General features: G+C 39.5%; 2 protein-coding genes and 1 non-coding gene across 4 annotated transcripts; all 3 read right to left on the reverse strand.

The window, feature by feature from the left end:
* Nucleotides 1-7339: 7339 nt before the first annotated feature.
* HIBADH (3-hydroxyisobutyrate dehydrogenase) lies at nt 7340-116981 on the reverse strand. 2 transcript variants are annotated; one of them, XM_015535284.2, is made up of 8 exons: nt 116773-116981; nt 104579-104739; nt 95258-95367; nt 92430-92551; nt 22869-23002; nt 20496-20572; nt 12973-13129; nt 7340-8294 (listed from the first exon to the last, which is right to left on the reverse strand). In XM_015535284.2, the coding sequence occupies exons 1-8, from the start codon at nt 116861-116863 to the stop codon at nt 8136-8138; spliced, it is 1011 nt and encodes a 336-aa protein (XP_015390770.2). In that variant the 5' UTR covers nt 116864-116981; the 3' UTR covers nt 7340-8135. The 2 variants fall into 2 exon arrangements, with proteins under 2 accessions (XP_015390770.2, XP_042824722.1); XM_042968788.1 differs by lacking the exon at nt 116773-116981 and adding an exon at nt 115509-115598.
* Nucleotides 100865-100937, reverse strand: TRNAK-CUU. Its single transcript has one exon. It is a non-coding gene; the product is annotated as a tRNA-Lys (tRNA).
* A 15242-nt stretch (nt 116982-132223) lies between the features above and the next one.
* LOC122236344 (cytochrome c oxidase assembly protein COX14-like) lies at nt 132224-135796 on the reverse strand. Its single transcript, XM_042977215.1, has 2 exons — nt 135712-135796; nt 132224-132405 (listed from the first exon to the last, which is right to left on the reverse strand). Exons 1-2 carry the CDS (start codon nt 135794-135796, stop codon nt 132224-132226), a joined length of 267 nt encoding a protein of 88 aa, XP_042833149.1.
* Between the last annotated feature and the right edge of the window lie 8383 nt (nt 135797-144179).

Here is a 144179-nt window from a genome sequence, read left to right on the forward strand (position 1 = left end):
ATTTATCATTTTTAATGACTATGGCAAATGCCAAATTTTGTCCTTTGGAAGATAAAATGCTACACTCAAAAAGTCATGGGATTTGCATATACAGCCAGGGTTGGGAAATACACCCCAAACCTGCCCTTTGATTTTATGAGTCTGGCTGTGAGGAAGGTTTCCATCGTCTTTCCCTCTGCCAATGTCATTATTTCACAGAGAGGCCTGCCAAAATGCAGCTCGTAGCTAAGCTTGTGTGTCAGGTTTATTCAAGTGGCTCATTCTAGATGAGCTCTCTTGCTGTCTCTTTACCAGGCATGACGGACTATCATTAATAAAAATGTATTGATCTCTGAATCTATTCCGGCTATAAAAAAAAAAAAAAAACCCTAATAGATGAGATGGCTATATGACCCATAAATAATACCTAAACAGAGAGAATCCAAAAACTGTCAGAAGCACATGCCTCCCATTTTCTTAAACCCTTAACTAAGAGGCATCAGAATTTTAGACCTAAAACAAACTTTGGAGATCTGCGCGCTGCTCTCGTTTTCAAACAAAGGAAGCCACCCACAATATTGCGCAGGTTAGTGTTGACCTAGGGCGGGTCTCCTGTCTCCTAACCAGGACAGATCCGGTAACCAAGACACCCGGAAGCACTCCCTGCCGGCTGGTTGCAAAATGCGTCTGCTTTATCGTATTTTCCTTTTAATGTTCTCAAAGAGGCTGATTCCAGCCTGAACGAAGAAGCCTACATCCCTTTTAGGTGTTCCTGAATTATTACATGGTGACCACCATTAAATAGCAAAAGGTGACATCTTCCATCCCTTGGCCACCGACGAGAGACGATGCCACGCACGCGTTGGGTGCAATGGACACGCTGGTTTATGGGCCTGACACCTTGCAAGGAACATTACAAATCCCTACGATGTCCTTAAGCTTCCTCTTCAACTGAACTGAAGGACGGCTAAGAACCCCACTCGGGCAGACAACTCCCCACCGGCCGGCCGTTTAAGAATGCTCGAGGGTGCGGTTAACTGAGGCTGAGGCTGAGGCCCGCAGGAACGCGGGCTGTTTTCCCGAGCAGCAGCAGGCTTCTGACAGCAGCCTGGGTATAACTAATGTGCATGGATAACGCTGCCCCGTGCCCTGCTCAGGCGTGCCTCTCCCCCTCGCCGCCCGCTCCCCCTCCCCCAAGACGTGGACAGATCGCACGCATCCCTGACTGCCTGCAAGAAAAGTCAAGATCAAAATTCGTGCAATGAGAAAAGTGGCTGAGGAGCAGGCCCGGCCCACTTGGAGTTCACTTAAAGCTGGACTCAGCCGTGGCTGGGCATACGCTTCGTCGTCATGACATCGGGTCAACAGGATAGCAAAAGATTCTCCCAAACGTCTAACGGTTTGCGGAATCCCTTGAATAAGCCAAACCCGTGTGGTTATGAAATTCACTGCACGCCTCAGGGTCCAGGTAGCATGTTATCGAAGATGATGTTTGAAACTGCTGTGCTTCCTGAAGGGGAAGGTGTGCATGCTTTATGTGCAAGCAAGTCGGGGTTTAAAGCACATAGACAAAGATGGGCCCCTGGGTGGCTCAGTCTTGGTGAAGCATCTGACTTCAGCTCAGGTCACGATCTCACGGTTCCTGAGTTCAAGTCCTGCATCGGGTAAGCTCAAGCTCCGCTTCAGGTGAGCCCCACTTCTCTCTCTCTGCCCCTCATGGGATTCTCTCTCTCTTCACCTCCCCCGACCCTCACTTACCCTCTCTCAAAAAAAAAAAAAAAAAGTATATAAACCAAAAGACAAAATATTGCTACCAAAAGTGCGTATTTTTCCTCAGAAGTTTCTTCAAACGGTGTAAGCTAATCTTTTCTTTTCTTTTTAATATTTATTTGTTTTTGAGAGAAAGAGAGAGAGAGAGAGAGACAGAACATAAGCAGAGGAGGAACAGAGAGAGAGAGAGAGGGAGACACAGAATCCGAAGCAGGCTCCGGGCTCCGAGCTGTCAGTACAGAGCCCGACGCGGGACTCGAACTCACAAACCGTGAGATCATGACCTGAGCCGAAGTTGGACACTTAATTGACCGAGCCACCCCAAGTGTCCTAGTGTAAGCTAATCTTTGGACTAAGAAAACTTTTTCAAAGTTTCACATTCTGCAAAGACATCTTGGGCAACCATGTGTAACAAACTGCATCACTGATAACACAAAGTAAAACAAACCTGACATGCGGAGGAAGAATCTTATAAAAAAAAATTTTTTTTTAAGTTTATTTATTTAGAGAGGCGGAGGAGGCACAGAGAGAGAGAGAGGGAGAGAGAATCCCAAGCAGGCTCCATGCTGTCAGCGCAGAGCCTGATTCAGGGCTCCATCTCACAAACTATGAGATCTTGACCTGAGCTGAAATCAAGAATCAGATGCTGGGGCACCTGGGTGGCTCAGTCAGTTAAGGGTCCGACTTCAGCTCAGGTCACGATCTCGCGGTCCGTGAGTTTGAGCCCCGCGTCGGGCTCTGGGCTGATGGCTCAGAGCCTGGAGCCTGCTTCCGATTCTGTGTCTCCCTCTCTCTCTGCCCCTCCCCCGTTCATGCTCTGTCTCTCTCTGTCTCAAAAATAAATAAACATTAAAAAAAAAAAAAAAGAATCAGATGCTTAACCAACCAAGCCACCCAGGTGCTCCTGCTGAGGAAGAATCTTTAAGAAAAATGTCTACGCAGTTAGTTCACGAATGCAATGCCATAGCTTCCACGACTCAGTCATTCACACAGCCACACATTTACTCTGCTTTTACTCGATGCAAGGCGTTGAACTCAACACGGGGACTCAAAGCTGAATATGACACATTCTGGGCCCTCAAAGAGCCCATGGACTGGTATGGAAGACAGACAGGCAAACCGGCAAAGACAGTGTAACAGGGCAAGTCCTATGATACAAGCGATATCATCAAATAGCTATGCAAACAGAGGGGAAGTGACTCAGCCTGAAGTGGATGAGGAAGATATGGAAGATATCTTTCAGAAGATATGACACAATTAGGGGTGGAGAAGGGCATTTCTGGTGAAGGCAGTGGCATGTGCAAAGGTACTGGGGTGTGAGAAATGTGTCATGCTTGAAAAATGGCGAGTGGTTCACAACCTTTGACACCCGGGATGCCATAAAGAAAGCCAAGGGCAATAATGCTGGTGAAGTAAAATAGGAGCCCAGGAACAGCTGGAATCTATTGAGACAGAAAGATTAGTGGTTGCCTCTGGCTGGAGGGTGCAGGGTGAGAACAGTCAATGACAGTAAATGGGCACAAGAAGAGTGGGCGGGGCGGTGATAGAAATGTTCTACAACTGGATTGTGGCAATGACTGTCCAACTCTGTAAGCTTACTGAAAGTCATCGAACTGTACATTTAAAACGAGCAAGTTCCATTGTATATAAATTATACCTCAGGAAAGCTGTTAAACAAACAAAAAAAGGAACAATTCCAAAGATACTCAAGTATCCTAGACAAGAACCAATGAGGGCCCGACATAGGCGCCAGAGGTATAGATAGACCTCACCGTGGAGAGCGGGTGGAGGGGACAGGGGAGTCAGGGATGGTTTCTGGGAACCTGGATGGGACAGGGACCCGGAGGAGAAGCAGGTCTGCTGGGTGGGAGAATGGGGGAGCGTAGGTCCCAATACACCAAGTTTGAGGTGCCTGTGGAACACACACCTGAGCAGAGTTTCTCAAACCCTGCATTATGGACATTTGGGGCGTATGTTGTGGGGGCTGTCCCGTGCACTGTGGACTGTTTAGCAGTGTCCCCGACATACGCCCGCCCGCTCAATGCCAGGAGCACCCCGCAGCCCCCACATGACAACCACACATACGCCTAGACATTGCCATACGTCCCCTCAGAGCAACCTTGCCCCAGTCGAGAACCACTAGGGAAGAGAGGCTGTAACTCGTGACTTTTTCTCCTTAGTTTTTCTTTTGCCTAGAGATGCAATTCACACACCATAAACCTCACCATTTAGAAGCATACGATTCAGTGGTTTTTAACACATTCACAAAGTCATGCAACCATGGCTATCTAATTCCAGAACGTTTTCATCACCCTAAGAAAGCAACTCCACGCAGAACAGCAGTCACTCCCTATTTCCCCCTCCCCCGTTAGTCCCTGGAAACCACTCATCTACTTTGGGTCTGGGGATCTGCCTGGTCTGCCATTCCCCGCAGAATCACACGGCCTGTGGCCCCCGGGTCTTGCTTCTTTCACCTGCCACGATGCTTTCGAGGTTCACCCAAGTTGTGGCCTGGGTCAGTACTCCATGCCTTTTGATGGCCACTCTTCCACGGCATGGATGTGCCACTCTGTTCGCGCAGTCATCAGGGGACATTTGGACCGTTCCTACTTTTTGGCTCTTACGAATAATGCCGCTACGAATATTCGTGTACAAGTTTCCATGCGGGCGCATTAACTTCGTTCCTCTCGAGTGTGTATGTATCTATCCTCAAGGATCGAGTGGAACCGCTGGATCCTGCGGAAACTTTGTGTTTACTTTCTCAAGGAACTGCCACACTCTTTTCCACCACTGTATGGTCCCGGCAGTCGCGTATGAGGGTTTTAACGTCTCCACGTGCTCGTCAACACTTGGGATTGTCCCTGACTCAGATTTTTTGCTTTCAAGTTTCCGAGTAAGCATTTACTATTCAGCTACGTTGTTTATGCCAATGTGATTTATTTTTACATTTCTTTGCGAAAGAGAGAGGCAGGGAGAGAGAATGAGAATCCCAAACAAACTCTGCGCTGTCGGCATAGAGCCCAACCCGGGGCTCCAACTGATGAACCATGAGATCATGACCTGAGTCAAAATCAAGGGTCAGTTGCTTAACTCAGCCACCCAGGGGCCCCTGTTTATGACAACTTTATAGGTGAGAAAACTTATGGTCAGAGGAGGGGGACTACAACGTGCTGAGAGGTGGGTAAGATCCTTTCCAGCACTAATGTTATTTTATGCTGAAAACTACAAAGGGGCGCCTGGGTGCCTCAGTCGGTTGAGTGTCTGACTTCGGCTCAAGTCATGGTCTCGCGGTTGGTGAGTTCGAGCCCCGCGTCGGGCTCTGTGCTGACAGCCCGGAGCCTGGAGCCTGCTTCGGATTCTGCATCTTCCTCTCTCTCTGCCCCTCCCCCACTCACTCACTCTCTCTCTCAAAAATATACATACATAAACGATAGCCCTTGGCAAGCATCCTTTCTTCCATGCACCCCTCCTTCTCCTTTACTGGACCATTCCACTTCCATCAGCATGATCCCATCGTATCTCCAATCTTAACGACACATCAATAAAATTTCCCTTGACCCCACATCCCTGCCAGTATCTATCCCATGTTTTTTCCTCCTAACAGCAAAACGTCTTGAGAGCTGTCTCTAGTCAACGCTTCCCATTCCCTCGTGTCCAATATCATTTCCAACGTGCCCCAGAACACCCGTCAGAGGCACTTATTTTGCCAAGGCAAATCACTAATTCTCAGCTCTTACATTTGCTACTCAGCTTCTCAGTAGCTTTTGATACAAATAATCATTCTTCCTTCCGACACAATCTGCATTTGGCTCCCACTGTCTTCTCACCTTACTGTTACCCCTCATCTCATTTGCTGGCTCTTTTTCCCAGCCACTGAAAGTGAGAGTAACACAGGGTGTGGTCTTGGACCTTTGCCTTTCCTCCCCCTGGGTGGCTTCCAGGCCACCTAGGAGTTTTTTTCTCCTAAACTTCCCACATCTCCCCCAGAGTAAATGGTAACGCCTGCCCTCCACTTTCCCCACCAACCTTGGATTCTTCCCTGACTCCTCCCTTTCTCTTTCACCCAATCCATTAGTTAGTGCATCTGTCTTTATGTTCAAATCTGACCATTTCTTTCCCGAGGAGACAGAAATTCTTCATTAACATCCTGGTCCCAGCCCTCACTGCTTCTCATCTGGATTATTACCATCCCCTCCTAACTGGTCTCCTTGCTTCCAGCCTCGCCCTACATTCTATTCTCCACACAGCAGCCACAGTGATCCCTTTTAAGGCTAGGTCAGACCACGTCGACCCTCTTAACAAAATCCCTAATGGGCTGTCCGTGACAGGATATTTGCAAAATGGCCACCGTAATGCCTTGGTGTCCACCCTCTTATGTCATCCCCTCCTACACGGACTCTGTGCTGGGCTATGTGACTTGCTTCGGCCAAGTGGGCAGTACAGCCACGAAGCAAGCAGAACCCAGCCAAGTGTCTGCTCATTGGTCTTGTCCTGCGTTGCCGCTGAGAGGCCTTCCACCGCCACGTGAAGAAGCTCAGATTAGCCTCCTGGACCCTGTGGAGAGAAGCCCCAACCGTGCCAGCTGTCCCAGCTGAGTGAGGCCAAACTAGACCCTCCAGCTCCAGAGGAGCCGGCCCAGGGGAGAAGAATAATATAACTGACCTGGAGAATCTTGGAAAATAATAAACATTTGTTATTTTGAGCCGCTGAATGTTGAGGTGGCAACGTATCATCAGTTAGCTTCCACTCTGGCTAAATGATACACAACCAATCCCACTTAGAATAAGAGCCAATGTCCTAACATGGCCCTACAAGATCTGGCCCCCCTCATCTTGGGACTTCACTTACAGCCTCCTTGTTTTTCCTCATATCTAGCATTTGTACTTTCTGCTCCCTGTTCCTGGAATGTTCTTTTCTCAGGTATCTGCGTGGCGTGTTCCCTCACTTCCTTCTCTCTGCTCAAATGCCAACCTGACCACCATAACAAAATACCCTGGGCACCTTCCATCCATCCCCCTTGTCCTGCTTTTTTTCCTTATTATTATCTGACATATGCAGTAAACATGTTATTTTTTTGTCTGTCACATCCCCTCACACACACACACACACACACACACACACACACACACACACACACAAGACACCAGAATCTATAGTCTACAAGGGCAAGACTTTGTCTATTCTGTTCGTCACCGTAGCCCCAGCACTTCTAATAGTGCCTGGGATGTTTTATCACCAGGAAACTGAGGGAAGTAGTTGTAGTTCTGCCAGATTTGGCACCTAGGTCTATCACCAAGAAGACTTCTAGGGGCTGTGGTGGGGAAAGTCTATACTGCGGCATATTCCATTTTGCTCAGGCTGGATTCCGATGGCACCCACAACCGAAAACTTTCGAATGAATGTCCGTTAAGGATTCAGATGAACAGCAGGAAGCTGGCTTGCCACTGGCCAATTCAGACTCGGTTCCTTTTGACCTCCCCTCCCTTCCTTTTCTTCCCACCCGTTCCCCCATCAGTCTGGAATACCAGTTTGTCAGATCATTTAATTGCTCGCCAAATGGCTGCGGAGACACGAAAACTCCAAGAAAGTATTATCAGCATAGAAATTTATTTGATTTCAAAATAATATGGTTATATTTAGAATAATGTAATAATTATCTAAAGCAAATATCATCATTGGCTCTGAAACAGTTCTAAAGATGTCATTCTTTTAAAGTCAAAAAATATGTAGTAAGAATGTAAAAGGAAGCAAAAATATAAAAAACAAGTTTGCTGAGTATTGGGAGTTGTAACAAGAAGGATACACAGTAAGATAATGTAACAGAGTCCAACTTACAAACATGCAGCAGGGAGTTCAGTTAGCTTTACCGACTCCCTGGAAAATAAATCAGTAACCTCAGCAACGCAAGAATACCACCACTTGGTTAACAGGACAAACTTCCCGAGGGACACAGGTAATAATTCACTATGCTTCCCCTTTTTCTAACTCCTTTCCCCACACCAATTTCTTTAAGATAGGTTTCATCCTGTTGACAATATTTGGTTTTATTTGTAAAGTGGGATAAATACTATCCTGATTGAAGTATGCAACGATTTAGTTGAAGATGCTCAGGAGTCAAACTTTTGAAAAAGGTCAATCAGCTAGTTAGCAGAGACCATCAGTGGCTTACAGGGAAAAAAAAAAAATGGAGAGAACACAGGTTTGCTAAATAGATAAAAAAAATAAGCAGTTAAAAATGGGTGAAAAATCCTAAGGTTTACTGGGACCTAGACAGTCAAAAGCAGACAGGTGACCTTTGATTAAGCCCATTTACTTGTGGAGTGAGCTATAAGGAGGCTCCAAGACGGAGGTCGGTTTCCAACAGTGTCCACGGCCAAAGGGCAAACTCAGAAGGTCTCCTCTTCTCGGAGAAACTGGAAGACGGACGAGAAGTCTTTCTTTGAGTAACCCTTTGCACACATCATCCTGTAGATCTGATGGGCTAGGCTGCCCAGAAGGATCGGGCTCTTTGTGTTGGTGGCGGAGTCTTGTGCCAGCCCCAGATCCTAAATCAAACAGGGGCAGGAAGGAACACATTGAGACTGGTAGCGAGGGCTCACTTTGCAAATGTGGCTCCTAATGCTTTGCTTTCAAAGCAGGAGGAACGAAGTCTGAAAAAAATAAGATACTTACAAACACTGTGGCGGGTTATACATATTTTTGTAAGTACTTTCACATAGGGCAAAACTGCTCTGGACAGAAACCTTAATTTCTGAGTTTCCTCCCCACTCCTCCACCCAGACCTGTTTAGACTGCGGACAAGGGTTACTAGATAAATGAGATCACACAGGGAAATGCTTTCTCAAATCTGCAGAAGCCTGTAAGCCTAAGGCAAGCCCCCCATCATGGAATCACCGAATATCCATGCAATCTCTTTATTCAACAAGTATTTAGCACGTCCCAAGCGCTAGTGACACAGGCATGATGAAACCAAGGCACTGTTCTTGTGACGCTCGGGGAAGACAGACAACAAATACTACAATTTCAGACAGGGACAAGGGCGATGAAGAAAAATAAAGCAGGGGAAGGGGCTGGGAAGTGGTGGACAGCAAGGGTGGAGTGGAAGGAAGAGAGTTCTGATAGAGGAAATGTTTAGGGAAGGCTTCTCTGAGGTGAAGACACTTGACCTATGATCTGAATGTCAGGGAGCAGTGGGTTCTTTGGAGAGCTGGGGGAACAGAGACGCAGGCAGACGGAACAGCAAGGTGCTGGGACACGGCTTGAATATTCGAGAAACAGCAAGCAGGCCAGTGAGGTTGAATGAGAGTAAGCAAGGGGGCTAGGGAGAGAAATGAGCCGGGCATGGGCACACGTAAAACACAGAAGCTTTAGTATGTTTAGGAAGGAGTTTGGGTTTTATTGTAAGTGCAATGGGACATCCACCCTCGTGACAACCCTTTAACATCTTGGCGAGCTAATGCTTCATCCTGAGAGCTTCAGAAAACTTTTAAATCTCCAGCCTCTTAAATATGTATGATGGTATAACTGCAAACATTATTTTGTGCTTATTTGTATAATTTTCACATGTAGACAATAGATCTGAAAAATCTGCTTAACCTTAAATTCTTCTATAGTTTCCTAAAAATAAAAAGCAAGCTGAATTGTGTCCTGCACAGTTAACAAACATACAGCTACACTATTGTTTATACCCAGACAAACCTCTCTGGTTGACATCATTTTGCAGCAAATCTGCAAGATACATTTATTTTCAAATGACAGAGAGAAAATCTACATAGACTGCATTTAACTTTTAACCTAGTTAACTGGAACACAAACTAGAACAGAAGAACTCAGAGTTAACATAACATACTAAAGAGAACACAGTACTATCGAGAAGAAAGGTCTAGAGTTTTTCAAAGGGGCAAGTACACACCCAAATAAAATCTGTCCAAACCAAAAATCAGAAAGTGAAATTGCTTTGGTGGCCACTACCTTAAAGGATGGACATTCTAAAAAATGAACAGTGCTTAGTCTCTGAAAACCTGAGAGGCTTCTGTACCTTGAAATGTTAGAAAAAGAAGGCATCCCTTGAAGCTGATAATGTATAATTTAAAATAAATAGATTTTCCACATCATTCATCAAATAAAATATTTATGAATCCATGAGCTAAGTGGGTAATTCAGGAAAAAATAACACAACAATGGCAATAAGGTTCAACGAGTTAACGGAGGACCAAGCTGTTATGTTTTATGAGGAAATGGGTATACTGAGGGAGTACCAAGAATCTTCGTGATTTTCCATGTGCTGTTCTGTAGCGGCCATCACAAGTAGACATCTAGGTTGGAGAGTTCAGAAGAATGATCTAGTTTTCATATTGACTATGTTCTGATTATATACACACAACATATTAGAATTTTATGATGTTAAGACCTAGAAATAAATGCACAAGCCTCTACTTCAATGACATCCCCTAGCACGATAAAATTTAATGGCAATTGAACAAAACCTCTCTTAGCAGCTAAGCCTTGATCTGTCCAAGCAGAATCACAATGCTAAGACTGCTTTAATCAACGCAGCATCGATGGGGAGTTCTTTAATCTCCATCAGTTTCTCTACACAAACCTAATTAGCTATGGTGTGTTTTTGTTAACAGCAATCTGAGGTGATGAAAGATTTGTTTAAGTTCCTTTCTAAGTACTCTCATTCCAAGCAAAATTAAGAAGTCTTCCTCTTTGTAAGGGAGATCACAACTGCATTTCACTGAGGGAAGGACACCGGTAACACCCATATGTTTGACTCCTGCACTGTCTCACACTGTTAGTTGAAAACACTGTCATTCATGATCAAGAAAATCATCTGATCTATTTTTGAAGTTCACTTATTTAATTTTGAGAGAGAGTGAGAGAGAGAGAAAAAGCACGAGCGGGGGAAGGGCGGAGAGAGAGGTGAGAGAGAGAATCCCAATCCCACTGTCAGTGCAGAGCCTGACATGGGGCTTGAACTCACCAACCGTGAGATCATGTCCTGAGCTGAAGTTGGATGCTCAACCGACTGAGCCATCCAGGCGTCCCAAGAAAATCATGTCAAAGGAAGGACTCTGACAGTGGGCAGGGCCACTGCAGAAAATGGCTAAAGCACAGGTGTACCACAGAGTGAAGGACAGCTAGGGCGGAGTCCCCAGACAAAGCCAGCACTACAAAAAGACAAATTCATCTGATCCTTTTGATCAGAAGCCTCCTACTTCTTATTACACTCTACTTGTTAGCCACTTCCTCTGTTTGAGCCATTAGCCGTATTAGTGGAACCGAATAAGCTAACAGCTCACAACCCACTTCACACAGACACAGAATGGAAACTGAGCATAAATGCGATTCTTTCATGATTCCGTGTGCCCTAATAAATCACCTGCGGCTTCGATGAAAACAGTACACTTAAGGAGCTACTTCCTGTTTCTAGCAACAGCCACACAGCACAATTACAAAATCCTAAATTATATGCAAACCTAAATACAGGATACGGATTCGCATAAAAATAAATATTTTCTTAAACGAAACAGGAGGAGAAATCAAACTGCAAAATAAGAAATGTAGTTTCAAACACTGCTTTATCCAATAAATATTTAACGTGTGCTGGCAATACGCCAGGTACTGTGCCCGAAGCTGGGATGGAGGAGGGGCAAGGACAAACGATGCAGGCCAGAGGGAATAGCGTGCGTGGAGGTTTGCAAGTAAGAGACAACGAGGGGCGCCTGGGTGGCTCAGTCGGTTGAGCGTCTGACTTCAGCTCAGGTCATGATCTCACGCTCCGTGAGTTCGAGCCCCGCGTCGGGCTCTGTGCTGATAACTCAGAGCCTGGAGCCCTCTTCAGATTCTGTGTCTCTCCCTCTCTCTGCCCCTCCCCTGCTCATGCTCTGTCTCTCTCTGTCTCAAAAATAAATAAATAAAAATTAAAAAAAAAAAAAAGAGACAACAACGGGCAGAAATGAGTTCACTATGGTGGAAGCAAAAGATGAGCTGGGAAGGCTGAAACGAGCTGGTGGGACGAGCAAAGGCCAAATCATGGAGGGCTTCGTGAGACAACTTGCAGAGACAGGCTTTAAACTACAAGTAACAGGAAACGGTGAAAGAGACTTAGTAGGGGAAATGGCACACTCCGGTTTCTACGTGTCCAGAAGCCCGCTCCCTCCCCCGGGGGTAGAAAATGAACCGGAGAGGATTATGAAAGGATAGGACACCAGTTAAGGACTGATTTGGTATGATCCAAGGGAGGCTCAGCCAATGTACTGGTCGTGGCAGAGAAGGGAAATGCATGAATTCAAGGCACAGTCAAGAAGTAGAATGGACAGGGGCGCCTGGGTGGCTCAGTCGGTTAAGCGTCCGACTTCGGCTCAGGTCACGATCTCGCGGTCCGTGAGTTCGAGCCCCGCGTCGGGCTCTGGGCTGATGGCTCAGAGCCTGGAGCCTGTTTCCGATTCTGTGTCTCCCTCTCTCTCTGCCCCTCCCCCGTTCATGCTCTGTCTCTCTCTGTCTCAAAAATAAATAAACGTTAAAAAAAAAAAAATTAAAAAAAAAAAGAAGTAGAATGGACAGAACGCCATGGGGAATGAAGGAAAGTAAACTGAGTATGGTGTCCAGGTGTATGTTTTTATTACTTTTGTAATCAGGAAAAAAGTCAACTATGGGGGCAGAGTGGGATGGGAAATAGCTCAAAGTCTGTTCCTCTTCACAGTATTTTCTAAAGTTGAGATCACAAATAGGAGGAGGCCAACAATTTGCTTTTCAGATGACTTTGCGCGTAAGTACGTACATATTCTTAAAGTGGGAAGGCGTATTTAGAAATCTAGTATCGTGAGAAAGATATTCTCTTCTTCTGTGATAGGTGTACCCAATGTCAATGTATTATCCAGAAAATTCTTACTGCTTCCATTCTAAGGACTTGGTAAAATAACGAAAATTTCTATGAAGAACAAAATCTCGCCCATCTCACAGTACAAACAAACCCAAGCACAAAATAAAACTCCCAGCCTATTCTTCTCATCTGAAAGGGCAGGAATATAAACGAACAAAATAAGGATTTTTATCTAAGCTAAGTTTTAACTCACTTCCAATGAGTAAGTGAATCGCTATTTTAGTAACCTTGCCGTCTAGGGTAGACATATGCTTTGTTAAAGGGGAGTGGGGGATTAGGCCATTAAACATCTGTTCCCCTCTGTCTTGGGGAGGGAGTCTCTGCATTTACCATACCTTGGCCATGAGTGTTGCTCCAAATCCACCCTGATAGTTATTAGCCGACGGCACTCCATCCATCACCCCGGGTACAGGATTGTAAGTGTCACTTGACCAACACCGTCCTGAGCTCATGTTTAGGATTTTAGCCAATAGTTTTGGGTCAAGCCCTAACCTGTCAAAGGTCAAAGAAAAGCAGTGTTAAATGTCAAAATGTACAAGTCATGCGTGACTTATTTACGTATGAGGATGCTCTATCTTCCTTCTCCATTTATTGTATGTCTTCAAAAATCAAAGCAGATTGATGAGGGCAAAGAACCCAGTCTTAAATTATAGGGTATTAAAAGCTCGTGATGAAACACTTCTGAGCCAGGACATTCTGCACTGGGAGAAAATCCCCTGTGCTATATGCTACTTTTAAGAAATAACACGTAATTGTGTAGTTGTTGGTTTATCACACACATGGGTTTTCTAGTCTTTTGGATATCGTTGCATTTATGTGTCACATAAGAACCTTAAACCAATATGATAATCTAAATTCTACATTCTTTACTCACAAATGATATATTTCAGAAAGAAATATTGACAGATAAACCATGCATCATGGAAGTCCGTGTGGATGCATTTATATGTATGTTTATTCTTTTAGCTTTTATGAGAATGAATACAAGAGATGAGCCACGAGCAGTAAAAGGAGCTTAAGAGAAGTTATCATTATAAAAGAAGACATTTCTTGCTGCAAACTTTTCCTTATTTATTAAATCTTCATTAGACGATCTTGCTTATGAAGCAAGTCTGCACAGAGCTGTGACATATGCTATCTATTCAGAGACATGCATTATAGTTCTGGGTCAACTGCTGATAAGGTTACTGATCCTGATAAAACAAAGCTTGCCCAAGCGGAAACATCATTTGTTCTATCACTGAGCTGAGGGCATCAACGGCTGTGCAGTGTGGACCCAGAAAAAAAATAGAATCAAAATGCTATATTATTTTGATTCTGAGAATCTGAATGCAGTTTGGGAAGCACAGCTTGGCTAAGCTTCACTGAATCAAGTTTCAAATAAAACTTTCTACCCAGCAACTGACTGGTTTCTTTCATACAAAGAGACATTATAAAATAATCGCCATAAAAGCTTTCTGCTTTTCCTTAGAACCAATCTCTTCCAGAAAAGAAAAAAAAAAAAAAAAAACAACTGAAAAGAGACACGTATCAGTGTGAAACAAATTGTGCATTTTGCCTTGCTTAAGCTCTTGTTTCCTCTGTGTCTGTTTATTTCCCAATGTGAGTATCATGACCCAGTACACATTTTTCCAGTACTGGAGTAGGGGGCTAAGGCTGACAGCCAGTGTATGTCTGGACATCGCACATAATACAACTGTTACGTAATCAGGTTTTCAAGAAGTAGGTGTGGTGCGAGGAATATATATGGCATGCCACATGTGTGAAATCAAGTGGTGGACCATGTTACAATGGGGAGTTTTCTTAAGGATTATAACAGACAGAGAAGATTCACTCTAATCGGCTGTCATACATTCCGTTCAATGGTAGACTGCCCGAAAGAAATCCAACAGTTTCATTCATTCCTTTACAAAATTCCAAGCTTGTTACAGGTGTAGTTTGTTACTGATGCTTTCTTTCCACTTTTAAATAAAAAGAGGCTATCAGTATGCTGTTAGAGCAGATGACTTGGGAAAGAGAAAGCCAATGTGCATACGATGAAAAGTAAAAATCACACATTAACAATTAATCTGCTATAACTGCAAATATATTCCCTAAGCACAAAGGTTCAAGAACGTCTATGTCTAATGTGCTCCATGAGTAGGGAATATTTTTAGGACCCCAAAATAACGCTCTTCCCTTCCATTTGAAATATAATTCAAGGGCTTCTGAATTTAGATTTTTCTTTTACAATGGTTCATCGCATTTAAAGCAGCTGAGTTACTGTTCTCTTTATAACCTACCTGGTTATACTCAAGAGAACCTCACAACAGCCTTTACTGCTAAAGCGGTTCATGCTCTATGTACAGTACTCACCAAAATGGCGGGCAAAGCTTATTATCCTTTGTAAAACCCTACATTTCATTTTTCTTGAGTGTTCAAGGAAAAATACTGGCACTGATTTATGGAACCCTGTTTGGTGAACATATTACTATTTAGAAGCATCCTGAGGGGCACGCAAAAAAGCGAGGTGGCAGTTGTTACGTGCTCACTTTTCAAATCTGATGCTTCCCCGCTGTGCTGACTCCCCTTTAGGAGATGGCTACTCCCTCACCACTTTTCCTCTCCCGACTCCCCACCCTACGGCAAAGTGTATCATTAAAAAGAGCAAGTTAGAAGTGTTTTGCATTTCATCTTTCTGAGGATTCTTTCACTGGCACATATATAACTGACAGTTAAAATTAGACATAATATTAAAATCAGTTACTGAAGTCCTCTGTCTTCCACTGTGCCTAAGGCTTGTAATGGTCTGAAACCAGCTAGAATACACAGTAATTGTCATTCAGAGAGTCTATCCTAGAACGTCATGCTTCACTGGAGAAGACTGAGTTTCCATTTGAAATCAACAAATTAATCCAAGACAGGTATCTGAAAGGGCAAGTTTAATAGGAAGCAGCTACTGGGCTCTCAACCATGATAAAATGTTATTGCTGTTTCCCTGTAAATTGGCTGGGAACATATGATACTTTCTGCATAAGAGCCCCATTGCTGTTCAGGAGATATACAGCTCAAGCCATCAAAAGGATGACAGTCTGTCAGTCCCCATAATAACTTGCCACTGGATGTGGTTCGAGAGTGTGCGCGTGCATGCATGTGGCTTTACAATTGCTGGAATGTTCTCTGATATAAACAGAGAATGAATTCATTGCTCTGACCGCATATATAATGCAACTCAAATAAACGTCACTGTGTCAAATCTACTCACCTTTAAAACACAAGAATTTTAAATGAACTTTTGAGAGAAGTAAAAATGATGCATACACCGTGAAAAAAATTAAACAGAATCCAAATGTTTGCCTTCACTGTAACCAAGGCTGTTAAGGGCCAAAAAAGTTTTTTCACTTTATATTCTATAGAAGTATCTATACTGTCTTTTGTACGTAAGAACAAAGCAGATTATGTCACTAAACTGAGATGTTTGTATCACAGGATGTGAAAATGAAATACCTAAGACTACGTCACTTTTTTTTAAGTTTATTTATTTTTGAGAGAGTGCGCACACGAGCAGGGGAGGAGCAGAAAGAGGGAGAAAAAGAATCCCAAGCAGGCCCCACACTGCCAGCGCAGAGCCCAATGCGGGGCTTGAACTCATGAACCTGTTTGTGAGCCGGGATCAAGAGCTGGATGCTTAACTGACTGAGCCACCCAGGTGCCCTAAGACTATGTCAGTTTTAACAGACCGTCCACTTATTCATCAATGTTTAACAGATTTGCCACGCGCAGGTGCTGTGCCTGGAGCCAAGGAGACATAGTAAAAATCTAAGAAAAGGCTGTGCCTGCCATCCAGGAATGAGCCACTTAAGACAGACAGACAGACAGACACACACACACACGCACACACACACACACACACACACACACACACACGTTAACTTTTACCTGAGGCAGGAGAACTGCCTCCCTCCCCCTTCTTGCCCCTTTATCCATTTGACAAGTCTTCACTGAGTGCCTACTATGTGCTAGGTATGTTCTTAAGACACAGCAATGAGCAGACAAAGCCAATCCCCTTCAGGGAGCTTGCATTCTAGTTGGGGAGACAGGCAATAGACAAACACATACATACACACGCCGCTGATGAGAAGTGTTACAAAGAAACCACTTTTAACGTTACAATTCAATTCAAGTACTAACCACCGCCACCATCAATAACTACCACGCTGAGCCTGTACAATGTGCCGGGAACTGTTTTAAAAGATTTACACAGATTAACTCATTTCGTTTTCACAAAAAACTCTGTGGACAGATACTATTATTTTTGTCATGTTATAGACGAGAAAAACTTAAGTCTATGGCAGAGCTACGACACCAAACTCCCACCACGCTGAGTCTCACTGGATCACGTGGGTGGGCAACTTAACAGTCAATAAGCCAATATGACAGTGCTTTACCAATCTAGTAAGAAATTTGGTCAGGGCGCCTGGGTAAGCATCCGGCTCTCGATTTTGGCTCAGGTCACGATCTCGTGGTTTGTGGGTTCGAACCCTGCACTGGGCTCTGGACTGACAGCACGGAGCCTGCGTGGAATTCTCTCTTTCCTCTCTGTCCTTCTCCCTGACACACATGTGTGTGCTTTCTCTCGAAATAAATAAATAAACTTAAAAAAAAAAAAAAAAGAAATGTGGTCAAATTCTTATTATAAACCTTCTGCCACTTGTTATCTATCGCATATGTATTAGGGTTTACATCATCTATTCCATATGTATTAAGTTTACATCTATTGCATATGTATTAGGTTTACAGCTAAGGGGACTCAAGTCATCACCTAAATGAAAACGCACCACCGTCTAAGGGCAGTAGCCAAGGAACTAAAATGACACTTGTGGGAAAGTTCTCATCTTGAACAGCCTGCCAGAAAAGTTCAACTGTCCGGAGTTTCTTTTAAGGTGGAAGAAGACAAGATGGTCGTTGCTAGGGGCCTAGGTGCTGACTGGTGATGCAAATGACCTGTTACAACCACCAGTACTGAAGAAAAAGACAAGACAATTCCCAGTGGAGCAAAATTTTATGAAAACTAAACAACAAAGCTTCCACTATCAGCACCATTCCTTTGTGACACACGGGAGCAAAACATCTCTAATGGAAGCAGGACACCTTCGGTGCCAATAAAACTATGTTCTGAGTCCTAATTAGAACCCAATTAGAAGGTACAAAGGTCTAATAAAAAAAGAATTTCAAAAATATGTTGTATACCCATATTCTTTATGTTTTACTTTTTTTTTGTAGCATTTAAAATTTCCCTTATATCCATCTTTACTGTAAAAGAGCATAGGGTCAATAAGAGTTCTAAACTGTATGATTTTATTCTTCTATTTTTTAAAAAAACGGGAAACACTGTTCTAGAAAAAACACTGACTTATGAGAATGAAATTAATCAGAAATGATCACTTCATAGGAACAGGTGACTCTATTTGTAAATGTTGACATTAATGCTTTAAAAAAAATTCACTTCAGAGCGAACAGAATATAAATGTGGCTGAGCCACTTTGATGCTGTACTACTTTGTGGGAATTTACTACTTGGGAATTTATGCTTGCTGATGCCAATTTTCTCTTTCACCTTGCAAAGCTCAATAAATCGTGGTCGCTCTCTATACTCTATTAGAGAACAATCCTGTCACTTTAAACCATGTCTGTAAACCATGGAGAAAAGACAATAGCAGAGGCAATCATTTTTAGGACTTTCAAGCCACTGAGAATCTTTGTCGAGATAAAGTAATAAAATCCTAATGTTATGAAAATAAGCAATTCATTAGTATAATCTGAAGCGCCAGAAAGTTATAAATGATTACAAGTTAAGTAAAATTAGGGAGTTCCTACTCTGGGTTCATTTTTCATATATGATATATGCAAATATTATATATGTGATAGCAATATACGTATGTAGAGTTTCAGAAAAATTAAACATTTAAAGTTTCATCTTTCTAAACATTATTTTTATCATAGTGGATCAAGACCAATAATAAGGGAAGTTATTGCTTTTCCTCTTAACATTTCTATTTGGAATTCTATCACTTTTCATCTTCTGTTTGATCACAAACTCTCGGTAGTAGTCAATGTACGTATTTCATTGTATATATTTTATTCCATTCACTTGATTCAAGTGACTTTCATACTATTCTTTATTAGCTGGTGTTTGGAGTTAGACTTCTATCAGCACTAACCACACAAAAAGTTCATTTTAGAATAGCAAATGATCATCTGGTAGGAGGTTTGCTAGGAAAATTAGCTGAGGAAGGCCAGAGGATACATCGCTAGGCCTAAGGAATATCTCAAACCAGTGACGCTCAGAGTAAGAAGCAGGATATAAAACAAACTAGCAAAGATGAAGAGGGAAATTTCAGTAGAACATAGCCTAGATTATCTAGGCTTTTGCTTTTCTGTTTTTATTATTATTCATTTATATCCAGAAGAATGAAGATAAAATTCTAAAGATGCATATGCACACTAATGCTCCCATCCTATTGTCAACACCAATTAATTTTGTATGCCATTTTGGCTCCAGAAATTTACATCTTCCTCTTCCGTGAAATTCGTCCAGAGGATGGACATGAAAACGAGTCACTAGTAACAAGTTTTTCATTTATGATTAAGTGACCCATAGCCTAAAACTGGCTACAGTACAGACATACCACTCTGAACAGCTCCCTGTATACTACCAGTTTTATTAAGGCTTTGTACAGATATGCCTTAGCATCTTACAGACATTCAATTTTAAAATGTAAATGGTACAGGATATTGATAAACCAATTAGCACTGATGCAAAGCAAATTCCTCTTTTATCTCAATTACAACATGACAACTTAATAGGTCAAGATAGTTTAACATCTGAGACAAGGGCAATTCAATAAACAACAGCATCTTGATATGGTAATTAAGAGGAAATGTGAATCCATTACTGTGTTTTAAAACATATCTCAAGTACTTTGGCTCTTTTACTGCTTTTATCAAAAGCTGTGAGATGAAACACTACTCTGATTTGTGATATCCCTGGTAAGCAGTTTGGGGAAATGTGAAGAAAACACCTGAATAAAGCATCTTGCTAATTGAGCATTTTCTAAAGTAAGAAATGTATATTTATTATATTCATGAAATACCGAACATTCAAACAATTAATTAGGTGATTAATCATATGTAACATTCCTAACCCAAAAGATTAAAGGCTAAACTTAAGACATTAACCTTAAGCATTCTAAAAGATGATCCTTATCATAGGAGAAACAAAACTCCTGCATCACTTTCAGCAGAGTATGGATGCATTTTATTTTAATGGAAAGACATATCCTTAATGTAAAGTAACAAAACCACAAGCCAGTTAAAATGAAAGAGTTATGTACATGAGTTGCAGCTTTATGAATGCCATCCAGTTTATCCCAAGACTAAACAACCAAGAGCCCTTGTAGTGAACAGACACATAAAACCAGTCATGTGGTAGCAGAACACTTGAATTCGCCATACATTCAAACGGCGTTTTACAAAAATTTGTCCTACACTGCCGAAGTATGTTTAAATTTTACAGTAAAAGTGCTTCTTGCATTTCAATACAACAGAAGAAATGGAGCTCCCGTATAAAAAGGATAATGTAACTTCGAATATACAGCACAACACATTTTATGGCTATGGCAAAGAATATTCATGCTCTCCAGGGCCCAGTGGTCGTCAAATAAGCAAAGTCTATTAAAGTTCAATAATGAAGTACTTTCAAAATGTTCCCAGATCAACTCGTTCATCTCTCACGGACCCTTTTTTTTTTTCAACATCAGAAAATCAAATAGAAAAGCTCATAAAAATTGTTAGTACATGAAAATATATATTCGACAAACCTGATTCCAAGATTCATAGCTTCAGCAGTCCCAATCATACTAATGGCTAACAGCATGTTGTTGCAGATCTTTGCAGCCTGAAAATAAATGGAGTACATATTAAATATCTTTATTTTCAAGCTGTAACTCACGGGAAGTTGTTCTTCACCCACCCCACAGGCCTCTTTCTAGAAGAGTGTGTAACTACTGATTCTCTCAAATGGGGAAAGGAACATGGTGCTGCATGCCTCCTCCTGAGTCTGCCAGGCTATCTGGGAGCAGACTGGGGAGTCTCTTCCACTGGGTAAGAAACCTACAGTGGTGCCTGAGCTCCTCCTGTGGGCACAGTCTACAGGGAATACTGACCTGTGTGGCATGACTGCTTTTTCCCCCCAGTTTCACCGAGGTATATTTGACCTACAGCACTGTATAACTTTGGGCCGTACAGCACAATGATCTGACTTACCCATATCATGCAATAATTATTGTAAGTTTAGTTAAAATCCATCATTCCATATAGATACCAAAATATATACGTTTATTCCTTGTGATGAGAATTCTTAGGATTTGCTCTCTTAACAGCTTTCATATACATCATATGGCAGTGTTAGCTCCGGTCATCATGTTGTACATAACATCTCTAACATGCCTACTCTTCATAGAATGGTGCTTACATTCTAACTGGGGCAATGGAGTAACACACTGAAGATAAACGCAACAAATAAACAAAAACAATTAAGTGGAAAACTGTACGGCCCTAAGACAGAGACAGTGAGAATTCAGAGAAACAAGATCACTGAGGAGAGGAAGTAGAACCTGAAACCACCTCTTGGAAGGCCAGGCAGGAATTTAAATAGGCAAGAGGGAGAAAGGAGAGCATAGGAAAAGGTAAATACGTAAGAGGGATTAAATATATCAGAGCATGGGAGAACAGTAAGAAAACTGACTCATGCGCCTATGTTTTAAGGAATGGTAAGAAATGTGGTAGTTAAGACTGGGGTAGGAGCTATGAAAGCTAGGGTGGAGAGTTCAAATTTGACACGGCCGGAAACAGGCATCTCTTCCAAGTTTCAGAGTTGGGAAGTGTATGATGATGCAAATATCTTGATGGAGTTGGTTTTGGTTACAGTGTTGGCAGAGCGGCAAACCTGGCATCCAGGCTTTCTAGCAGCACGCAAGGTAGGAGACAACGGGAGAAGACTGGATCAGGTAACGTGAGGAATGGACAAGACTGCCAACAAGGAGAGACAGTGAAGCAAAAATCAGTAGAACTGGAGGCTGGATAAGAGAATGGAGACAATAGGTATATCTGAGACAATACTAAAGTCTCGAATAAGATAAAGAGGGTGCCAGCGACCAGGACCAAGCATTAAGAGGAGGGGAGATGGAGGGAGAGTGTGTGTGGTGGTGGTGGTAGGGGGATAACTAGTTTGATTTCTGAGTTCAGGGTTGCCATTCACCTCTATCTGATTAAAGAGTTGATATATTTCTAAATGAAAATATTTGCTTTTCTTTAAAAAAAAAAATTAACATTTATTCAGTTTTGAGAGACAGAGAGAGACAGAGCAGGAGCAGGGGAGGGGCAGAGAGAGAGGGAGACACAGAATTGGAAGCAGGCTCCAGGCTCTGAGCTGTCAGCACAGAGCCTGACACAGGGCTGGAACCCACAGACCGTGAGATCATAACCTGAGCCAAAGTCAGACACTTAACCAACTGAGCCACCCAGGTGCCCCGAAAATTATTCGCTTTTCAAGAAAAAGATAAAAGTGCACAGATTACTTCTTCCTGACTATATTACAAACAGAGCTGCAGTACATAATTAGATGGAGGAAAACAGCAACTGAGACACCATGAGCACTTCCTATAGAAGCACTTTTTTTTTTCTTTAATTTTTTTTTTTTTAACGTTTATTTATTTTTGAGACAGAGAGAGACAGAGCATGAACCGGGGAGGGTCAGAGAGAGGGAGACACAGAATCTGAAACAGGCTCCAGGCTCTGAGCTGTCAGCACAGAGCCCGACGCGGGGCTCGAACTCAGGGACGGCAAGATCATGACCCGAGCCGAAGTCGGCCGCTTAACCGACTGAGCCACCCAGGCGCCCCTGGAAGCACTTTTAAGGATGATTTGCGTGGTTAGTAGGATGATGAAATTTGAATGTGAATGATGAAATTTTCAGTATCTTTTTTAATAAGTTAATTGGCTGATGTCGGCTTAATTCCAGCAGGAATGATGGAAAACTAATTTATTCCAAATTAATTTAAGAAAATCTGAGCAAACAAAGAATCCACAGATTGAACAGAGTGGGGTTGGAATAATAGTATGGTCAGGAAAGACAAATGTACCTTAGCCAATTTTATATCATCAAGTCAGGGTCATTAATGTGAAAATGTTACCTGCCCGGTCCCAACAGCTCCACAATACACCACATTGGAGCCCATGCACCCCAGCAACTCCTGGGCAGCAGCAAATTCATCTTCGACTCCTCCCACCATAAATGTGAGGTTCCTAGACCGAGCAGCTCCCACACCTGAATAGTTTGGGGGTAAAGGGACAGAACAAAAGGAGACATTTCTTCAAGTGTTTAGGTAGATAGTAAAATTAGAGAAAAGCCCCAAAACAAATGAAAACACCTTGCCTCCAAACTGTATTTATGTCAGGCGTATATAAGATACCCTAAATCTCTCCTGGAATGTGTGTGTGCATGTGTGCATGTGTGTGTGTGTGTGTGTGTGTGTGTGTGTATGTATATATACCATATACATATACATATTTTTTTTTAAGTAAGCTCTACAGCGAATGTGGGGCTTTGACTCATGACCCTGAGGTCATGAGTTGCATGTTCTACTGGCCGAGCTAGCCCCTCTCCTGGAATATTTTAAAAATCAAGTATTGTGGAGTTTAATAATAACCCAAAAGAACACACAGATTCAAACTCTTATTCTCAATTCATCTCAAATATCTGGCATAATCATAGCACGAGACATATGGTAATTTGAAATGTGCATTTTATTATTCACATGCATCTTTTATTCTTTTTTTTACAAGAAAATTATTTTTCTTTTTCTTTTTTTTATTATGAAATTTATTGTCAAATTGGTTTCCATACAACACCCAGTGCTCATCCCAACAGGTGCCTTCCTCAATACCCATCACCCACCCCCCCCCCACCCTCCCAGCCCCCATAAACTCTCAGTTTGTTCTCAGTTTTTAGGAGTCTCTTATGTTTTGGCTCCCTCCCTCTCTAACCATTTTTTTTTTCTTCCCCTCACCCATGGTTTTCTGTTAAGTTTCTCAGGATCCACACAGGAGTGAAAACATATGGAATCTGTCCTTCTCATGCATCTTTTATTCTAAGAAACCTATTCAAGCAATAGAAAGTATATGAAAAAGGCCCTTGTGCCCTGACCAGCACGAGAAGAGCCAGAGGGATCTGCTATTCTGGGGATTTGGGTGTCTTTAGTCCATTTGCTTGCTCCCCACATGCTATCTACCGATGAGATCTACAAAGAGGAAGACCTGGCTCTTTCTCCCACAAACAAGTAGGCATTTCAGATGGTAAGAGTCTTTTTTTAAGTTAAAGAAAACAGTTGCTTATTTAGACCGGTAAATCTGATGTGCACTTCCCAGTATTATTTGATTTTTCTTTTCCCTCCTCCTATACACCGTTTGGGCAATTCATTCCTAGTGATATGAGCAGGGAGAAGAAACGAGCTGTGGCTGGGCTACTCCTTCCTAGCTCTTTAGAAAGGTCTGATGCATGGTCATTGATTGAAATGATTGGTTAGCACACAAAACATGCCCTAGACTTGTCCCTAAAAAAAGGAGGGGAAGCTTCATTCATCTAACGTTTTATCAGCTATAAAAGAAAACCAAGAGTATTATTGCTGCTTTTAGTATTAAAAAAATTTTAATTCATAATTTTCAAGTTGGGTTTTGTTGGTCAAAACCAGGAAAGTGTGTGGAAGAAAGCTAGTACAGTTTTTGCCTATACACTTGATTTTACAGTATGGCTAGGAATAAAGAAACTATCATTGTCTATTTATCAAATCTGGCCATTAGAATCGATAACTACAAATAACGGCCTCCTTTTTAGTTTAATTTAGTCAATGAAATACACCGTTTTTATATATAAAAACCCCAAGCGAAGAGACTCCTCTTTCATTGAAATTGTGAATATTTTGCTATTGCCAAATCAAGCAGCCTTTCTATTACAGTTTATGCTATTTTAACTAGTTATCAAAAGCAAAAGAGGTCAGCATTATGTTAGCCAAATAACTGTGGAAGAGGAAGTGCCCACATGTTAGGAAAGCCGAGGATACTCACACATAAGGTTAAATTACATTATTTCACAGTATTTTCAGACACACTTCGGAAATGATTATGTACCAAAACCCAATTATAACAAATGCTTTTAATTAGCCAGCCTGTGTCCTTTGAACATTCTGATAATGTTGAAGTTTAAGTGATTGTCACTTTGTTAGTTTCTAATTTACTTCACCAAGATGGTAGATCATTACTCTTTTACAATTATTTTGCTCAATTTCTATAGCCATTTTTATTCAAACCACATAACCATCTTGATTCCTAATCCTGTTGATCTGACCTAGGAAAATTAAGTAGACGATTTAAGTCAAAGCTTACAAACAAATCCAGCACTATCCATCATAGGTCAATAGCTTTGTATCTAGATTACGGATTGCTAAATAGCTTCAGAGAGTCATTTATTAAAGGAAAATTAATGCTGACAATGGTTCTCAGCTGGTTAATCTTTTGACAGGTGTACTTTCTCACTTGTTCAAACACATATTTCAAAAAGAAGAAATAAGTTACTTAAGCACGAGAAGATCACACACAAAAAAGAATAATTCATCTTCTAACTCAGATGTCTGTGGTATTTCTACTCTCATCTCATTGTGGTGGCATAATTACTAGGACTTTTGCATAACCTACATGCCAATGTAAGGGTCTAACCTGGGCAATTCTAAAGCTTTGGCATTCCTTGGGACCAAACCCTGTCTTTCCTTACATATTCCGTTAAGCGTGTGACACTATGAAGCCTAGTCCCATCGTGAAGGCAAAAAATTAAGACCTAAGTAATCCTAAAATAAACGTAACCATTTTAAGCTTAGGAAATAATATCTAGGAAGGTGGAACTCTAAAGGATGTAAGACATCCTACAGATTTCAGAAGACACTGTACAGCGTTTGAGGTCTATCAATAATAAACAATAAATTTATTACAGTGCCATGCCATTTTAATTCAAATCCACTTCCCCGAATAGGAAAACATAGAACTCAGGCAGTTTCTAGAATACCGGGAGAGGGATTTATTTTAACCCTACATTTTACTAATTATGTATACAAAATCAAAACATATCCTGTGCTTAATTCTATTATAGCATTTATAACACCTTATTACAATGTTTGATTTTCTTACCTGATGCCTCCATTACACTACAAGCTCCCACAAGATCAGCACTGAGGTCTTGTTTCTGTCAGCATTCCCATTATCTACCACAGTGCATGATACATTCAACAGATGGCTGTTTGATAAATAAATTCATAAGAAATTCATACAAATTCACAGAAAGAGTAATTCGTAAGTTCATAGAAAGAGTAAAAATCTGGAGATGGAATATGTGGTTTAGGGGATGTACCATTCACTGGCTGTGTGATTCTCAGCATATAACGTGGGAAAAGCATTAATAACTTCTTCACAGAGTGGCTGTGAATATATGAACACATATATGCTGTAAAATATGACATGCTACTTAGATGTCAGGCCTCACTACTTTATGCCGTGGGTTTGTGGAGTGGGAGTTTTATCTTTACCTACATGATACCTCAAGTCCTTTCCTATCTGGTCGTCTTAGTCGCTGTCTTCTCTAGGAGAATTTTAGCCTCTCTGGCTAAACACGAGTGGGTTTGGACGACACCTATGAACACTGGAAGGAGGCCGGCCCAGGTTAGGAAGTACTAAAGTGGTCCATGGACAGTGATGTTAAAATTACAGCGCAGACCTCTAGTAAAACCTTTCAGCGGCAGCAGGGTATATGGGAAGGTGACAAGAATGCTGCATTTGTTTCACTCGTTCAACAAAACTGAGAACCTATTAAGAATCAGGTCCTGGGGCGCCTGGGTGGCTCAGTCGGTTAAGTGTCCGACTTCAGCTCAGGTCATGACCTTGTGGTTCACGAGTTCGAGCCCCGCGTCGGGCTCTGTGCTGACAGCTCGGAGCCTGGAGCCTGCTTCCGATTCTGTGTCTCCCTCTCTCTCTGACCCTCCCCCCATTCACGTTCTGTCTCTGTCTCAAAAATAAATAAACGTTAAAAAAAAAAAATTAAAAAAAAAAAAAGAATCAGGTCCTGTGATAAGTCCTAGAATTACACACGAGTGTATGCATACACATGAGTGTATGTGACCTTGCTCCTAAGAATTTACACCCTTGTGATCCAGCCACTTGTCTCCTCACCCATCACTGCCACCCTAGACTGAACCATCATCATGTCTCACCTGGGTTACTGCAACAGCCTCCCACTTGCTCTCCCTTCGGCTCTTGCCTCCATAGTCTACCCTCCATAAAGCAGCCAGAGGGAACCATTTTTTTTTAATGTTTATTTATTTTGAGAGAGAGAAACAGTGCGTGCGCATGCAAGTGGAGAAGGGGCAGAGAGACAGAGAGGGAGAGAGAGAATCCCAAGCAGGCCCCGTGCTGTCAGCACACAGTCTGATGCAAGGATCGATCTCACGAACTGTGAGATCATGACCCGAGCCGAAATCCAGAGCTGGATGCTTAACCAACTGAGCCACCCAGGTGCCCCCAAGGGAACCTTTTAAAACATAAGTCTAGTTCACGTTTCTTTCCTACTCTCAAGCCTCCTAATGCTTCCCATCACTCTCGGTATAAAATTCAAAGTCCTACAAAGCCCTACAAGGCCCTCTATGATGCAGCCCTTGGCCACCTCTCCCATCTCATCTCATACCATTGTCTACATCGCTCAGTGCTTTCCCACCATCCTGAACTCCTACTGTTCCTGAAACAAGTCAAATACATTCCCATCTCAAAGACTTGCACTTTGCCTAAAATGCTCTTCCCCTAGATATTCGTCACTTGTTTCCTTCACCGCATCCAGATTTTTTTCTCAAAATTTTCCTCTTCAGAGAGGCCTTACCTGACCACTTAATCTGACAATCGAAAAAGGCACCCCACCATTCTCGATCCCCTTTTCTGCTTTAATTTCATTCACACTATTTATTACCACCTATTTATTTTAACTCTTCTATTTATCTGGTTTGGGTCCATATTCCCCACATGAACATTGGCTCCATGAGGGCAGTAACTCTACTGGCTTATTCACCCCATATGCACGGTGTCTGGTCCATCACCAAACACAGCATTTGTTCAAAAAGACAGACAGGAGGAGGCAATGACAGAGGGGAGAGCAAGGAAACAACTGAGCGCAGTACTGGGTGGTAACTGTTCTCCCAGAGACACAGAAGAGGCTAACGACTACAGACCAAGCAGCTGCCATTCTAGCAAGTCATTAAATGCTCCTAAGTTGTTCCATCTAGAAAGGGAGATGATGAGATAAATTATCACTGAATCGCTTTTAAGCTTTTGAAATTCCATCATTTGAACTTGCCAAGTTCACAAAATATCTACCCCCCCACCACATTTATCATGTTAATGCATAAAACCAAGGCACGTGTCATTTTATACGATATATGAATGGTTCCGAATTAGAAAATGAGTTTTCTCGTGTAACCACATTAATTAAATCTAATAAGCCTACATATTTGTGGTTGTCTTTAATGCTTTTATCTGATACTTTCCTGTGATGATGCCTCTTTCCTGTGATGATGCCCCTAGTGCTTTTTTCCCATGACTCCAGAATCAGAAAGACTGAACTCATCTGTACAGATGAAAAGGCAAAGACCCAAACCATTCAAAATAGGTGCCTGGACCACCCTGTTTTTAAAGGCACAGGCGTCTACCACTTCTCTTGGGAACTGCTTTAATTTCGATCAACCTTAGAGCGGAGAAACACTTTAAATCTAATCAAAGTCTCAAAGTCAGCCTCTCTTTTTCTCTCTCTCAAAGGCATCACAGGAAGTCTCCATTATCTAAACTATCTTCTTTCTTTCCTTCCACTCCTACTTATGGTTGACATAAAAAAAATCTGACCGCTGGAGATCCATTTGTCTGTGGGGAACAAGAGGAAACCCTGGGGAATAAGAGGAAAGAATCCTTGTCCTCAAGGAGTTTGAAACCTAGTGTTTGTGGTGGTGGAGGTGAGTGTGTACGTGTATATGGAGATGGGAGAAGAGAGAAGGCAAACAGACAATTATAAATAGTAAAAGACAGATGCATACTACAGGAGAGGTCTACACATAGGCACGTGGAGGTGCAAAGAAGAAAAGTATCATCAGCAATTAACTGTTCGGTGCCTTTAACAATTTCCTCCATCCCATGGGCTTAGGAGAATATTTGAAATACAACTATTCCAGAAAGTCCAGAATATAAGGTCACAGTAGGTATGAAACACCGTCTTTGCAACCTCAAGAGGTCTAAACCATAATTCGGGAAAAGAGACATATACTCAGAAATAAATGCCAAAAGGTAGCATCATATACCAAGTGTCATGGACGAGGACAATCGCCACCAAATCCTGATTCCCTCTTTTCTTCCATTTTTTGACCTCCGTCATTGAAAGAATAATGAGTTCTCAGAAAGAGAAAGGGTGGAAAAAGAAACAAATTGTTCTCAAAGAGTAACGGTCTTGCCATCAACTGTGGGTAGGCTTTGAAAGCTTTGATAAGAATACAGGTATCCTGAATCTGTTTGCAAATCAAACAGAGCAGTTTAAAACATGAGCTGAGCAAATAATTTTGTATGTTTTATACACGGACACTGAGTTCTGCCTACTATCTAATTAAATACACACACATAAAAGCCTATCTCTCTTCACAACCAATGTGAGTTTGCTTATTAGAAGAAAACAATCAGAAAACTGTGGATCAGAATTAAGAACAAATACAAAAATGAAACCATAAGATTTCACAATAAATTTCAAATATGGGTCTGAGTATCTTCGAGGTCTTGGCAAACACTATTTGGGAGAGGAATAAAGGAGCCTCATCGAGTTACGTGTTTTAAAAAATTCACATTGGGAACTTCAATCAGGAGACAGTAAGTGAAACAATAGACGACGTTCGTCACATTTTCACAACAAAAGCAGTAGTAATTTTTTCAAAGTAATTCAATTCTTGTTTTTTATCTCTTTCTAATCTTAGCCCACCTGCAACAGAGCTCATTAACAACAACCACCTCAGTCTAATATTTACGTTTATCTGTGTCCCAATGTCTGGCAGTTTTGTTATGAGAACCAAAACAGGCTTAAGTTTCAAATTATGCATCAACATGAACATAACCAGCAGCTGAAGACATTATTCACTATCACTCAGCATTTCAACATAGCGCCTCACTGTTGTTTTCTGCTAAGTAAAAGTTCTTCTTTCTGAAATATTCGCATGTTCGTGTTCACCAAAAAGAAGAACTACATAACTCACTGTATCTGTCCTAAGTCCTGGGAAGCAATGAACTTTCTCTTTTTTGTCCTTAAATGGTTTCTGATTTTTTGAAGTTTTACTTTTCTTGTCAATGGACTCTAACTGGACTCTTCTCTGGTTTCCTATCTACTCCCTGCAACAAAAACCACCATGCTATGCGTACTGAACTATTTACAGTAGCTGGAATGTGCAATGATTTTTTTTCCTTTTATGCATCCACATCTTTCCTAGGTGACTCCCTTGTATGAGATTCCCTTGCCTCCCTTTGCCTGGCTAACTCCTGTTTATCTTTCAAGACTCAACTCATGTGCACTCTAAGGAGCAATGCATGACCATAATCCCCTTTCTCTATTTTTTTATAACATTTCTAGTGATGTTTGTAATAAAGCATGTATACTACTCTCATCAGTGATTTTTCTGGTACGTCTTGTAAGGATTCTTATGGGCAAGCGCTGTTTGAATCTTAGCACCCAGCATATATCACATGTGTGATAAATGTTCATTGTCTGTTTAGGAGGTAGGCAGAGAAGAAATCAATGGCTACTAAAATAACCAAGAATACTAATTAAGACTAAGTAAGACAATGTTCTCTAGCTTATCAAAAAAGCTCAACTTTGGAGAACTGTTCTCTACATGTGGCAATGGTACGTTCACTTACTGCTGCACAAACGTGCAGAAGCATAATAAGTGCACATGTATACACACATTATTAGGAAGGCACAAAAAAACTGAAGAGCATGTATTCTGAGTTAAGAGACCTGGAGCGAGGTCACAATTGAAGGCTGCCCCACTTGGAGAAGTTAGAACACCTCTCAATCTTGGTTCCTCCATCTGAAATTGCTGATAAAACCACCTGCCATACTTACCTTGAAGCTCAAATGGAAGAATACTTTGGAAAGGTATTTTACACGGTTATCACACAAATGCTATAAAAATTTTAAATATAACAACAAGTAAATCTACTCAGCTTGAATACCGCGAGGTCTTTGGCCTAAACAGCAAAGAAGTGAAATTTGGAATTTAGCCTTACTGAGAAGCTGAACCAAGGATTATGATAGAAAGTCCATTACTCAAGTGCTGATAACTTAGAATAACCATTTACAAGTCACAAATAAGGAGATCATTTTCAATTCTAGAACTACCAGAAAGAGGCCGTCAAATCTAGAGAGGGAAGAAATCTAAAAAAGTACATTCAAATTATATTTGTTTATGATACTGCAAAAATCCTGCCACCAAGGCGCTCTCATTGATATATAGCAAAACGTAGTAAATCACTTAATTTACTCAAAAGAACTTAAATGTTTTAACCAGTCTGCCATCAAAAGAGATCAAGAAGAGGACCAATGGGACTTGGGCTGCAATGTGAGCCGTCTTTAAAATGCAATTGTTCTAATCATTTTCTACAGATGCAGCCTCACAAGGGGCTGCTGTCACAGGGACCATTTACGACTTGTTATGGTGTCTCTATTGTTTACCAGCGACATTCGCTGAAAAAGGCGACAGCTGGGACAGAAAGCTGCTACTCAACGAACAATATAATCCCGTGAAAGTAATCAACAAATTTAAGGGTGTTAATTAACTTTACACTTTATCATGTTCAATTAGTTGTCCTTTCTAGAAAAGATTGCCGTGCACAATCAGTTTAGAGCGTGCCATGTTTGATTTGTAAGTGATCACTGTTTCTGTTTCAGAGTCCATGTCAGATGTTCTCTTGGGTTTTGGTGACACAGATGAATGGCTCTGCACATGTTAGGGGGTGATCTGGTTTAACATAAGCCAGCATAACATAACCCCTTGTTAACACTATTTCTGGCATCATCCATGCTGGAAACAGAAAAGCAAAAACACTCTCAACACTATTCTAGAGTCAGATAAACAAAGTTTAGTTAGTTTTTCCTGAAATAAACACAGACACAAATACATGGGAGAAATAAGCAATTTTTCATCATTATTTTTCAAAGTAAGACTTGTCTTTCAGGGGCATGTTTGGGATCATTTCCTCCCAGCAAGATCTCGAAGCTCTGCTGCATTATGCACAAAGCGCCACCGTGTCCTCGTGCTTTACATAATGCAGATAGCCTTTTCCGTGGCAGGTGAACAAATGCTACAGATGTGTCATTAAGTACTGGCCTGGTGTCAAATTCTAGAATGTGACTTTGAAATCCAGAAGCTATATTTTACAAGTGTGGGAAATCTGCAGTAAAGTGTATTAATCTATGAATACAAGGTGCCTTTTCTCTTACTTTTAATGCACCTGTCCCTACTTGCTAACAGGACACGGGAAAGCTCATGATGGAGTGACGATACATTCAATATCGCATGGTAATGAAAGTCACTGAGGTTTCTCCGTATTGATGGAGCTTTGCACCAAAGTATTTCAAAAGTCACTGGTGAGGTGAACAAAACGCAAAACTGAGGTGTGGCAGCAGGTGTCTATCTTTAAGAAAATAAAGCAAGGGACGTGCATCTAGCTCCTAAAGACAAAAAACAAAAACAAAACATCTACACAGGATTTTGAAACATCTTCATAAAGCTATACCTTGTTCTTCTAAGACTAGCTGTTTCCTGCATAATATAAATGAAACACGTATAAATAAACCACAGCTGGTTAGCTAGTGACAGCATGCGTAAGGACAAAGCTGAACTTCTTCAAAATAGAAAAGTTGTTAACTCTGAAAGCTAATAATGTCCTAAGTTAAATATTAAAGAAGGAAATTATAGGCTATATCTGAAACAGCTGAAACCACAATACACAGCAGCAGAAAACATTAGTTTTCTGCAGAAGATCTGCAGGGAGAAGGGAAGCGGTCGATAGATCCTTAAATTGGAAGCAATAGCCGTTCTTCTATCCCAAGTTGGCAGCTGCTACATTTGCAGGCCTGGTTCATTATTTACCCATAATGACCATCAAGCTGCAGTCAAAGTCAGATCACAACAACTGTCAGCAGCTCTTTTAATTAGCCTTGTTTGAATTCAGATAAATATCACAATAGACCTGCTTATGCTGAAAGAGCAACAGAACGTTCCGCATGGAGTTGGGCTGGCTTGAGAAGGACCAGTGAGTGCAGTACGGAAGCCATCAGACAGAAACAGTGGGGTTTTTAAAGGGTGGGGTAAACAGAACAAAATGGTTTGCTTTCATTTTGAAAATCGCTGTAAAAACCAGCTCCCCGACATTCACCCCAGATGAAGACGGTGCACGGCGTTGGAGCGCAATGAAACTCTGGGCTTCCGAAAGCTTGATGCCTGGTGTCCAAGGAGAAAGTTAACTTAATGCCTTTGGAGAATGTGATTTAAAAAACTCCATTTTGTAGACAATGTATCTTTCAGCTTTCAAAATCATTTCTAAAAGCCAAGTAAAAAAGTCTGTTCGTTAGATAAGCTCGTAACTTTCACGTCCTTCTATTTTACCTTCTTTAGGAGTTGCGTAATTTGCAACATTTTTCTCTGACAGGAATCTGCTATTTTCTATCCACTCCTTGCATTCAGCATTAACAGTCACAAAGTAAAACAAGGCCAACAACCAAATTCTGCGTAGTTCAACCGCTGCCATATCCCACACCACTACTCTGGGGTTGTCTCCCTCCAGCCTGCTTGAGAGGAAAAACAAGCGCCAAGATCAGCTGCCCTCTATTTATAGAGGGCTGACTGTCCGCATAGACTCTATACTGTTGCAACTTTGGGGGTAGGTAAAAAGAAGTGATGGCCGATAGAGAAGGAGGGTAGAGAATAAGAAGGAGTAAGAAAAGGCAAGATGATAACCTCACGGCAAACTGGAGTAAACTGCAGATAGCAAGAAACTAAAGAGAAGCTAAAAAGCTCCACTCAACTAACAAGGAATTATTATCTCTGGGAACCACGCGGGAGTCCCTGTGAGAATCTGGACTCTTGAATTGTGGAGTGGGCATCGTTGAAGAAGTGGCACTTCTAAATGTAAGCTGGACTTAGTCCGCTCTCATTTTTTCTAAGCCCTCAGCTATTACATATCTTTGTGCAACCATTTCTGATGCTGCACAACATAACATTAAGGAAAAGTAACTAGATTTGCATAAGGATCAAGGACATGTTGCTGTTTACACAGGGTTTGGACCTATTTCCTTATTGAGTAGGAAAACACTCCTATAGGAAGTAATAAAGACTCATTATATTTGTGGTCGACTTCAAGTACTAAAACCTGCATAATAAAACTCTTACAAAGTGTTGTGAGACCAAATATGTGATAAAGGCAACTACTGAATGTTGACAGTATAAGCAGGGAGAACTCTTCATCTGGTTTCATGAGAACGAATCATAGCAAAAAGGAATATTTCTTGCCCCTTGTTTTTTAAATAAAAAATAAGCCATGTGCATCACCCTATCATAGATGACGGCCTTCCCTCCTTACCCTTTAATACATCCTATCTCCTGTCTACATGAACAGCCAATGGTTGTAACTTGTTCAGTGTGTCAAGTACAAAGACAACAGTCAACCTGCCGTTCCAAGTCTAGACTCAGGCTCAATATATATGAATCAGAATTTATTGTGTAAGAATACCAAAGAAAACTTCATACCCATTACGATGACTACTCTAAAGCAAAACCAATCATATTAACAAGTATTGGCGAGAATGTGAGAAATTAGAATGCTTGAGCACTGCTGCTGGGAATATAAAATGATGCAGCTTCTATGGAAAACAGTATGGTAGCTCCTCAAAAAAATAAAAATAGAATCATCATATGGTCTAGCAATTCCATTTCTGGATATATATATCCCAAAGAACTAAAAGCAGGGTCTTGAAGAGATATTTATATACCAATTTTCATAGCCACAATATTCACAACAGCCAAAAGGTAGACACAATCCAAATGTCCATCAAAGGATGAATGGGTAAACAAAGTGTGGTGTATACATAGAATGGGGTATTATTCAGCCTTAAAAAGGAAAGACATTCTCACACATGCTAAACGTGGATGAACCTTGAGGACATCATGCTAAGTGACACAAGCCAGTCAAAAAAGGACAAATACTGCACGATTCCATTTATATGAGGTACCCAGACGGTCAAATTCACATAAAGACAGAAAGTTGGGGCTCCTGGGTGGCTCAGTCAGTAGAGGATGTGACTCTTGATTTCACCTCAGATCATGATCCCAAGGTCATGAGATCAAGTCTTGCACTGGACTCCATGTGGAACATGAAGCCTGCTTAGCTTTCTCTCTCTCTCTCTCTCTCTCTCTCTCTCTCTCTCTCTCTCTCTCTCCCCCTCTTTCTCTAAGATGAACTAGAAAAAAAATTAAAAAATTAAAATTAGAAAGTAAAATAGTGATTGTCAGGGGCTGGGGGGAGAGAAAAATATGGAGTTGCTATCTAATGAGTACATAATTTCAGTTTTGCAAGATAAAAAGAGCTCCGGAGATAGATGGTCGTTAATTGTTGCACAAAAAAATGTGAATGTACTTAATACTACTGAACTGTATACTAACAATGGTTAAGATGGTAACTTTTTTTACTGTTTATTTATTTACTTTGAGAGAGAGAGAATGTGCACACATGTGTGCAAGTTGGGGCAGGGGCAGAGAGAAAAGGAGAGAATCCCAAATAAGCTCCGTGCTGTCAGCACAGAGCCCGACGTGGGGCTCGAACTCACAAACCATGAGATCATGACCTGAGCCTAAGGTGGACACTTAGCCAATTGAGCCACCCAGGCACCCCTAATTATAATGATTTTTATGAACCCTTAATGTAGTTATCTAGAGAAAACTGAGGAAAGCCATACTAGTCTTATAACCTCCATTTAAAAAATAATAGTTCATAGGGGCGCCTGGGTGGCGCAGTCGGTTAAGCGTCCGACTTCAGCCAGGTCACGATCTCGCGGTCCGTGAGTTCGAGCCCCGCGTCGGGCTCTGGGCTGATGGCTCGGAGCCTGGAGCCTGTTTCCGATTCTGTGTCTCCCTCTCTCTCTGCCCCTCCCCCGTTCATGCTCTGTCTCTCTCTGTCCCAAAAATAAATAAAAAACGTTGAAAAACAAATAAAAATTAAAAAAAAAAAAAAAGAAAAAAAAATAACAGTTCATAGACAATAAGCAAATATACCCAGTTTAGGCAAACAGGTAAAATTAAGATCCTCCAATTTCCAATAGTATGCTCACTGCACTAGGCCAGGTTGCTTCCCCAAAGACAGGAAGGATGCACAAATTCTGCTGACAGATCATCTAGGAGTTAAGTTGAAAAAAACCATGAGACTAAACAAAGCACAAGACCTACAATCAAGAATTGGTTAAACCAAAAGCTTAGGCTAACAAAAGAAGCAAATGATGATAAACCCATAACAAATGGTATTTAAACTTAAGCCACAAACATGGTAGTAGCAAAAAAACCCCAACATGTTATATGTGCCACGTACACACATGCCAACATTCATAAAAATGAGACACCGCCTAGGGTCCTGGCACCGGTTGGGGTGAAAGGTGGGAGTGTAAAATGAGAGGATGTAAATCGAAGTGAAATGGCTCAAAGATATAAGAGAAGGCAATAATCCCAAGATAATACTTGGGAACAAAGTGAGGGCTGCTGGTCTGCCTAATTACGAAGCCAAATTTAGGCCAAGAGGCTACGGTTATTTAATTTCCTCTTTCCCTTACAGGCATGAGAAATGGTGGTGCCTTTGTCTGAACTGTAGAATGTCACAATTCAAGGTAGACCAACCACAAAAAGGCAGCCCCTTGCATATACGCAAATCAGAAAAAGGCTCTACCCTAAGCAGGCAAGTAGCCTCGAGGAGGTAAGAAGACCAAGTCTGACATATGGAGGTCAAGCTGAATTTCACCCTCAATTCAGGTCTCTTCAGAGAGGCATGGCCTGCACAGGTGAACACAGTAGACCTCAGTTCAAGCTCCGGTTCTGACACGAACAGTATTATTTTGTGCAAATCAGTGGCTTGGAGCCTCAGTGCCGTCACCTAGAAAATAAATCTCATCTCCAATTCCACTCATTGGTAAATCAATACATTTATCTCAGCTAATTCATATATCCATTCCACCTTCCTGAACTCCTACTACAGCACACAGCACCAGGCCAGGCACTACAAGGCAGCACTGTAATAGTCTCTAGGCTCAAAAATCTCCCAAACCAAGACAAAACAAACAAAATACACCGATCTAATGAGCTCCACATGTTCCAACAACTTCTATCTTCCCATTCTCTCCTCACGCAGACCCCAAACTGGTTCTTCCTCCTGCATTTCCTATCTCAGTTAAGATAGTAATTACTATTATCCACAGACACTACAAATCCCGTGGCGGCATTTCTCAAGGTCAGTTCCCCAGAATATGACTGCCACAAGATGTCTGACTTCGGCTTAGGTCACGATCTCACGGTTCATGGGTTTGAGCCCCCCATTGGGTTCTGTGCAGACAGCTAAGAGCCTGGAGCCTGCTTCAGATTCTGTGTCTCCTTTTCTCTCTGTCCCTCCCCTGCTCTGTCTCTATCAAAAAATGAATAAACATTTAAAAATTTTCCTAAAAAGGTGAATTTGCTTACATTTATTATGATTAGACATATTTCTAGCACATTTTTGGTATTTACTTTCATTTTCCCTTGAATTTATTTTTCCTCCTCCCTTACCTTCTGCTGAACTGATAAAAGTTTTCTAAGTTCCTTTTCATTTTCCTGTGGGCTTTGGAATCTATCGATCACTTTTCTATTCTTCTAAATGATAATCCCTAAAAACTTTAAACATATATCACTAACTATAAATTCCTCCAGTAACATCTAAGGTTTTTCAGGATTCCATTCTCCTCTCAAACATGATGTGAACCTTAACATGCGTTAAGCCACAGGATACCATGCGACTCCCCCCTACGCTGTAAATCTTACTGTCCAGAGTTTTAGTTTTATCTTTTTTTTAAACACACAAAACAGGTTTTTTTAAATAGTCAGTACTTAAAGTTTTTAATTTTATTTTAAAAATCATTTTGTGCTCATGATTATTTCTGATATTCTTTGCCTTTCTCCTTAGATTGAATCTTTCTCCTCACTAAAGTATATCATTTAATAATTCCTCAGGTAGGGTTATTTTTTAACTATCTTTTATGTGTGTAGAATTTCAGGATGCAAGCTCATTGTAAATGGAGAAATTTTGTTTACTCCCTACCCCCTACCCTAGCCATCTGTGCTCACTTCTCCCTGTATATGATTTTACAGTTGTCTATTCTGGCTTCCCGGGCCCCAGTTTAGGATCGGTTCTTACAGTGGCTGGGGGTTCGGTGCCCACTCTTAAGGGATTTTAGGGAAGCCACAGATCCAGACATGGAGCCAACAGATGGCTTGGTTCAGGGCTTGGTCTTAACCACTGTAATGTCTTTCCATGTCCTAGGTTCAAAGCTTACTAAAAACCGTAGCCCTGGGCCATGGTCAGCTGGGGATTTGAGCTTCACAGTCTGCCAGCTGTGTGCCTGGGACCAGCCCCCATTACTCACATGGAGTACTTTTTACCCCGGAACAGAACTCCCAGCCACTACTGGACCCACAGCTTAGCTAGCTGATGGCTTTAGTATCACTCAATGTACTATATTTCCACTCTGGTTTTGGTCCATGGAGACAGGTGTCTTACCTTGGAGCACAACTGTGTCCTATTTATTTTCTTATGTATTCAATTGCTATATTCTATGATTTTCATGCACTTAGAACAGAAAAGGTGCATCAAAACATGAATTTACTATCTTAACAGAACATATTTTTCTCCAATTTTTCTTTTCTTTCCATATCCAGCTATTGGCTCTGGTTGTGGCTCTGCTCGTCCTTCACCTAAAAGATTGCAATACCTTGGTTGGTTCTCCTCTCTCTGCACACTCTCCCTTGAACCCAATTCTCACCAAGGCCATGAAAACCATTCATCTTATCTGTCTCCTTGAAATCTTTCAAGATCTCCATCTTACCCCAAGATTAGAAGTTTTTCAGCATGGTATGCAAGGTTCTTCCAAGCTTGATCTCAGCTCGCCTTTCTAGATTAATTTCTCAGCCCCTGACACCCAACACCTGGCACTCTAGCCAAACAAGATGACCCCTTCTTTTCCCCACATGCAAAAGATGAACTTCATCTTTCTTGCTTTCCTACACTCATGCTGTGTCTTTCTGGTATGCTTATCCACATTTACTCCCTACTCCAGCACCCATCTCAGGCTCTGCTTAGCTAGCAAAAATCCACTTATTCTTCAAAAATTCGGCTCAAATGTCATTTCCAACCTCCATCCCACATTCTGTGCATCCTCCATACACATTTTATCTGTATCCCTGTTACTGATCACATCACTATCATAGTTGTTTACCTGTTTGCTTCCCCTAGACCCTGAGTTCATTGCATAATAGCCATATAATAAATTGATAGTAAGAAATTTCCAGCAAAAAGAGAAGTAGAGGAAGTCTAATAGTGTAGAAAACGATGAATAGCATTTTGTTAAAAAAATTTTTTCCTGATTTGTTAATGAAAACAGAGGGTGCAGAAAATCAGAGAAATCTGTACAGTATGACTTACAAAATTCTATATAAAGAACTTCTACAACTCAACACCAAAAAACCAAATACCCCAATTTAAAAATTGGCAGAGGACCTGAAAAGACATTTTCCAAAGACAAAATACAGACAGCCAACAGACACATAAAAAGATGCTCAACATCACTAATCACCAGGCAAAAGCAAACCAGAACCACAATGAGTTATCACCTTACACTTGGTAGAACGGCTAAAATAAAAAAGATAAGAAATAAGTAGGAACCCTCATGCACTGTTGGTAGGAATGTAAATTGGTGTAGCCACTGTGGAAAACGTATGGAGATTCATCAAAAAGTTTAAAAAAAGAAATACCAATATGATCCAACAATTCCACTACTGTGTATTTAACCAAAGAAAATGAACACACACATCTGAAAAGGTATAGACACCTCTACGTTTACTGCAGCATTATTTACAATAGCCAAGACAGGGAAGCAGCTAAGTGTCCACTGATAGACAAATGGATAAAGGAGATGTGTGTGTGTGTGTGTGTGTGTGTGTGTGTGTGTGTGTGTGTGTATTTACATACAATATGGAATATTATGAAGCCATAAAAAAAGTCCAGATCTTACAACTTGGGACAACAGGGATGGACCAAAAAAGTATTATGCTAAGTGAAATACATCAGACACAGAAAGACTAATACCATATGATTTCATTCATATGTGGGAACTAAAAAACAAATGAATAAACAAAAAGCACAATGAGACCTATAAATACAGAGGACAGACTGACGATTGCCAAGGGAGTGGGTGGTGGTAGGGAGAAATCATACAATATTTTATCCTTTTATGTCTGGCTTATTTCACTTAGCATAACATCCTCAAGGTTCATCCATGTTATAGCATGTATCAGAATTTCACTCCATCTTAAGTCTGAATAACTTTTGATTGCATGTATACAGATTTTGTTTACCCATTCATCCATCAATGAACATTTGAGTTGTTTCTACTTTCTGGCTGCTATGAAACTTGTTGCTATTAACACTGGTATACAAATATCTTTTCAAATCCCTTCTTTCAATTATTTTGGGTATATACCCAGAAGTAAAACTGCTAGATCATATGGTACTTCTATGTTTTTTTGATGAACCACCACACCATTTTCCACATGGGTGCACCATTTTACTTCCCACGAGCAGTGCACAAGCATTCCAGTTTCTCCACATCCTCACCAATACTTGTTGTTTTCTGTTGTTTGTCTTTTCATAATAGCCTAGATTCTTTTTTTTTTTAATGTTTATTTCTTTCTGAAGGAGAGAGAAAGAGTGTGATCGGGGGAGGGGCAGAGAGAGAGGGAAACACAGAATTTGAAGCAGGCTCCAGGCTCTATCAGCCCAGAGCCCGACATGGGGCTCAAACCCAAGAGCCGTAAGATCATGACCTGAGCCTAAGTTGGACACTTAACTGACTGAGCCACCCAGGTGCCCCATAATAGCCTAGATTCTAATGAGAGCAAAGTGGTATCTCACTGTGGTTTTGATATGCATTTCTATATGATGAGTGATGTTGATCATCTTTTCATTGTTTTATTGGCTATTTGTATACTCCTTGGGAGAAGTGTCTACTCAAGTCCTTTGCCCATTATTTTATTTTTTTTTATTTTATTTTTTTAATTCACATCCAAGTTAGCATATAATGCAACAATGATTTCAGGAGTAGATTCCTTAATGTCCCTTACCCATTTAGCCCATCCCTCCTCCCACAACCCCTCCAGTAACCCTGTTTGTTCTCCATACTTAAGAGTCTCTTATGTCTTGTCCCCCTCCCTGTTTTTATATTATTTTTGCTCCCCTTCCCTTATGTTCATCTGTTTTGTATCTTAAAGTCCTCATATGAATGAAGCCATATGATATTTGTCTTTCTGACTAATTTCGCTTAGCATAATACCCTCTAGTTCCATCCATGTAGTTGCAAATGGCAAGACCTCATTCTTTTTTATTTCCTTTGCTTATTTAAAAAAATTTTTTTTAACGTTTATTTATTATTGAGAGACAGAGAGAGACAGAGCATGAGCACGGGAGGGAGCAGAGCGAGGAGACACAGAATACAAAGCAGGCTCCAGTCTCTGGGCTGTCAGCACAGAGCCTAATGCAGGGCTCAAACTCACAAACCTCAAGATCATGATCTGAGTTGAAGTCAGACGCTTAACCGACTGAGACACCCAGGCACCCCTTTGCCCATTTCTTAATTGGGTTATTTGAGTTGTGTTGCTGATATTGTTTGATATTATCCTTCAACATGTATTTTATTTTTATTTAGGAAATTTTAATTTTTAGAAGTTTTCTGTCATACTCCACTTGCTTCCTTGTAATATACTTTCAACTTCCATTCAAAACTTGGATTTACTTTTTCCTAAAAGTCCTGTGTGAGGTGTATCCCCATTTAATATATATCTTTTATTAAGTTCTAAGTATTTTTTCTTATTTAACTTCTTTGAGTAAACAACATGAATTCTTTAGAAATGTGATTTTTAATTTCAAATATATCGAAGGTTTTATTTATTTTTGCTATTGGTATCTAAATTGTATTGTGGTTAGAGAATGCAGTCTATAAAATATAGATTGGTATTGAAGACTTGCTTTGTGGTATACTGTATGGTTAATTTTTAATAATTTTTCCAAGACTTTTTTTTTTTTAGTAATTTCTACACCCAATATGCAGCTTGAACTCATAACCCCAAGATCAAGAGTCACATGCTCTTCTGAGCCAGCCAGGTGCCCCTAATTTTTCCAACTCTTGAGAAATATATTTCTTCTTCGATGGCTGGGTAAGAGGTTCTATATACGTCCTCCTGACCAACTTCTTCGTGTTATTCAAAGCTATCTCCTTATTTTGTTGTTGTTGTTTGATCATCAATTGCTCAAGAGAGATATACCGAACTGTCCCACCATGACAGTGTCCCACATTTGTCAATTTCTCCTTGTGGTTCTACACTTTTTTGCTTTATACGTTTTGAGGTTATTCTATTAGATGCAGTACCTAATGTTTTTAGAGCAGGTCTTCAGGAGATAAATTCTTGTAGTTTTCCTTTAGCTGAGAACATCCCTATTTTACCTTCAATCTTGAAGGATATTTCGCCATATATAGAATTTTGATTTCAACACTATAAAGTGTTGTTCCGCTGCCTTCTGGGCTTCATGGTTTCTCTGAAGTCATTCCAATCATCGTTCCCCTGTAATGCATCACTTTTCTCTGACTGCTTTCAAGAGTTTTTTTTTCTTTTTCTCTGGTTTTCAGCAGTTTGATTATGATATATCTGGGCACGGGTTTCTTTGAGTTTATCCTTTTTCAGGCTCACTGAGTTTGTTGGATTTCTAAGTTTGTCTTTTGTCAAATTTGGTGAGCTTTCAGTCATTTTTTTCTTCAAATATTTGTTCTGCACCACACTCTCATAACCTTTTAGAACTTCAATGGCACAAATATTAGACTTTTTGATATTATCCCATAGGATCCTGAAGCTCTGCTAATTTTTTTTTTAAGTTTTTCTCCTCTGTATTGTTCAGAATGGATAATTTCTATTCACGTCATTTCTGCCTCCAAATTCACTGACTCTTTCCTTTGTCATATTCACTCTGCTTTTAAACACAACCAGTGGTTTTTTTTTTTTTCAAATTTCTAGTTAACTGTATTTCTTCTCAGTTACAAAATTTCTATTTGGTTCTTTTTTATTGCTTCTATTTCTTTGCTTCTTAGAACACATTTATAATAGCTGTTTTAAAGTCACTGCCTGGTAATCTCAGGATTGGCATCTTGATTGTCTTTTCACTTGAGAATTTATCAGACTTTCCTTGTTCTTCCTATGTCAAGTAATTTTTCATCATAGACGTTTGGAATAGTATGTGTTATGAGACTCTGGGTCTTGTTCAAATTCTATGAAGAATATTGTGTTTGGGGTTTTGTCTGTTCGTTTCAGCAGGCAATTGACCAGATTAGGGTCAAACAAATTGCAACATGCCTTTTGTGGGCTGTGGTCCCAATGTCAGTTCAGTTTTCAAAGTCTTGGCAGTACTATTTGAATATGTTCTACATGTGCATCAGTCAGGGGCCGGTCTGATACTCAGAAGGCTGTCTAACCCGCAGTTAAGTTCTTACCTCCCTTGGTATGCTGTTTAGAATGAAATCCATGCTGCCCAGCCCTGGGAGATCCCAACAGTTGATACAACATATGGGATCCCTTTCTTGAGTTCCCTCCTATGAACTCCCCCCTACTAACACTCCAGTACATCCACTTCCAATCCTCCCTTTATGGCCCTCTGACTCTAAAGTCCTACAATTCCTGAAACCACGTATGTACCTGGGGCCAAGGAAAAGAAGAATAAAAAAAGTAAAAAGCAATTGGGATTCCTCCCCACTCTTTGAACCACAGTTCTTTTAGTCAGAGAGAAGGATTCCCCTGCTCAGAATATTAAGCGCATGCCTGCCACACTTGTAAAACCGCAGCTATGCAAGTAAGGCTTGTCAGTGTGGCAATGCTGGGAGTGAAAACAGTGAATTTCCATAGGGCCCCTCTTACTGCTTCTTACACTGGAAAGATCCTTTCTCTTAGAACTTTGTTTGCTTGTACCCATGCACGGTTCCAGAACTCACAACTGCCTTTGAATCCAGGCTGGGAGACACAAAGGTTAGGGGAAGGGTTTCAGGGAGTTTTCTAGCAGAGCTTTTGTACCTTCTCCAATCCACCTGCTACCACCTACTTTTCGGAGGTCTCAAATAGCTGCTTCATGCATTGTGTCCAAGGTTTTCACTTTCAGTAGGAGAGAAAGGGCAGTGTTTTTAATTTTGTTTGTTTGGTTTTTAACTCCATCTTAACCAGAACTGTAACCTACCCCACATTCTTGAAGAATAGTTTTGCTGGATGCAAATTCTAAGTTGACAAGTTATCTGTCAGTACTTTGACAATACTATTCCAGTCTTCTGGCTTCCCTTGTTGCTCTTAAGAAGTCTGCTATTTAGGGCCACCTGGGTGGCTCAGTCAGTTAAACGTCCAACTGTTGATTTTGGCTCAGGTCATCATCTTGCAGTTTGTGAGTTCAAGCCCCGTGTCAGGTACTGCAGAGCCTGCTTAGGATTCTGTCTCCCTCTCTCTCTGCTCCTCCCCTGCTCTCTTTCTCTTAAAAAAAATAAATAAATAAACATTAAAAAAAAAAAAAGGCTGCCATTCACACATAACCCTACATATTGTATGAATCCCTCTTACTTTATATTGTTACATATTCTGGAATAGACAAAAACTTAGTGAAAGAAAGGCTTTAAATGATTTCCTAAAGCTGGGAGGAGTGACTACATAGGGGCATGAGGGAGGGGGCACCAGACTGGCTCAATCAGTGGAATGAGGGAAGGGGCACCAGGTTGGCTCAGTCAGTGGAACAGGCAACTCTTAATCTTAGGGATGTAAGTTCAAGCCCCATACTGGGTGTAGAGGCATGAGGGAACTTTCTGGGATGATAGAAATATTCTATATTTCACTGTGATGATGATTGCATGACTATGTGTAATTGTCTAAGCTTATCAATCTCTAAAACTTAAAATAGGTGAATTTTATTATACACAAATTATACCTCAATAATGCTGGGAGAAAGTCTGGTATCAGACTCTTGTTCTTTTGTAGGTGACCTGTCTTTTCTTTCTAGCTGTTTTAAATCTTTTTGCCTTCATTATTGGTATTTTATACTTTTACAACGATGTAGTTAGTAAGATTTCTTTAAAAAAAAAAAAACACTCCTATTTGTTATATCTTGTGCTTCCTGTTTCTGTGGATTTATGTCAATTCTGGAAACTTCTCAGACATTACCACGTTGACCATTTCTCCCCATCATTCCATCTGGAAGTCTACTCAGATGCATGTTTGACTTTTTCTTTCTAGCCATGTATACCTGTTTCTTAACTTTCATTCATATTTTCCATCTCCAAATCTTTCTGTATTAAATTTGGGTTATTTCTTTAGAGCTTTCTTCCTATTCACTAATTTTCTCTTTAGTTCCCATGTACCATTAAACTTATCTATTGATATTTAATTTCAATGTTTTTGTTTTCCAAATTTGATTAGTCTTTTCTGATATTCTTTTCTTCTTTGTTCATTTATTTTTGATTCCATCTTTTATTTCTTCAAATGTTTTTTTGTATTGTTTGTAGAATTTCAGTATCTGTGGTTCTCAGGGATTAAATTTGTTCCTGTTGACACTTGTTCTAGTGACTTATCTTCTTCTGTGTCTTGGTTTTTTGTTTTTGTTTTTTTCATTTTTTTCCTTTCTCCCCGCCCCCCCCCTTCTTGGTGAGCTCATATTTACTGAGCTTAATATTTGTGAATTCTGAGAGTCCTGGATTGAGGATGATTTTCTCCAGAAAGGGTTTTTATTCTTTCTATGAGTGACAGGGCCTACCAACTCAAAAGCCTTTAAATTTATTGGTTGGGTGTTCTCCCAATTAGATGCACTGTTTAAATCTTAACTCTATACCCACGAGATCCAACCTACTGTTACAAAGATTCAGGGGAGACTGATGTATTTTATTTCCTATAACCTAAAACCAGCATAGACAGATTTACCAATTAGTCCCCTTTACCGGCAGGCAGATTATCTACAGGCCACCCTTTTCCCTGAGGGAACAGCCTCTGGGGATTTTGGCTTTGTGGAGGGAGAGAATAGGATGCAGGGATCAGCCTACTCACTTCGTCTGAGCACAAGGCCCAGTTTTCCATTAAACCCATGATTCTTCGCCCATGAACATTAATACCCAAGCCCCTGGTTCCTGGAATCGACACTGCCCCCAGAGCAGCCAGAGCTTCTGGGTTTATCACCCTGATTTCAGGTTACTATTCAATTATTTGGTCATTGAGGATTTCCCTTATTTTTTGAGGAATCCAAAATCCACTTAAGAGTATGCTTTTTATACTTTATCCAGCACCTGGGTGTTTTATGATAGGAAGGTATTTTAACATATCTAAACCACCATACTGCCAGAAGCAGTAGATGGTTACGTAAAGAAACAAAATGGGTCTTTAAATGTCAAAAGAAAGATTGATTTCCACCTTATTTTTATGCCAGGATATCTTTAACTCTTTCTGATAATAAAACAGGTTTCATCTTTACCATTAGTACCTGTATTACACTAAAAATTTACAACAGAATGTTGCTTTTATGGCATCTACTTTTACAAGTAAAATCAAGAAATTTCATCCCACTAGATATAGCAGTCAATCAAGTTTATGAATACTTTCTGTGAAAGTAATCTAAAAGGAACATTAGGGACTGGGAATCTCTAGATCACTTTAATTTTGTACTTTACTTATTCATTTTTGTTTTAAACATCTCATAAAAAATATCTACCATACACAAATCAACATATTTACTGAGTATCTTCTACATAGAAGGGACCCATTCTTGGTTCTTTGGGTGTACAAAAATAATTAAGACAGGATTCCCATTCAAATTAAGTTTTGTGATCCAAACAAGAGTTACGGCACTATAAAATTAACTTTAATACTAAGAAAATTAATTCCATAAAAAGTGTTCAAAACTCAAAGGAGGAAAACATCACAGTCATTTGTGGGTTGAAACTAGTAAAAATGAGTAGGCAAAACTTTACTGAAAAGACCAGATAAATATGGGCCATGAAAGATGATTAAGATCATGACAAGGTGACAAGGAGTGGCTTGGGGCAGAAAGAGAAATTCCAGGCAAAGTGAATCAAAAAGGCATAAAAGTATGAGACCTGTTTAGAAAATATTAAGCAACTTGGGGCACCTGGATGGCTTAGGTAGTTGAGTGTCCGACTTCAGCTCAGGTCATGATCTCACGGTTTGTGAGTCTGAGACCCTCATCAGGCTCACTGCTGTCAGCATAGAGCGCACTTCGGATCCTCTGTCCCTCTCTTTCTCTGCCCCTCCCCTGCTCATGCTCTCTCTCTCAAAAATAAGCAAACATTTGAAAGCAATTTTTTTAATTAAAAAAAAATAGTAAGAGCTGAATTCGGAACAATTAAAACTCCAGATATACTGACTCTAACTTGATCTTCTTCAAATACGCCATGTGCTTTTCTAATTCTAAGCCTTGAAAACTACCTCTTTTTCTTGGAACATCCTCACCCAACTCCACAATGCATGAGGTTCACCTCTCAGTCCTTGAGGTAAGCAACTGGCCTAGAAGTCAGATGCGATAAATGCAAATAACCCAAACTATAGCGTCAGTTTATTGTGGAACTCATCTATGCCTCTCCTATGGCAATTATCAATCTGCATTGTAATGCAGCATCTTTTTCCATGTCCACCTCACTTACCAGAGTATGAGCTCCTGAGATCAAGGACTATGACCTAGTATGTAAGAAATCTATAACACAGTATATAAAAAATCCTCACAACAGGAATAGAAGAAGCATAGAAGAAGGGAAGGATGACAAGCCTGTAAATTGGTAAATTTCCATGCCAGCACTGAAAGAACTCTGGCAGACAACGAAGACCCCACAACGCACCCCTGGCTGATAAGAAGTCTATGGAACAGACTCTAAGGCTATATAGTGTCCAGTACGGTAGCTACTAGCCACATGTGACTGTTGAGAACTTGAAATACAGTTAGTTCAAAATAAGATGTGCCTTAGATATACAATACACACCAGATTTCAAAGACTTATTATGGACAAAAAGGATCGAAAACATCTCAATAATTTTTATATTGATTACATAAGGAAATTATAATAAGTTAGATACATTGGGTTAAATGAAATATATTACTAAAGTGATGTTCAGGGTACCTGGCTGGCTCAGAGGGTAGAGCATGTGACTCTCGATCTCGAGGTTGTGAGTTCAGGCCCCACATGAGGTACAGAGACTACTTAAACATAAAATCTTTAAATAAATAAATAAATAAATAAATAAACAAACAAACAAATAAATAAATAAAATTATGTTCAGCTGTGTTTCTTACTACTTTTTAGTGTTGCTACTGGAAAATTTTAATTTACCCATGTGGCTTACATTACATTTCTCTTGAATAGTGCTGATTTCAGAGTTCAAACCAAAAAGATCAGAACATTTGAAACTGTAGTACGTTATAATAAGAGAATCAAAAAGGAAGAACTAGTTTTATAGAAAAGATGGGATTGGTTAGAGAATGAGTTTAACTTAAGGGGTCCAAGAGATAAAATGCAGGTCTAGGGGGCACCTGGGTGGCTCAGTCGGTTAAGCATCCAACTGTCTTGATTTCAAGCTCAGGTTGTGATCTCGCAGTTCGTGAGATCGAGCCCTGTGTCAGGCTGAGCGTGGACAGCATGGAGCCTGCTTTGGCTTCTCTCTCCCTCTCTCTCTGCCCCTCTCTGGCTCTCTCTCTCTCTCTCTCTTTCTCTCTCTCTCAAAATAAATAAACATTTTTTTTTAATTAAAAAAATGCAGGTCTAGAAAGTAGAACAGTCTATGATGGGACTATAGTATGAGGAAAACTATACAGGGATGAGACGGTTGAAATTTTCAAAGAGTAGGTGAGTCCCCACAGGAAATTTTACAGCATAGAAGGAGAAAAAAGAGGGTATGCAGGTTTTCTCAAAGGGTAGGAAGGGCTAGCAACCTAGCTGGCATCCCAAGTTGGAGCTCTGAAATGATTACCTGCAGCAACATAATGTTAATAGCATCATCATTTCGGGATATTCGGAGTTGAATATATTTGAGGTTGAAAACAGGGACCTAAATATATTAGAAAATGTTGCCAAGGAAAAGTACATTCTGAATTCAAACAGGTAACTCTCTCTGTGTTTGACTTATAAACAAACACAACCATTGCAAGTTAGTTTCTATTATAATAAAGTGCACACACAGGTTTAGGCACGGGCACTCTTTACTTATTACTCTGCCACGACAGATACTTCTCTAATAATATGGAATTTACATACCACATTATGGACAAATGGAAATTATAATATGTGGAAATAATAATTGAAAAACAGCTGGAAAAAATGGTTCAAGTTCAAAATCCATGTGTTCTCCACATTTTTTTGTTTTTATGGAAACACAAGAAATTTGTAGCATTTATAAGCAAAAGGTTACTGTTAATTAAACTCTCAATTTCTTCAAAACAGAATTATGCAATGTAAGGAGCATCATTTCAAAGTATAAAACATATTTTTCTCCCAGGAGATTTAATAAAGAACTATTGTAGTCCCAGTGATATTATAAAGTGGGTAATCAAGAAAGGCAAGTTGATTATTAGTTTACACGAGTTCAGAAAGAACTCACTTTAATGGACAAAGGCCTGTGTTTTGTGAAAAAAAATTTCCAGCGAAGGATATCTCACAACTTACAAACCTTATAAAAGCTAGACACCCTGACAAATGGGTTTTTTGGTTGGGAATTGTAGTATTTTTAATTTAGTTGCCAAGAATCCCTGGAGTTAATGGAATACAATGTAGCTGAAGAGAGAATACAGGTGCACATATTACCATCCGAGTGGGGTGGTAAGTGCCTACACGTAATGGTGATTCATAGGAAGGGTCACCTCTGCCTAAAGAGGAAATCACAGGAAGTGCCATCTGTTTGGGCTGAGTTTGGCAGATAAAAAATGAGGAAGAGATTAAAATCCTAATAGAAGAAAAGCATAAACAAGAACCCGAGACTTGAGTGAATGAGAGATGCATTTCAGAAATCGTGAATGGTCTAGTTTCGCTAGAAGTTAAGGCATGTGGAGAAAAGCGGTAAAAAATAACAACAGAAAACTAAGTCGGATCCAGACTGTGGAGGGCCTTGGCTGGCAGGCTGAAGAGACTGGGCAGGCCTGGGGAAACAATGCATCAGCTCTGTGTCTGATGCAGAGAGTGACATAAGCACACAGCACAGGCCTAGCAGCAGGCGTGGTAAAGGCAGCAAGAAGCAGAGGAAACCCGAGCAGCAATGTGCTGATGTGCCTGCTTTCTCACCAGAATGCATAATTGTGTCCGCAAGAAAAGGAAACACATGTGCACGTGTTCAGTTTCTCCCTAGGTTTCAGAGGCCTCCTCTTGGGCAACCAGCCTAACCTTTAAGGAAGAAAACAAATTTTTATCACATGAGTAGGGAAATCTGCCTTTTCCTGAATGAATTCCAGGCGGCACAGGCTGAGGAGAGCCATCTGCTTGCAGCGGCGGCGGCAGCAGCAGCAGCAGCAGCAGCAGCGAGAACGAGGGCAGCGCACTTGATTGCAAGCATCCAATCTTCCCTTGCTGGCTCGCTCGGCCCAAGCTGCCTGCCCTGGGATTCCTTTAAGGTGTGCAGTAAGAGTCACATTCTACTACTCACTGAATCAAGGCTGGGAAACTTGAAAAGAAACATTCAGTCTCTGAGAAAACAAGGCAGCTGATTCACATTAAAGTGGAAAAAGAACCCAAAGGAGGGAGGAAAGAAATCGGGTGAAACACAGCAAAGAGCAAGAGAAACCAAGAATCAATATGAAGACTTTAGATGAGGGAAAGAGGGAGGAATGGACCAGAACCGTTACACCTGTGATCGTGAAAACGTAAATTTCATTTATAGTGAGACTTTATTTTTAAAAGAACTTTTGGCCCATGAAAGGGGTGGAGGTGGTAACAAAGTTAATTACGTCTCATAATTAGTCATTAGGACTAGATAACAAAGCCTTAGGCAATGTACTACTCTAATGATGGAGGACCAGCCTCCGAGAAATGTAATAGTATATTAGCATAACCACATATGCAAAATACATAGAACCACTGCCACAGTTAACTTGTCATTGAATGATTAAATATGAATTCATAATTAGAAAAATCCACAGTGTAATTTATTGGCTTTCCCGACTGTTCTGGTTCATTAAAAGTTGATTACTAAACAGTGACCTCTAGTGGCCCATAATTTTCTAATGCTATATTGTTTCTCTTAAAGAATCAGTTCAGCATACATTCCAAGAACCTGTTTACCCTAAATAAGGCTGTTACTTTGAAGATGTTAATATCCCTTTCCTCTATAAAAGGAAATAATGCATTCACTCAATCTTCTCTCTTTAAAATAACATCCTGTGTCACAAAAATGAAGTGCTAAAAAAGCTCTCTTGCTTCAGGAAACACATTCGTTAACAAATCAGGACTGAGCCCCTATGTGTAGGACCCCAACCTGGATGTTCCGGGTATTTTATTAATCTTTGGACACTGACTTCATTCATTATATATTATCTAATTAGAAACTAAATCAAAATTACCAGGGCAGTCATGCTACTATCTACTTACTGCCTGTACTCACATGGGACATGCTGAAAACACGTTTTCATTTAAAATTCAAAGATACTGGTAATTCTAGATCACCACATACCATACTACTCAAGTTTATCTTGAAAGGAAATTGCCTAATAATTAAAAAAAAAAAACAACCTAGCTCATTTCTTAAATTTTTCTTAGAGTTTTCAAAAAAAATTTTTTTAATGTTCATTTATTTTTGAGACAGAGCACGAGTGGGGGAGGGGCAGAGAGAGAGGGAGACACAAAATCTGAAGCAGGCTCCAGGCTCTGAGCTGTCAGCACAGAGCCCAATGTGAGGCTCGAACCCATGAACTGTAAGATCACGACCTGAGCCAAAGGCAGACGCTTAACTGACTGAACCACCCAGGTGCCCCTAGAGTTTTTAAAATAATGACGTTTCTCAAGGAATCTACCTCTATAACACAAAGCAAACTTTCCAAGCATCATCTCTCTCTTAGAGTGATTATCTTTTTAAATTATTCAAATGCCTATACTAGCACTTTAAGTTAAACCCAACTTAGAATGCTGTAAACATATCTGATTTTATTACTTGCTACCCAGGTATACTCATTGTTAAGGTTTCAGAAAGGCTTACAATATGAAAAAGAAGACTTTGGGTATGTTATGAAAAGAATCGTATGTATACACCTTCATCCCCCTCAAATAAGTCATGGTAATGATCCTGGTTCTCTAAAGTAGTGGCAATGCCATAGCTTACTTAGATAATGTGATTAAGCCTCCAATAAGTTTAAGATGTAAACAAAAGAAATATATACTGCTTCATGAACTATTTGTACAGAACACATGGGTGAGGAGTGCCCGTTGTTTCCTGTGATGATTTAAGATAGTAGCTGGATAATGAGTTATACCTTCTGTAAGAACCGAATCACCATTTAATGCTATTATCAACAGTTCATGACCCACCAGTAAGAAATGTCAACCTGATTAATATAAACACTGCTGACCTCAAAAGAAAAAAAAAAAAAAAGAAAGAAAACTCACTCCTAAATGTTATTAACATCCACTGTTCTTTAGTATGAAAATATAAAAACCAAATCTTTAAGTAAAAACAATATTTTTAGAGATTTCAGTATGCAAAATTTGCTAAGAGAGGTGGTAAGGTTCTGAAAAGGTAGAACTGAAGACAATACATTTAAATACACACATTGGTCATAACTAAGGAAAACATGTTTTCTTTTGGAGATACATGATTTTATAAGTTCATTGCGCCATTTAAAATATTTACTTTATCTTTTTAAACAGACAGCATTCACTAAGGTTAGAGTAAGATATCATTTTGGTTACAAGCTCACTGGTGAACTTACTTCTTAAACACGAGTTTCAGAAAAAACCAGAGATAAGATCAGAAGGATCTAAAAACAAATTTTGGAATGTCCATACTTCCTTCCATGAGCACTAGTATAAGGATGTTAGTATGAAAGATTCCTTTTTCTCGGTGCAACTGTAGTGTATCACTCGTAATTCAGCCTGTTTCTGTTTTACACAATGAGCCATTTCTGACTGTATGTGACCCTGAAAACCTGGAATTTCAGAAGAGATTATTTAATGCTGTCATTCTAAGATTCCTGTAAGGCAAGAGAAGAGAAAAGCACACATTCTATTAATCAGGTTTCAGGAAAACTCATTAGATTGTACAATGGACAGCTGATTTTTACTAAGAACAGGACCAAATTTTCCTCATTACAATAGGCTAGGTTTTCAGCATCTACAAAAAGTAAATCAACTCTTGCTTCTTTGTACCTGGTTGAGAGGTTCGGACTATAAGAAAAGCATCTGACAACAGGCCGAAGAAGTCAAGATTCTCTACAACTGAATGTCAGCCTTTTAAAATTTTTATTTAAGTCAGGCTACGGTAACCAAAAGAGTTTAACCTGAGACCAATATTAAGGAAATTACTTGGCAAATCCAGAATAAGGAAGATTCCATAAGATAATTGATAATTGACTCCAAAAGTGTCAGCATCAAAGATTTTTTTAAAAGGGAGCATATGGGAATTGCTCTAGATTAAAGAACATTGAAGAAACATGACCACGAAATGTAATGCATGAACATTTACTAGACACTGGATCAAAGAAACGAAAAAAAGCTCACTTATTTGGAGGATAATTGAGAAAATATGAATATGGACTCTTTATTAGATGACACTGAATCACTGTCAAATTTCTTGGCTATGATAGTAGTCTGGGAGTTACATAAGGAGAATGTCCCTGTTCTCTGGAGACTTATTAACAGTATTTGGGTGTGGGTGAATGTTTCAGCCAAAAAGAAAAAGTTTGAGGAGTTGAGGGGAGAGCCTATAAATTGAAATTAGAAACAGAACAATTAATTAGACAGCAGAGCACTGATCCACATATAAATGGAATCTCTATATATCGGTTATTTAGAAATGTTCCATGAACTCTACTTTCACGGTCTTTTATAAAGGCAGGAGGTAAGGGAGGAAAAATTCTCACCCCAAGACCAATGTAGATAAATACATACAGCTTGACTTACAAAAGATACTTTCTTAAGAAATCTGAGTCAAAGTCCTCTACATTGAATAAGTCTTCGTTAACTTACATTATTGTATTGCTGAGCTATTCTGTATCTCCCTTTTTACAGTCAGGTTTATATATATGCTTTCTGTCCAATAGCTCTGAGTCTTCCCTGGCAAGAGCTGCCCAAGTAAATGAGTAACCACACTAATGGTATTTGTTCTTGGGTTATCTACCAGGGCATTATGTACGGAAATGACCTAGCTGAGTTCCATCTAATAAAAACTCAACCACCAAAAAAAGAAGCTAGGTATTTTTATCCTACTACTATCTGAGTCACATTAGTAAGAAAAACTGGAAGGCTGACAGACTGTTTCTATGACACACGGCAAGCTACTGAGTTACAGCTCATGTAAACCCATAATGCTCACTTCCATACTAAAACTACACTGCATGTGTACATTTTCAAAATACACAGAAGTCTGTTTGAATAGCCACATTTCTATAAATTAGGGTTTGGTGCCAAGTGATAGAAAACCAAATTAGAATACATGTGGTTGCTTTTCCTGTGACTTTTCCTCAGTAGGTTAAGCATTTGACTTCAGCTCAGGTGATGATCTCACAGTTCGTGAGTTCAAGCTATCAGTGCTTGGGATTCTCTCTCCCTTTCTCTCTGTCCCTCCCCCACTTGCACTCTGCTCTCTCTCTCTCAAAATAAATAAAAATAAAACTTTAATAATAAAAAAAAACTAAACTCTTCCCCTGATTTTATGAAATGCAATCGATTATACTAAGACCACAATAGACATAACTCGATATAAGAATCATCATCCCTTGCCTCCTTAATAGATGAGAAAAAGGGATAGAGCAGGCAGTTGCATCCATTCTGAGCAGCAGTGCTGGGTAAAAGGAACATTGGGATTTCTACAGATCCACTCATTTGTGAAACTGCCACCAATGAAATCCATCTGAAGAACTTGCATCTTCGTTCCCAGTAACCAGAAACTATGCGGATAACTAGAATTATGTGCCTTAAAAATTCTAGGAAAAACTCTCAGAGAGGCATATTTGTAGGAATTCAGTAGAAAACTCTTTAAACCAGATTTTTGGTGAAGAGATTTTAGCTTCCAATTTGGCAAAATACAGGAAAAGTGATTTATTAGGCATGTTTTGTGTTCTTCAGAGTTCATACTGTAATTTATATCTTTTCTTTTCAGAAAGATTCATTTATCCATTCACTCACCTAGCCATTCGACCCAAGTCTGCCTACTATCTTTTAGGTACTGATCTAGGCACCGGGAATACGGCAGCGAACAAAACAGAACCAATCTCTACTTTTGTAGAGCTTGTAGTCTAGTAGAGTGGTTAACTGATTCAAACTGCATTTGAGACACAACTTTTAGACATTCTGATCTAAGTGGGGAGAAGGCAAGTGGGGTAGAAAACAGAGTGAAAGAGGTTAGCTCTAGATAAACCCCAGATAAATCCTGGTTCGTGCAGGAACAGGAAGGAAGGCAGAGCGAGTACACGCAGGCTAGTATTGTGGTGATAGGATCATGTGGACGTTCTTTGAAGACTATTTTCTCGGTGAAAGTAAGAAGGAAGACCATCAACTGACAGTGGCGAAGGGTACCAGCGGTTTGAAGAGAGAAGAGAAGGCGTGAATGAACAAGGACATGAAGAACTGTCCAGAGCCTTCAGGGCCCACTTGAGATCAGTGATCATTAATTTACAAGGGAAACCAGGCCAACACGGTCACCCACTTACTCCACCAGGTTCAGTTACTCAAGGGCAGGTACAGGACAAATGAATGGCTGGATTCGGTCAGGGATGGGGTCAAATTCAACAAGGGGAAAGAGGAACACGAGAGCTAAGTATTTATAATCGCATCACGGGACATAAAATGGATAGGAAAGGAAATGGGGAAGACAGGGATAAAGAAGAGGTGTTTTCTTCTTCTCCCTCAGGCACTGATGTTAACTATATTGCTTATCCTTCTAACCTCCGAAATTCCCTCCTTTCAAAATCACTCCGTTCTTTTTCTTTTACAAAAGGTGGCGTGGCTGCTTTTGTTCAGGAATGACCGAGGACAGCCTGCAGTCCTATTTTGCCTTTCCTCGTTCAGGACAAGTTAGCATGCGTGGGGCTCTCAGCATGTAAAGACCAAGACACGCAGTATCATTTTTCCACTTTCGCCACAAAGGAAGAAAAGTCTATTCTTAGTAGAAATCTGGAGAAACAGGCCAAGTCAAACAAATTTGGTCTCGTCTGGTTTCTTTGATAAAGGTATAATCCTTTACAAGAAAAAAAAAGGTACCTGATTTTGTCCCCAGCTTTATTTAAAGTGAAGCATATTCATTTGAGAGAAGATGAAAGAACAGGTACTTGTCTCCTCCCTTTGGGTACAATTAGTAATTGAGATTAGGGGCCAGGAAGACTTACCGCTATGATTTAGGATTTAGAGTCTCTCTTGAACAGAACTATCACTTGACTCTCTGTTCCTCGACTGGCAGGTAATCCGTGCCTTACTTTCCTTGAAACGTCACCGTACGCCATATGAGTCCACAACCCTTTCCCTACAACTGTTATATAAAAACCTCCAGAAGCAAAAGCTTTTTCTATACTCACTTTACAGCAAAACCTCACCTGAACTTTTGTGAAGCTATTTTTTTTTTAATTTTTTTAATGTTTTATTTTTTACAGAGAGAGACAGAGCATGAACAGGGGAGGGGCAGAGAGAGAGGGAGACACAGAATCCGAAGCAGGCTCCAGGCCTCTGAGCTGTCAGCACAGAGCCCGACGCGGGGCTCGAACTCACGGACTGCGAGATCATGACCTGAGCCCAAGTCGGACGCTCAACCAACAGAGCCACCCAGGTGCCCCTGTTGTGAAGCTATTTACAGGCTCCACTTATTCTTAGTTAGAACATTCATTTATTTCACTGTAGAAATCATTAATATGTCTGATTACAGGGGGCTGTCCTGGACCCTACTGTTAGGGATGTTACATGATATATGGTAAATAGAAGGTTAGTATCTTTCCTAAGAAATCAAAAAATTCACGTGGCTCTAAGAGTTTTAAGTAAGGGATCATAGACTGATGGTGATTTTTTTTTTCCTTATTTTAGGAACAAGAACCCAAACTTCTGGCTTTGTCACAGAGTTAATAATAATTCACCTCCATTTACTGAGTGATTTTGATGTACCAGGCACTGTTTTATATAAGTTATTTTACTTTAATTGAACATGGAGGAACGAGTCTTTAAGTCCTAGAGATCTTAGAATTTATGAACCTTAATCCAGGCTTTTCCCCACCTCAGACTCCATCCAGCTGGTCTGCCAGAGTGAGGAGCTGGGCCAGCCATTCCTTGTGCCTGTGTGGTGGTTTTCATTTCTCTTTAATCATAGGTAGCGTATTATTACATGGGTAAAAAGCACAAACCTTACAGTCAGCCAAGCTTGGGTTTGAATTTGCTCCACCTCCACAAATGCCTAGGGCATGTTCCCCAACCTCTTTGCTTAGTCTTTACGTTAGCAAAATGGGGGGAAAAACAGTACTTACCTCACAGGATTGTGAGAATTAAATGACATGATGTCAGTAAAGCACCCAGCTATTTTATAAAAGTACCTGGCTGAGGACTTATCATGTAACTGCAGCTCATGAAATTAGTTTCCCTTAGCCTATCTTGACCAGAAGGCAGGTATAAGATGTTACTTACTTCCTGTCTTACAGCTGTTATTCCATAAACCTTTTTTTCACCAAGATAAAGTGATATTCACGTAATATATGCTTTTCTTGTTTCCAAAGGACCCTTATTATGACTTCAAGAGGAGCTTTACTGACCACTGAATGTCACAGACACACTGCTGGCGTACAGAATTTAGAGCTGAGACAGATGTTAGAGCCAAGTGTGTATACTGATCGACTTTTACATCCCAGACATAGTACACCTCAATTCTTTTAACAAGCCTGACAGGTAGCTATTGTTGTCTCAATTTTTAAAATAAGGGGAGGGGCGCTTGGGTGGCTCCGTTAGTTAACCATCTGATTCTTGCTTTCAACTCAGGTCATGATCCCAGGGTCGTGGGATCGAGCCCCATGTTGGGCTCTGTGCTGAGCACGGAGCCTGCTTAAGATTCTCTCTCTCTTTCTCCCTCTGCTTGTGCCTCTGCTTGTCCCTCCCCTGCTTGTGCATGCTCCCTTTCTCTCCAATAAACAAACAAACAAATAAATAAGGGGAGAATTTTCAGTTTAAGCAATTTGGACAATGTCACAAACCTAGTAAAGAACTAGATGTCTTCATCAAGAGCCAGGAGGAAAACAGTATCTTGTGATACAGCCTAAGCTTCCAACAACAGTCTTAAAACCTTTTTACCTTCTTCCCCAGAGAAAACTGCTTAATACCTTAGTGTTGTAGAATACATTCAAAATAAATACGGTATCTATAATAATTTTTTACAAAAATTGAATCATATTGCATATATTGTTTTATAACCCCCTCTTCCTAACAAAACACTGTAAAAGTTTTTCATGTCAAGTGTTTATCATTTTGGTTCTCATCATGTAATTGAATCCCTAATTATTAATTCCCTCCTCTTGGGCATCAGGTTCTTCCAAGTTGCCATAACTTTAAATCAGTGGTTCTTAAACTTTTGGGTCTTAAATATTATTGAGGACCCCAAAGGTTTTGCTTATGTGGATTATATCTGTCAGTATTTACTGTATTAGAAAACATAGAAAATTTTAAAATATTTCTTAATCAAAAATAATAAACCACTACATGTTAACATACTTTTATGAAAAAATAACAAGCATTTCCAAAGCAAAAGAACATTTACCGAGAAGAGTATCTTTGTCTTACAAGTTTGGAGATCTTTTTAATTCTGGCTTAACAGAAAACAGCTGGATTTTCATAGCAGCTTGAATGCAGCAGCAGATATATGTTGTTTTGGCTGAAGTATATAAAGTAAAAGCTGGCTTCATATGGAGATGAATGGAGAAGTATTTCCATAATGTTTTCAGATAATTTGGGATAGCTCTGACATTAAACCAAAGCTTGACATGTGGTGGTTTGTTTATTAAAGACAAGTGCAGTGGGCAATCTCAAATGGTTATCAATGAACTTTTTTTTAGTCTGTTACATCTAAATAGATCTATTTTGCACTTTGAGTGCATCTTTTATTCAAGCATAATTCTGTGACATAGTCCAATGGTCTTTTGGCAAATAGTGGTTCAGTGGGTTACACAGATCTTCCAGACTCCTAATTTGTAATATTAGGAATTCACATTCTTTAACAGCACAACAAATCTCATCATAAGTCTTTACCATTAGGAAGCCATCAGGCTTGAAGCATCAGATGCAAGTTGTCAAAAATTCTGATTTTTGCTTAAAACGTCCAATTTTATCATTGGCAACCAATACTCTCGGCTGCTTTCCTCGAAGTAAGAGGCTCACTTTGTTCTTTTTGTATAAAATGCCTTGTCAGTTATTCTTTTCAAATAAAAACGGAGTTCCACAAAAAAGCGATGCTTCCACTGGCAAGTCGATCACAAAGTACTTTCTCAAGACAACCACAGTACCTACTGCAGCAGAAGTGTTTGGTGCATACTTTACTTTCCATTTCTCATGAGACAAGTAAAAAAACACGTGTATGCCAAAGTCAAAGGCCCAGATTTAATAAAATTAGTACATTTTACGGCTTCATCAAGGACATTCTTAAGTGAAACTACATGTGTGTGACGGCGAAGAGTACGCTGACACTGTCTTGATTCGTGCTAAGGGCCTGTAGTTTTACCCAGCATCCCATTTGTCCTGTGCGTAATGTTAGTATGTTGACCTCACGGCCCCCCTGGAGGTCCACGAGAACACATGAGAACCAGAGAACACATGGAGAACCAGTGTTCTCAACAATGCTAAAAGGACATTCACAGAGCTACCTCTTGATACACATTCTTAACTTGGGGGATGAAGTCTTAGAAGCAGAATTATTAGAGGAGTTATTATTTTTTTTATATAGTATATATGTTTTTAAGTTTTGATGCACACAGCCGAACTGTTCTCTGAATTGGCTGAAGTAATTTATATCCCCAATAGCAGTCTATGCAGCTATATATTTCCCCTACCTTTGCTAAAAACAGACTTCTGCACCTTTGCCAATTTGAAAGTTAAAAACGGTAACTCTTCTGGACTGTTCTTGCTGCCACGAAGTCCAAGTTGCTCCAGTGTGCACTATTGTGTTTCACCAGAATCTGGTTGTACTAAAAGTGAGCTTGGAGCTTGTAACAGCAAGTTTCTCGCTTCATTGGAAAATGCTTCTAAGTAGTGTTTTCCTGCCCTTAAAAACAGGTGTCCAGTTACATGATTTTTTAGAGTAGGAATGTTATCAGACGGCAAAATTCTCATTTTAAGAATACAGATGTAAACTTTTTAATAGCAATCACAAAGCTGGCCTCCCTCCGTGTTTATTCCAATCTGGGAAGACGGGGTGGTTACAGAATTCCTCCACATAAATTCAGTCCACCTGGCCACAGGAGAGAGGGTAACCTGGACACATTGACTTCATACCAGTTCACTTATTTTCTTTGCAGTTTATTCTTTAAACAAGTCGGTTTTTTTCCTGTGAGCAATAAATCTGAGATAAGTTATTAAGTGATGACCCATGTTTCCCAAAAAACAAACATGCCCTTGTTGCAAATATGCAAGGACCCGGGGAAAACATGAAAAGCAATCTTCTGGGGCGCCTGGGTGGCTCAGTCGGTTGAGCGTCCGACTTCGGCTCAGGTCACGATCTCGCGGTCCGTGATTTCGAGCCCCGCGTCAGGCTCTGGGCTGATGGCTCGGAGCCTGGAGCCTGCTTCCGATTCTGTGTCTCCCTCTCTCTCTGCCCCTCCCCCGTTCACGCTCTGTCTCTCTCTGTCTCAAAAATAAATAAATGTTAAAAAAAAAAAATTAAAAAAAAAAAAAAAAAGAAAAGCAATCTTCTTTTCCATCTCAACTGACGGATAACATGGGCTCTCGGGAAGGTGGCCAACTTGGTTTCGAGGTTTAAGAATCCAACATGATCCAGAATGACTGCAGTCTAGAGCAAACATGTAAAAACAGGCCCACCGGCTCTCAAAAGGAGCGGGATCACTCTGGGAGGCGTTAGCTTTGTGGATGTCACGGTGGGTGACCACCCCTACTTCCCCGGGGCAGGTTTCTCCAGCTTAACAACCCTCGCTGGTGACTCGTGACATTCTCCTGCCGGTCCCCGCAGGTCCAGTACCCTGACAGGCCATTATGAAAAGGCTCTCTAACAGGGCCACTGGCTGTCAGAAGCCACCAGCTGGCCTGCCACAGCCCTGCAGTCGCCAGGGTCCAGCTGCCAGTCTGGGCGGTGCTGTCCATGCTGACGAACGTGCCACCCAGCTGCTGCGTGGTCACGTCCATCTGGAGCTCTCTAGCTAGACAAATCTCTATGCCTGTCAGATCGCTTCAGCAAGCCTTGTTATGCAAATTCAATTACTCAAGTGTGCCCTATTACCGCCGGCTAACTGCTCCTAGAACCAATCTCACACTGACAGTCAGTTCACATTTTTTGCTCACCAAAAAGTACCTCATTTATCCTTGCTTTGCTATTCCCTTGTATCATTAAGCTGAACAGCCAAAGTCCACAGCATTCTAACCTCTCTGCAGTGGGCTACTGTTCTCCACAAAGAGCGCAGAGGAAAATTAATTGCAAAGGAAAACCTTCTAATCAGACATGAGGTGGTGTTAAAGCTGCAGCCTCCCCACGCTTGACAGAGATGGTTTTACTAGCAGAAAGAGGAAATTTAAATCTTAATGACTGAAAGGAAAATCTGGTATTACAAGTTATACTGGACCAAAAAAAAAAAAAAAAGAATCATTAGGAGAAAAGTGCTGTAGTAGTACTTTTACTAATACCCACTTTTAAATAAAAAGGAAAGAAGTGACAAGAAATTTCAGGTAAAGTTCATGTTGGTGGCGCACTGCCTTGCCTACGTTCCCCACTCCCTTCCGCCCTCCCCAGCCATGCACTCCCCACATGCACTCCCTCCAGGCATTTTTCCGCCCTTTTTTCCAGGTACCCTCTTCACCTCCACCCTACAATTGGGTTTCTTTCTCTTTCAATAATTCATGTTAACCAACAAATAATTTGGAGATTGTTTGGATAGGAGTATTCAAAGGCATTTAACTATTTCTAAATGCAGCTTAGGAGGAAAAGAGTCTAAGTAAATGTTTGCTTATGAATCATGCAATGATACAAATACCAACACAAATTTAGCTAAAACAGGTATTACAGAGTGGCAGAATGATATTTGGACCCCAGTCCCCAAGGAATGTTTCTAGCACAGGAATGTTTAGAATCTTTACTGTGAAAATAACAATTTATTGTTGACTGCAAAAGTGAAAGAATGAAGACAGCTGGCCAGGCAAAAGCCAAATTTGAACATATTTCAGATTTAAAGTCTGTAAGACAAGGGAAGGAGGATTACTGGTTTTTTGGTTTCCTTCATTTTCTAACTAAACCTGGAAAGAAATAAGGAAAGGAGGTCCCAGATAAATACAAGGCAAAGAATTTTGTTAAGTCAATATATATACATGATATTTTTAATATCAGTGCATACAGTATCTTTGTATCTATATATAGTATTTTAGATACCTATGGTAAAATATATAGTATATTCAAACATATCACAAAATCATCTTGTTACCTGATAATTTACTAGTTCATATTTCTTTCATTTTGCTTCTAGAAATTACTAACATTTCCTCAATTACATCCAAGGGATCAACACTCTAAAAGCATAAGGTGTTATATTCTCTAGTTACTTTTACTTTTTTACCCTGATCTTGATCAAATAAGAAAAAGTGTAGTGCCTATATGCTTACCCTTATACCCCTAAAATCAAATTTTTTTAAAAACTGCTTCTCAAATGCTTCACTTGTAATGATTTTAAAAACCAAGTATCTTTTACTTTTGGGGAGATGAAGGTTTAACTATAATTTACACAAGTTAAAATTGAAATAGAAAGTAAATTATTCCACTCAAGTATGTAAAAGTATAAATATACTATGTATACAAATCAGGAACCATTCATATTTGTAAGAAAAAATAGCTATCTCACAATAAGACATTTTTTTAACGTGGGAATGACAATATTAGGAAATGAGGTAATATTGAAAACGTGTTTTTAGCTAATGAAATATTTTCATCAGCATGGCATATTTCTATATACTTCTACTTCTAAATTCAAATTAACAAAAAAAGGGTAAGTGAAGTATACTTCTGTTACATTTAGAAATCACTAAGATGCTTATATTTTAATTAGGAGAAACTGAAGATTTATTTTAATTGTTTAATTTTTATGGTGGTGATAGAGCTCAAAACACACTCTCCCAAAATATGGCACCTTGACATATGATGAAATCGGAGAACCCGCAGATGCAGGGAGAACTCTCTGGCCTTCCCCTTCTCCCCTGAGGTAGGTTATAAGACCCTCATGTGAGAGGTACCCTCCCTATACCTAGAGAAACGGAACATCCTTATCTCCAAAGACAGAGGGACTCTGAGAGGAATCCCAATGAACAGGCCTTGTGAAGTTTCCCCCAGTTTACTACCCTCACGTGATACCGTTTGTCCTATCATGTTTTTCCACTTCCCACTTTTTGCCAAACGTGGTCTAAAAACAGCTTTAACCATGCAAGGGGAGGGGGGGTTGTCTTCCTTATGAAGTCTCCCTATTATATAAAACTCATATTAAATAAACTTGTACGCTTTTCTCTTGTTAATCTGTCCTTTGTCAGTCTCCTTTACAGGGCCCCAGCCCCAGGAGAGCGGAAGGAAAAAAAAAATTTTTTTTCTCCCCTACAGTGAATAAAAAAACCTTTCTCCCAAATCTTTTTATATAAAGTAGAAAATCAGTAACTAGGACTCATCCTTAAACTACTCTGCTAGATTCTCAAATTCTTGTCAACTGAGAAATTCATTTTTTTCCTCCTTCATAATTCCAACAGTGATCTAAATAATAAGAGTAATTAACACTATTGAAACCATACTATGGATCAGATAGATACCTTTCTCTAAAGGCAATCCTATGAAGTAGGTCTTATTTATAATGTCCATTTTACAGATGAAGAATCTGAGGAACTGAAATGTTAAGTAACTTGCTCAAGGTCATATGGACAGTTTGCAGCAGGGAAACTAACTTGAACTCCTCTGCCTCCATTTTATGACAGAAACTAAGAGAAAACTAGAAATCAACCAGTTGGTGTAAGACCATCACCAGATTATAAATGTAGTCTTGGGAAATATGCCTCTGAATACAAATTAAACTGAGGACAGTTATGACAGCGGCTTTCTCGATGGCAGGGATTCTATGGTTCATTTCTGGAAATGAGTGAACTTGCCCACCTCTATACATGTAGTCAGCAACGTAAACTTGAGTCCTGACTCCAAATCCCATGATCCTTTCGCATCACACCACACTGCCTCATGTCAAAGCTCTAAAAGTCCTGTTTTGCGAATCAGAGTGCTGATTTGGGTTTCAACATTCCTAAGTAATGTATATTTTTCCACTCCGATTATATTCTGATTACCAGACCATTCTGGTAAAGTCAACCCTGAAGGTGGGGTTTTGGTGAGAAATAGAAAAGGAAAGCTAGAAATCCCATTATTTGATTTTCACAAAAAGGAAAGGCCTTAAAAATGGCGTTACAGTAAGGAATGTGCTCACTTGGGAGATTCAATGGTCGTCTTTTTACAGATCAGTAAGAGTTTTCATCTTATAGGTTACTTCATTTAAGCCTCAAAATAATCAACACAGGTAGACTCGGTATTAATATTCTAACCATTTTTAGCTACACCTAGAAAAGTCAAGGCTCAGAGAAGTTAAATAATTTACCCTAAGCCACACAACAGGTAGTGGGAACAATGAACTCAAATCTGTCTTCAGATTCCTACTATAAAGTGCTCTTCTAACCATACCCAATTTGCTTTCATTCTGTAATTACTTTGCTGCCCCATTAGTTAATCAGAACTTCCTTCCTATGTAAATGTGTCCACTTTACAAAGCACCAAATACCATTTGCCAGATTCTAAATCATCTGGATGGTTTCCTCTTGATTCTTTCAGAAGCATAAAGCACAAACGCACAGGTTCCCCACGGAACAAAGTCAGCCCAAAACAAGCACAATACTTCACAGATTTGAAAAGGAACATCTGCTATCACTTAGCCACCACCCACCTGATCCCTTTAGAGCTCCACACCCACACCTCAGCTGTTTAGTTCTGAAGGTTATCTGTGAATTCCTTCAGAGTCCTAGGTAAGGATCTCACGTAATTCTGTACACCAGAGCGATCACTTTCTTCAAAGGCTGGTTGTAATATTAGCACCTGGAATTAGAACAGCACTTTCTTACCACAGTGAAAACACACTACCAGGAATGGCCAAGTGAAATTATATTTCCAGCCTTTCGGTGAGGCAGCCTAGTGGTTTCCGTCCTTGAATAATCTCCCTCAAGGAACAGAGAAATGGTTAACGGAAGGAGAAAATAGCTCAGGGAAAATGCTATTACTGCAAGAGAGCCGAATCAGTTTTTCTTTTCAGGGGACTAAAATGATAACACCATCGTATTTTGGTACCAAATGGTCTCACTGAAGTCTTCTATTTTCAATTTTAAGCTTAGCTTCCAGCTTTTCTAATCAGAGACACTATATAAATTCTACTGAGTACAAATCACAATTATCATTTAAACACTTCTTGAATCTCAGGTCTCTCCATAAGTTTGGGGAGGACCTGGGCCCTGTCAACTCATTTCTATGTCACTGAGCTGCCGGCAAGTTCTGGCTGCCTCCGTGAGCAACACAGGTGCTTTCATCATTTACTTTTATTACCTGCAAGTATTTGCATAAGACACAATGGAAGGCATTTACAAAGAGGGCATTTTTCTACAAAAGTACAACTAAATCTGCCTTCTTGAAACAGTCTAACAATTTGCTTGTTAGCCTAGGAAGAGAGACATTACCTTTTTAACATGCAGTTAGGGGCTTCCAAATACTAAATATATTACTCCCTTAATTTCTCATACGATCCTTTTCTACCCGCTCCCCCCAATCTATGTAAATGCTTTTGTGAATACAGTGATTCTGGAAGAAACTTCCCGTGTCTCGCCAATCTGGCCCATCTCATTCTTGCCACTTCCCCCTCCCCTTACAACCAGAAATGTCAAAATTCAGAAGAATCAAACTGCCACAGTTAAGCAAAAACATGTTACTGCATGCTTCTGTGTCCTTGCACGTGCTGTATTCCTGCGGCCTGAAAACAGGCCTCCTTTTCTCCCCTTAGCAAATTTCTATTTATCTTTTAAAATGTAATTTAGACCTCATCTATTCCAAAAAGTCAATCATGAGATGTCCCTAACTAGATCAATAACTTCACTTTGAATGTTGTGTATGTTACATTTAATACAATGCGTTGCTTTATGAATATGCATCTGCCTCGTCTAATACATTATGATGACCTTGAGAGCCCATTCATATCTTTCCCAGCACCCAGCAGAGTATAGGACATACACAGGAACTGCTCAATAAATGCTTGCTGGATGAAGGGACATGGAAGAATAAAGAACATAAATATGATGAAAAGGGAGTGGATTTTTAGTCAGGAAACAAAAAGAGAAAAGATGGGAAGAAATGGAGGATAGGAGTAAAAATAATAAAGCAAACTATTGGCACCAACTTGTCTATTTTTTATCCCAAAAGCTGCACCTCTACCTGGCTCCGTCCAAGCTAGGAGTTACTCTTAGTGTAGTGAATTTCATAGGCTGACCTTGTAATGCCTAAATCTAAAGTACTTGGAGGAAAACAACCGAACACACAATCATATTACCACTTTTCCCGAAGCCATGACTCTAGCTCAAGCTACCATCCTCCTGTGCCTGGCCTGTCGTCACAGACTCCCAGTTTGTCTCCCAGCTTTTACTCCCTTTTAGAAAATCCAAATCTGATTATGTTGCCTCCCTGCTTAACATGTTCAAGGTTTCCCAGTGTTGTTAGCGTAAAGAACAAAATGAGTAGCAAGACTCAAGGCCAGCCCAACTCTTGAGCAGCAACGACACCACGCTTCCCTGCAAATGTGCCACCCTCTGTTTGGAATATTCTCCTGTGCCTAATTCATTCCCTCTTGAAGGCCACAAATCAATGGTTACTTTGTCCAACAAGACCTTCCTGACCCCCAAGAGAATCTCCCTATCTATATACTCTTTAGCCCAATGTATCCCCACTGTACCACAGTAACAAAAATACTGTACAGTTTTTCATGATAAAATCAGTATCTGTCTCCCCTCAACTAGATTATAAATTCCACTAGGGCAGGGACCGTGCCTGTGCTGATTGTTCACTTTCTAGTGCCAAGGTAGTGTCTACCCATACTAGAAACATAGTAAATATCTGTTGAGTAAATGAATAATGAAAACACACATGAAGTAAAAATCATGGCATACTTCCTTAACATATTTTTTTAAATCTCCCTCAAACCAAATGCTACCATTGTGTTTATGATCAAAGCTATAAAAGCATTCTTATTAATATCGGGAACATGACAAACATTATTATCACTACTATTATTCAACATTGTTCTGGAAGTATCAACCAATGTAATTAGTTATGTGAGAAATAAGAGATCTAAAATTTAGAAAACAAGCAAAATTATCATTTTTAGAACTGGAAAATCCAAGAGAACCAACTGAACAACTACTAAAACGTAAGAGAATTCAAAAAGGAATTTGAGTTCAAATTAATATGTAGAAATCAATACTTCTCATATTTGCAAACAACAGTTGGAAATATTTTTTAAAAAAGGGAAAAGAGAGGGCTCCGTGTATACCAACAACAATAATAAAGATAAAAACACTTTGGAATAAACTGCCCAAGAAATGTTCAGGATACACATGAAGAAAACTTTAAAATCCTAGTAAGAGACATAAAAGATACCAGTAATGAATAAATGTTACTCTTAGACTTGCTTGTGTAGATATATCAATTTTCCATAAGTTAATCCATAAACTCAATGCAATCCCAATCAAGATATTAATAGAATGTTTTGGGAGGACCATGATAAAATGACTCTCATGTCTATTTAGAATACACAAGCAAAAATAGTCGGAGAATTCTGAAAAGGAGAAACGACCAATAAAAGGCTACCCTCCCAGGTAGGGTAAACAGGAAAAGAAAGCGACACAAAGTAAAAAATGTCCTACTTATGAAAGAATCAACAAGGAGATATAAATATGAGTAGAGAGACCTCAGAATAGGCCCAAATATATGTGGGAGTTGAGTATATGAAATTAATGGAGTTTCTAAAATTAATGGTGAAAGATGGGTTTTTCAATACATTGATTTATTTTTTTTATTTAAAAAAAATTTTTTTAAACGTTTATTTATTTTTGAGACAGAGAGAGACAGAGCATGAACGGGGGAGGGTCAGAGAGAGGGAGACACAGAATCTGAAACAGGCTCCAGGCTCTGAGCTGTCAGCACAGAGCCCGATGCGGGGCTCGAACTCACAGACCGCAAGATCATGACCTGAGCCGAAGCCGGCCGCTTAACCGACTAAGCCACCCAGGCGCCCCTCAATACATTGATTTAAAAAAGAAAAAATAATCTGAGGGTGCTTAGGTGGCTCAGTTGGTTAAGCTGCCAGCTCTTGGCTTCGGCTCAAGTCATGATCTTGCGGTTTGTGGGATCAAGCTCCACATCGGGCTCTGCACTGACAAGTGCTAAGCCTTCTTGGGATCCTCTCTCTCTCTCTCTCTCTCTCTCTCTGGCCTTCCCCCACTAGCTCTAACTCTTTCTCCCAAAATAAATAAATATTTTTAAAAAATAGAAAAAAGAAAAAGTAAGCTAGGTATTCACCCCATTCCTTCCACCATAATAAATCCCAAATGAATCAAAAATTTAAATTTTTAAAAATAAAAACATAAAGCAAAAGAAAAATGTGTAAATCTTTTTTTAATTTTACAATCTTGGCGAGGAGAAGGCCTTTCGAAACAAGTCATAAAAGTGAGAAGCCCTTACGCTGAAAACTATAGAAAGCTAACGAAAGAAACTGAAGAAGACACAAAAAAAATGGAAAAAGATTCCATGCTCTTGGACAGGAAGAACAAATATTGTTAAAATGTCGATACTACCCAAAGCAATCTACATATTCAATGCAATCCCTATCAAAGTAACACCAGCATTCTTCACAGAGCTAGAACAAATAATCCTAAAATTTGTATGGAACCAGAAAAGACCCCAAATAGCCAAAGCAATCTTGAAAAAGAAAACCAAAGCAGGAGGCATCACAATCCCAGACTTCAAGCTATACTACAAAGCTGTAATCATCAAGACAGTATGGTACTGGCACAAGACCAGACACTCAGATCAATGGAACAGAATAGAGAACCCAGAAATGGACCCACAAACGTATGGCCAACTCATCTTTGACAAAGCAGGAAAGAATATCCAATGGAATAAAGACAGTCTCTTCAGCAAGTGGTGCTGGGAAAACTGGACAGCGACATGCAGAAGAATGAACCTGGACCCCTTTCTTACACCATACACAAAAATAAACTCAAAATGGATGAAAGACCTGAACATAAGACAGGAAGCCACCAAAATCCTCGAGGAGAAAGCAGGCAAAACCTCTTTGATCTTGGCCGCAGCAACTTCTTACTCAACACATCTCCAGAGGCAAGGGAAACAAAAGCAAAAATGAACTCCTGGGACCTCATCAAAATAAAAAGCTTCTGGGGCGCCTGGGTGGCTCAGTTGGTTGAGCATCCGACTTTGGCTCAGGTCATGATCTCACAGTTCATGAGTTCGAGCCCCGCGTCGGGCTCTGTGCTGACAGCTCAGAGCCTGGAGCCTGCTTCCGATTCTGTGCCTCCCTCTCTCTCTGCCCCTCCCCTGCTCATGCTCTGTCTCTCTCTCTGTCTCAAAAATAAATAAAACATTAAAAAAAAATAAAAAGCTTCTGCACAGCAAAGGAAACAATCAGCAAAACTAAAAGGCAACCGACAGAATGGGAGAAGATATTTGCAAATGACATATAAGATAAAGGGTTAGTATCCAAAATCGATAACACCAACTCAACACCCAAAAAACAAATAATCCAGTGAAGAAATGGGCAAAAGACATGAATAGACACTTCTCCAAGGAAGACAACCCATCATGTGCCAACCGACACATGAAAAAATGCTCCACATCACTCATCATCAGGGAAATACAAACCAAAACCACAATGAGATACCACCTTACACCTGTCAGAATGGCTAACATGAACAACTCAAGCAACGACAGATGTTGGCGAGGATGCGGAGAAAGAGGATCTCTTTTGCATTGTTGGTGGGAATGCAAGCTGGTGTAGCCACTCTGGAAAACAGTATGGAGGTTCCTCAAAAAACTAAAAATAGAACTACCCTACAACCCAGCAATTGCACTACTAGGCATTTACCCACAGGACACAGGTGTGCTGTTTCGAAGGGACCCATGCACCCCCATGTTTATAGCAGCACTATCAACAATAGCCAAAGTATGGAAAGAGCCCAAATGTCCATCGATGGATGAATGGATAAAGAAAATATATATACATACATACACACAATGGAGTATTACTCGGCAATCAAAAATGAAATCTTGCCATTTGCAACTACATGGATGGAACTGGAGGGTATTATGCTAAGTGAAATTAGAGAAAGACAAAAATCATATGACTTAATTCATATGAGGACCATAAGAGACAAAACAGATGAACATAAGGGAAGAGAAACAAAAATAATATAAAAACAGGGAGGGGGACAAAACAGAAGAGACTCATAAATACGGAGAACTAAGGGTTATGGGAGGGGTTTTAGGAGGGGGATGGGCTAAATGGGTAAGGGGCATTAAGGAATCTACTCCTGGAATCATTGTTTCACTATATGCTAACTAATTTGGATATAAATTTTAAAAAATTAAAAATAAAATTAAAAACAGCGACATGGTAACTCCATAAACAAGCAAAACAATATAAAAGAAAAGCTCTTAAAAAAAAAAAAAGTCAGAAGCCCTAAAAAGACTGACAAATTCAATGACATAAAAATTCAAGACCTCTGGGGCGCCTGGGTGGCTCAGTCGGTTAAGCGTCTGACTTCGGCTCAGGTCATGATCTTGTGGTTCACGAGTTCGAGCCCCGCGTCGGGCTCTGTGCTGACAGCTCGGAGCCTGGAGCCTGCTTCCGATTCTGTGTCTCCCTCTCTCTCTGACCCTCCCCCCATTCATGCTCTGTCTCTCTCTGTCTCAAAAATAAATAAACGTTAAAAAAAATTTAAAAAAACAATTCAAGACTTCTGTATTTCAAAAAGTACTATAAACAAAATGAATACAGAAAAAAGAACTGGCTGAATAGATTTGTAACGTATATATTTCCCTACACATATTTTCATTAAAATATAAACTCCCTAAGAGCAGGAATGTGTATGTGAGTGTTGGGGGGTTACTTCTCTTTGGTGTTTTCCCAGGCTTAGACTAATAGTACATGGTAGATAAGTTGACAAATACTTGTTGAATAAATGAATGAGCATTTGACATTCATACACATCAACTGGAAGCAATCAATGCCTAGCACAGTGCCCAGCACACCTAAGTACTCAACAAATATCTGCTGAATGAATAAATCCAATAAAAACATATTCAAAGGATAAGAAGACACAATCGCTGAAAAAAAAAACAACAAATGGTCAGGAAACATTCTTAAAAAGCTCAAACTCATAATTTGGAATTTAAAAAAAGGAAAGAAAGAAAATCAAAACCACGCTGTACCATTTTTTCACTACCAGACTGGAAGAGAAATGTAAAGACAGTGTTGACAAGAACATTAATAAATAGCTTCCTATGCTGTTAATAGATTAAACTTTGGTGAAAAAATTGGCAACATCAACCAAAACTTAAGATACACAAGCTTTTAACCCAGTAATTCCATTTCTTAGAATTTCTCTTACTGATAAATTCATACATATACTGTACATGAAAAGATGTATGTTCAAGAATATTCAGGGTAGCCTTTTCACAATAGCAGAAGTCTGTCCACTTAATAGAATGTTTCAGAATAATTAAAAAGCATAAAATAAATGTTTTATATATTATGACGCATTAAGCTACATTAAATGAAAAACAAGTTGCAAAAAAAGAATCCCATTTTTGTCTTTTAAAAGTGTGCGTACGCAGAATCAAATAATGAAATATTTTTAAAATACAAAGATGAGGTATTCAACTAGAATATAGAAAAGTTTTAGGAAGAGATGGGAGATAAGAGTATTCATTTCATGAAAAAATTCTGAAGGGAAAAACAAGCAAACAACATGAAAACAAAAGCAGGAGGAATACAAGTATACAGAGGAAGATTTTTTTAAATAGAAGTGTGACAAGAAAAGCTGATGGCCCTGGGAACCCATATTAATTAATATTAATCCATATTAATGCATATCCTTTCCTCCAAAAAGGATGCTGAGATAGTTTATGACACAAACACGTGGACTGTAAGCACTAAGCAGAAGGAAAGCGGGTCCTTCACACTCACCATGTATCCCAGTGTCTGGCAGACAGTAAGGACTAAATAAATACACGATAAGTGAAAGCTACGAGTGAGAATGGAAACCATACAGTAGGAGGGAAGGCTGGGAAGATGATGATTATTACTGGGTGCCAAAATCTACCTTTGATTTCCTAGCGACCTCAGTAAAAGGAAAAACTTGATACTGCAAGCCAATAATCTTCCAACAGGTATACATGCTACTAACCCTCCACTGTGGGAAGCGCTGCCAGAATAAACCAGATTCATTTGCATCCTCTACCTCAGGTGTTGTAACCACAAAGACCTGAGTGTGCTTCAGACACCACTGAGACTACCCAGTATTCCAAATATGGTTCACCACTTTTCCTCAACACTAGTGAAAAGAAGGGGCTCAAGACTGTGGACACTCCTACTATCCTTCACTACATTGCTGCTATAAAAGCAAAGCTAGAACATGAAAGATAAAGGAGTTAGAAAAGGAAGTTTCAGATACAAAAACGAGTCAGCTTTTAATTCCCTAAGTTAACACTTCATTAATGCAAATAACTGAAATCGAGGATGATAATTATCCACACATCACCCCACAGATTCAGTTCAGGTTACAACTTTATACCCAGATTGCATCCAGTTGATCTAGAATGAGAATCCCTCAAGAAAGGAGGGGCGCCTGGGTGGCTCAGTCGGTTAAGCGTCCGACTTCAGCTCAGGTCACGATCTCGCGGTCCGTGAGTTCGAGCCCCGCGTCGGGCTCTGGGCTGACGGCTCAGAGCCTGGAGCCTGTTTCCGATTCTGTGTCTCCCTCTCTCTCTGCCCCTCCCCCGTTCATGCTCTGTCTCTCTCTGTCTCAAAAATAAATCAACGTTAAAAAAAAAAAATTTAAAAAAAAAAAAAAAAAAGAAAGGAAAAAAAAAAAAAGTCTTCAAAAGCCAGGTAGTTAGGTTAGGATTTCCTATTCTTAGAGACAAGTTTATTTGTCAAAAGGATTGGAGCAAGCATTTGTTTCAATACAATATCTAAGTGGTGGCTAATACCTCTCAACTCCAGTGTGGATAAACCACAGATGTGCATAAAAGCTATTAGAAGTAGATATCATAAAAGTTATACTAGTCAAATTAATCAGAATTAAACTAAAAAAAAGTATGGCCAAAGAGAGACACGCCTCTTAGAATATTAGAAATATGCACAAAGAAGTCTCTTTAGCAATAAAACTAAGGACACCATATCCCTTGAATAATCTTTCTGGAAACACAAGATAATTGCATAACCTCTTTGCTTCCATTCTTATTTTGCAAACTAGGAACAATTCTTCATCATGTAGACATCTTTCCCTGTATGCTCTGAGGGAAAAGGCTTGATAATTTCTGCCATTTATATTATTGCAGACAAAACTGATCATTTCTCATTTTTACTCCTAAACCTTTTTAAAAGAAGAGGAAAAAATCACAAGCATCAATGAAAAGTACATGTTATTATTGCTGATCTGTTGACGGGCTTGTTGCCCTCCAACAGTCTGAGTACTATGACTCCATTTTCTTCAGGAAACTGAAACAAAACAAAACAAAACAAAAAAACAGTAATCTTTCCAGATCAAACTTCCACCAAGCAGTTTTAGTACAACATTTATCATACCTAGCAAAACCACCAGAGGACAACTCCATCTGCTACAACAAAACAGAGAAAGATAAAGGTCTCCAAACACTTAATAGCACTTTCCAAAAAAAGGGCCATAAACCTAACACCACTGAAAGAGAAATGCAATCTGCACTTTGCAGACCTAGACAGGAATTGCTTCAATACTATCTTTTTCCCTCTTCCTTGCCATAAAAACTACCCACCCCTAGTTGTGATGTACAGATCTACATCCCAAGACTCTTAGGAGATTAAGAACCCACAGTGCCAACAAAGACAGGAAACGAGGACTTCTTTCCCACACAGGCTTTATCGCCATTTCATTTCAATAATTATGTATTGAGTGAACACTGAAAAGTAAAGCAAAGAGTATGCCCACTCAGAAACACAATCAAGAAAAAGTAAGTACAACTCAAACTAGACATACAACAACACAATCACCCCTGTCAAACCAAGATCAGATACAGAACACCTTAACAGAATATGAGAATGATCCCATTCATTCATTTTAAATCATCACTGGGAAAGATTAAGGAGCCCATCATAAAGCAAACACAATATCAAAGACATGAGTTCACATTTGAGTAGATGACCTTAAGAGTCCATCAAAGCTGTGGTTTGGGGTCCAGGAAAAAAAGTTTACCAAATGCCTTCCTTGAGTCCAATTTAAAGAAGGGTTGAAAGGAAGGAATTTCAGTAGGAAACACAGAAAACAAATAAACAAACAAACAAAACACAGAAGCAATTAGATAAATTTTTCATCCTAAACTTCATTTTGAATCCTTTACATTTACTTTTTTTTAGTTTTTAAAATTACGACTAAAATGCAGCAGGGAAAAGTAAAATAATGCAAATAAAAATTAAGTATCAATGACTCAAAAACTGGGGGGGTGGATTCAGAAAGGTTTTTTTCTCCCTTCAAAAAAAATGTTTGCATGAAAAACAAAAGATTTGCCTGAAAAATTGTAAGTAGATATCTGTTGGTCCTCTCTTTGTAATTGTGCATACTGTGGTATCATATAAAAAATTCAAGAACATTTAAAATCAGACATAAGTAAAAGGTAAGTCTATCAACCTTCATTTTTGTTATCGATTGGAAAAAAATTCAACTTAAGTTACTATGGGATGTGAAGGAAAATACCAGAAAAATAACCTATTTCTTATATGCTAACATTTTGTCTGGCAGGGTAGAGGAGAAGTGTCAGGTGAAGATTCACACCCACACAGATGCACGTCTATGATTCTCAATGGAAAATAAGTGGGAAATACTAAATGGTTAGAGCGTGAAACCACAAACAGCTCATTTCCACAGCACCTTCTCCCAAAACTCATTCCCCAGTTGTGAGCCTCATATCCACAGGACACATACTGCAAAGTAAAATAAAAACCAGCAACTCCTTACTTGGGAATTTATTTCGAGTTGATTTTGGGGTTCAACTGTTTTGTAAATAGACTTCATAAGGATGTTCAGCATGGACATCAAAATTAGCATTCTAAAGCGCTTTCTTTCCCCATTTTTTTAAACTTTACATCCACATATAATTGAGAGTACTTATAAATTCTCTAGTTCTCTCCCTTAAACAACAAAAACAAAATGGGTATTTTTCTTTTGGGGTCCTTACTTTTCTTCACCCTCATTACTACAGTTTCCCCATTAACATCGGAAGAACACAAGAGCACTGCTGTATGCTCACATTAGCATACTTCCTGAAATATCACAGTTCACCCTTTTAAAAATCACAACCTTAATCTTCAAAAACCACATCACCATTTAAAACTGATATACAGAGGGGCGCCTGGGTGGCTTGGCCGGTTGGGCGTCCGACTTCGGCTCAGGTCATGATCTCACGGTCCGTGGGTTCGAGCCCCGCGTCGGGCTCTGTGCTGACAGCTCAGAGCCTGGAGCCTGTTTCGGATTCTGTGTCTCCCTCTCTCTCTGCCCCTCCCCTGTTCATGCTCTCTCTCTGTCTCAAAAATAAATAAACGTTAAAAAAAATTTTTTTTAATAAAAAAAATAAAAATAAAACTGATATACAGATAAAGAGCAAGAATTGCTCTTTTTTTTTTTTTTCTGATGAAGAATCTCATTATCATTGGCCACTTTGGTTAGAAAAATAACATCACTGAGGTTAAGCAAAACTAAATTTGAACTTCATCCTGTCATAATCAGATGACCCACAACCAAAAGCAGGAAAAAAGGAAAACCACACAAAAATACATTTGGCTAAACTCCAGTTTTCATCACTATCCAGTTGGATGATTTGCTGACCAGTAATAATCCTTACTCTCTTGGAACTTTACCCCAGTAAGGGCCAGAGTCAGAATAGCGCTTTTTTTCTTGCCAGAAATTTCTTGCCACTATTCTCTGCTCTGCCTTTTCTACCCTTTCCTTTCACAACAATCTATCTAGTAAGCATTTCTAGAAACAATTTGGATATAACAAGTGGGAAATATTAAGAATAAAGACAGCAAGGGGTGCCTGGGTGGCTCAGTAGGTTGAGCGTCCGGCTTTGGCTCAGGTCATGATCTCACAGTTTGTGGGTTCGAGCCCTGCATGGGGCTCTGTGCTGACAGCGCAGAGCCTGGAGCCTGCTTCGAATTCTGTGTCTCCCTCTCCCTCTGCTCCTCCCCTGCTCATGCTCTGTCTCTCTCTCTCCTTCAAAAATAAATAAAAACATTAAAAACAAATTTAAAAAAAGAAGAAAGAGAGCAAAGTGAAATAAAAGAAGCTTCACACAGGACTACCAAAAAAAAAACCCCTGAGAATTGGTATGAGGCTCTTCTTCACTGCTGTAAGCTATAGTAACAAGAGTAGTGGTTTGTTTTTCCCTGTTGAACATGCCACTATGAGGGAAAGGGCTCCTCCTCATTTGTCTTTCCTAACTACCGCCAATCATGTTTGGAGCTAGAAATCTGTAAGGATGAAACCAGACGTATCAGACCATTTAAACACCTAAAATTCTCAGGGTTCCGTTTATTCTCCAAATATGCACTAGCATTTCAAACTTCGGCAAACTTGGTTTTTTTTTAAAATTCAGAGAAAAAGTGGCAAAGCAAAATGTCATAAACCTCAGATCTCCTTACAGCCTTCAGTGAAACCTGTGTCGTATAGTTAGACTATGATGAGTATGGGTTTGTTTGTTCACTGTTTTTAACATAATCTGAACTAGGTGCAGAAAGTATCTTTCAGAGTTACCTTCAGGATAAAACTGTTAAAACACACACAACACACACACAACACACACACACACACACAACACACACACACACACACACACACACACACACCTGCACTATTGTTAAAGGTTTTTTGTTAAAAGCTGTTGAGAGGGATTTCTTTAGTAATATGACTGAAGAACTGTGCATATTGAGAAAGGTAAAAAATATTGAGAAGATAAAAATCATCAATTCCCAACACATTATAATCCAGTAAAACACCAAATGGTAGGTGTAATGTCAAATAAGACTAAACAGTATACTTCATTATTATTATTATTGCACAATAAGCTTTATACACTATCAGTCTTAAGTCTTAATGTTGAATACTATAAATATACCAAAAAAGGCTACATGCACACTGAAAATGGATATTTTACAAAGGCCAATTTCTGGTATTTAAAAAGTTGTGACTAAATAATTTATTTTGGAAAATAACAAATTTAAAACACAAGTTAAAAGAGAAAGCATATGTGAAACTGTCCTGTATAAGATACCCTTTGGCTCTTTTTAACACCCAACTTCTAAAAGACCTTCCAAGGAAGTTATTTTAGGTTTAAAACTTAATGGCTTTTACTTCCGGTTCCACATTTTCTTGTCTCTTATTCCTGTGGTTGACTAGATTCAAGCATATGAGACCAAAAACAAAACTGCTTTCAATTACTTGCGTGGACTTTTTTAGTCGACTACTAATTCCTTCTATATTTTGATTTGAGGCGGAGTATGTCACTCAATGGTGCTATCAATGGAGCATGAAAAAGCATTTCTACTGATTCCATTTTTAAATAAACAAATCAAAGCCTAGCTACCTAAACAAGTGCCACACTTGAAGTTATTAGTCCTATCACAATATTCTAAAATCTTCTACCTAAAATGCCTTCTTTTTGCTACATCAGGCTAATTCTTACAGTAAGTACATGTTGTCATGTGGTCCCTTCCTAAAAAAGCCTCAACTTCCTCACTAAAAAATAAGGGTAATCTGCATTTCATGAGGCTGCTATAAGGATTAAATGGTTTAAAATACATAAACTACCCAGCATCATAGCCTGAAACACCAAAGGTACTTAATAATAAATATCAGTTGCTGTCTCCTAGAAAATTCTATATTATGAAACTTTTTTAAGGTGTTAAATTAAAGTAATGCTATTTTGAATCCATTTATTGATAAGGCCATGTACAATTTTATGCTTTCCACTCTAAAACGGTCATATTTTTTTCTCAAGGAAGCTGGAGGATGGGAGCGGGGCTGGGGGGGCAGGAGACAAAAACTGAAAAACAACACAGATGTTTTTGCTGTTACTTTCATTCTCTTATTTTGTTGATAAGCTTGACTTTTTATCACTTTTATTATCTATTTTTCCAAGAAATGTATTTTTCTTGTTTTGTTTTGTTTTGTTTTGTTTTAAGAAGTCTAAAACTAAGCAGATACCCTACGCCAAAGCACACCTCGGAGTGGGTATCTTGGTTGCTGAACACTTTGCAGATTAAGGTCTCAGTCTCTTTAAAAGATTATTGACAACTAAGCATTCTCTCACAGTTATGAATTATTTCATACCTCTTGAAGGTTAAACTTGGTTAACTTTATATGCAAACATACTTTTTCATTCTTTGCGCTCAACCCTGTTGTTTTCTATGCCACAGAATCCCCTGATGACTAAACTCGCCACCTCTTACTCTCAACTTCTCAACACCCTCTTGTCCACGCCAACACCCACGCCTCTGGAAGAGATGCCCGGCATTGTTTGCGGAGTTGGAAACAATACACTTCCACTGGGGTTAATTTACATCAGATGCTGCCTGGCCTGGGGAGCGGAGTGCTGTCTTTTTTAGCCTCTTTCTTCTCCGGCTCCCGCCTCCCTTTTTTAATTTAAATTACCCTTTTTATTTTAAAAACTTCTGGATGTTTTATTACCTTGGCAGCTTCACTTTTTCTCTGGACTGACTAAAAAGGTAAGTTTAAACAGTTTTCCCCAGGTTAATGTCTTTTCTTTTTTTACACGTGCATCTGACAACCAGAATCTATAGTGTTAAAAGTACAATGATGATGGTGCATTTTTACCACGCTAACTCATGTTGGGCACAATTTCACTGTTCTTTGTAACCTAAATATACAAAAACCAAAAATGTTATTTTATATGCAGTTAAATTGGCCGTTCTCTAACCATCTTGATTAATAGCAACACATGCGCTGCTAAAAGGATAGGACAGGATTTGATGCTTGCTTTTGCTGGTTCCATGCTTTTTTTTTTTTTTTCCAGAAAACCATACATTATACATACAAATACAGTAAGTCATTGTTTCCTTGAGTAATATTTAAAAGTATTTAAATGTTGAAATCTAGTATTAAAAATATTCTAAAGCCAGCTTTTTGAAAGCCAAAAGTCTCCAAAAATTGTAGATTTAAGAAATTGTTCAGATATCTGAAAAAGAATAAAGTATGATAATTATCTTTAATAAAGTTACAATTAAAACCATCTAGGGACCCAAATCCTAACCTTCCAACCAAATTTCACTTTATTAAATATTTTATCTAAAATCACGTAAGTTAAACACGTTTAGCCAACAGTTTAAAAATAAGGTATGCAAAGACTCCCGGCACACGCAAATGACACAAATCATTAAGAATCACATTTCAAATTTACAACACTTCCAACTGTGCGATTCCATAAGTATGAGTACATGATTTTAACTTTTAACATTTACTTTCTGCACCACTTTTTCTTCTCTTCTCAAACTAGCTCCCCCTACACCCCCCAACATACATATAAAATAGATCATTTAGGCCGGTGGTATTTTAGTACATCGCCCCTCCTCCTCCACTTAGACAGTCTTGCCTTTTATATCTATGTGGAGGTTCCCATGGCAACACTCACTTACACCAATACTATTTCCAACTGAAATGAAAGAAGCCAAAATCTAAATGCTCCATTACCAAATTACACACACCCTGAAACGAGTAAGGATTTTTTTCCTATTATTTTTTAATGAAAAAGTAGGTTTCTGGAATTTCTGCAAAAAAAGTCATTTAATATTACAGAAATAACTAGAAAAACAGAGACATTGTAGGCAATTTTATATATGCATATTATTACATGAGATTTGCATGGGCTTTCATTACATAAAACTGATATGCTGATCCAAGAGGTTTACTCAGTTACCATTATGAATAGTAAGTATAATTTTTACTAATCCAGTCTACTGTATCAAATTCTTTTTTTTTTTTTTTTTTTTTTTTTTTTTTAATGTTGGCTACATAGCTCACAAAAACCCTGGTGAGAAATTCTAACAAAACAAGCCAAGAAGCAATTCATGGGCAGCAGGAGGCAATTCCAGAACACAGGCACAATCTATAAAGAGAAACCACTACAGCTTTTTGATGTTAAATAAGTAGGAATATCAGCATACAACAAAGCTAAGAAACAGACTGTTGTATCAAGTTTAAAAGTAAAATATTCAGGGTCAAATGTCTTGAGTACCTTTGTCTAGACTATTTTCAAATGTGCCACTTTTAAATTTTTATAATTGTTAAAACACAATTCTCTTTTTGTAATACTGAAATTTGTATATATTTAGTTTTAGTACAACACACATTTCAATCAAGTTATTCAAAATATAGAGAAGGGGGGGGGTATGGGTGTGTGTGTTTAAAAGCAGGAACATCAAGGTGGGAGGTCAAACATTTACTTTGAAAACATATACATTTCTTAAACAGGTTGTGCACACTTCTAAGAAGCCTCGACAGAAGAGGCAGGAATATAAAATGAGTAAAATTTCATAAAGCTTTTTGATAAATGATCAAAGCTAAGCATTAAACATCTCTGCATGGTGAATACACTTTTTAAAAGGGTAAAAATCAACAGAGTGCACACTGAACTTTATTTATTCAACATATCATAGCACCTAGATAGGTTGTATTAAATAATTTGTTTCTGTACAGTTTATTAATATATGCAGGTTCATAAAAAAAGAACAACGTATATTTTAATTTAAAAATTATACTTTTATAAAATTTATAATGAGGGTTTTTTTTCTTGCTTTTACATTATCACTTTCTTAAAATGAGCTGTTTTCGAAAGACTATAAAGACTCCCTCAAAACCAGTACAGGAAACTGCAAGAATTTACTTTCCCAAAAGCAGCTTTTAACACATGAGCATGGACTGCCTAATGAATCTCATAGTTAGGCTTGTGAGAAGGACCCACTTGCACCTTTCAGAGGTCTTTCCCTCTTTTTAAAAATTCCCATACAGGGAAACCTGCTGACACTTTTTTTTTTTTTTTAATAAGGGCTGGGGTGGGTTTGAGTGTGTGTGCGTTGGGGGAAGGGGTGATTTGCCGAATTGGGGAGTCTCTGCAACATTTGTGAGGGTTTTTATAGGCAGGATCCTCTCTCGGGTGTTTAGAAAAGCAAAACAAAAATAACCAACTGTTAAATGTTCGCTTTACCTAAAAAAAAAAAAACCTAGCAATCCTCTGCTCATGTATCAACATTTTACTTTCAATATTCACCACCTAAAAGCAAACATTTGCAGCATTCAGAAATCTCTTCAGGTCTTTGGAGACATTTAATCAACCTTGGTATCAGATGTATTTTTAAGCCAACTTCAAAGGCAAAATCTAGCAAAACGATTACGACCTCTCTTGAACAAAAAGGAATTTATTTTGAAAACCTCCCTTTATCACAAGCAGGTTTGGATGCAATGCCACCTGGTGGCACAAAAAAAACTCTTAACTAGTCTTAGGTTTTTAGAAACTGAGCTGTTGAAACTCCAACCATCCCTTAGAGTACTCTACCCTCTCCCAAACAAGTTATTCATCCCACAGTTTAACAACAACGATCGTTTTTATTTAAAAAACCTTAAAATTGTTAAGGAATTAAACGCAGGTGACAATTGCTTCAATGTTTAAATACCATAACAGCAGCAAAATATTGCTTCAAAAGCCTAAATTATACCAAAACTTCAATTTTTAAAAGATGAAATGTTTAAGAACGGGGGTAGGGGGACGGCAAGGATGGAGTAACCGAGCTGCTTTGTAAAATTACACTGTATAATTAATTCCATGGTAAGAATGTTTTTATGGTGTGTTTTGGTGACCTTTTATTACCATCAAGTTCACAATGCTGGTGGGCTGCCTTTTAATCCCTCCGCAGACAAAGGCCCTAAATAAACACAGATCCCTTCCTGGGAAAAAGTCCACTCTGGTTAAATGGTAAGGAAATGAGTAAATCATTAGTAATCTTTAAAGCCAAAGCTATAAACTCAAGTTACCTTAAGTTGAAATGAAAGTGTCCTGCAAGAGTTTCAAAGTTCTGTCACAGATAGAAATCTCCAGCTCTCGACTCCAGACTAGGCGCCAGCTGATAAACAAACAATTTAAGTCAAGAGCTGGAGAATTCCCAGCTTTTTCATTTAATGGCTTTGGCCAAGAGTATTTATTGCCTCCAGTTTTATTCTCACTTAGCTCTAAGAGGAAATTTAAACTCATCATTATCTTAAAGCCCCATATGGGTAGCAGTCAGCTCACCTGATGGAGCTCCTCTTACTCTGTACCAGTTTGAGCCTCTACTAGAAGTGATGTAATAACGTAAACTAATTAACTATAGTTTTAGGTGGACTGTTTAACAGGCTAAATAAATTTTGTTCAATATAGTTTATATTCCCACTCGGGGTAGTAACAATTCCAAAAAGTTTAACTTTACAATTTTACTCCAAACTACCAGCTAAAATGGAAAAGGACAATGTAATTGCGCTCTCGTCCCCACGTGCTCCTGCCTTGCCTGCCTCTCTCTCCTCTCTCTTGCCCTTGTCCACTCGCCCTTGAATGTCATATAAAGTAACTTTTCTGAATCAAATTTAGGCTATTCCTATTAATTTTAAAATATCCAGTGTTGTTCCATCTATTTCTAATAGAGCCGTATGCAAAATTTAACATGTAAATGCCTTATCACGAAAAGCTGTTGATTTTATACAAGTACTAATAAGAATATAAAAATACAGCCCAATTAAAGATCATGAGAAATCATCAAATATTTCTTAATGCTGTTTTTAAAGGTTTGCTACTAAAGATAACACATCTCAAAGTCATTATTACGCTGTTGCTTGGATTCCTTTCTCAAAATTATCATTCGCTTTTAGAAAAAAATCTCATCCCTACTTAGGATGTCATGTCAAAATAACTCTTTTAACTACTGTAATGTTTGCAGATATCTGACAATCACAGTAAATCAACTATTCTTCTTCCTCTAGCTGCTTGTCTAATGAAAAAGTGCTGCAAGAAGATGTTTATGGCCTAAAACTACACTTTATAGGTAAAGGGTTAATAAAAATATGGCATTAATGAAGAGAAAAATTCTTTCCCTCCCATTTCTTAATTTTCAGAAAGTTTTACAAACCTATCTTGGCTGGAAAAGCCAATTAACCATTTCAGTGTCTGCCAAGACTGTTTTTCTACTCGTTTAATATACGTACACAGTACATTAAAAATGTTGGTCACTTGAGAACAAGTATTACCCTAACACGTAAGAATTAAGGGAAATGAAATGTAATTAATGATAAAACTCTTTGTATGCCCAGCCTCATATTATGTTTCGTTTTTAAAGACCTCCCTAAGAACAATGCCGTCCCAGAGACCACGAGGGATAAACATTCTGATGACCATAACTAACAGTCAATAACTCAATAAAAAAGATGTCAGGGACAAATCTTAAAACTCTTAATACTCCTCTAAAAAAGTCCACATCTCTCACAGTGATACAAGTAATCTGACCTATATACGAAACAACAACAAAAACCTTCTACCTTCAGGTCAAGTTTAAATCACTAGGAAGGAAGGCGAGAAGGTAAATCTGCTGCCATCCCTTCACTGGCCCTAATGGAAGGGTCCTTACTATGAAATGGGCCTCTAAATTTAAAATTCTCACAACTGAAACACCCAAAGCAATGTAAAACAAAATGGAACCATACAGCAAATATAGAGAGGGAAGGATTTAAATTCAACTTACTATACTTTTCATTTGCTAACATTATCAAGCTATCTTTAAGAAAATCAGACATCTAAAAAAGAAAAGAAAATCAGACATCTAGAAAACCGCAAATAAGTCTGATAATGGTCTGATGGCAATGACAAGGCCCTTGTCAAATTCGTAATTCCGTTTCCTCCTCCCGCTTTACCGCCAGTGCTATCCAGGGATCACAAGTCAAACAAAATAAAGACATAATACACAACGTATACTGGAACTAATTTCACACTGCTTAGCAATCAACAGATGTTAATAAAAAATAAATTATATAAGGAATAGCTTCAGGGGATTTATTTGCTAAATATACTTTACCTTTATATAAACACCACACGGCAGTTCTGAACTGTGACCAGACCCAGTTGTGTCTGGTCTGACTTACATCCTGAACGGCAATTAAAGGACATTAAAAATACCCTAGGATTACTTCAGACAGGACCCCTGCCTTATCCATGCACTTTCCAACATAACCATGTGAAGAGAACACAGTGTCCCTCCACCACAGGACAGAGCCTGGCAGGATCAACCCTGGTAATGGTTACCTGACTGGAAATGTCAATGCAATTAAATGCGCGGCAATTAAAACCTGGCCTGCAGATTTGGAGATGGGGAACTGCAAACTGCAAGAGCGTAAATTCTGAGAAATAAACTAGGTTGTTATTAGCAATAGCAATTATTACTCACAATAAATGATAACAGTAACACGAGCACTGAGTGAACTGATCACCTGGCCTTCTCTAAGCCATTCTTCTACTATTTTCTTAGGAGACAGATTATTAAAGCTGCCTCAACTATGCTACCTTGGGCAGGGAGTCAGCAGTCTTCTCTAAACGTGTTAAGAACTCATTAACACCTTATATAGGGACTCCTGTCCGTGACATGTTGTAGGGAGTCTTAAGCCTGCCAGAGAATGTAAAAAGAGGTTTTTATGGGCACCTCTTCTTAGGGACTAATTTCAAAGAAATCCTTGGAATTTATTTACCAAACATTTCTGAACTACTTGTGCAAACTGGAGAAAATCCTAGGCAAAAAAAAAAAAAAAAAAAAAAGGTATCCTCCAGAGGCAAAAAGGATACTTAATGAATATAAGGCAATAAGTAAAATTGTGGGTAAATGTAAACGACTGACATAATTAACCCATTTCTAGTGTGCTGGCATTGATGAATTTTAGGTCACTTTCAAGGAAATGCATCTGTCCATCAAACAAAGTTAAGGAAAATTTTTAATTATTTGAGTTACTAAAGCTTTAAATACCACGAAAACAGGCCAAGGAAAGGCTTATTTTAGCTAATATTTTTCAAGACCGAGTAATTCAAGTCTCTCCTACAAAAGTCAATGCCATAAAACACTTTTTAAACTTTTTTTTAATTTTTATTTATTTTTGAGAGAGACAGAAAAAGAGAGAGGGTGAGAGAGAGTAAGCGGGGGAGGGGCAGAGAAAGGGAGACAGGATCTGAAGAAGGCCCTCTGTACATAGAGCCCAGTGCAGAGCTGGAACCCATGAACTGCAAGCTCATGGCTTGAGCTGAAGTCAGATGCTTAACTGACAGAGCCACCCAGGTGCCACTAAATTCTTTTTTTTTTTTTTAAGTAATTTCTACGCCCGACGTGGGGCCATCAAGAGTCAAATGCTCTATCGACTGGGCCAGCCAGGCACCCCCGCCACAAAATGCTTTCACATTTTATAACAGAAGCCAGTCATGTAAAAAGAACTAAAAATCATAGTAGTACCATTCTTTAAAGGGAAGGACTCATGAAAATGAATTATCTCAACCATGTTAAATCAACCTATTTTCAAACATTAAGAAAATAAAATCTTCCTGAGGTAAGACTAAAATGTAAGAGTAAATGCCGCACACAATACTACTGTTTAATCGAACAGCTTGTGACAACTTGAAAAAAAGACCTCTTGGGATAGCCCTTCCCTCTCTACACATCATATACCCACGCAAATTCAGTTGTATGAAATTTGGTGAAAGCATTTACTTTTGGACAGAAATAGCAATGCTGCAGCCCAAAGGCAAGTAAATCTGCCAAGTTATAAACCTCTCTAAGAAAATGTTTTAATGAAATGCCAACAAATCCTTAACTATGATGGTGTTAGGTGCCAAAATAGAAATAAGTTTTGTTTTTGTGGTCCCTTTACCCTAAATTAGATACAGATCTGGTGGAAAAACAGTAGATGCCCAGTTCACTGTTTTAAAAACAAGAATGGTGTGTGTGTGAGACTTTCATTGAGGAATTGAGCAAGCAAGTCCAGGACTCTAACAGAAATCCCTTAATAGGTTTTGTGCTCACTACTCCGTGTTCTAAGAACACCTCAAACAAATTACTAAAACTTAACCCAGCCAAATAGAGTATAAAATTTGGGTTCCCGGTAGGGAAACACATACACACCAGTTCAATTATTTAATTTTGACATTAATCCCTAACTGGAGCAATCCGGTGTAGCAAATCAATGAGGCTTGCCGGCTCAGACAGCCTTGGGCTAAGCACAAGTGCCACCTCAGAGTCACTTCAACTCAAGGTCTCTGGGCAACTCTACAGACAGATTAGGCAATCAGTGAGTTTCTTCTTCAATTATTCAAGCACAGTTAAGTGCTGTTAATTACGCCCTTGGAACACACTGAACAGTATTTGGTCATTAGTCACAAACAATAGTTTTTAATTTGCTTTATGTCTAGCATTCATTATACACGAGAGCTGATCAAATTGGAACTAACCTTACAGTAGCAGACCCTCTCCAAAAACAAACAAACAGCATGTATCCAAAATGGTGTGACGAAACAACATTTGACTATTAAAGGATTACAACTTTCATACAGATGTGATTTACACAAGATAGAGAAATAGATTAAGGCATCATATCTGAGGCCAGTGTCATGGGCTAACTTCCGTAACAGCCTAGTTAGCTTTACTTTGATAACTACAGATAAACGAAGGCATGGCGTTAGACATACGGGGAGTCAATTTATAGGTGAGTCAGTTCAATGAACGCTGAATACAATTACCTGCCAAGTCCTGGTGATACAAAGATAAATGTTCCACAAACCTACCAAGCTTGTTCATACCTCAGAGCCCTTCGAGCAGCTTCCTCCGCTGAAATACCCTTCCCCCAGACTTGTGCCTTCACGTCTCTGCCTAACTGCCACTTCCCCAGCGAAGGCATCCTGTCCACTCTATGTAAAAAGACCTTCCCCTTAAGTCTGTGTCATTAACTGTTTACTCTGCCTTTTTTTTTCTTCATAGGACTTATCATTAAAATTATTTTTGTTCGTTTACTCTCTCTAGTCCTACTAACTCATAAGCTCCATGTGACAAAAGACTTTTCATATTTTCAAAGCACTAACTCCAGCACCTAGACCATACCCACCACATAAAAGTACTCAATAAATGTTTGTTGCATGAAATGAAGAGTGAAGCATGTCCCTTGCAATCAAGGTACTGTCAGCATAACAAAAAGAGTGTATAATCAGAAAACAGTATATAATCTTGCAGGAATTGTATAATAATTTTAAGTACATTTCACTGAAAAAAAACACAAGACCTTCAGTTTTTTTAAAACTTCATTTTTAGAGTTCCTTTCTTTCCCTAAAAGTTCTAGGCTACCCCTAATATCAAGTGAACTTTTTTTTTTAATTTTTATTTATTTTGAGGGAGAGAGAGAGACAGAGTGCAAGCAGGGGAGGGGCAGAGAGAGAGAGGGAGATCCAGAATCTGAAGAAGGCTCCAGGCTCCAAGCCGACAGCACAGAGCCCGATGTGGGGCTCGAACTTGTGAACCACGAGATCATGACCTGAGCTGAAGTTAGACGCTTAACCAACTGAGCCTAATATCAAGTGAACTTTGGATTTGTTAACAGTATAACAAAAACTGAAACTAAAGGTGATAAGAGAATTGTATGAACTAACAGATTTCCTTTTTTCTTTGCTTAAAGAATAGTCACTAACGAACTGTAAAATCTAATTCCAAATTCCACTAGTTCGTTCCCGTGGATATAACTGAGAATCAATCACCTATGAGGTTTGCAGTTAACCTTTAACATAAACTTTCCATTTCCAGAACTAAAACTTCTTCTGTTGCCCCAGAATCAACTGTCTAAATCGAATCTGGTATTATTCTTTCTCTATATATCCATACAGGTAAAAGTCAAAGTATTAATAGCCACCCCAGAAAGGACAAAGACAGTATTTCTTTACAATGCCCGACATGTTGCTATGATCAAACTGTTAGTGAAGAGTTCCCTTTCTGGTTGCTAAGTACTGAGAAGACTGCTGTGCTACATTATTTTGCACTGTGTAACTATTTATACATCATTTTTCTTAGTATATTTTCCTAAATCCTAAACTTCTAATGCAAGAACTTCCTCTTTAAGTTGTTCTGAATTACTATTCTACTTCTTTTATCCTACCCCCAGCCCTGTGATCATAATCACACTTCCCAATAGCATCTAATATTACAATATAACATTTTGAACACAGTAATTACTTAATATCTTACTGATGTTACAATGCAAGGCAGATACTTGAACTTCAGAGAGAGGTCAATGATCTGGAGATAAATAAGCTGGAGTACAGCCTGGGAGTGAGGAAACAACTGCAGGAAAGCTCAAAATATTTGACATTAATCTTGAAATTAAAAAACTAGAAACCAGAAGATCTTTAATGCAATCCATCATACTTTATTTTATTACATGCTCGCCAGGAGATATACGCTGGAGATAGAAAGTGGAGAAAGACATCTGCCCTCTTCAGAGTCTAGCAGTGGAAGAAACAGGCACAAACAAGAATCACACCATGGTCCTTGGAGCGGCACAGATACTATACTATGGGGACACAGAAGAAGGGCATGGAAAATAGCTTCACTGCCTTCGGTTATAATCCTGTCAACTCCATCTCCTTAAACCTCTGAACAGATCCTAGCCTAGTCACATTCAAACATGTTAGGGATGTGTCAAAATATTACTCTACTTTCTCTTTTTCTGGACATTTATTTGATTAAACAAAACATTGGATCCACATGAAAGATATGAAAGACCCAAAAAACCCTGGTTCTATCCCAACTCATCAGCAGAACAAAAGACTCCTGAGAAGCCAGTTAATAAACATTTCGGGATGGGGTGAATACAATAGGACTGTTCTGATCTCTGCAGAGGTCCCCAGATTTGAGAATAATGTCCTCTCAACCACTGCTTCTCAAACGACGGGAACAGAATTGTTAGGCCTCTTCCAGGTTAGAAGCCAATCTCTGTGAGTCAGAAAAGAAGGCAATTCTCCCTTCACCTCCCCACCAAAGGTTTTACTACACGGCAGTGCTAGTTAGTTAGCAAGACAGAAGAGAGAGGACCAGCCACTAGGTAAAATTGTTAGAAATGGTGTTAACAGTAGGCCACTGCTTTGAAAAAGAGAAGGCCACCACAGGGTGGGACTAAAGGAAGAAAAGGTCTAACAGTGTGTGGGAAGATCCTCAGATTGAGTTGGGAGAGAAGATTCTAGTCTAGATTGGCTATCAAGCTAGAGAACTCTGGGCAAACCACTTAACCTCATTGCGATCTCAATTTCCCATCTGTAAAATAACAAAGTCAAATTAAGTTATTACTGAAGTCCCTTCTACTAATCAAAATTCTAAGAGCACAAAAGACACTTAAAAGCTATACATACTATTTAATATCGAACTCCAGCAAGTCCATGAAAACACCGTAAGATTTACTGAAGTTTTACCAACTTACTTTTCCAGATCTTATGAAATATAGGTATCTCATATCAGCCCACCAGGTGGCTACTTCAGTAGCATTTAGGCAAACATTCTCCTTTGTACTCAGGAATACAGAGATACAAGTCAGACCAGTTTGCAGCAAACAAAACTCTTTTCTGGACTGGCTTAATAATAAACTTCATTTTAGCGTCTTAGCTTTAGCATTAAAGTTGGCCTTTATTTTAACTGTGGTACTATCATTCTCCTTCAGAAAGGGTTTATGACACTTAAGACTATGTAAGCACAGGTGGCACACTGATCGATCCATTAGGCAACAAACACTTCTACATAAGAATGGAAATATCAACTATATTGGCTCCATCAGTTATTTACTGCTACATAACACTCCAAACTTAGTGGGTTTATTTGCTCACAATTCTGTAGATGAGCAATTTGGACAACTGTAGCTGGGCAGTTCATTTGCCTGAGCTCAGTAATACAGCTGCAGCCATCTGGGAAGGTGACTCTGGCTGGCTGGTCAAGATGGCCTCACTCGTACGCTTGGTGGTTAGTGCCTGTCTCTAGGAGGCTAATCCAGGCTTCTCTATGTGACAGCAGAGAAGTCCCCATGAGCAAGACAGGGCCAAGTGCTTTTCAAGTCTATCCTTGTGTAACATTTGCTAACATACCACTGGCCAAAGCAAGTCAGATAGCTCAACTCAGAGTCAATGAGTGAATGGATACACGGAGTGGATTCAGAGATGTGAGTCATTAAAGGTCATTACTGTAACAACATACCACACTAGCTGTTAGCTATTTTTTAACACTGTAAGGAGATGATGATTTTATAAAGGACAACTTTCCATTTAGCAATCTTTATTTTCCTCCTCAGATTACGTTAGAATTTTACAGAAAATAATAATAAAAAAAAATCTAGTCTTGGTCTTGAGCAAATGACTGGTTTCTTCAGTCCAGCCTTTCTAGAAAGTCTCAAGCTAGAAACAAGTCTTCAACTAATTACATATATACGTGTATATTTATGCACACATATGTATGTGTGTGTGCATGCATGTATGTGTATGGTATCTGATTACACAGTAATTTTGGAAAATTTGGAAATTATGGAAAATCATAATACCTATAATCCTGCCATTCCAAAATACCCAGATCCCCACTATTAATATTTGATATAATAATATGCTTTTAGAATCTTACTACTGAGAATCCTTGTCCTCTGAGATGATCATATGATTTTTAAGTATGTTAATGTGGTGAAATATATTTATAGATTTTCTAACATTAAGTCATTTGTGTACATATGAGATAAAACAAACCTGGTTGTAGTGTTTAATCTCTTTTACGCATGGTTGGATTTAGTTTGCTAATATACTTTTTAAAAATGTTTACTTCTGTATTCATGACTGATATAGACCTAAAATTTTTCTCTCTCATTTCTCTCTCTTTCTGGTTGAAGTATCAGAGTTACACGGGTCTCCAGAATGAGTTGAGCAGTGTTTCCTCTTTTTCTATTGTCTGGAAAAGTTCATAGAAAAATGGAGATGATCTGCCCCTTGAAATTCTGGTAACATTCACCTGTAAAAAATCATCTGGGCCTAAAGTTCCCCTTGCAAAATGATTTTTTCTTTTTTACCATTTCCTCAACTTCTTTAACAGTTAAAAGAAGATTCAAGCTAGTTACTTCTTGAATCTGTTCTGAAAAGTTATATTTTCTAGGAACAGCTCTAGCCCAACCCATAGCAGTTTGGACCAAAAATTCACAACTCTTCAAGGTTGTGACATCCTTTTGTCTGAACTTAGAACAAGCAATGTTTTTTGAGCATACGGAATAACAGAAGTGATTTTGTTTTGTTTTTGTTTTCAGTGAGGAAATGGAGACTCCTATAACAGGTCTAAAAATATGTGGATATGTCTTGGGTACCAGAAAATTGTAATTGCTTCTTCTGACAAACAGAAATAGGTGTGCATAGATTTTAGCTGCCACTTACCACCAGAAACAGGGGCATCCATGAAAACTGCTCCCATTTTCTCAACTTCTTTGGCCAATTCTTTTGAAACTGCAGGATCAATAGTACTGGAGTCTATTAATAGTGAGCCCTTCTTCACTTTTCTAAGTAAATAGATAAAAGTAATAGTTTAATTATAGGTTTATAGTTTTAAAAATATAGCTTGCAATTCTGCATAAACATTTCATGCAACTACCTATAGAATTAGAATCTACTAAAAGTTGCCAGATATCAATGAGGTCTTTGGTTTAATATTAAAAACATTATTAGAACTGGTTAAAAATCTCAAATTCATTTTCAGATCAATTAAAGTTCAAAGTAAACCCAAACTCTTTCAAACAAACCTAAATAATCTAATAAACTACATGTTATAAATTCTGGTTTTAGGTGAAATACACAATACCATAATAATATAGGTAAGCAATTTAAAACACCTGTTAACTTTAAAAGGTCTATTTGGTAAGATTTAAATTTTTGTTTGTAAAATAGCTGGGCTCTTTAAAAGGTATTTTATTTGTCTTTAATAAGCCATGTTGCCAATTTCACATATCCATGTCCTTTCCACTAGGTAGACTAAACACAACATTGAAATTCAGCCATTTGCTCGAGGGTGGCATATTCGTTAATAATTACAGCTTTTTAAAGATAAAATAAAACATCAAAGAGGCAGAAAGGAAAATATAGGAATGAACCTAGAAATCTCACAAATACAGTTTTTTTGCTCTTTATGGTAAATTTATATATATACATTGGCAAAGCGGGGAAACAGTCTTTTCCTCTAACATATTTTACATCAATACTAAATGGCATTCTTATAATAAGACAATTTTGTTTGTACTGTAAGTACATATTATATCTATCTACATGGTTCCCTTATAATCTATGTCTATCTTCACTGGCTGGGAAACTGACCTAAATTGTAAATTTTTTTTAATTGTAATTTATTGAAAGAGCTATGGCTTACCTTTAATTCAAACTTCCCAAAGTCCTTACTACAGATCAACTAATCCAGATGACACGTAATCATAATTATGATTAGAAAATTAGAAATGAATAAATATAAATACTCAAGAAGAAAATAGAAAATCATTGCTAAAAAACTATTAAAAGACAGAAAAATCTTTTTATAGAAAAAATAGCATACAAAATGTGATGAACAACCATTTTAAACATATGAATTGATCTGGTCCAAATGCAATGGTATATTCAATAGAAAAGAAATAGCATGCTCTATTACAGGTCACTATAAGTATGTGGAGCTTCACTTGATATAACCTAAAACATAAGAATTATGTTTACCAATAATTAATTTTAATTATGTGATATTAACATTCCTTAGATCTTAAATATATTTTCTTTAATTTGACAGAGAGAGAGAGAGAGAGAATGCAAGCAGGGCAGAGGGACAGAGGAAGAGAGAGTGAGAGCCCCAAGTAGGTTTCACACTCAGCACAGAGCCTGATGCAAGGCTTGATTCCAGGACCCTGAGATCATGACTTGAGCTGAAATCAAGAGTCGGATGCTCAACTGACTGAGCCACCCAGGTGCCCCAAGGGTCTTAAATCTTGAAGCAAATGGGAAAGTGTCTCAAAAATTACATATGCACTGAGTGTGGGGAAATGACCCTGACCCAGAGGAAAATAAAGAACCACCCATAAAAAGCAAATTACAGTCCAATGTAAAGCCACAATATATGAAAGCACTCCCTAGACAAAACTGCTCTGCTAGCTGGCCACCATATTCCTTAGCAAAGAATATTAATAAACGGTCACCACACAAAAGTTTAGTAACTTTTCCTGAAGAGGCAAGTAAGCAGGCAATTAAGCAGGGCCATAACTGGAACAGACTAGATAATGAGACCACTAAGTCGCCTCAGGACCACACACACCATGGGCCTCAAGGCTCTGTCCAAAATGAGCGTCTTTCAACCTTCCCTGAAATCTAAACATTTATCTTATCAGTTTTCTGTCTAATAGCCAAGTGTCTTTTGCTTGCAAGTTACAATTCAATTTCCAAAAACCTCAAATTTCACATATTACAGTTTCATGAAATTAAACACTTTCTTTTAGCCCTATGTATGTCTACAGGACCTACCAGTTTGTTCTCTCCTTGCTGAAATTCAACATCAAAACAAGTTAGAAACAGGAACCATAGAGACCAGCAAATTAAATAGGAAATTCAACCACTGTCATTCTAACACAACCACAAGGATTTGGCAATAGGCAGAAATTAACCAAAAGGTTCTCAAAGCCAGAGAAGCTAAGCACTGGCTAGAAAACTCTGACCCAAATTATATTTTATTTAAAGAGCTACTGCTAACCTTTAATTCCAACTTCTCAAAGTTCTTACTACAGATGTACTAACCCAGAGGACATACAATAACTTTTTATAATATAATAAAATGTTAAATAATAGTGTTCTTTCCAATGTTTGGTTTTATTTTTCATAGAAACCTTTTCCTGAATTTCTATAAACCATAAGAAAATTATGCTTGTAACATTTGTACAGTTTAAAATGCAAGCTTTAAAAGTCTCTTAAACATGTTAGCAATGAAAGCATATGTTTAATCCAAGAGTTAAGGAAAGAAACAGAAGCAAAAAAAAAAATTATTCCCAAAAGTCACATTCTTGCTTTCAGTGAAAAAAGAAACCCTTTACAATGAGAGAGAAACCACACCATTCACTTTTCAGAAACAAGAAAACAGTATAGAAAGTTTTAACGGACATCATTGTAATTTCCTAAAGTGTTAACAAATATGAAATTCATGAACTACGATAACAAGAAAATTTCCACAGTTGAGAGATACATACTTGAGAATTCCATTTGCTCCCGAATAAGCTTCTATTGCATTGATACTGGTGGGCAACATCGTAATAATTCTGTCAGCTTTTTCAGCTACATCTGCTGGGCAAGACACTACCTTTAAAAAAAATTACAAAGGCACATTATTTAACTTAAAACAGAGGCAGTTTCAAGAGCCCAAGTAGGATTCACTTTTTATGCATGCTGACAACAGTGACAGTGAATAAAACTAATTTATTTCCAAATGACAAAAAAAAAAAAGCTTACTGCCTAAAATAGAGAAGCTATTCCTTACACACATATAGATGCAGTTTCTATGGAATCAAATCTACTGTTTATTTTAAAAAGTGTGAAGTGAGTTGAGGGGGAAAGGGCAAAACCCAACAGTCCTGGGAACAGACGTACTTCTCATGGATTCCTCCAACTTGGATTCTCAAACAGCATACTTTTTGGTAGATGCTTTGACTAAGAAAAACATCCTAGTGCAAGGGGATGGTAGCTAAAGTATAGGCTTCACCGGTGATTTCATAGGCAGCAAAATCCCCCAGTAAAATTTCAAGTCCCGTTTACCACCATTCTCTAGTCTCCATTTTCAATGGGGGGAAAAAAAATGAAGCCTGTACAGAAAAGAAAAGGTCAGGACAAGGACACGAGCACTTAACTGTACCAGCTGTAAGTACCATCATAAAGGCTGAGCGTCCAAGCTACCAGGACACATGTGGAAACTACAGACACAAGACATACAAACGGGCATCAAGGTCCGCTCTCTCACTCCCGCCCTCATTTCTGCCTTATGATGACTACAAACATACCGTAAAGGAAGGTGACCGTCCATCCTCTGTACGTGTGCATGCACGCACAGATGTACACGCCCTCACCCACGTTCCCCCAAACCCTTGCACTCTCTCCCATGTGCACCCTGATACGCCTCGCCAGCCAGCTGGCAACCGAAGAGGTCAGAAGAGACTGGGAGTTCACTTCTTGAGTCAAACTCTCCTTTAACAGGAAGAATCCACCACCCCAATTGTGACAAAAGCTCCTCTAAAGGTTTTTCTCTCTTTAAAAAAAGACAAACGGCTACCAGGGGGATAACTGCAGATTTCTCTGTAGAATGGTGTACACATGTATTAAAAATGGACATATTTTCTGCTAGGAAACGTGAAGGAAACGTAAGCATCCTGGAAATGGGAATGCCTCTGTTTTGCGTATGGCAGAATTATACCTAATGCTTTCTTTTCGTCTTTGATGTGCAGTTGATGAGAGGGAAAGAATGGGAAGGCAGTGTGTGATTTCAATATTGTGAGCTAGAAGTGACCACAATCCAATTTTCCCTAGAAGACTATTAGCTCCTAAATCAAATTCTAGATGCAGTTTTAACATAATTTCCTAAGTCCTATTTTAAAATTGCAGGCGGTCAAGTATCCTAGCATTCTGTATATTAATATCAAATGGTAACATAAAATATCTCACACCCCAAGACAAAAAAACAGATATTCTCTCTCTTCCAGTGTTTCATTCTAAAGGCAATATGGCATTTTAGAGTCTACAGTGCAGCACATTCAACATGTACATTTTGATACCTCATCAGGATTTGCCCTAAAAGTTCTGAAAGAAAAATTTTTTTCCACGCAATTACGAAGAAATACTCCAGTTACGTAAAAACCTTTCCTACGCCCAAATGCTGAGATTCAAAACAAGGAGACTCTTTGCTGGCAAACGGTTCAAGTGTACTCAAGAAAAACAGCTCAGGAAGATGAGTATAAAAAAAGGAAAAGCTATAGGAGTCCTATTTCTCTACTCCTGGACTGCATCAAAAAGACAGGTTCCACAGACAGCCTCCTCTGTTCATCCCTCCTTAAATGAAGTAATACAAACAGTGCACGACGATGGCATACCTTTCAGTGGCCTTTCCTTCCATGATCAGCTCCAACTCTCTTGATCTTTCAGGGACTGCGGTAAGCCCTGAGGTCTAAGAGTCAATTTCAGACTCTCCCTTAGGAATTCGGTGAGTCTCTTCCATTGAAGGAAAGTCGATTTCACCTAGACAACTCCTTGAGAGGTGCCCTCAGGGACACCAACAATTAGTTCACAGATCTAAATGTACTTCACACCTCCAAGCTTCTCATACCCATGAACTGGCAGTGCCTATTCATGCAACTGCCAAGTGCATGGGGTGCCCAATCAGCCCCCTGCATCCCTAGCATCTGCTTCTTGGGATGCCTGGGTTGCCAGAGTACTGCTAACCCCTCAATTATATAGGAAAGTGGTGTCAAAGCTCACAGGTCCGGAAAAAACACACAATGATACTGATAGCTGGAATGTCACCACTGCACTGGCCACAACTGCTCCGTATCTAATGACTATCTACATTTGGTACATTATAACAGTCTCTAATTTGCACTACAGAAAGCGTGTTTATCAGACAGATAGACAGACATGTGTGTCCAGCTATTCAAATCATCTTGACTTCCACGTGATGTCTTCAAGCCTCTGAAATAATTGACAAAATTTGGCCATGACTCAAAAGCTGGGGGGCGGGCAGGGGGGACGACAAACCTTGTTGCCAGTCTGACACTAACCACAGAAGTCTTTAGGAGCCAAACTAATTAGAGTCCCTTCAATTACATTTACTAATTGAATGGATAAGCAAAGACAGCATGGATCACTGAAAGGAACACTAATTTGGGAAGCTAGAGACCCAAATTTAAATTTTTTTTAATGTTTATTATTTATTTGAGAGAGAGAGAGAGAGGGCGACAGAGGGGCAGAGAAAAAGGGAGACACAGAATCCAAGGCAGACTCTAGGCCCTGAGCTGTCAGCACAGAGCCTGACAAGGGGCTTGAACCCACCACCCGTGAGACCATGACCTGAGCCGATGTTGGATGCTTAACCGACTGAGCCACCCAGGCACCCCAAGAGACCCAGGTTTAGTTGCAGCTCAGCCACTAAGCCAATGTGTGACTTTGTGCAGATAACTTAACCTCTCTGGCTTCAGTTTCTGAATCTATAAGAATAGTGATTTGGGTTCTCTTTAAGGGTTTCTATCCCAGAGTAGAAAGGAAACTTAGGCAAAGAAATTTTCACAATTAGTAACCTTAGGTTCTTGGAAGGTATAGCCTCTGTGGGAGAGGTTGGATAGGCTGCATCTACAGTGGTCAGTACAAAGGTTCAGCATTATTAGCAAGATGCTTCTACACCTCCCTGTCTGACTCTGGGCCATGGCTCTGCCCTGCCATAACCATGTAGACAGATCTCTTGCTAATTCCAACTGCCTCACTCTTAAATTATTATGAATTAGGATGTCTCTATTTTTCCATTATCTCAATTTTAAGTATAGGAGAGTTGTTCCCATGTGTATCACAATATCTTTAGTCTTTAAGAATTTTTGTCGCCTGGGAATGCAAGCTGGTGCAGCCACTCTGGAAAACAGTATGGAAATACCCTACAACCCAGCAATTACACTACTAGGTATTTATCCAAGGGATACAGGGGTGCTGTTTCGAAGGGACACATGCACCCCAGTGCTTATAGCAGCACTTTCGACAATAGCCAAAGTATGGAAAGAGCCCAAATATCCACTGATGGATGAATGGATAAAGATAACATGGTATATATATATTCAATGGAGTATTGCTTGGCAATCAAAAAGAATGAAATTTGCCATTTGCAACTACATGGATGGAACCGGAAGGTATTATGCTAAGTGAAATTAGTCAGAGAAAGACAAATGTCATATGACTTCACTCACATGAGGACTTTAAGAGACAAAACAGATGAACATAAGGGAAGGAAAACAAAAATAATATAAAAACACGGAGGGGGACAAAACAGAAGAGACTCTTAAATATGGAGAACAAACAGAGGGTTACTGGAGGGGTTGTGGGAGAGGGGATGGGTTAAATGGGTAAGGGGCATTAAGGAATCTACTCCTGAAATCATTGTTGCACTATATGCTAACTAATTTGGGTGTAAATTTAAAAAATAAATCAATTAATTAAATTTTTAAAAATGTTTTTTAAAAAAGAATTTTTGTCACCTATTTCTCTGGATTTAGATTCATCTGTATGCCAGGACCCATCAATGGCATGTAATGGTATGTAATGCATAGAAGAAGGGATGAATTAAAGACAAAATCTGCTTTGCTGGGTTGGGGGAAGGAGGGAGGATGAAAGCATGTAGGCCCAGAGTAATCTAAAGGAACAGCACCTCCTTTTCACATAACCATCGGAAGCAGACAACCATTCACTCCGCGTTTTTTAATCTTTCCAAATAGAAAAGCATACTGTTACTTCAAAATTACACTACACTTGAAAAACTGACAAAAACAGTTTGTGCCTACATCTTGAAACATTTGGTCAACCATGATGGAGCCCACTCAGCAAGAGGCTTTTAAAGTTCTCATTTAACAAGAACCGAGTGGATGCCAGCTTACATCCCAAGAGAATTACTTAACCAAACATGCTCGGCCTTACAACCCAGGAATAACAAGATGAAGTGTCCAAGTTTTTAAAGAGAAAACAAAAGAAGAGACCATCTAATTAAGCCTCGTTCATCCAGCAGAAAACGCACACAGAAATGATATAAGTCCCAAGCCTTTTGGCATAGATCAGCAGCATCTCCAAGGAAATTCCTAGACAACAAAAATGAAAATGAAGCACAAGTCGTATGCCCTTGATGCTACTGCTTAAAAAGAGAAATCAGTATCTTTTGCAAAATAAAAGTGGGATGGAAGGAACAGACCAGAATATATCCTTAACCTGGGATGCTGTCAACTCACTTTATCTCCTAGTTCGGTTTGAATTTTTTCCATCATTCTTTCATTTAAAAATATGTCTCTAGCTCTCTTCCAAAGCACTCTGGACTCAGTGATGACACCAAAATGGTAGAGATATAACAACCACCATAACGACAGCAAAGACAGCACTTTCTATGTGTTAGGTTCTCCAGGACTAAAAAGGTAGTGTTATTATCCCCATTTTATAATATGAGGAAATTTAAGCAGAGAGAGGTTAAATAAATAATCTGTCCAAAGTCACACAGCCAGCATATAGTAGAGCCGAGATTTAAGCCCAGGCAAAGCTTAAACCCTCCAGGGTTTATATTTTTATATCACTGAATTCACAATTTATCAATTCATGATTTCTAACATACAAAAGCTTGATAACTACCATGGGTTACATTCTCATAAAAGATTCTAAAAGCTGAAATGATGCATCATTGTAGGTTAAACCTGAGTTTCCAACAGAAATAGGGATATGATAAAAGGATATTGAAAGAGGAATACCCACATTTTTATGGAAATGACCACAAATAACATATTTAACCAATTATAAATGCCCTTTCAAAATAGGTCAACCTTTTTTTATTTTATAATTTTTTTTTAATGTTTATTCATTTTTGAGAGACAGAGAGAGACAGAGCGTGAGTGGGGAAGGGGCAGAGAGAGAGGGAGACACAGAATCCGAAGCAGGCTCCAGGCTCTGAACTGACAGCACAGAGCCCGACGTGGGGCTCGAACTCATGAACCGTGAGATCATGACCTGAGCCAAAGTCGGACGCTCTACCGACTGAGCCACCCAGGCGCCCCAAACTTTTTTTATTTTAATGAACTCTGTGCCCAACGTGGGGCTTGAACTCATGACCCCAAGATCAAGAGTCTCATGCTCTACCGACTGAGCCAGCCAGGCACCCCTAGAATAGGTTAACATTTAAAGGCACAAATACATTGATTAAATACCATCAAACATGTCAAAGATTTTTATCATGTCAAGTCTTTATTTCCTTCATAACCCATCTAGGGTTCCTTCATAACCCTTCTACCACTAGCTAAGGCTTGAAGCAGGATCAGAACATTCTAAAGCATTTCTTCAGCTGATACAGCAGGTGTCCATCTTGCACCTTGAGGAGAGGGGTGAGCCGCTGAGCAAAGCAGAGACAAGAGGCAGACAGAAAGGAATCTGATTACACCTGTGCCCAAATTCGACTGTGCCTCGGACCACTCGCCCAACTCTAGGTTACATCAAATGCCAAATCCCCACTTTTTGCTTTTTAAAAAAGAAAAAGCACTTCTTCGAGGAAATGTCCAAAGATCGTTAGAACCAGCTGGTTGCTTTTTGATCCAGATATCTCTATTTTGGGACTTTCTCTCCCTGCAAATTTCCCACTGAAAGCACAGTCAACATTAGAAACCAATTAGCCAGTCTGTGCAATCTTTGTGGGGGGTGGGACGGAGGGGGGGGGGGCGTGGGGAGGACTTGTTTTCTTTGGCTGCCATTTTATCAGCTTCACCTGACACAGCAATATTGGGAGAAAGGCAGGGGACACGTGTTCTCAAAACGGAAGCATCAACACAAATAGGCTCTGAACTGTTGAACCATTAAACCTTCCGTTACACTGTTGTGCACGGCGGCAAGAAGTTTCAAGATTTTCACCTACATTTTTCCATCCCGTTCCAAATCTGGCCTTTGCTTTTTTAGCAGCAGAATGAAACTCATTTTTTCTTTTGCCCAACATTTTACAAATTTAAATATAGCTATGAAATAATAACACTGACACTTCAATATACCAGAACTTATTCGTTGATATTAACATTACCTTTCAAAGTAGTGCTCTTAGGAAATCACACTTGTTCAAAGGACACTGCCACCATTCAAAATGTTGTTTAGGCTGGCGGCACAAATCACTTACCAACAAATGTCTTCATTTTATTATGGCATGGTATTTTCCTCTCAGGCCCAAAGCTTTCTTAGCCTTTATCTTTCTCCTTTCATTCACCGAAGTTTCACATTCTCCTACCGTCCACTGCTCTTACAATCAACACTCAGAGGACCTCACAGAGCCAAGGTCTTAGGGGAACCTGAGATGTGAGGGAGAGAAGATGCGGGAACAGAGCATTCTCTCTTTCGGGCTGTTTCCTCAGTGTGAACCATCCACAGAACTTTTCCCACCGTGTGCCGGGGGCAGGGATGGGAGCTACAGACAAGAGGCTGAGGCAAGTCTTCACTCTTCACTAATCTGGGAGGAGTAGCTGCCCAGAATCCATCTTCTTTCCTTCCTCACACCCACTTATATATCTCAAGGAAGAGGGTGGGGGAAAGGAAAATCCAATGACTAGTCTCTGTCCTAGACCCTTCTCGTTTCTATTTAGGGATCTGAGAGATCCTGTCTCTGTGACTTTCATTTCAGTCTATGCCATTTCTGTTTGGAGGTAAGCAAAGATTATCTACAATATTTTTATAGTTCCTGTGTGAAATGAAAGGACTCTTAACAGTTAATTATTCGTTCCTCATCAAAAACTGCTTCAGTACTTTATTAAAGTCCAAACACAATTTTAAAGAAACTCCCTTGTCATATTATTTAGTCTTGCCACCTGAGACGCACCTAATACCCTGCCACATCCAACTCAACCTGTTTCATTCTCCACAGCACTATGTGCACGGCTAGAGTAGGTATTCGACCTGCATGTGCTGCCCTAAGGTAGAAATCTCTGGAAACCTAAAATTGCTCTGTGCATAAGCATTACATTTCTTAGCATTTCCATCAAGTCTATCATCCAGAAGTGAGCTGTTTAATTTTATTTTTCCTCTCACTGTTTTCTGTATCTCTCAGGAAATTTTTAGTATTCTCCCAATTCTGGGATTACACTCAGCCCTTAGTTACCACTCTACAACTTGTACAAGAATTTCCTTCATATCTCAAAAAACAAAACTCCAAATTCATGTTACTAATACATGATCTCCCGTCACGTGAGTTATTGATAAACTTTAACAAATCCAAATAAGACCTGACCAGTGGATGCTATCATCTAACAGGATATATTCTAGTCCAAATATTCTTGAAACGATAGCCTAAAAACAAAACACTAGAGGTCTGTCCTAACTCAGCTCTGTAATCCATTAGGGCACACAGTGTTTCTAGGTTGTCTCCTGGCTTATGGCCAATAACATATTTATTCATAAAGTCCTGCCATAAAATATTTATGAAGTACATTCACATATATTCTCTCCTTTAAGCCTCATACTCTAATGACATAGGTTGTCCACATTCCCATTTTACAGATGAGGAAATCAGCGGAGGTGAACTAACTTGCCCCCACTAAGACAGCAGGGAAGTATCTAAGCTGGGATTCAAACTAGGTTTCCTATCCCTAAGCCTATTTTTTCTTTATTGCGAAGTTATTTATTTTGTTTAAGTTTAGTCTCAAGTTACCTAACATACAGTATTATCCTGGCTTCAGGAGTAGATTCCCATGATTCGTCACTTGCATACAACACCAGTGTTCATCCCAAGTGCCCTCCTCAATGCCCATCCCCCATTTCCCCCTCCCCCCCAAACCCCACCCCCATCAACCCTCAGTTTGTTCTCTGTATTTATGAGTGTCTCATGTTTTGCCTCCCCCTCTGTTTTTCTCTCATTTTTCCTTCCCTTCCTGTATGGTCATTGTTAAGTTTCTCAAATTCCACATATAAGTGAAATCATATGATATCTTTCTCTGACTCATTTAGCTTTGCCTAATACCATCCAGTTCCATCCACGTTGTTGTAAATGACAAGATCTCATTCTTTTAAATCAATGACAAGTATTTCCATTGTGTATGTATATGTATATACACCACATCTTCTTTATCCATTCATCAGTTGATGGACATTTGGGCTTTTTCCATAATGTGGCTATTGATGATAACACCTAAGCCTATTCTTGTCCTAAGACAAATTGTGCCCTCAATAACATAGGAAGCTATTTCCACCAAACTATCTGGTTTCACAGCACAGTCCATAATGCTACTGAAAGAAAACTAACACATAGCCAAAGCAAGCCCCTTTGACCTAACCTGGGAACCACTCCAAGTCACCTGCCCAAGAATAGATCCCCCTCAATCTTTGTTGCACACTTCGATGTTGGATCAAAGTTAACAACAATATACATATACATATACATATACATATACATATATATATATACATATAACAACAAATACATAATACGTATAAAATCAACAGTGAAATAGGTTTACAATTCCATTGGGTATACTCCTAAGTTGTCACTTATTGAAACATACATTTATTTTTAATTTTTATTTATTTTTTTAATGTTTATTTATTTTTGAGAGAGACAGAGTGCAAGTGGGGGAGGGGCAGAGAGAGCGGGAGACACAGAATCCCAAGCAGGCTCCAGGCTCTGAGCTGTCAGCACAGAGCCTGACGTGGGGCTCAAACCCACGAACCATGAGACCATGACCTGAGCCAAAGGTGGACCCCCAACCAAGCTATCCAGGCACCCCTATTTTTAAACATTAAAATCTAGAACAAATATAAAGAAAAGGCCTTACCTGTTCACCTGCATCTTGAAACTCTTTGCATGCATCAGGGAACACATCATAAATAATGAGTGGATAGCCATGTTTCATGAGATTTTTTGCCATTGGATTCCCCATGTTGCCCAGTCCAATGAATCCAACTGGAGTCTTAGATGCCATTGACCTAGAACACACTGATTTCAATAAATTACTTTCAACAGAGGCAGTGACATTTTTTTATTGTAAACACTCATTCCATATCAGAAAGTCAATTGTTGTTTTTATTTTGTTTTAATGTTTTTTTATTTTTTTAAGGTTTATTTATTTTTGAAAGAGAGAGAGGGGGGCAGAGTGAGAGCTGGAGATGGGCAGAGGGAGAGACATAGAACCAAAGCAGGCTCCAGGCTCTGAGCTGTTAGCACAGAGCCTGACACAGGGCTTGAACTCACGAACTGTGAGATCATGACCTGAGCCGAAGTCAGATGCTTAACCGACTGAGCCAACCGCCCCTATATGTTTTCTATTAAAAAAATTTTTTTTGTTAAATGCTAGTTTTAAACTAATGATCTAATCACATTTAAAGACATCAACCATGGGGGCCGCCTGGGCGGCTCAGTCAGTTAAGTATCTGACTCTTGATCTCCATTCAGGTCGTGATCTCATGGTTTGAGAGTTTGAGCCCCACAAGGGGCTCTGCACTGATAATGTGGAGCTTGCTTGGGATTCTCTCTCTCTCTCCTTCTCTCTCTGCCCCTCCCCTGCTTCCTCTCTCTCTCAAAATAAATAAATAAACTTTAAAAAATAAAGATATCAACCATGTACGGACACACTTCTTATTTAGTTCTGCAGGAAACAACTACATAGTTTCAAGCACTCTCTCCTGCTTTCTACCTCTATAACATCCCTTTATCATTTTTAACAATAAATTTTAAAAGGTTATCATTTCTAAAATGTTAAGTACTTTAACTATTACATGAAGTATTCTAGATTCCCCATATCTATATTATCTCCTTTAAATGTGTATGAAACACTGAAGATATTCAATAAAACATCTATCTTGGACAAGGTCCAAGAATGGAAAAGTTTTTTACCTTCCTACACCCACATTGATGGAAACCACCCCCTCCAATGGTATTTTAAGAATCTTAGTAAAATGTTAAACCCAGGAGAATGTATTTCAACTAAGTCACCAGTTTATGAATTGGGTTCCAGGAAAGAAGACAGGGATGCTTCCATGGGCCTTAAATGGCAAGGGTAACAGTTTCAGTGGCTGGGGTTAACAACTCCATGCACTTTCAGAGGAGTGGCATTTCCATTTATAGGAAAAAAAAATTGTTTTTAAAGAGCTGCATGCAAGTTTTGTTTCAGTTGATTTTTTTTTCACAAAAGGCCTTTTGAAACCATACTGGGGCACACAATTCAAAGTAATGCCTTTTGAAAGAGAGAGCAAAGGGACTTTGCATTGCCATGAAAATAACCTTAGACACTCTTTCTTCATTTCTAGATTTAGGACTCCACTCAACAAATATTTACTGCATGAAATACTATGATAGAGTTCAAAGATAGACAGAAGCGAGACACATACAGTCCTTGCCCTCGAAAAGCTCCCAGACTACTGAGAGAAAAAATAACTCCACTCGCCCTTTCCCTGGTCATTCCCAGCTTTATTTCTGCTGTCTCCCAAAGACTCCCATGATAAAACTGTGTAGCGTACCAACTAATCACTGTCACCCTTTCAGTTCCAGGTCCTCTCAACTGATGAATCCCTGCTCTTCCTTCAATTTAATCTAAATGCAATTAGCCTGACTGAAAGCAAACTATTTGAAGCCCTAAAGCTTAAGAAATAGAGGTCTTCCAGGGCACCTAGCTGGGTCAGCTGGTGGAGAGTGTGACTCTGGATCTGGATCTTGTGAGTTCAAGCCCCACATTGTAGAGATTACTTAAAAATAAAATCTTTAACAAAAAGAAAAGAAAAAGAAATAGAGGTCTTCTTGGGTTAGAAGCTTATTTAATTCCTACACTTGATGATTGACTCTAACATTTCCATTAAATATGGGCATTATTCTTGTGCAACATCACCTTAGCAGTGCTAAGTTTAACACTGTGGGTATAATAGGAGTCCTGTGTCTGACTTTCTGGTTCACCAGGGGTTCAATGACAGAGAAATGACACCTAATTGAAATTTTATTTTGATATTAAATAGATGAGAAGTATACTTTGTATGAGAACTCTAACACTGATAACTAATAATGCTAATAACTATTGTGCCAGACAATGGTATTAAGCTTAGAAAGGTGTAATTTAACTAAAAACATTAGAAATTAGGAAGACTGTGATTTGTAGACAGTCCATTTAACAGGCACCTCACTCTAGGTCAAACAATAAGTATGGCAGAACCACAATTCATTCACACACTCAACAAATATGAAGCAACTCTCCGATGAACCATGCCAGATGCCACAGGAGACACAATGACATACAGTCCTTGCTTTCAACAAGCTTAAAATCCAAAAGGAAATAAACTACGTACATGAACACTAATACAAGAAAGTCAAGGATGAAGTATAAAAAACAGTGCTGACATAATGGAGAATTCATCTGGTTGGCACTTAAAGACAGCAGTTGACCTGAGTATTTTAGGATTTCAAATGGAAAGGAGAGTAGGAAGGAAGGGAACTCCATATAAAAAAGGAACATGAGTATATGCAAGGAAATAGGAAAGCCAAGAAAAAAAATTAGTAACAGTAAACATGAATATTCTTGGCAATTTGATTCCTTTCCAGATACTAAGCACTTTATAAATAGCACTGTCATCATATCTTATCATTATGCCTTTCAGTTGAAAGCCGTGACACTTAGTGAATTTAAATAAAATGCCCAAGACCTTACTAAACTGCAATGCCAAGACTCAAATCCAGTCAAGTCTCACTCTAAGTTCTTCACTTTTAACCACTGTATGACACTGCCCTCCATTCTTCCTAGAGGATGCACAAAGAAACAAAACAACAAAAATTAAGATTGAAACAAACAATGCAACCATCATGTGGAAAGCTGGGAAGCATGCTAAACAATCTGACTATATTTTGTAAGCAAGAAGCAGTGCCACAGGCAGCAATCTCTTTGACACTGTCGGCCTTAGCAACATTTTTCTAGATATGTCTCCTCAAGGGTAACAATAGCAAAAATAAACTATTGGGACTAATACAAAGACTACCATAAATATAATAGTAATACTACTATAGGTCTGTCTTTGTCCGTTTGAGCTGCTATAACAAATATACCATAGACTGAATGGCTTAAACAACTAACATTTACTTCTCACAGTTCTGGAAGCCAGAACATCCAAGATCAATGTGGCAACAGATCCAGTGTCTGGAGAGAGCCCACTTCCTGGCTTGTATATGGCCATCTTCTTATATCCTCAAATGGTACAGAGCATAGAGTGAGAGGATGAGCTCTATTGCCTCTAAGGATACTAATCCCATTCGTTAGGTCTCCACCCTTAGAACCGAATTACTTCCCAAAGGTCCCAAATCCTAATACCATCACATGGGGGATTAGGATTTCAACATATAAGGGGGGGGGGGGGGCAAACATTGAGTTCATAAATAAGGTCAGAGTTAATAAAAGATGGTGGCCATAGAAAAGACAGAAATGAGAAATATTTCAAGATGTTTCAAAGAAGTAAAAGGACACAGCAGTAGATTGGATTATGGACTAAAATAAGGAAAAGATCAAAGGTGACAGCAAGAAAATAATGCTATCAATAACCTAAGTGGAGAAATCGAAAAAGGACCATCTCCATTTTAATTAAAGTAACTTGTGAATTGTCAATGAGCTGAAAGATGTCCCACAGACTTAGAAATATTATAACTAATTATAATCATCTCAGAGATAGAATGAGAAAGAGACATATTTGGTAACAATCTGCTTTAAGGTGAGAACTGAAATCATGGCAGTTGATAAAACTGCCAAATGAGAGTAGAATTAAAGAGACTGAAGAACAGGGGAGCCTGCATGGCTCAGTTGGTTAAGCGTGTGACTCTTGGTTTCAGCTCAGGTCATGATCTCATGGTCATGAGATCGAGCCCCATGTCAGGGCTCTGAGCTCACAGTGTGGAGCCTGCCTGGGATGTGTATATATACGTGTGTATATGTATGTATGTGTGCGTGTATGTGTGTGTACATATATATATATATATATATATATATATATATATATATGAATGTCAACATTTAGAAGTCAAAAAGAAACCAACCCTGAACTGACAAAGATATTAAAATTAGAGGACAAGAATATTAAAAGTTGTAAGAACTGTAGTTCATATATTCTAAAAGTAGAGATAGGAAGATACAAAAAGACCCAAAATTGAATTTTGCAAGATGAAAATGACCATGTGTAAGATGAAAATGATTGGGGCGCCTGGGTGGCTCAGTCAATTAAGCGTCCAACTTCAGCTCAGGTCATGATCTCACGGTTCAGGATTTCAAGCTCCACAACGGGCTCTGTGCTGACAGCTCAGAGCCTGGAGCCTGCTTCAGATTCTGTGTCTCCCTCTCTGTCTGCCCCTCCCCGACTCGCACTCTATTCCTCTCTCTCAAAAATAAATATTTAAAAATTTTTTTTTAATTTTTAAATGTCCAAATTTTATGAAAACTATAAATCTTCACCACAAAATTCAGCAGGTTCAATGAACCCCAACAGAAGAAACTTAAACACAACTATACCAAGATACATCATAATCTAAATGTTCAAAAGCAGCCGGAGGAAAAGATATTATATACAGAGGAACAAAGATAAGGCAGATTTCTTGTCAGAAACAAAGCAAGTGAGAACACAGTACAGCATCATCTTTAAAGTACTGAAACAACTGTCAAGGTAGGAATCTATATCCAGTGAAAATACGTAACTACAAGTATTTGCGTATGTAAAGGGACAGGAGGAAATTTGGAAGAGTGTCGACTATGTTCACTATCTTGATTGAGGTGATGATTTCACAGGTAAATACATATGTCAAAACTCATCAAATTGTGTACTTTAAATATGTACAGTTTATTATAAGTCAACTATATTACAATAAAGCTGTTTTTTTAAGTTTGTTTTTATTTATTTTGAGACTGAGAGAGAAAGCATGAGAAGGAGAGGGGCAGAAAGAGAGGGAGGACAGAATCCAAAGCACACTCCATGCTCAGCACAGAGCCTGCCACAGCTTGATCCCACGACCATGAGATCATGACCAGTGCCAATATCAAGAGGCAGACACTTAACTGACTGAGCCACCCAAGTGCCCTGCAATAAAGCTGTTTTTAAAAAATCAACATGTTTACAGAACAAACAAGACAATTCTCAAATAAAAGATATTAAAGTGATACATCAACCAAATGCAATGGGTGAAGTTTGAACGGATCATGATTTGGAAAAAAAAAGAAAAGAAAAGCTATAAAAGTACTCTTCTTAAGAAAATTATGGAATTTTAAATACGAACTGGATATAAAAGCATGTCATGGAAATGCTAATTATCTTCAGTGATAGTTTCGTTATGGAGAAGACCGTCCTTATTCTACGGAGATTCACCCTGCATTATTTAGGTTGAAGTATCATGATATCTGCATTTTACTTTTAAATGATACAGGCAGGATATGAATATATTTGGAAAAAAATAAAGCAAATATGGCAAAATGGTAGCAATTGTTGACTCTAACCAAAGAGTACATAGATATACATGGTATTATTCTTTGAATACTTTTGCTTGAAACTTTTCATAATAAAACAAAGGGGAAAAAAACTTAGCATATCTATATGGAAAAAATACCACAAACATGACAAAATAGAAATAACTAGGAAAAACACTTGCAACACAAAATAGAAATAGCATTACTTTAGTTTATATGCAAGCAGCTCTTTAAAATCTAGAAGAAAATATGAATAATCCATTTTTAAAGTAGACAAAAATCACAAAATAACAACAAAATATGTAGATGACAAAATTTTAAAAGTACACTCAATTCTGTCATAACTGGAACAGTATAAAACAAAGCAATGTAATACTGTTTTTCACTTATCAGATGAACAAATTTCTTTCTCTGGTAAGACTACTAGCAAGGAAGGACTGAAGAAAACATGCACACACACTGCAGAATTACATATGAGGTTAGCTTGCTGGATGGCAATTTGAAAAAAATGATCTACAACTGAATTTTATTATGAAATTGAAATTTAAAATGCATGTACTCTGTCGGGCTCTGTGCTGACAGCTCAGAGCCTGGAGTCTGCTTCGGATTCTGTGTCTCCCTCTCTCTCTGCCCCTCCCCTGCTCATGCTCTGTCTCTCTCTCTCTCTCAAAAATAAATAAACATTAAAAAAAATGTTTTAAAAAGAAAAAAAACAAAATGCACGTACTCTGACGCAGTAATTCCATGTCTAGGAATTTATGCTATACTGAGGGCTCAGCACAGTTTTTCTTAAAGGATCAGGTAAAAATTCAGCTTTCTGGGCCAAGAGGCCTATGTCACAGCTATTCAACTCATCCACTCTAGTTTTAAAGCAGCCAGAGACAAGCTATAAACAAATGATTGTGCTTGTATTCCAATACAATTTTATTCACAAAAACAGGGGCCCGGCTATAGGCCATAATTTGCTGACTCATACTACATATAAACTCTGAACACAAAAATGTATTTTATCATAGTATTATTTGTAACAGCAGAAAAACTGTAAACTAAAAACACATTAACAGGACACTTAATTCATAAAAACCAAATATACATTAAGAGGACGCTTGCTAATCCACAGAAAATCGATACAATGACAGATTATACAGATGTTCAAAAGAATGTGTTATCTAAAAGTATAATGAAAAATTCTCCAGGATAGGTCATTTAGTCAAAAAAAGATAAAGAGCATTATACATAATAACATGCCATGTACAAGGAGAGAAAAGAATACATATGTATTAACTTTTACTAAATTTCTGTAAGAGTATGTAAGAGACAGTAGTTACATCTAGAGAGGTAGAATGATGGGTCAGAGTTAGAGAAAAGACTATTTTTTACAATCTTTTGAGTTTTTACCATGTGCATATAACTTTTGTAGCTACTTTTATAATAAAGTAAAATAGATGAATTGGCATATAATGAGTGTTTAATAATGTTATATTAGTGAATGACTAGAGAGAGGTTTCATCAAATGGGCATATGGGGATAAAAGTCAGTTCTGAAGTAATTACAACATAAAGATGGTGATAAAGTAGATCCAGCAAAGATAATGTGTTGCAGCAACCATTAAACATTGCAGGTTGACTCTCTAACATCCCTTCCTCCCAGACCCAGGGTCAAGTTCCAAATAACCAAAGCCAATCATGGGATATCTAGGTGGCTCAATCAGGTAAGAATCCCAGCTTCAACTCAGGTCATGATCTTGTGGTGTGTGAGTTCAAGCCCTGCATCAGGCTCGCACTGGCAGTGTGGAGCCTGCTTTGGGTTCTCTCTCTCTCAAAATAAATAAATAAGCTTAAAAAAAAAAATAACTAAACCAATCATTGTGATGCCATCTCTCTACATCTGACTGGTTCCACAGACTGACAGCCCTGAATAAAATATTTGGAAATGCTGTAAGTAATCTGAATATGGAAGAGAGAATGAACTAGAAATTAGCAAAAGGATTGTATCTAATCAGCAAATTTCTGTGACTATCGGTAACACTACTTAAGTGGCAGCCAAGAAGAACACAGGTCACAGACAACAGAAGTTAGCCAGAATAAGAGCAGGAGGTGGAGAAAAAATAATACCCAGAATGCTGTTAAAGGCATTGCTGAAATCCCTGATTATAAATAAGTCTGAAGTGTCAGCTGGATAGAGACAAACCTAGAGAGGAACTTAACGAAACAAGGGAGCAGAAAAGTGTCTATGTATTTGGGGGAAGAAAAGGGGGTCACAGGACCAAGTGTAAGGATGATGATATACAGCATGTTGGTTAACAGAATGGGGGGGGGGCGGATATTAACCAGAAGACTAGTTCAACTTTTGAAATATTGACAGTATAGCAATGTCTAGCAATGATATTTTGGATGAGCTGAAGTAGAGTGTTGATGTAAGTTGTTCAAGTCAAGGCCCAGCTATGGCCTCAGTTGTTCTCTTCATTTCACCTTTGCTTGGAGCAAAGACAGAAAAGGAGAGTATAATTATATGATTTAATGTCAAAAGAGAAGAGAGTATTTACTGATCCTATTTAAGAACTCTGAATTTAGAAGACCTAGGTTCCTATCTAGGCAAGGTCACTTCTTAGATGTATGGCCCTTGAACTGACAAGTTACTTAACTTCTCTAACCATTAAGTTTTATCAACAAGAGTAACTAGTTCAGGTTACCTGAAGATACTTAAGGACTGCTTGAGATAATACATGTAAAGCGTCAAATGGTGACTGGCACATGAGAGTCAATAAGTATTTGTTACTTTCACTATCCAGTAGTCAAGCAGCAGCACTGGGGTACAAGTCCTAGGCCAAATTCCCATTTTGCCTAGCAGGTAAGGAGGGCCAGAGTGTTAGAAAAAGGGATAGAGAATATTTTAGGGGATGCTCTCTATCTAAAGGAAGAAGCTCTTAGTTAAGATGAAGCATCAGGAGTGCTCAGACAATATTTATATATGCTTCCGGGGTGCTTGGACAGCTCAGTTGGTTAAGCACCTGATTCTTAATTTCAACTCAGGACATGATCTCACAGTTCAAGGGATCAAGCCCTATATCGGGCTCTGCGCTGACAGCACAGAGCCTGTTTGGGATTCTCTCTCTCCCTCACTTTCTGATCCATGCCCGCTCACGTGTGTGTGTGTGTATGTGTGTGTGCTCTCTCTCTCTCTCTCAAAAGAAATAAACTTTTTTGTTAAAAAAAGAATATGCTCCCAAAAAGGTAGAAATTCAAATAAGTGTAATAGAATTATTACCCTAAAAGCTTTCAAACTTAAATAATATATCTTCCTTTAAATAAGCCACACACATCAATGTGTAGAAACAGCAGAATTAGACCAAAGCTATAATCGGGCTGGCAGAAAATCAGTCAACACAATACACAGGTGACATTGGCTGAATGATAAAGAAACCAGCTACAAAATTTGGCAACATTAGTTTCTAAATCCACAGATACAAATTTATAGGTTATGTTCTTTTTCTCCAGTGAGACAGGGGCAAAGCTATCCATGTCTTGGTAACATTCAGTACTACCAAAAACCAGGCTACTCTAAATTTGAAAATGCAAAAATTGAAGAAAACTGGAAAATATGAAAAGTATCATGGTAAGGGGAAGAGCTTACCTGACTACACAAAAATAACCACTATTAGCATTTTGCGCAGCCCTTCCAGTCTTTTAAGTGCAATTCCTCATTATATTGTGAGATTATATGGTATACACGACTTTGTATCCTACTTTATCACATGATATTATGTCAGAACTATATTATTTGCTTTAATACCATTACCAAACTAAGGGTGGTGACTTACTCTACAAAGACCTTTATCATTTCAGTCAAGACATTTTAGAAATACATATCCTCCCTACATAATCTCACCAGCCTAAGGTCAACTTTCGGTCCAAGGACAACACGGAGCTTTTCAGAGTGTCGTGTACGACCCTAGAGGTTTAAGGGAAAAATGCCACATTTTTCATTTATAGTATGTGTTCCTTTGAAAATAGAGAATATTTTGAAATTGAAAACCGAAAATAGATTTCATACATACAAAAAAGAGCCAGTAATTTTAAAAAATTATTCCCATTTCTGCACACGATGCTGGTTAATTTTCCCATTCCACCTTTGGTTAGTTAGGTGGTCATTTTAAGATGACCTGATACAAATTATTTTTCCATGTACATGCTGATGAGTCACAATAAATACAAAGGACCTATAACTGGTAGGGTTTTTTTAAATTTTTTTTAACGTTTATTTATTATTGAGAGACAGAGAGAGACAGACCGTGAGCAGGGGCGGGGCAAAGAGAGGGAGACACAGAATCCGAAGCAGGCTCCAGGCTCTGAGCCGTCAGCACAGAGCCCAACATGGGGCTCGAAGTAACAAACCGCGAGATCATGACCTGAGCACAAGTCAGACGCTTAACTGAGCCACCCAGGTGCCCCCCAAAACAAAACTTTTTAATAAATGGTGATAAAATAGTAATATATGTACGGCTTAATATTTCTTTTATTTTTCCTTTTTGATGCTTTAAACATTTTAAAATTAAGATATGCTATTAATCGGGAACATTTAGGTCTTTTTTTTTTTCTTTTTTTAGTAAATAAATTGTATGGATCTTTCCAATGGTATCATCCATGATATAACCATCCTAAACATAATATGGAAACAAATATCCCACATAATTCAGAACACTAAATAATGTTACTATTTGAACATGTTCTTTTTCTTTATGTCCCTAGACTCTAAATTTGCACGTAAAACTTTAAAAAAAAAAATTTAAGACTTCAATTTCAAAAAAAAATTAACATAAAAGTAAATTTAGGAAAGTTAACAGAAACATTTGAAACAATTCCACTGAGTAAAAACAATTGTTGAAGTTTTAAGTCATCACGAAAAAATGAAATATTTAAAATTTATCATAAATCTATATTCATACACCTTTGGGTCAAAGAACCTAAAGAACAAGATTATATGCCTAGCCAGCATTGTGAAGTAGACCCATCTAGTTTAGAGGCAAGTATGACAGTTTTAGGCCTCCGGCCCTTTTGAAAGAACTTTCATAACTCTAAAGGGTACATCAAAGGTTCATTAAAATATCATTAGAACACCTTGTAAAACCACTAAACAGCACATATGTCTTCCCTGGCTAATCAAAACTGAAAGAATAGCACATTCATGTGAAAACTGGTGCTACATTTAGTACTGTGGAGAAGTGACTAATACATATACTTTTTAAGTATCTCCAAAGTGGGAGGCATATTTTTTGTAGCTCAATACATACATGTTAGCTCAAACAGTGGTTCCACTCAAGTTTAGCAGATTCTGTGAGTTTGTATCTTGTTACGGTGATTCTGTATCAGACATCTGTTCTCTTGAATCACATGGAGCCTGCCTGTCTCAAGCCAGATAGGAAATTCACTGTTCTTAGGTTTTACCCAGCGGGAGGAAGGGGAGCTATTAAGAACTAAGTTCCCAGCCTGCTACAGTTTTAAGTGATCAGAAAAAATTAATACCAAGGCTTAAAAAAAAAAAAAAAAAAACCTGGGTATGAAACTGCTCAACAATGCATTATTAAAACTCTCAAACTCTTACCGAAAGCAGGAATTGAAAGAACTATTACTGCCACTATTACAATGGCAGTATCCCCACAAATCAACCAATTTTTCAATTAGTAGAACTGTGTAGTAGAAATGCAGGAATGAGGAAGAATGAAGAAGAATCAAGAACTACTTTCTAAATCCTGCTGCGATGCCCTAATTCATTCCAGCTCTTCACCAGAAAACTGACAAAAGATTAGATCTCTGAGGATCTAAAACCTGCCTCTTCCTAAGCCGATGATTAGCTGTCATAACTTAAAATGGTATGCGGGGGAAGGAACAGAATAGCTTCAGGCCACAATTTTGAGGACGCTGAAAAGTGTCTTGGTTAATAATTTGACAGCAGTGCAAAGAAAGGGCGGCAGGGGCGGCCCGCCTTGCTAATCAAAAGTGACTTAAAACTTTACTGGACTTGTCACCTGGTTTGTAAACACAACCACTTGTGTAAGACCATCCTACGCGATTAAGGTGGTTAAACAAAAATCAAGCCCCGATGCCAAAGGTTCGCCTGCCAGGGTGCACCCTGGGGGGGGCGGGGGGGGGGGAGTTGAAAGGTCAACGGGAGCTGTAAGCCCAGGAGTCGCAGGGGTAGATGGCCGGTCGCCCTTGGGGTTGGGCCCTCCAATTGTCCTCGGATTCCTAACTCCAAAAAGCACGCCCCGGAGCCAAATTCTCCTCCCTTACCCCCACCTCTTCCCACCCCTTAAGTCTCGAAAAAAAGACGCTGAACGCCATTCATCTGGATCCCGGGTGGGGGTAGTGGGGACGAAGCACTAGCTGTGCGAGAGGTAGCCGCAGAAGAGGCCAGGCCTTGGGACCTGCCAAAATTGGGGGTTTTAAGCCCGGATCCAACCGCAGCGCCTCCCGTGAAAACACCTCTTCTGCCGTCAGGGAGCGAGAAGCGGGCAGCCAGAGGAGGGACTGGGGGAGAAGGCGCGAGGTCCTTACCCACTGCAAGGTTGGCCACTGCCGGACGCTGCCGGCGGCTCCAAAACCGGAGGCCGGAGGCGGCTCCACGGAGCCGTAAGGAGGCTGCCATGCTGCCCGGCCCCCCGCCTCCCCGCGGTGACCTCCGCGGCTCCCGGCTCGCCCACTGATTGCGAGTGTGCGCGGCGGAGCGGGCGGGATCCGCCGCGGCGTGGGGCCGCGCGCGCACGCGCTCTGCAGTTCGGGGTCGGCACCCACCCGCGAGGGGAGGAGCGCGACGCCGAGAGGCGCGGCCCGGCGAGCCAGGGGTCGTCAATCCGCTTATGAACAGGGGGCCAGACCAATCAGATTCTCAGGTCCCCTCACTTCGCTAACCACCAATAGGAAGGCTTTTCGAGCCCCACCCACATCAAGGGCCTGGCCCCGCCCCCTAGCTCCTCCTTCCTCTACAGACAGCGGGCGCGAGTCTCCTTGTTTATCAAAACGCAGCGGGTGTGTGAGAGGCGGTGGCTGCTGCTCGCTGCAGCCTCCAACGAGCTCTTGACCTCGCAGAACCGCCCCTCGGAGGGTGTAACGGCGTGTGTTGCTTCCACTGAGACGGAGACGAAATTTTAGTTCGCAGCTGCTGCAATTTTTAGGCAAGAGCAGAAATTCCTAGCTTTTCTTAAAGTATAGGGACCCATGTTTAACTTCAGTAATTTGCGGATCTCCTGATGTTAGTATTTGTATTTTGAGCATCTGTTCGTTGAGGAACAACAGAAATCTACCATAAATGTAGTAACTTTTAATTTGATTTTATTTAACACAACAGTTTCTCCACAAATTTGAAAAAGAGTAGGAAAACAAGTTGGGAACCTTGTTCTCTTTGAAGGGTAGAATTACTAGCAACTTGTACTCTCTGATATGTATTTCTCTAATGTTTGAAAATTCTGCATTTCATAAGCAAAATCTAAGGATAAATGAAAATCCAGAAAGTTGTCTAAATGTGTTTGGGTCAAAGAGAGATATTTCTTCACTCTTCTGCCCGTGTTTGGTGTACATATTTGAATCTCGGGACCCTTTGGCAATAATTGCAGGGCTTTCCATCTCCACTGACCCCAGCGAAGGGTTGTGAGACATGCAAAGGAAGACTTGCAACCTTTGCTGGAAAGGTAGTACAGGAAGAAAAACAGTGAGGAGTGGCTAGGAGAATAGAAATCCCAGGGTGTCCACCCCCTCCCTAAATTCTTTCTACTTAATCATTTGCCTAGATTGTGCTCACCCAACCTTTTAATCTAAGTAGCAGAATCAACAGATTTGACTTTGACCTTCATTTTTGCTTTACGTCAAAGCAGAGAGTTGGAAGTGCCTACAGAAAGGAAAGGAACTGAATAATTTCCAAGCAGGTTCAGTCATGTTTCTGGGCATGCTAGCAATGTTTCCAGAACCTGGCACAGAGTGCAAGGTTCAGATTTGTAACTGGTATGAAAACAATTTCCCTTCTTTGGCTGTCTCTCCACCCCAACCCTCTACCCTACACCAACCAAAAGGAAGAAGGGAGGAAGCAAGGGGGAAAAATCATTCCAGCTACTGGGACAGTCTCCTAGATTTGGGTTCTCACCCAAATCTATTTATTGGTTTCTGGAGCATGTCCTACCAGATCCTCTCTTTGCAGTTTATTTAGGTTTTAGCTGGGATAAACCTCCTGCAACCAATAAACATAGCCCTACGGATTTCTATAATTAACTGCTGAAATGTGTTCTGCCTTTCAACTATGTCAGCCTACATAGCAGAGCTATTTGCAACACAGGACAACCTATCAATTCATCTCCAGCTCCTAAAGTTTATATCCCAGTCCTCTTGAGATTTTATATCCAAGCAGATTGTTTTTGTCATTTTTATTGTGAGCTACTGTTTTTGTTTCTCTAGGTTGTTTATAGGGATCTTTTCTTGAAAATGAGTATTTCTTTACACAAGGTTGCCTCCTATGAACAACATTTTACTAGGACTCAAAAGGGAGAAAGGGGGAAGGGGCTCAGAAAAAAAGAGCAGGCAGAACTAAAGCTGGGCATGAGGTCTTTTTAATGTGTGCTTTCTTTAAAAAAAAGAAAACACTAATGTGATGGCTTTGAAAACGGAATGAGTGCATTAAAAATATTTGACTCTTTTTTCCTTAACCAGAACCAGGAGATAAGTCACAGTTTCTCCATATCCCTACATCATGTAGTGCAATATCTCCTCCCAGAAGCCCGATACTGATTCACAAATTAAGGCTCTAAGATTTTCATAGATGTTTATGATAAGCGTTATGATTTTTAAGTAATTACTATCTGGAGGTGCTTGCAGATATTACTGTGTTTGCAAAGGCTGTTACTGCCTTTGGCTGGCTTTATTTGATTGCCTGCCTGATATCTTCGTTTGAAGGGCATTGCAACTTCTCCCTAGATCTCTGCCAAGTAGTTTTGTTTGAAGTTGTGTTTCAATACATTACAGGCTCTTCGCTTCTGCTTCTGGGAAGATGGAGTAAGTCTACTTTTCTCTATCCCTCCGGAAAAGTACAACTAAAAACTCTGGACATTATATATAAAACAAATTTAAGAAACTCTGAAAAGTAGAGGAAAAACAGCATACCAGCTAGGGACCTCAGGACCCAAAGAGGAACACAGAGGTAAGTTCCTGGGTGTTTGTTTAGCCTTATACTCCCATATTGTGTACTAGAGAAGCCAAAAACTAGAACCCTGGGGCACCTGGGTGGCTCAATTGGTGAAGCGTCCCAACTCTTGATCTCAGCTCAGGTGCTGGTCTCAGGGTTGTAAGTTCAAGCCCTGTATTAGGCTCTACACTTTGTGTGGAGTCTACTTAAAAAACAAACAAACAAACGAACGAACAAAAACCTAGAAACCCAAAAATGCCAAGAGACGCAGACGGAACTGCCCCAGTAAAAGGCTACCCCCTTTAGGCAGAGGATGAGAAAAGGACAGCCTACCAAGGCATTAGAAAATAACTACTCTGCTGTAGATAAACACCAACAGTCAAATCCTATGACCCCCCCCCCATTCCTACAAAGGCCAAGCAAGGAGCCTAGACTTGCACACTCTATAGGCTATAATGAAACACCCCAACATCCTAATACCCCAGTACCCCTGTACCTCAATCCCACTGGTGTGGTGTCGGAGATGGCCAAGTCGAGAGCCAGGACTTCCATCCCCACTGCTGAATTATAACAAGTACCCCTCCACACACGTGTCCCCATCCCGTTGCTCACAGTGCCATTGGAGACTACATGGGGAACCTGGATTTCCACCCCTACCTGACAGTAATGAGACACCCCTCCTCCTCCCTGTTGAGATGCAGTCAGAGGAGAAACCTAACTGAGACTCAAGAGTCAGGACTTTCGCCACTGTCTTCTGTAAGGAGGCCAAGCATCCCCACTATAACACCAGTGGAGGCCACATAGGGAGCAGTAATGAGGCCCTCTTACCCCTCCCAGCTAAGGAAGTATCAGTGGAAGCCCAGTGGGGAGTTGTAGCTCCTAGTGGGAGCCTAGCCCACCAATAAGGAGGACCCCCACCCCTACTCCCTCAATGTCTACATGGGCAGAAGAGGGAACCTACACTTCTGCCCTTCCCTGGCATTGACAAAGACCATGCACCCTCTATTCCTTTGCCAGGGAAGTGTCAGGGGAAGCCAGCTAAAACAGGTGGTTTAAATAAGATCCAAAGTATAATAATACCAAATATCCATATTTCAGCTGAAATTCATTCATCATACCAAGAACTAGGAATACCTCAAACTGAATTAAAAAAAGAAAGATGTCATTATGCCATATACCAGTTATAACAAAAATCATAATAGAGATTTTTGGCTCTGCTTTGTTTGTTTGGTTTCTGTTTAAAGATATAATTACCAGAGAGGCCCATGACATAATTTTGGTAGCCTTCAATCACTCTGATATTTCCCGTTCAGATGATTTCTACATCTGTAAAGAGTATAAATCAGTGGTTTGCAATCCCAAATGCATGTTAAACTGTCTTCAGAATACCAAAGCTCAGTTCTTGTCCACAAGTATTTTCTGGAGTGAGTCATAGAGCATTTGAATTTGTTTTTAATTTCTTCAAATGATTCTGCTGCACAGTGAATACTGAGAGCCATAGCCATAGTAAAATGAAAGCCATAAAAGATGCTTAGGAACTAATCATGCTGGCAGTGACAGTGGGCATAGAGGAAAAAAAGACAAGTATGAAATATACCTGGGAGGCAAACCGTTATTGCCAATTACTTCTGGAAGTTGAAGCACGCTTGAAAGAAAAATATTCTAGGTAGAGCCCTAGGTTTTTGGCTTGGGTGACTGAATAAATGAAAGTGTCATTGCCCCATGTAGGGAACTGGGTCATGTTGAGTTTGAGATAGATATGTCCAGGGGCAATTGGCCAGTTGAAGAATCCAAGTTAGAAATACATATTTGGAAATTACGGGCTAAAAATGAACAAATCAGGAGACTATAGATGCTGGAGAGGATGTGGAGAAACGGGAACCCTCTTGCACTGTTGGTGGGAATGCAAATTGGTGCAGCCACTCTGGAAAACAGTGTGGAGGTTCCTCAAAAAATTAAAAATAGACCTACCCTATGACCCAGCAATAGCACTGCTAGGAATTTACCCAAGGGATGCATAGGGGCATACGGGCACTTGTACCCCAATGTTTATAGCAGCACTCTCAACAATGGCCAAATTATGGAAAGAGCCTAAATGTCCATCAGCTGATGAATGGATAAAGAAATTGTGGTTTATATATACAATGGAGTACTACATGGCAATGAGAAAGAATGAAATATGGCCCTTTGTAGCAATGTGGATGGAACTGGAGAGTGTGATGCTAAGTGAAATAAGCCATACAGAGAAAGACAGATACCATATGGTTTCACTCTTATGTGGATCCTGAGAAACTTAACAGAAACCCATGGGGGAGGGGAAGGAAAAAAAAAAAAAAAAGAGGTTAGAGTGGGAGAGAGCCAAAGCATAAGAAACTCTTAAAAACTGAGAACAAACTGAGGGTTGATGGGGGGTGGGAGGGCAGGGAGGGTGGGTGATGGGTATTGAGGAGGGCACCTTTTGGGATGAGCACTGGGTGTTGTATGGAAACCAATTTGACAATAAATTTCATATATTAAAAAAAAAGGAAATTACGGGCTAATAGATGGTAATGTAGGTCATGAGTATAGATGGCATCATTATGAACATTTTATTTTTTATATTTTCATTATGAGAGTTTTAAAGGAACATGGTTGGGGCGTCTGCCTGGCTCAGTCATTAGAGCAAGCAACTCTTGATCTCTGGGTCATGAATTCGAGCCCCATGTTATGGGTAGAGTTAACTTAAAAAAAATTTTTTTTTAATATTAAAAAAAAAACAATAAAGGAACCCGGTTGATGATAAAACTCCAGAGAACACCCTAAGGAAGAATTAGAGTTTGTGAAAACATAGGGAGGGGCCAGAGGAGGAGAAAAACAGGGAGCAGCATCAGAGAAAAGTCCAAGGCAGGAAAAAAGTTCAAGGGGGGAGTATTTCACAGGGGGCAGTTATTATCAAATAAGTGGTAAGATAAGTGCAAAGATAAGTCTTTGTAGGCTTTTGCAACCAAGAGTTAGTGTTGGCTTTAGTAAGGGAGAGCAGATATAGTGAAACCATGGAGCCAGATCACAGTACGTCAAGAAGAGAATGACACATGGCAAAATGGAGAAATCAAGGCAGTGATTACTGTCCACTTTTTCAAGAAACTTGGCCCGTGAAGGAAGGAAGAAATGAGAGGGAAGTAAATTCAAACAGAGGCTTTTATTTATGTGTTTTCATTTGAAAGGGGAAAGACATCTGAGTATGTTTAAATGCTAAGAGGAAGAAGTAAGGAGACTGAGTTGAAGGAGGGGATGCCGGTAGATAATAGTTTGGGGGTTATCACTGAATAATCCCCAGGATTCTTCCTCTTCAATTAAAAAAAAAAAATTCTTTCTCGTTTAGTTTCTATGTGAGACCTGTAGTCAAAAGAAAGCATGTAGAAAGCCTCAGTTAATAAAGCTGTGGATTTTCTTTCCAGAAAAATCCTACAAACACAGTATAGTGAGTATAATAACTTTTTTTTTTAATGTTTATTTATTTTTGAGAGAGAGAGAGACAGAGCACGAGCGGGGCTCGAACTCACAGACTACAGTATCATGACCTAAGCCAACGTCAGACACTTAACTGACTGAGCCATCCAGGTGCCCTAATAACTTTTAAAAATATAGATCAAGGGGTGCCTGGGTGGCTCAGTCGGTTGAGTGTCCAGCTTCAGCTCGGGTCACGATCTCACGGTTGGTGGGTTCGAGCCCCGCGTCGGGCTCTGTGCTGACAGCTCAGAGCCTGGAGCCTGCTTCCGATTCTGTGTCTCCCTCCCTTTCTGTCCCTCCCCTGCTCACACTCTGTCTGTCTGTCTGTCTGTCTCTCTCTCTCTCAAAATCAATAAACATTAAATTTAAAAAAATTTTATATAAAAAAAGAATTGATTACAGTTCTAATCAGAGGGACAAACTAGTTGCCAATTCTTGTTCGCTTATGGTTCCTGTTTTCTATTACCCGATGATACGAAAATGACCATGGGTTGAGCAGAAGCCCCAGTCTACTCAATGACTTTCTGCCCTAAGTACTCATCCCTTAGGGAAATGAATCTTGACATAGGTAACATTCTGGGTGCCCATTCAGATCAAAAGTATAACTTTTGGTCAAGCATATATTGAGACTATATTTATCTATTGTTCCAATTTTTTTTAAGAAGCACTTAAAAAAAGCATGCTTTCTGATCCATAGGTTGTAACGCTAGAAATCTACCAGAAAGAAATAATCATAGAAGGATATGTTCATAGAAGTGTTATTTATAAAAGGAGGGACAATAAAAGTATACAAAAAGGAAGGACTAGACTAAACATATTCTGTTACCTATAGACTGTAGAGCCCTCTCCCCTAATATCTGTTCTTCCTTTCCTGAAGGATAATAGAATTTCTAGCTGGAGACGTGGCTAACTAGCATAAAAACTGAATTTCCCAGCATCTGTTGCAGGTAGGTTTGGGAATATAACTAAGTTCTGGCCATTGGGACATAAGCATAGTAGAAACCAAGAGAATTTAACTTCTGTCTTGTTAACTCATTGTTATTTTGTGGTTTGGGTCACTCACAGACAAATCGATTGCTAACTTATAGATACATACACGTTTATGAAAACATTTACTTATGTATTTATGTATTTATTTCTTTAAATGCTTATTTATTTTTGAGAGAGTGCGAGCAGGGGAGGGGCAGAGAGAGAGGGTGACAGAGAATTCGAAGCAGGCTCCCCACTGTCAGCACAGAGCCTGACATGAGGCTCAAACCCACAAACCGCGAGATCACGACCTGGACATTTAACTGACTGAAACACCGAGGCACCCCTATGAAAACATTTAAAATATTGTTTCCTAAAAATGTTTAGTAGTACAGGAAAATTCCCCTTATATAATGTTAAGTGAAAAAAAAATCAAGATTCAAAACTGTTCTTGCAATGTTTTGCAATTTTGTATTATATTAAGTATATACATATATGCATAGGAAAAAAGTAGGATTAAGGATGTTTTTTCTTCTCTCTGATTTTCTTTACCTTCCCAACCTCACCATCCACAAAAATCAATTCCAGATGAATAAAAGAGTTATGTATGGAAAGAAAAACTTTAAAGCTATTTGAAGAAAATATGGAAGAGTATCTTTGGAATAAGGAAAAATTTTTTTCTCTTTTTTCGAATGTTTACTTATTTTTTAAAGAGAGAGAGAGCACGAACAGGGAAGGGGCGGCGGGGTGGGGGGTGGGGGCAGAGGATCCAAAACGGGCTCTGCACTGACACCAGCAAGCCTGACGCAGGGCTCAAGCTCATGAACCACGAGATCATGACCTAGCCAAAGTCCGATGTTCAACCAACTGAACCACCCAAGCACCACAGGAGGAATTTTTTTAACAAGTCACAAAAACACAAACAATAAAAAATGTATTAATACATTCAATAGCATTATAATTAAGAACATCTGCTCATCAAAATATAGCAAAAAATAAAGAAACAAGCCACTGGGAAAAGATGTTTGCAACACATAAAACGATCAAGGGATCAGTATCCAAAATATAAATATATTTTTAAAAGTTTTTATTTTTTAAGTAATCTCCACACCCAATGTGGGGCTCAAACTCACAGACCCAAGATCAAGAGTCACATGCGACACCAACTGAGCCAAGCCAGGTACCCCACCACAATAAATTTTTTAAATCCTACAAATCAACATGAAACACATAAACAACCAATAGAAAAAGAAGTAAAAGATAAAAACAGGCATCTTATTAATAATCATGAGATGTATATTAAAATCACAATGAAGAGGTGGAGGAACTGGAACTTTCTTACCACGGGTAGAAGGAGTGTAAATTAGGTCAACAACATTGGAAAATTCTTTGGCATTACCCAGTAAAGTTGCCTAAACTCAGTAATTCCTCTCTTAAATATTCAGTTTAGTGAAATGTATCTATATGTTCATCAGGAGTCCTGTGCAGGAAAAATCATAATATTATTGTTCCAGTGGCAAAAAACTGGAAACAATCCAAATATCCAACAGAACAGGGAAATACATAGTGGTATATGCATAAAAAGGAATGTCATTTTAGCAGTGAGAATGAATGCAAATCACTGTTCTAACATGCATGACCCTCAAAAACAATGTTGAGTGAGTCGCGAAAGAAAAAATACCTTTTTTTTTTTTTCTAGGTAGGCTTCATGCCCAGTGTGAATCCCAATGCAGGGCTTGAACTCATGACCCTGAGATCAAGACCTGAGCTGAGATCAAGAGTCCAACACTTAACCGACTGAGGCACCCAGGCACCCCAATAGAAAAAATAGAGCTCAGAACAGGCAGAACAAAAAGTATTTCTTTGTATGATTATATACACATGTAGTAAAACAATGTTAAAGTAAGAGACTGATTAATACCAATTTTGGTGTAGAGGTTACCTCTGAACAGGAGGAAGGGGAGGCAGGATGATTGGGAAGAGGCACATGGGAACCTACAAAGCTATTAGCAAAATTCTGTCTCTTTTTTTTTAAGTTTATTTATTTATTTTGAGAGAGAGAGAAAGAACAAGTCAGGAGCTGTCCACTGTCAACACATAGCCTGACTTGGACTTGAACGCAGCAACCGCGAGATCATGACCTGAGCCAAAGCTGGACGCTTCGTCGACTGAACCACCCAGGTGCCTCAGTGAAGTTCGGTTTCTTAAGCTTGTGATAGATACGCGCAATCGTTTTATTCTTCTTTAAATAATAATGTCATTGGGGCACCTGGGTGGCTCAGTCAGTTAAGCATCTGACTTCGGCTCAGGTCATGATCTCACAGCTTGTGAATCCAAGCCCCGCATTGGGCTCTGTGCTGACAGCTCAAGAGCCTGAAGCCTGCTTCAGATTCTCTGTCTCCCTCTCTCTCTCTGCCCCTCCCCCACTCACACTCTGTATCTCTCTCTCAAAAAAAATAAATAAACATTAAAAATAATAATAATATTCAAATACAGCCAGGCACAAATATTATGTGTAAATATTAAATGTTCTAACCATGTCCACTCAAAAAAGATGGTATCTACTGGAATATTCAGAAAAATATTATGATTGGTTTTCTATGGGAATTGGGAGAGAGGAGGACATATGGATAATTTTCAGTTTGTACGATTTTTAAAAGTTAATTTGAATAATAAATGTTAACTATTATTATTAAAAATAATAATAATAATGTCATTATTAAACATGTATATATCATACATTCTTGTGGGTATATTTTATAATTTAAAAGAGTTCTATAAAAGGAACAACTTGGAGCTAATTTTTTTTTTTAATTTATTCTTTTATTTTGAGAGAGATAAAGACAGTGAGAGTGGGAAAGGGGCAGAGGGAGAGGGAAAGAATCCCAAGCAGACTCTGCTGCCAGCACAGAGCCCGACACGGGGCTCGAACCCACGAAGCCGTGAGATCATGACCTGAGCCGAAACCAAGAGTCAGATGCTCAACCAACTGAGCCACCCAGGTGCCCCATTGGAGCTAATTTTTAAAAACTAAGCACATATCCCTAGTGTGCCTGAGAATGTACATTTGTTAAGGTTAGGACACACTTCATGGGGATCATTTACAGGTTCAGACAAATTATTCAAAGAAATCAAGGTGTTTTATATATTCTTGGTCACAGAGCATGACGATGAACAGAACTTCCCAGTCTCGTTTGCAACTAAATATGGCTATGTGACTAAATTTGGGCTAACAGGCTATGAGCTGAAGTGCTGTGTGCCACTTCTAAATCTTTCATTAAGTTGGACCTCCTTGCCCTGGACATTTTCTTTCTAATTCCCCCATGTATTGAGTTTGAACCATGTGGTTGAAGATAATACTCAGGGAGTGATGGAAAAAAACCTGCGTCTCTAATGGAAACTGGGCCTCTGTTCTTATGGACCAGGATTACATGGATAGCCCTGAACCTCTTACCTAGACTATACATTTAAGTCCCTATACCCTGAAATCTTTTTTTGCAGCAGGAAGTTGTCCCTTGATTAATAAAGCCATTGTCCTTCTTTATATGTTCCTTGGAAACATCTGTAAATAAGGCATGACTCTGAAAACGGAACAGTGCACGTGTGGTATCATCATGGAAAAGAGCAGCTGCTTCCACGCCTTAGAAATGTCACTTTCTCACTTCCTAGGAGTTCCAGGCCCTGACACCCTGGGACAAGTTGGCTAAAAACCACAAGAGACCAAAGCTGACACCAGAATGCAAATTGATTAATTTACTAGGTAAATTAAAACAGCAACACCCATGCAGGCATAATCAGCACATTCCTTCCCCTTACAACCAAGCTACACGGAAAGCTAATTCATCAGAAGTTGTTTCAGTGACTTGCCAGAAAATTGTAAAGTTCATGTGGTAAACTCGTTCTCCCCCCCGAGGGAGACCTGACGGGAATCTAGAAGATGGCTTCATGAGCATAAAATCAAAACAAGAGGAAACAGGTGAGGTAAATGTATAGCGATGATCCTTTTACCTTGGAAACTGGAGTGACAGGAGTAAAATAAAACACCCAAATCTCTTATCTTTATCTTCACATCTGAAATGGCGTTGCAGCTGGGAGCAAAAATAGGTCAAAGGCAGAAGGTAAGGCTTCCTTTTCCTGACCCTAACCCTATATCCTCCCACAGATGAACAACTGACACATTCTTTTTTTTTTTTTTAATTTTTCACGTTTTTTTTTTTCTTTCCTTTTCTTTCTTTCTTTTTTTTTTTTTTTAGAGAAAGAGAGACAGTGTGCAAGTGGGGAAGGGGCAGAGAGAGAGGGAGACACAGAATCTGAAGCAGGCTCCAGGCTCCAGGCCCTGAGCTGTCGTCACAGAGCCCGATGCAGGGCTTAAAGTCACAGACCATGAGATCATCGGTAACCCACCGAGCCCCCCAAGCGCCCCATTGACTGACACATTCTTAAGATGTGATAATAACTTCAAACTGGTTACACCGCAGTTTTGTGAGCCTTCAAGCTATCCTTCAGGTTTGTTTGTTTTATAGCTAAACTCCTGGATTTTTTTATTTTATCTCCTTTACTAGTTATCAGGGCATATCATGATAGCCCTGAAGTATGTAGAACATCCCGTGAATTCACTTTCTAAGAAAACAGTAATTATATCTTATAACAGTAATAATAACATCTGTAATTTTTTGAATGTGTACCATATGCCAGGCACTGTAAGTTCTTTACATGGATTAATTCAGGTTTTCCTTTCAACAACCCTAGGAAGTAATTATAATTATTATTTACATTTTAAGATGAGATGATCAGAGCATAAAGAGGTCATTAATTTGTCTAAGGTCACACTGGACTCAAAACCAAGCAATCTGATTTTAAAGTCCATGCTCATTTTCTGTCTCAAAAAAATCAGGTCACCTTCCCATTAACAAATTAAACCCGTCAGTTAAACGTCCAATTCTTGGTTTCGGCTCAAGTCATTATCTTGCAGTTCTGTGACTTTGAGCCCCTCATCAGGCTTTGCGCTGGCAGCTCAGAGCTTGCTTACGATTATCTCTTTCCCTCTCTCTTTGGCCCTCCCCCACTCATGCTGTCTCTATCTCTCTCAAATAAATAAACTTCAAAAAATGGTATTTCTTAAGACATCCATTACAGCAAAAAGATACAAAGCAAAAGCAGTGAAGGTAAAAGGTACATGGGCAAAATCCAGGGGAAACCACATGCAAGCTTCTAAGAATCATCCCCCAACAGAGTCACACGGGATACACTTAATTCCCCAACAATGAGTTCTGATTACATATGTAAAATGTTGTCTACCAGGGAAGCTCATTAGAGATTCAGTCCCCAAAGTTTTTACTGGAGGCTGGTCACATAGGCATCCACTACCTAGGACAAAATTCTAGACTCCAGAAGGAAAGCAGGTGTTCAGCATTAACCACATCATCAGTACAAGCACTTTAGGTTCAGTGAGCCATTCTTATTAGTTAGGATGGTGGGAACCCTTCCCAAATCCAAGATCTCAGGCACTCACCAAGGGCTAACCTTGTAAGGATACTTTTCAAAGGATAGCATTTGGTCTGCGGAATTAACTCTTTTTTGAATACCTAAGGAAGCACAAATAAAGGAGATCTGGTAGAACACGTTTAAGGCAAAGTCCTTGAGGGAGAGCCAAGAGTCTGAATCTGCAGCCCCCAGATATATTGTCAAGTCCAAAGGTTCTGCAGCCAGACAGTGAATGAGAAAGAAAACCAAAGATGGGAAAGCAAGCAGGAACCTGATTGAATTAAAGCCCACTGATGGTTTTGATCAGAGGCGATTGGTCCCAAATGCCGCTGTGTGCCCACGGTACCCCTCCTGGTGCACAGCTGAATCAACTGCTTAAAACTACAGAGTCAAGTCTGACAAATGCTCTCCAGATGCCCCACACCATGGCAAAGACACATCAGGGAAGAAAGCCTGAGGCTGGTCACTGAGGTGAGTATTGTCTTAGAAAGCCAGGATCATGCCAGTTTTGGGGACCTCGCCCTTTCCACTGTTCCAACTTCTTTGGTACCAGGCAGAGTCTAAAGTCTCTACAGTGTTTGACACATATCTAAGCAACCGTTCTGAGTATCACAGAGGCTGACTTCCGTGGACAGTATTCCCATAACATATAGCCAACTGTTCCTACATCTGTCCGTGCTTGGCAAAGCTGTGGAAAAACTCTGACAGCAGTGTGATCTGGGAGAAAGGAAGTCCTCCCATACAACTCTAGCCAGTTATATGTCCCAGCAGACAAAGCTTGGATCCAGGCCTTTCTGCTGTGCCAGGATGCAAACTGAGAGGGCCACTGGGACCCTTTCAAGAGAACTAATTTGACTCATTAGGGAATCTAATAGTCCCATATGCAACATAACTTCTTTCATTAGTCAGACAAATAAAGGATACTCTTGACCAAGAGATAAGTCAGTGATTCCCAGGGAGCTCTTATTCCTTTTCCTGTCCCCTAAGCCTGCTAGGGATAGTGTCATACAATTTAATCATAAACCATCTTTTTTTCTGTGGGCCTATCTCAGGCGTGATGGGGCTGCTGATAAAGATAATTTATCCATCACCTGTTCCCGCTCATGCTTGGCACTCAACACTCAACCATGCACCTGCAAGATGCACCTGAACCATGTACCTGCAAAATATGGTGAAATAGCATAGACCACCAAATGGTTTCCTTTCCTACAGAGCCCTTATACTTGTAGCTCATACTTGTAAGGCATTTTAAATCCAGGTCCAAGTCGATTTCCCCCTACCCTACACCGATGACCAAGGATCCATGAACCAAGTGCTAGAATATTTCAGATTTCGGCCATCTTCTTTTTTTTTTTTAATAGGCCATCTTCTTGGGGCGCCTGGATGGCTCAGTCGGTTAAGCGTCTGACTTTGGCTCAGGTCACGATCTCTCGTTTCATGACTTTGAGCCCTGCGTCGGGCTCTGTGCTGACAGCTCAAGAGCCTGGAGCCTGCTTCAGATTCTGTGTCTCCCCCTCTCTCTGTCCCTCCCCCCGCTCACACTCTGTCTCTCTCTCTCTCTCTCTCTCTCTCAAAAACAAATAAACGTTTAAAAAAATTAATAAAAAGAAAAAAAGAATTTAAAAAAATAGGCCATCTTCTTAATAGAGGTGGCGCCACTCACTTTAAAAGTATTTTGAGGGCCGCCTGGGTGGCGCAGTCGGTTAAGCGTCCGACTTCAGCCAGGTCACGATCTCACGGTCCGTGAGTTCGAGCCCCGCGTCAGGCTCTGGGCTGACGGCTCGGAGCCTGGAGCCTGTTTCCGATTCTGTGTCTCCCTCTCTCTCTGCCCCTCCCCCGTTCATGCTCTGTCTTTCTCTGTCCCAAAAATAAAAAAAATTTTAAAAAAATGTTGAAAAAAAAAAGTATTTGGAAGCTTTACAAAAATTTTTACAAGCATATGGTAAAATTCAAGCAGCATGAAAGGACAATCAAAGCGAATGTCCATCTCATTTCAGGTATCGTCCACCTCTCTAGAGTCAACCATGGACTCATTTCACACATGTATATGTATATGTTCTTGTTTCTATTCAAACACAAGCTGAATATACACATTGTTCTAACATCTTGCTTTTTGTACTTTGGGTACATTTCACGGAGATCATTTCAAATCACATGTACAGATTTATCTCATTCTTTAAAAATTTTTTTAAATGTTTATTTATTTTGAGAGAGAGACAGAATGTGAGCAGGGGAGTGGCAGAGAGAGACATACACACAGAATCTGAAGCAGGCTCCAGGCTCTGAGCCGTCAGCACAGAGCCCAAAGTAGGGCTCCAACCCTCAAGCTGTGAGATCACGACCTGAGCCAAAGTTGGACGCCCAACCGACTGAGCCACCCAGGTGCCCCTATCTCATTCTTTTTAAAGGCTGCATGATATTCTATTGTATGGATGCACCACAATTCATTTAACTAATTCTAATTTTTTGCCACTGTGAATAATGGTGAAATGAACATCCTTAAATTGACATATTTGAAAAAGATGTGAGTACACATGTGAGGATAAATTTCTAGAAATATAATAAGTGGGTCAGAAAGTATATACATTTTAGAATTTAATGGTTATTGTCAAATTGGTAGAACCCCTTTACAAGGGCTTTGGCAGTAGCCATTAAAATAAAAGATGCATACACTTGTTTTTTACATGGCAGAATATTTAATGTCTGTAGATGTGCCTCACCCTCCCATTCTTGTTGTGATTCAACAGCCTCCCCAAACTGGCAGTACCAGAGAAAACATGGGCACTTTTTCTCAGCAATATTAAGGCCCTGGTTCTCTTGACTTGGAAATGATTGCAGGTGAGATCATTCCACAGCATGCCTCAGGCCCCTCTGCTCAAGGAAAGTAGCCCCCCAGTTCTACAGGACTCCTGAGGTCTTCTGTTCTTCTGCAGCCTGGCATTGGGAGCGGTGCCACCGGGGATAGTGGTAGGCTTGGGCACTGCAGAAGTAGTCCCCATGTACAGCGAAGAGCATCATGGAGGTAAAGATCTTGTAGCCAATGTCAGCAGGTTGCTTGGCAGTTGATATGTTGTCCCCACCTAGGACTCAGCTCTGGACATGAGAGTGGGCACCATGTGCCCAACACAGCACAGATCCACTCCACTGAGCCAGATACATATATAAATTCGAGTTAGTTAACATATCGTGTAATAATGATTTCAGGAATAGAATTTAGTGATTCATCACTTACATGTAATACCCAGAGCTCTTCCCAACAGTGCCCTCCTTAATGCTCCACGCCCATTTAGCCCGTCTCCCCACCCAACACCCCACCAGCAACCTTCAGTTTGTTCTTTGTATTTAAGAGTCTCTGAGGGTTTGTCTCCCTCTCTGTTTTTATATTATCTTTTGTTTCCCTTCCCCTATATTCATCTGTTTTGTTTCTTAAATTCCACATACGTGTGAAGTCATATGATATTTGTCTTTCTCTGACTGCCTTATTTCACTTAGCATAATTTACTCTGGTTCCATCCACATTGTTGCAAATGGCAAGATTTCGTTCTTTTTGATCACCGTGTAATATTCCATTGTATATATGTATACCACATCTTCTTTACCCATTCATCAGCCAATGGACATGTGGGCTCTTTCCATACTTCGGCTATCGTTGATAGGATGCATACACTTTTTAAACATCATAGTCAAATGGATTGTTTTTCCTTATCCTCTTCCATTAAAATAAAAAATGCATGCATTTTTTATATCATAGTCAAATAGATTTTTTTTCCTTATACCACTCCAGTTGCTCAAAATTATACTATATTTTAGATTGATTAACAGACTGAGGCTTTATGTGAGTTTTGTTTGTTTTCCTGGAGTTTCTAATTGCCTTGCTTTCTATTATTTTTTTCCTTTGTGAAATGGAACATGCCTTCTTCACCACATCCAAATATCTTCCAACACCTTATTTATTCTATGTGTAGCATAGAATTTATTCCTTTTTAATTACATTTTTTAGTATATATTTTTTTTAGTTTCCACTGAATAGTTGCTCTAATTTGGAAAAACTTATTTCTAGACGTGCAGCATTAGCAGTCATTTGGGATATCTGTTGACTAAAGACTGGGTAGTTCCATGTTTTCTGTATTGCAGGTCATTTTCTTTCTGATTTCCCTCTTTGTTTTTTCTCAGGTACAATGAGTAACTTCTCATGAAAGGGAGCTCTGAGTCCTTGAATATCTTTATCTTGTTTTATTGCTCACTTGACAGTTTGACTCCAAGTTTCGAACTCCAGAACGTCTCTGAGATTCCACTAGACAGATTTACTCCTCCTGCCACTGATTGTATCTGGGTTGTGGCTTCCCTCCCTCTGTTTAATCCATCACATTGTTCCATCTCTTTTCTGACTTCCATAAATTAACAAAACAAAACAAAACAAAACTGTCGTCCGTTGGTGAGTCTCATCCTACTCTCTTCATTCTTGTGGTTTTATTTCCTATTTTGATTTTTATTCCTTTACTATCATATGACTTGCATCCAGATCAAACAGTGCAGTTTGCCATTCAAATGGGAAGCTGCTCCCTAACCCTTCTGATTTTTTTAGAGCCTCAAAATAATTGCGTTGGTTGTTATCATGGACAAGGATTCACCTGTCTACTTTTTCCACGAGAAAGTAGCCCGTGGTGAAATCTAACCACTTGTGTAGTCATGTAAAATTGAACTATATGGGTGGGAATAAAATGTCCTCTTTTGGAAATATTAAGCACTTAGCATTTCACAATTGTTTTAAAGTATTACCACAGGAGCACCTGGGTGGTTCAGTCGGTTAAGTGTCCAACTGTGGCTCAGGTCACGATCTCGTGGTTTGTGAGTTTGAGCCCCCTGTCGGGGTCTGCACTGACAGTGCAGAGCCTGCTTGGGATTCTCTCTGTCTCCCTTTCTCTCTGCCCTTTCCCTGCTCTCTCACTCTCTGTCTTTCTCTCTCAAAATAAATAAATAAACTTAAAAAAATAAATAAAGTATTACCATAGACGTTATAGGAATCTACTTGCCTATTTACTATCAAAACATTCAAGGAAATAACTGAATGAGTATTCCTTTTAAGCATTAGTAACAGCCTGACCTTTTTGTAGCATTGATAGTGTATGATTCGGGATGAAGTCATATTAGTCTGGAACTAAGTGGGCGAGTGGAATGAAATGATGCATTATTTATATTTTGTTATTATTAGCAATCCATTATAAACATATAACCTATGAGCAGTGGTGTGCTAGTAAATATTTAACAGCCAACTCTTCAGGGGTAAAAAAAAATACGTATAAATATGTTTATTATAAATGTGTATAATATAAAGGATGCATGGCATACAATTTATAAATAACAATAAAATCATAAATAACAAAAACTTTTATTGTAACTTCCACATAGCCAATGGGTTCATAGAGAATGCTTTTGTTGAGTTTTGCTAAATTTTTGTATCTGCAGCCAACCTATGGTTACGGTTGGACTATGATTTGGCAAATGGAGTTGCATCTCAATCTGCTCTTTTCCTAATAAATCTATTGTCATTAGATCTGACCCATGTCATCAATTGTTCATTACAGCTTTGCTTAACAACTGGCTTGCAGAATTATTGCAAATGTAACAATCAGCTCTTGCAAATTGGCACAAGTCAACTCCAGTACACCACTCCCTATGACCTCCACTTCTCTGACCTAGGGATCAAAATGAGGACCCATCTACATTTGTTATCCAAATAATACTTCTGGGATATTGTGAAAATATCTTTCTTCTCCGTAATGCCTGCTCTCTAACCATTCTCCATCTCCTACCACAAGAAATCCATACCTCGGGGACTGGATGGTTAGCCCTACCTAGAGACCTCCAGAGGAGAAAACTAGAAATTCAGCTGGTTGATCAAGGTGGCATATTGGGCTCAGGCTAGGCTGTTGCTGGTGTCACAGCCACATGGTGGCACTATTGAAACACAGGTATCACAGCTGCCTCAGTACCCCTCCATACACCCATCCCATCCCCCAGCTTGCTCCCAGCCTTGCAAAACTTGACAGTGAACCAGCCTACATCTCCTCTAAAAACCTAGCATCCCTCTCCCCTTGCAGACATACTTCCCTTCAGCACAGGAAATTCCATCCATGCAAGCAAGAGCAAGCCTGTTGGCATGCTGCCTGCCTAAAAGTGACATAACAGGCCTTTCCTGTTTCATCCATCCCAGCCACTTCTACTTGTTGACCACTGGTTCTTAGACCCTGTCATCTATATGTCACGGGGAGCCTCCCTGTCTCAGATTTACCTGTGATGTAAGTAAATATTTGAATACCAGTCCAGGGCCTGGGAAAGCTTGTGCCCTTTTTATAATTTATATGTCCTTACTTGTGTCTTTCTACCTTTCACTGTCCACTGTATATCCACGTAGGCTGCTAGGTTCTGGTCTATATTAGACCCCAGTGGAAAAACTCCATTCTTTATCATCTTCCAGAAGAAACTGAACAAAACTGAGGACTTTTGTATTTGGGCAACGTCATCGAAGTGATCCCAATTTATATGAATTGGCCGGCCATGGGCATATGCCTACCATGGACCAGTGTATGGTCAGGAGGATGGGATAGTATAACCAACTAGACCTATACCACATGCCAACTTCTGTGATGGAGGAGTGTAAGTGGCCGCCCAAACTGTGAGAAGTGAGGGAAATGGAAATTTCCTCCAGAGGAAATGGGGAAATAGTACCCGAAGAGGAAAGACAGCAGTGCCGAGAAAAACAAAAGCAGCAAACATCTACTACCAGTAGAGACCCGGCCCTTCCTCCGGACTAGTTCTTTCTTTTTGGATGTTTTTACAATTCCTGGAGAATAACAGGGAAAGTTACACTCTGTGGGAAAGAATTGTAAAATGGAAACTTACTTAACATAGAGGAATCCCGAAGGATGTCCTTCGAAGCATTCCTTTGACATATTAGCTTTTCTTTTACGAAGCTTAAATTTTCGTACACTTGGCATTCTCTAAGTCGGGCACAATTTTTGCATGCTTTCAACCCCTCTGACCTGTGGCAGTACTTTAAGTTTTTGCTTAACGTGATAGGATAACTTAGAACCTTCAGTGGAAACATCAAATCAAAAGATGACTCGTGCTGCTTAGGCAGAGGCAAAAAATAATAATTAAATAATCTCATTGCCGTTTCCTCGCTGCCACTATTCTAGCTTTATAATGTTGTGTCTCATAGGCTTTTTCATCTCTAGAAATTCTGTGTCCAAATATGAGACTTAGGCCTTGGAATGCGAACTATTCCGATAATGGGAAGCATTAAAATAGTTCCCTTTGACCTAGTGAGTTTGTGGAATACCTACGGCTGTTTGAGTGTCTCACCACTGGAAGGCTACCTTGTAGGTTGTATCTTTGTAGCACAGACACTTCTCTTCCAAAACAGACTGTGCGCTGGGTACTCATACTCCTGGCATAGATAAAGAGTCTCCTTTTAAAAACACATGGCCGGGGGCGCCTGGGTGGCTCAGTCGGTTAAGCGTCCGACTTCAGCTCAGGTCACAATCTTGCGGTCCGTGAGTTCGAGCCCCGCTTCGGGCTCTGGGCTGATGGCTCAGAGCCTGGAGCCTGCTTCCGATTCTGTGTCTCCCTCTCTCTCTGCCCCTCCCTGTTCATGATCTGTCTCTCTCTGTCTCAAAAATAAATAAACGTTAAAAACACATGGCCGGGCACCTGAGTGGCTCAGTTGTTGAGAGTCAGACTCTTGGGTTTGGCTCAGGTCATGATCTCGCGATTTCATGGGTTCGGGCCCCATGTGGGGCTCTCTGCTGACAGCACAGAGCCTGTTTGGGATCCTCGGTCTCCCTCTCCCTCTACCCTTCCTCCACTTTCCCTGTCTCTGTTTCTTTCAAAAATAAAAAAAACTTAAAAAAAACACCCATACACACATGGCGTGGGGCACCTGGGTGGCTCAGACAGTTAAGCATCTGGCTCCTGATTTCGGCTCAGGTCATGATCTCATGGTTGTGAGATCCACCAAGAGTCCTGCGTGGAGCTCTGAGCTGGGCACTGGGCATGGAGCCTTGCTTAATTAAGATTTTCTCTCTCCCTCTCCTTTTGCCCCTCCCCGTGCTCTCTCCCTTTCTGTCTCAAAATAAATAAACTTTAAAAAGATGGCGCTTAGATTGTTTTAATGCAATTTCCAGATTCTCACCTTCCACTTGTCTCTTTCCTCAACAGACCTCCTCCAGAGGCCTGCCAGATCTTTCCATGTTCAATTCACCCATTTCCCACCTCACAGAAGACATAGTTCTCTTCCAACTTGAGTCTTATCTTGGCGCATTGCTCTGGGCTCTAAAAACTCTGGGAGGAACCTCCAAGTGGATAACAAAACTTGTACTGCCTCTGAGGGGGCAACCTCCCAGGAAAAAGCCCTAAAGTCTTACTTTATCTAGGCAACAAACTCTTGGCAAGTCTCCACGCCTTCTCTATCTCTCCTCTGTCTCTGTCACGGTGAAATTAAGATTCAAAATGATATTTTCCCAATCATTTAAATATTATAATGATAGACAGTAAGTCTGGTTTAGCTGATTGGTTTGACCACAAAGACAGGCTTCAAAAGCGATACATAGTGGCCCCTGGGGAGCTTAGTTGGTTGAGCGTCCAGCTCTTGGTTCTGCTCAGGTCATGATCTCACGTTTTTGTGAGTTCGAGCTGCCAGCACAGAGCCTGCCTGGGATTCTCTCTCCCTCTCTCTCTGTCCCTCCCCTGCTCACACTGTCTCTCTCTCTCTCTCTCTCTCTCTCAAAAAGAAATAAACTTAAAAAAAGTGATATGTATCTATGACTTATCCTCAAAAATTATATATATGTAAATAACTATAGGAATATATATATAATAAATATATAAAGAAATAAAATATATACACAAATAAATATAGAAAATGACATTTCATAAACTGAACGAGTGAAACCGACAGTTCCAACAACATGATAAAAAGCAAAAGTGTATATTCAAATTACAACACACCAGGAAGTACATTCTTCACAGTGACTTAAACCTAAGGTAAATATGTTTAGATATCAATGTAAAATGTTGAAGGGACCCTATATTTTTCAAAATTCTTTCAGGCTTACATATGCAAAGAATTTTGAAGATCTGTGGTCTAAAGCACCAGGAAACTACCTCAGCAATTTAAACTCTTCATTAGGAAAATATAACCATATAACTTATAGCTATAATTAACTATGAAAAATGTCCTGTTTAAAGAAGGATGTAAAAGAATTAACATCTTAGTAAAAATTCATACTTAACTAAGCTAACATTTTTCTTATGTTGACTTAATTTTTTTTACTCTTGAGTCTAATCAAATGTGGGTTTCACCCTGTTAAATATAGAATTTGGCCAGAGGACATACTAAAGCTTTCCGTCCACCATCTTTCAGCCTGTTTGTTTATGCTCGGTGGGAAGTGACTAGTGCTTAAACTCTATTTTCCTGATGTTTAAGCCTATGAAGCCTATATTTGAACCCCCACAAGACCAAAACTTTCCAATTACAGTTCTCCTGGTGGTGGTCCTCCCCACACACTAAATATCAAAAGAGAAAATAGCAATTTTTCCAGTCTCTGGTAGATCCCATGCCTTTTTTGACCCTATGGAAAAGAAAATTCCAAGAGCACTGCTAACTTTTACCTTCCCTCTCCTATCTCTGTGGCTTAGATATCCTTAGGGTCGTTTAACACAACACGATGCAAAATTAATTACTGAGGTTTGATTCTATTAAATTGCCAGATGGGTTTACTGACCCAGAGCCAAACTGGTTTTTCTACGAACTCGAATTTTCCTCTCTGTTTCTAATAACTGAAAGACGTTGAAACATATAAAGACATTGTAAATCCTTAGCAGCACAGTTTTCTCTACAAATGTACCCTCTTACCCATTAATTAGCTGCCAAGTGAGAGCAAAATTTAGCCAAGGACAGAGAGATCCCTGAGAGCAGGAGAGAGAGAGGAGGCGAGGTGGTTACAAAGGGCAAAGGGAGCTGTTTGGAGACAGAGTGAGTGTTCCAGGGACACGCATCTTATTGCCCAAGCTTGCCTCTGGCCTGGCCAGTCCTGGAGGACAAGGCCTTCTTTAGTCACCACATTTAGACTGGTGTAACCTTGGTTTGGGGAGAAATAGTCATTTCTTAATATGCATTTGGAGCTGAAGGTTTCCTTTAATTTTATTTTTCTTTGTTTAATTTTTGTTTTCTAGCTGCATTGTGGGCAGAGCCCTTAAAAAAGTAATAAATGGGCCCAACTGTATCTCTGGGTACAAAGATCCAGCTTTCAGAAAGATACTCTCGTTATAGGATTTGAGGGGTTTTCTCCTGGTTTCACAATACATTCAATGTTATGGCTGTTTCATCTACAATTTTGCAATTGCATCCTGTAAAGATTTTCCTGTCCACTTATTTGGGGAATAAAAACTCCGTCAAGTTTTTTTTGTTTTTTTTTGTTTTTTTCAAGAAAATAATCCCCAGGGGCACCTGGGTGGCTCAGTCAATTAAGCATCCGACTCCGGCTCAAGTCATGATCTCACGGCTCGTGAGTTCAAGCCCCGCGTCGGGCTCTGTGCTGACAGCTTGGAGCCTGGAGCCTGCTTCAGATTCTGTGTCTCCCTATCTCTCTGCTCCTCCCCTGTTCACGCTCTGTCTCTCTCTCTCAAAAAATAAATAAACGTTAAAAAAAAAAAAAAAAAGAAAGAAAAGAAAAGAATCCCCAAAGGGTAATTACGTGTTTCCTGTGGTGACAGGAACATTTTCTAGTCTCATCAGCAGAGACTGAAGAGCACAGTGAATAATTGCCAATGATGACAAAGCCATAAATAAGCAACGTTAAGAAGGTGTGGATTCATTATCAGTAGATGATGCGATGGTGAACTTGTTATGGAGAAGAAACAACTTAATTATTCATGTGATATGTTTTAAAATGATAAGAGAACCACTGGTTTGTCGAGTAACTCTTTGCCAGCTCAGATTAAATGAAGATTTAAGCACAGTTAAGTGCCTGCACGTTCACTTGAGAGTAGGCAGAATCTTTTAACAATCTCATACGAATAAGAACACGGAGGTCACTGAGAACTCGCTGAGACTTTGTCTACACAAAGCCTCAAACTGGTCCGTTTTGAGACAACGACTTGCAAATCTGTTTTCAGTATCACGAAGGAATAACCTTCATTTTTAAATATCGGCATGGTCTATTTTGTAACTCCTCTGCGGCCCTAAAAAGATTCCCTCAATTCCTCCATAGGCACTGCTGTTGGTACTGCAGTTACTATTAAAAGCTTCTGTTTTCCCTAGACTTTTAAGGTTAAACTAATAAATATTGAATTATATTCTGACTTACTTCTTCAAGGTACCAAACCTAGTTTCCTTTTAAAGAATGAGAGGATAACGCACCAAAAAGCAAATTGCAAACCCACAGAACTGACGAGCCACTTTAGTACGATATAAGAGGAAATGTGGAATAAGAAAGTAGAGGCAAAAGAAAACGAATGTCTGGGGAATAGATCTTGTTTGGAACACAAATTCAAAGCATTTCCTTTGATGAACTTCTGATCAAGATTGGCCAAGTGAGTTTGCTCAGAAGGAACATCTCCTCCGTACAAACCACTTCCTGCCCTCCACAACATGATAGAATGTTGAGCAAATTCTGCTGAAAAGTCACCACCAAGCACCAAAATGAGATGGGTAAAATGGAATACAAAATATAAAATGGTGTGCCTCTATGTAAGTGTAGAGAAATAAGAAAAATGGTAAAGTTAAATTTATATGTTTTGTGTCGAGAGAGGTTCACGGTATGTTAAGTAAAAAACAATTTATGCAGTAATGTGTGTAATAGGATTCAATTTCACAGAAAGCAGGTAAACTTAAAAATCAGTCAATTTCTCTTTTCCTTTTCTGCGTGTGTGTGTGTGTGTGTGATGAACAAATTGCATAGGTTTGACTGTAGTATGTAATTTGCGGAAAGATACTTGCCACTCTTCTAACATGTTTACCCTAGACAGATAGCAGGGATGGAACAGCAGGTGAAATCAGTTTTTTCTTTATAAAATGTTGTATTCTTTCAGTTGTTACAACCAGCCTGTATCATTTGTATAATTTGGAAACCTCCAAACTAAGGAAACTGTAGAAAATTACACAGGCTCCGTTTTACATAGTTCCTAGTTCAGGATTCATTTGTAAATTTTCTAATTACAAAAGTAATCGATATTCATTTTAGGAAGTCTGAAAAATATAGAAAATCACACACACAAACAGAGGATAAATCTCATCAATAATCCCAAACCCTAAACATAAACATTATGAATACTTTTACATAATTATTGTTGGTCTTTTTTTTCTATGTGTGTCTATGTGTTTGTGTATTTTTTTTAAAGTTGCATACTGTGCATGACCCACCTTTTAGAAACCTAACAAAAGTACGTTTTCCCAATAATCAAATCCTTTAGCAGTGATTTAGTGGCCACAATATACTACAAGTGTCGCTTAGAACTAGATTCAACTATAACAAAATGACTGATTGATTGATTTTTAATTTTTTTTTAATGTTTTTATTTATTTTTGAGACAGAGAGAGACAGAGCATGAACGGGGGAGGGGCAGAGAGAGAGAGAGACACAGAATCGGAAGCAGGCTTCAGGTTCTGAGCCGTCAGCCCAGAGCCCGACACGGGGCTCGAACTCATGGACCGCGAGATCGTGACCTGAGCTGAAGTCAGACGCTTAACTGACTGAGCCACCCAGGCGCCCCCGGTTGATTGATTTTTAAATGTGTACACTTTTCTCCTGTTTGTTTGTCATAACCCAGGTTTTTAAATTTTTTTTTAAGTTTATTTATTTATTTATTTAGAGGGCAAGAGAGCACGAGCAGAGAGAGAGGATCCCAAGCACTTCCCACACCATCAGTGCAGAGGCCAATGCAAGGCTCGAACCCACAAATCATGAGATCGTGACCTGAGCTGAAATCAAGAGTCAGATTCTTAACTGACTGAGCCTCCCAGGCGCCCCCAAAATAACAGTGACTTAAACACAAAAGTGGGGGGGGGCACCTGGCTGTCTCAGTTGGTAAAGCATGCAACCCTTGATGTTGGGGATGTAAATTAGACCCCCATGTTGGGTGGGGATTACTTAAAAATAAAATCTTTAAAAATAAATAAATAAACACAAAAGTAGGCAGATCACAGATGTGGATTGGCTCCAAGAAGTCAAAACTGGCTACATAATTGCAAGGGCTGGTGCAAAATGAAGATGTGGATCCTCTGGTTTAAAAACTAGAGGTTCCATTAAAAAGACTAAAATACAGCCTGGGTGGCTCAGTCGGTTGGGCGGCCGACTTCGGCTCAGGTCATGATCTCGCGGTCTGTGAGTTCGAGCCCCGCGTCGGGCTCTGTGCTGACAGCTCAGAGCCTGGAGCCTGTTTCAGATTCTGTGTCTCCCTCTCTCTGACCCTCCCCCGTTCATGCTCTGTCTCTCTCTGTCTCAAAAATAAATAAACGTTAAAAAAAATAAAAATAAAATAAATAAAAAGACTAAAATACAAAGATTCTTCTTTTTCTTTTTTAGGGCACCTGACTGGCTCAGTCAAGGAAGCATGCAACTCTTGATCTCGGGTTGTGAGTTCAAGCCCCACATTGGGCATAGAGATTATTTTAGAAAAAAATAAAAATAAAAAGCTTTTTTCAAAAACAAGATTCTTAGGGTGCCTGGGTGGCTTAGTCGGCTGGGCGTCCGACTTCAGCTCAGGTCATGATCTCATGGTTTGTGGGTTCGAGCCCCACGTTGGGCCCTGTGCTGACAGCTCAGAGCCTGGAGCCTCCTTCAGATTCTCTGTCTCCCTTTCTCTCTGCTCCTCGCCCACTCATCCTCTGTTTCTGTCTCACAAAAATAAACACTAAAAAATTTTTTTAAAAAGATTCTTATTTACTTCTGAAAACTCCCTCTTGTTATGGTGTTTTTTAATTTTCTACATAATGGCATTCTGAGTAACAAAATAGAGAAAAATTTAAATTGCTTGTATGAATTTTACCTTTCGTCTTTATATTGAGCAATGCCAGTTTTAATTTTTTTTTTTAATGTTTATTTCTGAGAGAGAGAGAGACAGAACATGAGTGGGGGGAGGAGCAGAGAGAGAGAGACAGAATCCAAAGCAGGTTCCAGGCTCCGAGCTGTCAGCACACAGCCGGATGCGGGGCTCGAACTCATGAACTGCGAGATCATGGCCTGAGCCGAAGTCGGATGCCCGACCTACTGAGCCACCCAGGCGCCCCGAGCAATGCCAGTTTTAAATGCAAACATAAGAACACTTAAGTTGTATGTGGAATCACCGAAATCACATAATGCATATATCATAATCTGTGCAAGTATTTGTACTTTGTTCTTACCAGGACAGTGACAACATTGCACAAAATCAAATCAACTGGTTTTCTTTCACTTCTTGAAACACACACCTCCCACCAACACTTTCTACCTTCAACTCACTGATGAGTAAGAAGGACTGAAAGGAAAAGGAACTATGGGTTGCCTATCTGTCTTCCTTTTCCTTTTCTGTCATCATTTCCAGGGGAAGTTGTTGACCACTGCAGGGAAGTAATAAGAGTCAGAAATGATATAGCAGCATTCCTTGATTGTCATGTCTCTAGGAATGCCATTGTCGTCTTTCCGCATAGAAAGTTCTGGTTCGAATGAAAGTGTAGCCTCTCAGGGATGTCTGAGACCCAGCTTAATCAGTTCTAGATGTAACAATCTTTCCTTCAACTCACTGAGTCTTGGTGAACTCCTGGCTCATTGTGGGACCACAGGAATTCTGAGCTCTTGGGGCTGTTTGCAAACAG

The sequence above is a fragment of the Panthera tigris genome, chromosome A2, assembly GCF_018350195.1.
Source record: "Panthera tigris isolate Pti1 chromosome A2, P.tigris_Pti1_mat1.1, whole genome shotgun sequence".
In the NCBI taxonomy this organism is placed as follows: Eukaryota; Metazoa; Chordata; class Mammalia; order Carnivora; family Felidae; genus Panthera; species Panthera tigris.

Bases quoted from the DNA above. Each gene is read 5' to 3' on its own strand.
- HIBADH (XM_015535284.2), bottom strand. From the start codon at position 116,863: ATGGCAGCCTCCTTACGGCTCCGTGGAGCCGCCTCCGGCCTCCGGTTT. The intron at 92,552-95,257 runs GTATGTATCTCT...CTATTTACTTAG, and splicing joins GGAGCAAATGGAATTCTCAA to AAAAGTGAAGAAGGGCTCAC. The intron at 8,295-12,972 runs GTATGGTAAATG...TGTTTGATTTAG, and splicing joins GAGCAACACTCATGGCCAAG to GATCTGGGGCTGGCACAAGA.
- LOC122236344 (XM_042977215.1), bottom strand. From the start codon at position 135,796: ATGATAAAGAATGGAGTTTTTCCACTGGGGTCTAATATAGACCAGAAC. The intron at 132,406-135,711 runs GTAGAAAGACAC...GCTGAGTCCTAG, and splicing joins TATACAGTGGACAGTGAAAG to GTGGGGACAACATATCAACT.